The sequence below is a fragment of the Mustelus asterias genome, chromosome 11 (genome assembly GCF_964213995.1).
Source record: "Mustelus asterias chromosome 11, sMusAst1.hap1.1, whole genome shotgun sequence".
NCBI classification, from domain to species: Eukaryota; Metazoa; Chordata; class Chondrichthyes; order Carcharhiniformes; family Triakidae; genus Mustelus; species Mustelus asterias.
Genome location: NC_135811.1, coordinates 45,227,005 through 45,358,524, shown reverse-complemented (window position 1 = coordinate 45,358,524; position 131,520 = coordinate 45,227,005). Strand labels below are relative to the sequence as shown.

General features: G+C 40.9%; 1 protein-coding gene across 4 annotated transcripts; it reads left to right on the top strand.

Moving 5' to 3' along the window:
* Window positions 1-11,001: 11,001 nt before the first annotated feature.
* ide (insulin-degrading enzyme) lies at window positions 11,002-131,033 on the top strand. 4 transcript variants are annotated; one of them, XM_078223520.1, is made up of 25 exons: window positions 11,002-11,256; window positions 16,104-16,288; window positions 19,235-19,442; window positions 20,722-20,891; window positions 29,412-29,534; window positions 43,356-43,468; window positions 51,178-51,340; window positions 52,630-52,722; window positions 53,333-53,424; window positions 54,468-54,548; window positions 55,945-56,048; window positions 65,206-65,308; window positions 68,482-68,604; window positions 70,543-70,625; window positions 73,984-74,128; window positions 78,198-78,308; window positions 80,701-80,821; window positions 84,029-84,120; window positions 93,428-93,539; window positions 95,091-95,258; window positions 98,738-99,010; window positions 103,151-103,212; window positions 111,455-111,527; window positions 118,828-118,895; window positions 128,016-131,033. In XM_078223520.1, exons 2-25 carry the CDS (start codon window positions 16,129-16,131, stop codon window positions 128,109-128,111), a joined length of 2,937 nt encoding a protein of 978 aa, XP_078079646.1. In that variant the 5' UTR covers window positions 11,002-11,256; window positions 16,104-16,128; the 3' UTR covers window positions 128,112-131,033. The 4 variants fall into 4 exon arrangements, with proteins under 4 accessions (XP_078079646.1, XP_078079644.1, XP_078079643.1 ...); XM_078223518.1 differs by lacking the exon at window positions 73,984-74,128 and adding an exon at window positions 73,568-73,712; XM_078223517.1 differs by having other exon boundaries at window positions 11,202-11,505.
* Window positions 131,034-131,520: the final 487 nt, after the last annotated feature.

Genomic DNA, 131,520 nt, shown 5'->3' with positions numbered 1-131,520 from the left:
CTCTTTTTTCATTCAGTTTGCCAGATCATCAACTTCAGCAAAGAATATTCTCTGTCTAGAAAATGCTTTGTTCAGCCAGTTTACACCTTCATTCATGCAAATCTTTGTAGAATAAAACAGATTTTCCATTTTGAGATCAGAGACAAGAAGCACTACTAAGCATGCTTAAAACCAGTCACACTGGCAGATTTTACAGATGTATGTGTGAGGGGAGTGTGTATTCAAAACTCAGAGAGAGAAATGGTATCTCTCATGAAAGAAAAACATACATATCTTATTCAAAACTTCTGATGAAAAAATAAATGAATAAAGCAATTTAGATGATTCAGGGGCACAGGAATTACATTGCCAGCTGAAATATTGTTTTCTTAACCTGTTTAAAAAAGTTTTTTTTGTATTAATGTCACAAGTAGGCTTATATTAACACTGCAATGAAGTTATTGTGAAAATCCCCTACTCCGGTGCCTGCTCCGGTATCTCGAGGGAGAATTTAGCATGGCCAATGCGCCTAACTAGCATGCCGTGGGAGGAAACTGGAGCACCCGGAGGAAACCCATACAGACACATGGAGAATGTGCAGACTCTGCACAGATAATGACCCAAGCCGGGAATCAAACCTGGGTCCCTGATGCTTTGAGGCAGCAGTGCTAACCATTGTGCCACCGTGCCATTCAGTAAACTATGAATGCATTACCAGTAATTTCTTGTAATACCCATAGATTCCAAACAGTGCAGAAGCACGCCATTCAGCTCATCGAGTCTGCACCAACTCTCCAAAAGAATATCTTATTCTGGCCTATCCCCATAATCTAACCTACACATCTTAGGGCAAATTTAGCACGGCCAATCCACCTAACCTACATATCTTTGAACTGAGGGAGGAAACCTGAGCACTTGGAAGAAACCCACGCAGATATGGGGAGAATGTGCAAACTTCACACAGTCAGTGACCGGAATTGAACCTGGGTCCATGGCACTGAGGCAGCAGTGCTAACCACTGTGCCACCATGCTGCCCTATTTTAAGTTCTGTTTGTGTTTTTGTATTTGTTAAATCTATTCCAACCTTTTCAGTATGTTAAATTGTTTTACTGAGAGTGTAAATGGGCGGTTGTTACATGTTGTAGCCGAATGGGTATCCAGAAAGACACCAGCAAAGTCTGATTGTTAAAATTAGGGAACTCTATATCAGCCAAGAACAGGATGTGTAGTGAAGAACAAGCACAGGATCTGGTTGGATAGTGGCTGTTGCTATGCCATGAACACACAGTGATTGAAAACAGACCCCTGTGTGTCGTGCTCCTGAGAGAAACCATGACCCCGAGAGAGACACGACTGTGAGCACTCGTGACCAACAAAGACAGTGACTGATTAGTGCCTTTCCTGTGAATACGTGACTGGAAGCATGGTCAGTGTTAGCAAGATCTGTACAAGATGGAGAGACAGAAAGACATCAACAGCGGTCACCTGCAGGACCAACCACTGCAGAAGACCTCGAGCCCGGGACTCAGAGACATCAGAACAAAACCCATCAGGACGGAATCTGATCACCTCACCTTGCCACCGGTAGCATCCAAGTCATAAGTTTGGATATTTTTAATGAAGATTTTGATACTTTGTTATACTCAAAGTATTCAAAAGGTAAGACAGAGGTTGAATACTTTGGGTGTAACAAGGTTTTGATACATTCTGAGGTGGAGTTTTGATACTTCTGTGGTAACCTGGTAAACTACAATAAAAGAGGTTGTTTTATGATAATTTCAGAGTTTGAGTGTCTTTGTACATATCAGTTGACCCTGTATCTGAGGGGCAACAATATGAAGGTTTTGTACGAAATATTTGACCAGGATTCAGCACTATCAACCAGAACTCTTTTTTAAAAAAACACTTTCATCCTCTTATCATCCAGGAGTGTAACTCCTAATATCATAAATGATAGCAAGATCCAAGAATCGAATAAAAGCCACTTTACACTGGCTTAAATAAATCTACCATGTGGCATCATACAATTTTCTTTGTCATTGGTGGACAGGTTATAAGCCAACAAACAAATACAGCATTCAGTATTAAACAATGGGGCGAATTTTATCGTCCCGCCCACCACGGGAATCGGAGCGGGCGATGGGCAGACCATGGAAAGGTCTGTTGACCTTGGGCAGGATTTTCCAGTTTCGGGGCGAGCGAGGCTGGAAAATCGCACCCAATATGTTTACAAACTTTATTATTCTTCTTTAAAAAAATAACAATCAATAGTAATCTTTTCAACGTAATGTGATCTCTGAAACAGTTGTGCCATGCTTGCATCCACAGAGCCTGTATCGTCTGCTGCATCAAGGCTGCAGATTCACCCACAGAAGTATAATTTCAAATCTTTGAAGAATTTAGAAAGCCCATTGTTTTTTTTTTAGAAAAATTCCATGGTCAAATTAGATAGTTAGCCATTTATTCAGTTCATCAGCTGCTGAATCCCTCATCCATGCCTTTGTCATCTCTAAGCTTGACTATTCCAACAAATTCCTACCCGGAGTGCTATCAATTGAGTACAGCTGGCAATAACGTTCATCCGTCACAACTGTGCTAAGCTGTATTAACTACAGGTTAAGTCAATTACCAGCAGCATCATGTCAGATCTGATAAACTGATGGATTCTCCAATCACTTCAATGGATAAGCAACACCTCAATTTTAAAACTATCATCCTTGTTTTCAAATCCCTGCGTGGGCTTGCCTCTTCCTTTCTCTATTACCCCTTTAAGTCCCACACCCTTTTAAAATATCTGAGCACTTAAGTTTAAAGTTTGTTTATTATTGTCACATGTAAGGCTTACATTCACACTGCAATGGAGTTACTGTAAAATTCCCCAAGTCACCACAATCCACCAATTCTGGTCTCATGAGCATACTTGATTTTAACCAGTTGACGAATGGGAGCTATGGAATTCCCTTCCTAAGCCCTCGAGCTCTTTACATCTCATTTGCGGTGTTCCTGAAAACCTACCTCTGACCGCTAGCTTTGGGTATGTGCTGAGTGTGTTTTGCATTATAACAATCTTATGAAATGCCTATTGCATTAATGCCAGTTGCTGTTGATAGGCATTTGTGCCTATTTGAATACCTGTAATAGTTGAAATTAAACTCTTTGCCTTTCCAACCAATAAAGATGCTGTAAAGCAGACACAATTAAACCATCGTTTTGTTCCAACAGAAACCATTTTAACCTAACTCGCTGGATGGGAAACCCAAAGATGAAATGCAACACTGCATTACACCCTGCCCACTGACTACATGGCGAGAGTGACGAGTAAGATCTGATGAGGTGTAGGAGCAGCATTGCACGCTATCTCATTGTTTCCTGATCCGACACTTAGTTTAAAATTGCCAGACACCGCCCCACCCCCAAAGTATTGGACACACCCTTAACCTGTTAAAATAAAAAGTGTAATTCTGTGCCTTACTTATTTTTTTAAAATACTTTTGCAATTCAATCAAATCAAATCCAATTCAGAGTCTCAAACAAGTTGAGACATTTCAGATCCAGGCTGACAAGACAGGGCGAGCGACCAAACCACCCTGTCCTGGGCCTGATCTACATGAGCCAAGCTGATTGGAGAAGGGGGAGGTTCCTCCTCCAAGACTTGAGCTCATTTGCTTCTTAGCCAAAAGGCCGAGATGCCGCTTTTAAAAATTGCTTCATATGAAACATATGAAGCCTCAGCATAACCTAATGACCTCGACCAAGCGCGGCCGACCATGGGCTGCCAACCATACTACACTTGATCTTAGCCAAAAGGTTCTGTGCCTTACTTATGGTTCAAATAAATTTTAATTTATCTTGTGTTGTACTGTTTCTAATAAGGAAATCTGATTAATGCCTAATGTAGATAAAAATGCCTTTTTGTCACACTGATTTTTCACTCAACCCTTATGAAATCTGAATCCAAAGTAGCAGGGAAATGCACCTTCTGCTTTAAAATAAAAAGATCATTACTTTTGCCTGGATTCTTTCTTCCCCCCCAGCCATGGTATAGGATCTATCAGGACAGCCTTGCCATTTAGTAAGATTGTTAATTTTCCAGCACTGAGTAGTTCAAAAACAGTTCAGTACCTGCTTGCTGCGTTACCTGTTCTGAAAACAAGAAGCAAGAGATAGCAGGGAACAAGAAATAAGTCTGTAATCTAATTGACGTCTTCCAATGATATCATAAACTGAAAGCTGTACTTTAGATATTCAAATTTTAAGATTTAATCACAGCCTTCGAGTCATTCTATCATCTGTTATTTTATAAAATAACATGTTTCTATGTGGGTTTTACATTTTAAATTATTTCTGTACTTCATTTTTAGATATTCTTTGTAATTGATCATCTGCTTCATGTTCTTGATACAGAATGATGTCCACTGAGCATCTAAATGTTCTGTTGCATTGTTATTGGTGAACAAAAACCCCAAGTTGATTACGCAATAACTGACATTGTATTTTGTGAAAGGGTAATGTACACTATGAACATAATGACAGGCTGGCTTTTGTGGCTTAAAAAAAACTTTATTTGATTGACAGGAAGCAAAGGTTTTGGGGGGGGTTAATGGGTATTGTTTGGGTTTTTGGATTGAAGAAGAATTGGAAATGTTGTACCCTAAAGATCAATTCTATGTCCACTTTTGTTCTCAGTTTGGACTTGGGAAAGGGACAGCACAAACAGAGTTTGACAAACAGCAAGGTACATTGTGATGAATTCTAAGAGGACATATATACAGGTTGGTTTGAATGGAAAGGCAGATGTAAATTAATATAGAAAATTGTCAGGTAAATTATTGGAAGGAGACATAATGAAAGGCTGTTGAAGGGCATGGTTGAACAGGATGTGGAGATGCCGGCGTTGGACTGGGGTAAACACAGTAAGAAGTTTAACAACACCAGGTTAAAGTCCAACAGGTTTATTTGGTAGCAAAAGCCACACAAGCTTTCGAGGCTCTGAGCCCCTTCTTCAGGTGAGTGGGAATTCTGTTCACAAACAGAACTTATAAGACACAGACTCAATTTACATGAATAATGGTTGGAATGCGAATACTTACAACTAATCCAGTCTTTAAGAAACAAAACAATGGGAGTGGAGAGAGCATCAAGACAGGCTAAAAAGATGTGTATTGTCTCCAGACAAGACAGCCAGTGAAACTCTGCAGGTCCACGCAACTGTGGGAGTTACAAATAGTGTGACATAAATTCTGATTCTAGGATCGCATGATAAAGACTCAGGAGGAAAAAAGCAGAAATATTTATGTGAAATAGTGTGACATAAACCCAATATCCCGGTTGAGGCCGTCCTTGTGTGTGCGGAACCTGGCTATCAGTTTCTGCTCAGCGACTCTGCGCTGTCGTGTGTCGCGAAGGCCGCCTTGGAGAACGCTTACCCGAATATCAGAGGCCGAATGCCCGTGACCGCTGAAGTGCTCCCCAACAGGAAGAGAACAGTCTTGCCTGGTGATTGTCGAGCGGTGTTCATTCATCCGTTGTCGCAGCGTCTGCATAGTTTCCCCAATGTACCATGCCTCGGGACATCCTTTCTTGCAGCGTATCAGGTAGACAACGTTGGCCGAGTTGCAAGAGTATGTACCGTGTACCTGGTGGATGGTGTTCTCACGTGAGATGATGGCATCTGTGTCGATGATCCGGCACGTCTTGCAGAGGTTGCTGTGGCAGGGTTGTGTGGTGTCTTGGTCACTGTTCTCCTGAAGGCTGGGTAGTTTGCTGCGGACAATGGTCTGTTTGAGGTTGTGCGGTTGTTTGAAGGCAAGAAGTGGGGGTGTGGGGATGGCCTTGGCGAGATGTTCGTCTTCATCAATGACATGTTGAAGGCTCCGGAGGAGATGCCGTAGCTTCTCCGCTCCGGGGAAGTACTGGACAACGAAGGGTACTCTGTCCACTGTGTCCCGTGTTTGTCTTCTGAGGAGGTCGGTGCGGTTTTTCGCTGTGGCGCGTTGGAACTGTTGATCAATGAGTCTAGCGCCATATCCTGTTCTTATGAGGGCATCTTTCAGCGTCTGGAGGTGTCTGTTGCGATCCTCCTCATCCGAGCAGATCCTGTGTATACGGAGGGCTTGTCCGTAGGGGATGGCTTCTTTAACGTGTTTAGGGTGGAAGCTGGAGAAGTGGAGCATCGTGAGGTTATCCGTGGGCTTGCGGTACAGTGAGGTGCTGAGGTGACCGTCCTTAATGGAGATGCGCGTGTCCAAGAATGCAACCGATTCCGGAGAGTAGTCTATGGTGAGCCTGATGGTGGGATGGAACTTGTTGATGTCATCATAGAGTTGTTTCAGTGATTGTTCACCATGAGTCCAAAGGAAGAAAATGTCATCGATGTATCTAGTGTATAGCACCGGTTGAAGGTCCCGTGCGGTGAAGAAGTCTTGTTCGAACCTGTGCATGAAGATGTTGGCATATTGAGGTGCAAATTTGGTCCCCATGGCTGTTCCGTGTGTCTGGATGAAGAACTGGTTGTTGAAGGTGAAGATATTGTGGTCCAGGATGAAGCGGATGAGATGTAAAATTGCATCTGGAAACTGGCAGTTGTTGGCGCTGAGCACTGAGGCCGTTGCAGCAATGCCATCGTCATGGGGGATGCTGGTGTAGAGTGCTGAGACATCCATTGTGACGAGGAGCGCTCCTGGTTCAACTGCTCCATGTGTGCCGAGTTTCTGTAGGAAGTCCGTCGTGTCGCGACAAAAGCTGGGGGTTCTTTGTACAATGGGTTTCAGGATGCCCTCGACATAGCCGGAGAGGTTCTCGCACAGGGTCCCATTGCCCGATACGATGGGACGGCCGGGTGTGTTTGCCTTGTGTATCTTCGGGAGGCAGTAGAGATCTCCAACGCGGGGAGTACGTGGGATGAGAGCACGGAGGGTGTTCTGAAGGTCCGGATCAAAGGTCTTGATCAGAGTGTTGAGTTGACGGGTGTGTTCTTTGGTCGGATCTACAGGTAACTGTCTGTAGTGTTCCTCGTTGTTGAGTTGTCGGTACACTTCTTTGCAGTAATCCGTTCTGTTCAGTATGACGATGGCCCCTCCTTTGTCTGCTGGTTTGATGACAATGTTGCGGTTGGTCTTGAGAGCGTGGATGGCGTTACGTTGTGCAGAGTTTCACTGGCTGTCTTGTCTGGAGACAATACACATCTTTTTAGCCTGTCTTGATGCTCTCTCCACTCCCATTGTTTTGTTTCTTAAAGACTGGATTAGTTGTAAGTATTCGCATTCCAACCATTATTCATGTAAATTGAGTCTGTGTCTTATAAGTTCTGTTTGTGAACAGAATTCCCACTCACCTGAAGAAGGGGCTCAGAGCCTCGAAAGCTTGTGTGGCTTTTGCTACCAAATAAACCTGTTGGACTTTAACCTGGTGTTGTTAAACTTCTTACATGGTTGAACAGAACAGAGTGCTCTCACACTTCAAAAATATAATTCTCTAAAGTAGTGAATAAAATGAAGGCCAGTAACATTTTGAGTTTTCTGAGTAGAGACATGGAGTACTGGACTGAAGAAGCAATGATAAATTTGTACAAGGCCACTGTTAGCAGTATTGTGTAGAGTTTTGTGCACTCAATTGTAGAAGAACATTAGAAATATAGCAATTGTGCAGCGTAGATTCATCAGGATTTTGCCAAGAACAGGAAACTATACTAGATTCGACAGGAAATGCTTAAGATAGTGGGATTCTGGTAGGGTAACCAGTGTGACGTTCGTGAAGTTGGAACTCAACCTCATTTGAAATCCCTCAGCGGTCAGGGGGAATGCGTGCAAGACGAGCCACAAACCAGTTGCACAGCCTGACCTGAGGACCAGAGACTGGCACAACTGCCCCCCCCGAAAGCTTCCCAGCCCACCATGCATCATGGCAGCGGCTGACACTCCCCTCCTGCAGCCCGGATGTTGGCACCCAGCAGTACTCCACTCCTCACTCTCCTTTGCTACTGCAGCACCTGAGCCACACTTTTCAAGTACTAATTGATGCCTGCATAACAACTCGCCGGATAGGTGCAAAGCAGCTAGGAGGGGGAAACATGCGTGCCGAACTCACTAATGATACTGAAATCCACTCAATTTTTATGCTAATAACTTTGCGCCCTTTCTGAGTGCATTGCGGTTTGCACCACTTGAAAGGGGCCAGGGAGATAGAATCATAGAAACTCTATAGTGCAGAAAGAGGCCATCTGGCCCATCGAGTCTGCATCGACCACAATCCCACCCAGGCCCTACCCCCATATCCCTACACATTTACCCGCTAATCCCTCCAGGACACTAAGGGGCAATTTTAGCATGGCCAATCAACCTAACCCGCACATCTTTGGACTGTGGGAGGAAACCCACGCAGACACGAGGAGAATGTGCAAACTCCACACAGACTGTGACCCAAGCCGGGAATCTAACCCAGGTCTCTGGAGCTGTGAAGCAGCAGTGCTAACCACTGTGCTGCCGTGCCGCCCACAAAATTATGGAATGCTTCACGAGTTTGCGTGTCACAAACTGTTTAGCACCAGGCGTGAATTGGATTTATAATGTCCCACACTAGTTTCCGGGCTTCCTGCACTGTTTGCCAGGTGCAGCAAGGTAGTAAAATCAAGCCCATAGTGTTGGTCAGTGATCTGCTATGTCATGGGTCATGGTCAAGAAATCCCATAGCATTTGCATCACGTACAGAGACCAAGAGTGAATGTAATTATGTGCAGATAGAAGAGGAAAGACTTGAAATCATTTTTGGAATCAAAATGTTATAGCAGTCTTTGTAGGGTGGAAAATACTGATGATGGCAGTGTCAAGGATGCAGTGGTGAAATGTACTTCTTGTAGTATGAGTACAACATTGAATATTGCAGTTCAAAATAGAATGCTATCACTAATGTGCTGTCATGTTTGCTGCATGAGGACTCAGATGTAGTCTGTAAAGAAGTGGACGAGTACTCTTCAATCACAGTAACTGAAATTACAGCTGATACTTGCAAAAATTCTGTTGAAAATAATCTACGACAGACAATAAATGGATGGGCAAAGTTTGACCAGTGCACAGACAAGGAACTGAAACCACTCCACATCATCTTAATGGGTTGTCATGTGAAAGGACTGCATCAAGTGGGATCACAGAGTGGTAGGACCAAGTTCTTTGCGGGATAGGACTTTTGCAGATCTCCATACTGAACATACAGGAAAAGTCAGTCTAAAATTCATAGCAAGAGGATTTGTTTATTGGCTTAGTTTTGTGATCTAAAATCACAGTAAGCAAATGTTCTGCCAAAGCGATCTGCCAAAACTGGAGAAATAAGCCACCCAAAAACTCACCTGGGTCATGGTCGATTCATTCATTCCAGTGAGTTCATGTAGACTTTTGTGAAAAGGGAAACAAAAGATTGTTACTGAAACGAGGAGGATGACTTAAGGATGAAAGCTAATTAACCAGTAACGTGGACTAAAAATGCAGGCTGCTAATAAACTTGCAAAGATTATGAACTGCAATTATACCCTGGACCTCTGAATGGAGATTTTTGCTTTACTGGGCAGAGATGGGCATGTGCTGCATGAATTTTGAGTAACACCCAGCAATAGGATTCATTGTCTTCCCATCCATGTGACTTACCTTATGGGATTGGATCAGTGCAGGCACACACTGCTGGCTACATTTAAATTTATGTTCTTGCGAGCGAGGGTTGGTAGGGGGTGGAGTGGTTTGACACACCTCTTGGCTTAAAAGGCCTGGCTACACCTGAGTAGACTCTACACCTGCTAGGAGCCCAAGTTTTCATGCTGATAAGACCTGGCAGCAGCAAGGTGCCCTGAAATACAAACAGAAAAACTCAGCAGATCTGACAGCATCAGTGGAGAAAGAAACAGTTAATGTTTCAAACGGGAGGTGATGGCCCAGTGGTATTATTGCTGGCCCATTAATCCAGAAACTCAGCTAATGTTCTAGGGGTCTGAGTTCAAATCCCGGCATGGCAGACGGTGGAATTTGAATTCAATAACAAATATCTGGAATTAAAATTCTACTATGGCTATGGAACTAACGATTGTTGGAAAAATCCATGTGGTTCACTAATGTCCTTTAGGGAAGGAAATCTGTCATCCTTACCTGTCTGGCCTACATGTGACTCCAGAGCCACAGCAATGTGATTAACTGTCAACTGCCACTGGGCAACTAGAGATTGGCAACAAATGCTGGCCACCAGCGACACCCATTTCCCACAAATGAATATTAAAAAAAGCCCATATGACTTAGTCTTTGTGTTAAGTGGGCTCTTTGGAATAGTTGCAAATCTCTACAACCTAACTATTGCTGTGACACTACATTCTGCACCCTCTCCTTCTCTATGAACGGTATGCTTTGTATAGTGTGCAAGAAACAATACTTTTCATTGTATACCAATACATGTGACAATAATAAATCAAATCAATGTTGGCCTCAAAATCCAGGCCATTTAAGTTGTGCAAGTTTGGAGCAAAGCAATGGTTATGGGCAGCATAAATGGTTCAATGGGTAGCACTGCTGCCTCACAGTGCCAGGGACCTGGGTTCAATTCCCGGCTTGGGTCACTGTCTGTGGGGAGCCTGCACGTGTCCGGGTGGGTTTCTTCCGGGTGCTCCGGTTTCCTCCCACAGTCCGAAAGACTTGCTGGTTCGGTGCATTGGCCATGCTAAATTCTCCCTCAGTGTACCCAAACAGGCACAGGAGTGTGGCGATTTTCACAGTAACTTCATTGCAGTGTAAATGTAAGCCTACTTGTGACACTAACAAATAAACTTAAAACTTAGTGTGGAGGATTTGAATGAAACTAACTAAGCATCAGTGAAGCCAGAGGCTGTATTGCTTCAAGTGCCAAGCTTTTCCAATGGTGCATTGACTGGGGAGCCAACTTCCCCTCACCACCCCTCATGATAGATATATATAAATCTATACATTTGCGATGAGTTTAACGCCATGAGAATGGAACAAAGCTTCCCTGGCGATGACATCAGCACGGGTGGTATATAAGGCGGTGATAGCAGCCTGATTGTGATGTCACACACGGTGAGGGGGCAGATTAGCGGCGATTACGGCAGGTGGCTGCAGGTCAGCGGCCCATCCCCAAGCCTGCCCACCCCCCCCCTCCTCCTCCCGCCACCCGACGCCGCCACCGCTGTTTGAGCCGCTCCGGGGCGCTGACAGCCAGGCACCCGCCGCAGACCAAGCCAGGGCCGTTCGACGGGGCACGGCCTGTGGAGAGGACGCCGTCGAGTTGAAGTGAGTAAGATCGCGGCGCCTCTCTCTCTTTCTCGGACCGTCCCCCAGCGTGAAGGTCGGGTCTGGCCTACCCTTCCCCCCCTCACCCTCCCTTCACCCCTCACCTCACCCTCCCTTCACCCCCCTCACCCTCCCTTCACCCCTCACCTCAAACACCTCCCGCCTCCCAAAACAAAGTGTGCGGCCGAGTGAAAAGCTGCAGGCGGGCATGCAATGTGTGCGGCGTCTCCTGCAGCTCTCCTCCCGGCGGTAAGTGTGCCCGCGGAGAGGGTTAAAGATTGGCGGGCCCGGGAGGGAGAGGGGGAAATGGGGCCTTCTTTCCCCTACGGCCCGGTAAGGCCAGACCGCGCCGGCCGCTATGTCGAGGCCTCTGCCCGCCATCAGGTGCAGTTGGGATGGAAGGGGGGGGGTTGTATTGTGTCGTGTCGAGGGGATGTGAAGGTCATTTTGTTGGGGTGAATGCTCTTGACAGCTGTTCGAGGGGCTAAATAAAGCCACGGCGGGGTTGTAATAAGCCGGCTTTGGGCCTGTGCTGATGCTCCAGAGAGAGAGAGAAACGGCCGTTATAAAGGTGGCAGCAGTTGGTCACTTCGGGAGAGGATTGGGAACACCTGAATTGAGTGTTAAGTTTGAGCACCTCAGGGTAGAGAGTGACTGCTGTCCCCTCTGGAGTGCCCCAGTTTCAGAAGTTTATTGTCCTTTCACCATGAATAGGCATTTTTTTCTCCACCAATGCTACGCCTGACTTATTGGGTGTTTTTTTTTACGGTAGTTTTTTTACACTTGTAATACTTTCACTGCGAGTGTACAAAATCGGCTTCTCCAATGTCTCTGATTTTATTTTTAATGAGCGGTTGAATGAACTGACACAACCGACTCTTCACCCCCCTCCCCAATCAACAGGATTCAGTAAAAGCTGTAACATTCAAGTCGTGGAAGAAACCTAAGTGGTTTTTTTTGGGGGGGGGGGGGGGGGGAGGTCAGTAGATTTATAGACATTTACAGCACGTTTAGCTGAGCTCCTTTGTAAAAAGAATCCATAATTCTTTGCCTAGGGCAACCCAAAACTTATCCTACTGCTCTGAAACTTCCCTGCAGTTTTGATCTCCCCTGCTTTCGGCGTTTATTTGGCATTTTTGTTACGTTACGATGGCCTTTGCCATAACTGCTCCGTGTGGCAAAACGTTGTATTTTCTCTCAACTCTGCATTACAACATTCTGTTTTCATCTTTTTGTTTTTCCTCATGATGCTTCCTTCTTACTTCCAAAATAAGCAGAACGTCACTTAACAATTCACACCAAAAGTTCTTTTTGTGTGATGTTTGAGCATCTGCTACTGTTATCCATCTGCACATGTCAGCAAAGAGAACTTTACACTCGAATAAGATATACTGCTGGTGTCTTCGCCTATCAAGAATTTCAAGAGGAGTCGTTTTAATTGTTTTCCTCTAGATTCCTGAAATAAGATTTCTTGTGGCAGTTAGCAGATGAATTATTTTACATTTGCCACCAGATGCCAGAGTGATCTGACATGGGATGGAATTTTCATTTGCCTAGTCGGTTGCATGGTCTGCTGTGCTACAGAGGACTTGTGCCTGTTGGGGACTGTATCCGGTTCTCAAACAACTGATTGACAAGTGGATGTGATTATTCTGTTTTGCCAGAAGTGAGCTTTTCGTTATAAGTGAACATTTAAAATGGTATATGGGCCTGAGAATCATGGACCCTCCATTACACTCCTTGGACAATTTTACCATCTGATGCAAAATCCACCAAGAAAGAGGGAATGGGACGTTTTAGTCATATTTCCCTCAGCAAATTTCTTAAATTATCCAAAATTGACTACAGTTGGAAGTTAGCCGTTCTTTCCACACATCCCATCCTTTACAGCCTCCGTGAATTCATTCAGCATTTATGCTACAATAGCAAGGTTTCTACTAAATTTACTTCATAACAATAGTAGATGTCTACAAATGTGCCTTGAGTTTCAGTATGAAGCTGTTTTGGCTTTGAATGTGTTCAATGTTAATGACTAAATTGTCAGACTATGCCTTAAAAATTTTAGATTTGAATCTGAAGTCGCTGCCCCTCTCTCCTTAGTCCATATGTATTTTTTAAATCATGTAATTTCACTTTACAGAAAATAATTGTTCCTAATTTTGCTTCTAAATAAAGGATCAGAACGTGAAATATTTTTGCAGTGGTTCGAGAAGCAGGTGGGCCACTGCCCTCCCAAGACATGGGCAATAATCGCTGACCTTGCCAATGATATCTGTTCCCAGCTGCTGTTAAGTCTGCACGAGTGACCCTTGGATTTCGTTCACTTGCCATCTTAATTCACTGTCCCATTAACACTCTGACCTCTCTTGTCCTCTGCCGCCTACATTTATTTGACTTATGTGGGCATTGCTGGCAAATTCAGCATTTATGATCCATCCTTAATTTCCCTTTAGATGATGATGAGCTTCTTTCTTGAACCACTGCTATCAAGTTGGTGTAGGATAGCGTAGCAGTAATGTCATTGTAGTAATCCCCCATCAGTGCACTGTGACTGCAGTGTGTACCACTGCAGTAAACTGTCAAGACTCCTTGTACAGCACATTCCAAACCCACAACCTCAACCACCTAGGTGAGCAAGGGCAACAGATGCATGGGAACACCATCTCCAAGATACCGTCCGGACTTGGAATTATATTGGAATTCCTTATTGTAATTAGGTCAAAGTCCAGGAACTCTTTCCTAAAAGCATTGTGGGTGTTCATTAGTTCTTTGGACATTACTGCTACGCTACCCTTTCACCATGCAGCTCAAGGAGTAGGAACTTTCTTTTGATTAGATATTTGACGACTATCCCAAGTCAACATTATGCTCCACAATTTCAAATTGTAGCCATTTTTTGGGGAAGAAGGTGGTGTCAACTATGCTGCCTTTGCCATTTATATCTCCGTGAATAATCTTTCAATTCTTATCCCATTCCCATCACCTTTATCTATACATCACTGTATGGAATTTGCACATTCTCCCCGTGTCTGTGTGGGTTTCCTCCGGGTGCTTTGGTTTCATAGAATTCATAGAATCCCTACAGTACAGAAAGAGGCCATTCGGCCCATCGAGTCTGCACCACCACAATCCCATCCAGGCCCTACCCCCATATCCCTACATATTTACCCACTAATCCCTCCAACCTACACATCTCAGGACACTAAGGGCAATTTTTAGCATGGCCAATCAACCTAAACCGCACATCTTTGGACTGTGGGGGGAAACCAGAGCACCTGGAGGAAACCCACGCAGACACTAGGAGAATATGCAAACTCCACACAGACAGTGACCCAAGCCAGGAATCGAACCCAGGTCCCTGGAGCTGTGAAGCAGCAGTGCTAACCACTGTGCTACCGTTTCCTCCCACAATTCAAAGATGTGCGGGTTAGGTTGATTGGCCATGCTAAATTGCCCCTTAGTGTCCCAGCATGCATCGGTTAGAAGGATTAGCGGGGTAAAAATGTGGGATTATGGGGATAGGGCCTGGGTGGGATTGTTGTTGGTGCAGACTCGATGGGCCAAATGGCCTCCTTCTGCACTGTAGGAATTCTATGATCAAAAATTCCTTTTGTCATTTACTCATTCCCATCTTCCATCCTATCCCTGATTTAGGCTTTTGTTCTTTCCTCCCCTTCCCCTTTTTCCAGATTCTACTTGCTTGAAAAGCTGTTGAACTGTAATTTTTCAAGTTGCGAAGACAGGTCACTGACCTGAAATGTTCACTGTTTCTCCATAGATGCTACCAGACGACCATTCGCAAAATGTTTATGATGTGGAGATGCCGGCATTGGACTGGGATGGGCACAGTAAGAAGTCTCTCAATGCCAGGTTAAAGTCCAACAGGTTTATTTGGTATCACGAGCTTTTGGAGCGCTGCTCCTTCATCAGGTAAGACTCACCTGATGAAGGAGCAGTGCTCTGAAAGCTCGTGATACCAAATAAACCTGTTGGACTTTAACCTGGCATTGTGAGACTTCTTACTGTGCCAAAGTTTATGTTAGATGTTGAGGGTTTTTTCCATGAGGGGCAAAAGTCTTTTTCTGTTGGTTAAAGTGTGAACCAGTAATGCCTAATATAGCAATCAGCATATTTATAGAAAAGATAAACAATATCAGAGGTCTTGATTGTCACAGAGTATGGTTCCATGGACACATGGTCCACCTCTGGCATAAACTGACCATCCTCTGAGTCTAGCCAAAGCAATGGGGGAACATTTGGCTGAGAGTGATATTGCAGCTAAACCTGGTACTGTTCTGACTCAAAGTCCACATTTGTTATCCAGCTGCTGTCAATGGGGTAAACCTGCTAATTTTTCACTTCCTAGCCCATGAGTGGCAAGGTCACTTGGAATGTCCCCTGTGTCACACTGGCAAAATTCAGCATTGACCTGGGAATCAGACCTGTAATTTGTGGAATCAAGCAACACGTAGCTTTTACATACTTGAGTTATTGGGAGAGTTTCAGCTTGTCTGATCAGATTCTTTCTATTTGCAGGGCTTTGAAAAACAAACTAGTTGCCGCTTAAAATTATTGCATTTGTGAGCCATTTCTTGGTTGACATTGACCTTCCATTATTGCACAATGTTTACCTTGATATTTGTTTTGTCAACTAAAAGTCTTTCTTCAATCGAAGTATTTAGTTGAAATTTAATATATTTCTTTGAAGCAACTGTGTCCAATAATCAGTCTACAGATGATAGCACTTTCCATTTCAGTGCTATTCATGTTTGTACATCCACCAATAGTTTTTCTGTAGCAGAAGTATAGTAATTCAATATATTTATTGAAACGTTTCCCATTTACAGCCTGCAGCCAACAAGAAACCTGAGAATGGATAATCCTGCCATCAAGAGAAAAGTGACTGATGTAATCAAATCTCCTGAGGATAAGCGTGAATATCGTGGATTGGAACTTTCTAATGATATCCGTGTGTTACTTGTTCATGATCCCACAACAGACAAGTCCTCTGCGGCCTTGGATGTTCACATTGGTATAAAGAGTTCTACATTCTGTCTCAATAACAACTAAAACAATAGTTCTTCCCTGTGCTTGTTTCCTTTTATTAAACATGAATTCTTTCAGTAAAACTGTACTGCACTCAACAATTAAGTCGCGCTATGTTTGTTATTACTATTCAGTTTTACATTTAAACCATTGGGGATTATGGCACTTAGTCTTGTTAAACTGTGGGAAAACACAACTATTATCTTTGCTCCGTCAAATGCTCTGTACCCTTGTCACTGATTTTCCCCCAATCTGACCCTGAGTTGTGCTTTGGTCCCATATCTTCCATCACCATAATTGCTAGCTTTGCAGCAGCGTTGAAAGCTCAGTCTCTTTCTTAGCCAATATGCTGTTGAAGTAGTTATCCCTGCCCTTTCTACTTCAACACCTGGCTGTTCAAATGTTGGCCAACCTTTCATCATCCATGCTCTATAGATTTAAATTGATCCAAAACTTTGCTATCCATAGTTGGTCTGCACCAAGTCCTGGTTGCTATCACACTTGCCCTTGTTGACCTTCATTGGTTTCATGTTCACAAACTCCATAGAACCCACTTTTATTGCATTTCCTCACCTCCCTTATTTTTGTAACCATTTCTAGTCCTGCAGCTCCACCCAAAGCTCTCCATTCCTCCGATTTTGGCCTCTTGTGCATTCTCGGCTCCCTTTGCCCCACCATTGCAGACTGTGTCTTTTGCCATCTAGACGACACATCTGCATTTCCCTGCTTGAATATGTAACATTTTAATATAATTATGTTCACGTTTGCCTTCCTTAGTAAATTAGTAAGAATCTCTCTCCCTTCAGGAGAATGAGTACTTTCCATTGGGGCTGGATTATTTCCAGTTGTTAATTACTATTATTTGGATCACAAATCCTCCTTATTTATCTCCTATTTTAATAATCATCCTCATGATTTTAGCCAATTAAATGTGGCAACTTTGTTATTACTCAACAGACTCACTGGCTCTATAATATCACAAGCCAGTGACAGTGAGTAGGTTTCTGGTTGTTTCTGCCTGCTTGCCCCTTTCCCCTGTTCCCTGTCTGTGTGAGATTATTATTTGTTCCCTTTCCTGAAGTTGTACCCAAGTTTCTTTTTCTCTTCTCCTTTGCTTTTCTTATGTGACATTTGCTGCCTGCTGCTTTGCACCTGACAAAAAAATGGGGGAAAAGATACTTGTGATGTTCCATGGAAAGAAAGCACTTATTTTTAATCAAACCTGTGTATTGTTTTGTTAAACATTCTATCTCCTGCCTGTGTTACTTGCCCTCTTCCACAAGAGTAATCGGGCATTAATTTTAGTATGAGATTAGACAGAATATAGCAGCAAGGTATTTCACTCTGAAGGGTGGAGCAGATGAGCCTAATCTTTCAAACCTGAGTATAGCAAGCCAGAGTAGGAATCCTGCCTGGCACTTTTGTGATGGTCCTTCTCTTGTCCTCACCACCTACCTAGGGGTCCTGAGGCCAACTGTAACACTTCAAACGCCTTTAACAATGACTGACAGATGGCAACTTTTCCAATTCCTTGCAATAGTTGGTTGAATTAAATAATTCACCTTTTTAAACTCCATGCATTCTTGATATTTGCACCCAAATGATTGTCGAGGGAAATTAGTTGAATTTGAAATTGGATTAATTTCTTCTTTTGAGATTCTTAAGTTCCATCTCGGTGATGGGGCAGGTGCATATCCAAATTTCAAATGTTCTGCACTACTTGATTTCCAAGCAGAAGGTAGGTTATTTTTTCACAATGGCACAGTGGTTAGCACTGCTGCCTTACAGTGCCAGGGACCTGGGGTTCAATTCCCAGCTTGGGTCACTGTGTGGAGTTTGCAAATTCTCACCGTGTCTGTGTGGGTTTCCTCCGGGTGCTCTGGTTTCCTCCCACACTCCAAAAATGTGTGGGTTAGGTGGATTGGCCATACTAAATTGCCCCATAGTGTCAGGGAGACCATCTAGGGTAAATGCATAGGGGTTGTGGGGTTAGGGCCCGGGGTGGGGATTGTGGTTGATGCAGACCTGATGGCCAAATGGCCTCCTTCTGCACTGTAGGATTCTATGAACAAGCTGACCAAAAAATCCTAATGATGTCTTGTGCACTGACTGGAAACCAGCTCAGAGTAGAGGCCTTGGAATAGATCAGGTGGGAAGGTACAGGGGACCCCCACCCCCTCCTCCACCACCTTGGCCAAAGAAGGAAATGAGGAGAAAAACATTCTTATGTTTAATTTATTGATGTTGAATGTGCTTCTTGGACTGTTGTCAATGTAATACTCCGATTACCCTCTTTTGAAATGCAGTCAAAAGCACTAATGTTGGAGGATGAACCTGTTTTAATTTGAGTGAGATAAATAACAGCTGAGGCCAGAGAACTAAATGTACATAATGGAATAAAGCAAATAAAAAAATTGTGAATGTTCTGTACTTAACAGGCTATTTTGAAATGTAATCACTTGAATATTTGCTTAACAAGTATGCAGTTATTAGATAGGGCTGCTGCTTTTGGTGAATACTCTACACTGTGTAGTTTTCATAAAACATGTTTCTCTCTATGGAGGGGTGGAACATTATATTTGGGATAACTTGAGTAATTGAAGCTACTTGATTTTTAAAAATTCCACCACTGTGGAATTGCACAAAATGTGTTAATTGGAATCAACTATACTATTCAAATTGCTATGAATCAGCATTTCGTGTCTAGTAACTCTTAAAATTGTAATCGTGCAATTTTTATGGTCTTTTTAAAAAAAAAAATCATTTTCTGTAACTGAGAAAGCTTTTGAGCCAATGATGTTGCAGGTGTGTCTTCTATTGTATGTTTTTTAAATAGATGCTCATCCATATGAACGGCATGGGTAACTTCAAGATTAAGCACAGAATTCAGTTAACCCTACAGTTTTAAATATTATCTCCCATTGGTTTTTAGGATCCTTGGCCGATCCCAAAGAGATACCTGGACTTGCCCATTTTTGTGAACATATGCTTTTCTTGGGGACTGAAAAGTATCCAAAGGAAAACGAATACAGTCAGTTCCTCAATGAACATGCTGGGAGTTCAAATGCATTCACCAGTGGTGAACATACCAACTACTATTTTGATGTATCAAATGAGCATTTGGAGGGTGCTCTGAATCGGTAAATCAACGACAATATAGTTTCAAGTTTCTCGCTTTCCTGTGTGCTAGTCTACTCGCTTGCAATCATATGCTTTCTACATTATTACCATATATCTTGTGCTAAATTCTTGTCTCGCTAGATATTCTGTGACTCCGTCCCCCAGCCTTGGATGAAGAATCCAACAATTGTTGTTTGAGTAATGGGATAGTTCATTTCATTCTGTTTAGATTGGAAGTTTACCTATTGGCAAATGGAGTATATATTTTGCATTCATGTGTGACAAAGTTTTGTACTGCATCTTATCTCCCCCTTCTCTTGCTTGTAATTGTTCTTGGCCTGCAATTTAAAATGCAGGATAGCTTGAAAGAGGAGCACATTGCTTAGTCTCCCTAGCACAGTACAGCTTGATGGGTATAATTCTTACATTTGTTAACTCGGTTCTGTGATGCAAACCTGGATTTGCTATCAAACGTAATGTGCATGTCCTTTTTGCCTGATATCCAGTCAAGCATTTCCTGATCAGAATTTGATTGCCACCTTTTGCACAACAGTAGCCTATAGAACTTTGCTGACTATGGATCTTAATTGGTTCAGTAATTAAAACACCCTAATCTGCATTCAGAATGAGCCTTTGAGACCTTGTGGAATTACTACACCCAAGCTAATGGTCTAGATTGTCATCTTTGAGGCATGATTCACGAGTTGGGTCATTGCCAATATTGTCTTCCTGCCTGGTAGTGCCTACCCATGCTATTTTCATGGTGGGATGGCAGGAGTGGACTGTAGTCAGAGTTGTTGCCTCCAGATGCAGACTCGAGGCAGGCAGTTATTGAGGTGGGTAGGTTAGGAGTCCACCTCTATTCACTGAGAAATTGGCTCAATTCTTCATTTAAGTATTGGGGAACCTTGTCCTTGCTTGCTTGGCCCTCCCATTTTAAAATCCTGACTCTTCTGCTCTGACACAGACAGAGGCATGAAAATCCAACCTTGTGTTTATATTACTGGGATGTTACCCATCAATGAATAAATGCTCATCCCACCAATCTGGGACTAAACCGGATGTACAGACATTGTTCCAATTCATTGTAGTTATTTTCTTTCTCACCCATGCCCTTAACCGGTTACATACAATGCACTTATGTAATATTTAAGCAATTATGATGCTTTATTTTGTAAATAGTTTCAGTATTGATGATATTTTGATACTTAATGTACAATGGAGCTTTCTTTAAAACAAGTAATAGTGTGATGGATGTGGGTGTATGTCTCTCAAAGCTGTACTTTTTAAAAAATCTAGGTTTGCCCAGTTTTTCCTCTGTCCTTTGTTTGACGCCAGCTGTAAAGATAGAGAAGTCAATGCTGTTGACTCAGAGCATGAGAAAAATCTAATGAATGACGCTTGGAGACTGTTTCAGCTGGAGAAATCTACATGCAATCCAGAACACCGATTTAGTTCATTTGGAACAGGTTAGTATTTAGTACCAGTTGTGATGTAAGGCCTGAAACAGTAGCTTTGATTCTCTCTCCTCGGATGCTACTAGACCTGCTGAGTATTTCTAATGTTTCTTTCATTTCCAATTTCCAGTATTTTGCTTTTTTTCTTAACTGACCTTGACTGTGGTGTTAAAATCCATGTCACTGCTTGAAAATGAAGTATAAACCAGTGTTCCACTTCCTGTCGTTCTTCAATGATTATTGCATGAAATATTCATGTCTGTTGGGTGAAGACAATATATGGTTCAGATGCGGTGCATTTAGATGCATAGCGCACTAAAAATTACTGACACACATGAAAATGACCACTGGATGGTTTGCAGAGGCATTTTCAAAGCCCTTTATTTTGTGTGAAGTTAGTCACGTCCTGTGAACTTCAGTGCACTTATTATTTGATTACCTAGGAAGCAGGTATGTTTTCAGTATGCTATTAACTCAACATGTTGGAACTGGGAACCTATTTGGAATCCTGTTTAAATTGCTATATTCATACATTTCCTGTAATTGCTAGAATCTTTCCATTCAAATAATTTTACAAACTTGTGCTTTGTATTTAAGTATACGTATCGATTGTAACTAAACATGTTGTTCCTACTTGTAAAGTATACGCGCTACCATGCTAACAAAATAATATTATGCTTGCATTTAGATATTTTTAATTTACCTAGGATAGTTAGGGTCCTACAAACTTAATGCTTCATGTTATCTTTCAAATTACCATTCAGCTACTGTATCAGTAATCTGTTGAATAGAACAAAGCAGATGTATTTTTCAAGTGGTTTACTTGAATTTGACATTTTGCAACTATTAACATCTGAACTACAGCATTTTAGAAGATTTTTCACAGTAATTTCACTGCAATGTTAATGTAAGCCTACTTGTGACAATAAATAAACTTTAAAACTTGACCTTAAAAGGCTATTGATTGTGATGAGAATCTAAAAGCTGAAACTTAGAATTGATCTCTGGTCTTGTGCTATAACTTTAAATTTCAGCACAGCTTTTGACTCCTAAAACTAAACACTTTAAAGTCACCTCCTAAATTTGTTTTATTAACACTTCTTACATCTTGATTAAAGGACCTTAGTGGCTATGGAAATATTCTATTAATCATAAATACTAGTGGATTGATATTGAACTTTGTGACAGAATCTGTTTGCCGTGCATCATGGATTAATCTTATTGGCTGTTACTTCACCATTATAATCAATTTATCAGTTTTGTGATAAAATGTAGAAATACTTTAGCTGCTGTAAAACAAAACTTCAATGCGTTTTAACATTTGCACTTCAGAACTTAATTTTGCTGCTCATGTTTGAAAATTAAGCTTGCTGTTGTTGTATTTCAATTTAACTGACAACTGTGTAGTTCGGATCAAAATTAGTAACTAATTTCTAGTCTTTACCATATGCTCATCAACCTGTGCCTTCAACTTGAAGCTATGCTTTTAAGTTGTCTCTGCCCTTGACTCCAACTGATTTTGTAACTGTCATTTCTGTCTCTTTGGAAAAGGAGGAAGAAATTTAGTTTAAAATGGCTTTTGATCAGTGTCTTTTTTTTTCCTCGAGTGAGCTTTTATGCAATGAATTATTTCAAAAACACAAACATCTGCAGACTCTTAACTCAGCTGTTTCGGGTTGGTGTGATGTGATTTAATTCAAAGTGGCTTCCGTGCTGACAACAGGGTATTTAAAATGGGTTCACGAGATTTTGAAGAAATCTGTGAAATTTAAAAAAAGAGAAATCAAGCAAATTAGTCATTGGCTTTGAGGACAAATTGGAGAAAAAAGAACAATTGAAGCATTGTGGGACCATGTGTACAATGTGCATATGTTGCTGTAACTCAACTTCAGAAAATAGTGTTTCTGAAGAATGTGGTGTGTAAATCATGATGCTCTTACAAAGTACCCTATAGTAGAGCATTGTAGCGTCTCCCTCATTGTAATGACCATCACCATTGCTTCTGGGAATAAATTTTAATTTAAAACGTCAAGCAGAAGAAATGGTGATTACTTCTGAACAAAACTCATTTAGTCAGCAAGCTATCAGGTGAATTCAAAATTAAGCTGTACAGTTGTTGAATGATTTATTGGTTCCCTAGTTTTCACTCGTGTGCACAGGGAATTTTGAGTGCTTGCATTGAACAAGCCACTAAGAGAATTTGTGTACATCCTATTGACTATTTTCAGATAACATTGAACTATTCCATGTTTGGGTAAAAACACCAATGTTGTATGGGGTGGTGATGTAGTGGTACTTTCATTGGACAATTAACCCAGAAGACCTAGAGTAATGCTCTGTGGGCCTGGGTTTGAATCCCACTATGGCAGATGGTGAAATTCAAGAGAAAATCTGGAATTAAATGTCTAACGATGGACCACAAAACCATTATCGATTGTTGTGAAAACCCATCTGGTCCACTAATGTCCTGAAGGGGAGGAAATCTGTCATTCTTGCCCAGTCTGACCTACCTGTGATTCCAGACCCATAGCAATTTGGTTGACCCTTAACTGTCCTCTGGGTAAGTGCTGGCCCAGCCTGCGATGCCCACATCCCTTGAAGAATAAAAAAAAAGCAAGTATGGTTTATGTAAATTGGGGGATCGAAAAATTACTTTAGACTCGACAAGATTGGAGAAGAAAATGTCTGCGCTTTCTCTGAAACATTTTCTGGTTGAGCTACTGAGTGCTAGCAGCATTTTCTGTTTGTCATATTCTGTATTTTATATGCTTTAAGCCATTTAATAAAAATTAGAATCACAGGATAATTATAGCATAGAAGGAGGCTATTCAGCCTGTCAAGTCTGCCAGCTCTTTCCCCTTTGTGATTTTATTCTCTTCAGGTACTTGTAGAATGCCCCTTTGAGAGGCATGTTTGAACCTGCCACCTGCTGAGGCAGTGCATTGCAAATCAAAATTACTGCATTAGTTTTTCCTTGTGTCGCTTTTGATTCTTTTTGCCAATTAACCTAAATCTGGGTTCTGTTTTGTGGCCCTTCAGCCAATAAGAACAGTTTCTCGCTATCTACTGTCTAGACTCTTCAGGCACTTCTATCAAATCTCCCTTCAACTTTTTCTTAAAGGAGAACAGCTCCAGTTTCTCTGACCTGTGCATGTAGCTGAAATCGAACCATTCTCATGAATTTTTTCTGTACTCAAGTCTTCACATCCCATCCTTAAAGTGCAATGCCAGAATTGGTCATAATACTCCAGTTGAGGCTGAACCAGAGTTTTTATAAATGCTGGCTGTAACGTTCTTGCTTTTGCATCTGTGTCTGTATTTTAAAAAGCTCAGGAATCCATAAATCTAACCAATTTCTTCACCTGCCCTGCTACCTTCAGTGCAGATAGACCTCTATGTCCCTCTGTTCCTGCATCCCCTTTAGAATTGTACCATTTATTTTATATTGCCTAACCTCATTCATCTTACCAAGAAATGTGATGCTAATTTCACCAGCCTGTCCATCTCCATCCTCCTTTCAGTTCACAATACTTTCAAGTTTTGTCATCTGCAAATTTTGCAAGTTGTGCTTGTACACCTTAACTCTTAAGTCACTAATGTATGTCCAAGAAAAACAGTGGCTCTAGTACAATCCCTGGTGAATGCTGACGTATACTTTCTTTCTGTCATTCACTGCTGTTTTGTTTCTGTCATTCATCCAACATTGTATAAGTTGCCCCCTTTTTTTTTTTATTCAATGGGCTTCAGCTTTGCTGGCAAGCTTATTATATGGCGCGTTATCAGACACCTTTTATGAAATCCAGTATATCATATCAACCACACACCTCAACACTCCTTGGTTACTTTGTCAAAAACTCAGTCAAGTCAGTTAAACCTGAGTTGTCTCTACCAAATCTATGCTGGCTTTCCCTAATTAATCTACCCTTGTCCAAGTGACTGTTTGTTTTTCTTTGAAATAGTGCCATGGGATCTTTTATGTCCACCTGAATCGGCAGATAAGATTCGGTTAATATTTCATCTGAAAGATAGCACCTCCCAGCAATGCAGCACTACTACCTCAGTTGAAATATTTTTATTTCACAGAAGGATGGAGAATGTTTTATTCATTGGATGTGAGCTCTAGCATTTGTTGCCATTCTAATTGTCCTGGAACTGCCTTTGTGAATCACTGCATTCATGTGGTACTCATAGTGCGGTCAGGAAGGAATTCCAAGCTTTTGACCCAGGGACAGTGAAGGATCAACAATATAGTTCCACGTCAGATGGTGTGTGGCTCAGGGGAATTTGAAAATTATGTTGTTCACTTCTGTCTGCTCTTGTCTTTCAAGGTAGCAGATTTGTTGTTGAAAGAATCATGTGTTGCTGTAGTGCATCTTGTAAAGGGTACATACACGCACACTGCACTGGTGGTGGAGGGAGGGAGTGAATGTTTAAGGAGGCAAATCAAGTAAGCTGCTTTATCCTGGATGGCGTCAAACGTCTTGAGCATTATTGGAGATGTGCTGATGCAAGCAAGAGGACAATATTCCATAGCGGTCCTGTCTTGTAGACCATTAACAGGTTTTGGGAATAAGGAGGGGAGTTATTTTCTGTAGAATTCCTAGCCTCTGACCTGTTCCTGTAGCCACAGTCTTTCTGACTGTTCCAGTTAGTGATAACCACCAAGATGTTGGGGGATTCGGTGATGATAAATACCTTTGAATATCAATGGGATGGTGGTTAGATTCTCTCTAGTTGAAGACGGTCATTGCCTGGGACTTGTGTGGTGTGAATTAATCTTGCCCCTTATCACCTCAAACAAGATCTTACTACACTGTGCATGGACTACATCAGTATCTGAGGAGTTGCAAATTGTAAAGAACAGTGCAATCATCAGCAAACAGTCCCACTTCTGTTGGAGAGATGGCCATTGAACAGTTGATAATGGCTGGGCCAAGGACACTGCCTTGAGGAGATCCTGGAGCTGAGATAATTGGTCTATAACAAATACAGCCAGTTTTCTTTTGTGGTAGGTTATACTCCCAACCAGTGGAAAGTTTGCTCCCTGATGCACGTTGGCCTCAATTTTGCCAGGGCTCCATGCCATGTTTGGTTAAATGCTGCAGCTATTCTCACCTTGCCACATGAATTCAGCTCTTCTGCCCATGTTTGGGCTAAGGTTGTATATAATGAGATCTAAAGCCATTGATATGGCAGAACCCACTGAGCATCAGTGAGCAGGTTATTGCTGGATAGGTACTGCTGCATAGCACTGTCAACAACATTTTCTGTAATTTTGTTGATGACAGTAGACTGACAGCAGTAATGGGCTGTACTAGATTTGTCCTGTTTTTCTTCGTGGACAGGACATTGCGTTGTAGCTGTACTTGATGAACTTTGATGGGTGAGTTGAGGATAGAGGAGTTTGGGACATTGAATGATACTTTACAAATAAATGTGCATGATTGCTTGACCCCTATGTGGGACAGCTGTCTGAATTTTAAGGAGTTTTTTGCTGGTTTGACTGGGTAGGGTGTGCCTTTGCCATATCTAGGTTGATGCTGGGTGGTCCATTTGGTTTCCTTCAACTTGTCTGTAGTGTTTTGATACAACTAGCTTGCTTGCCATTTCAGAAGGCAATTAAGAGGCAAGTACACTGCTGTAGCTCTCATCATACATAAGGGGAAGGTAGATAAACAAGTAGGAAATAGGAGCAGGAGAAGACCATATGACCATACCTGCTTTTGCCATTTAAAATGATCATGACGGTGCACTCAACTCCACTTTCCTGCCTGCTCCCCATACCCCTTGATTCCCTGAGAGACAAAAATCCGTCTATCTCGGCCTTAAGTATGTTGAATGAAGATGCATCCAAAACACTCGGGGATAGAGAATTCCAAGGGTTCACAACCCTTGTGTGAAACAGTTTACCCATATCTCAGTCTTAAATCGTCAGGGAACCTGCCGGCTTGGGTCACTCTCTGTGCGGAGTCTGCACGTTCTCCCGTGTCTGAGTGGATTTCTCTGGGTGCTCTGGTTTCCTCCCACAGTCTGAAAGACGTGCTGGTTAGGTGTATTGACCATGCTAAATTCTCCTTCAGTATACCTGAACAGGCGCTGGCATGTGGCGACTAGGGGTTTTCACAGTAATTTCATTGCAGTGTTAATGTAAGCCTACTTGTGGCGCTAGTAAATAAACTTGAAAAAAAACTTTAAATGTTCACCCCCGTATCCTGAAATTAGAACCTTTGTTCTAGATTTCCCCAACCAGGAAAACTGCATCTAAGTATCTGCCCTATCAAAACCCTTCAGAACCTTGAATTTTTTAACGCGTTCTAAACTCCAGAGAACATAGACCCAATTTACACTGCTTCTCATCATAGATTAATGTAATGAACCTTTGCTGTGCTGCCTCCAATACAAGCATATCTTCATATCTTATCTTTCCTTTAAATGTGGATGCGAAAATTCCACACGGCAGCCCTGTAGAATTGTAGCAAGGGTTCTCTATTAATGTAATCAAATCCCCTTGCAATAAAGGCCAAGATGCCATTTGCTTTCCTAATTGTTTGCTGTACTTGCATGCTTTTTGTGTGCTTTGTGCAAGTGCACCCAAGTTGTTCTGAACTTCAGTTTCTGCTTTTCTATTTTCTTACAATGACGTTATCATCCATCTACCACCTTTGCCCATTCACTTAAACAGACTGCAGGTGATATAGACAGGTTGTGTCCTCGCAGCTTGCGTTCCCACCTAGCTTTGCATTGTCATGTCGTTGTTCAGATATATTAGGAATAAAACAATATGCAGATGGGGTTAGATTAATTTGGGCAGTGGGAGTTTCTTGAGTTTACTTAAACATTGGCACAAGACCAGTTGAGCCAAATGGCCTGTTTTGTGCTGTAATTCTCTGTACTAAACATTGGAAACCTGGACTTCTGAGGTGATGAATTCTAATGTTAAAGTTGTCACAATGGGTTGTAATCACAATAGTTGGATGTGCTGTGCCACTGCATACGCTACAACTTGTATATCTTATTGCAGTGACGGAATGCAGCTGGCCACTTCCAGTTTAAGTTAACAAGTGTGACATTCATGCTTGAAACAGTCAAGGGGCTCGTTTGGAGCATAAATCCTGGAATAGACCAACTAAATCACTTTTTTTTGGCTGCACATTGGTTCTAAAAATTCATTGACACTGACTGGTACTGAAGTTGACCTGTGAAGATTTTGTTCGTCTGATTTATTTTTTTCTGCAGCCAGAAGCAAAACAGAGTTAGAAGAAAAATACATTTTTGTGCCTGTGTTGTCTTGGTGGAAAATACTATAGAAAAAGGTGGTATTGTTTTGCTTGATATTACTACGCAGTTGATGTGACCACAAAGCTGAGATGACCTAATGAAATTAAGCTTTGAGAAGTTCAATGAGAGTTCATCCTTGTGTTTGAAAGCAGCTCAGTACTGCAGTAATCTTTTTTAATACCGCATGTACTCAGTGGGTAGCCTGACTCGAGGGGGAGAGTGGACCAGAGATCTGATGACACTGCACCTGCATTCCCTTCAAATTCATGCTGTAACTTATATTGGCAGACCTGGATTTTGGATTAATCTTTCAATGTTAATAGCTGTGTTGAATGCAAAAATAGCCCTGGTGTTTACATGCCAGTTGCATCTCCGTTTCGCACCATTTTAGTGGAATATTGTTTTTCCACAAAATAGCAATAAATTGCTTTTATGTTTCAGTTCCAGTTCAGGACTTGGGCAGAGAAATCAAGCCTGATACTCCATTTCAGTATTGTGGGAATGCTGCACTCTGGACATTCATCAATTCTGATGAAAGGTCATTGACTTGAAAAGTTAACTGACAGATCTGTGCAATGTTTGCAGCATTCTCTGTTTGAATCCCGGCTCCGCAGTATTTTGCTCGTGTTCTATTGAGAAAAATCACCACTGTAGAGAGGATTACCTGAGAGAGTGTGCTTATTTTAGCTACTTTTACCTCTGAAACCTGAGAGCAGAATGTAAGAACAGTCCCTCGTGTATATACTGAAATTGTAGTGTTAAGAGTTCTTCGCTGCAACAACAGGGTTTGCAGCTAAAAGTTTTAAAGTTCAAGTATTACTGTCACAAGTAGACTTACATTAACACTGCACTGGAGTTACTGTGAAAATCCCCTGGTCTCCACAATCCGGTGCCTGTTTGGGTACACTGGGGGAGAATTTAGCATGGCCAATTCACCTTACCAGCACGTCGTTTGGACTGTGGGAGGAAACCGGAGCACCCGGAGGAAACCCAAGCAGACTCCGCTCAGACAGTGACCCAAGCCAGGAATCAAACCCGGGTCCCTGGCGCTGAGGCAGCAGTGCTAACCATAGTGCCAGCGTGCTGTCCTATTCCCTTGTTTTGGAATTCCACAGACCCTTTTTCGTATGTGAAATCCAATGTTGACATGTAAACTCAAACCAATAACTAGCTTCATACAAAAATAAAAGGTTGAGCAATGAGCTAATTTATTACAATGCATTAAGCTTCCTTTTTTTTATTTTCAATATTTAGGTAACAAACACACCTTGGAAACTAGACCGGCAGAGATGGGCTTAGATGTACGACAAGAACTCCTCCAGTTCCACTCGACTAATTATTCATCAAACCTGATGGCTATCTGCATCCTAGGAAGAGGCAAGTTTGGTATTGGGTAAAACTTGTGCTAATATGTAATTCTTTGTTACCATGAAAAAAAAATTGGAATATGAAACATCATGGACCATTGAACTGTTCACAGTATAATTGTTAGTGTTACAATCCAAGCTGGGTTACTACAGGGCAGTCAGTTCCCAGAATGGAACCCTGGTTCGATGGATCATAACTTTATTTTTTTAGAAACATTTACATTTATTAAACATGAAAAGATTAACAATAATACACTTCTCCTTCGTCCCACCTATATCATTACAGATGTACACAGATTTATCAAAGTAGATCTTGTACTTTAATGTTCTTAGTAAGTATAAGTATAAACCAATTGGTGAAATGTTGTTAGATACACCACACTCGCTGAAACGAAGTGACAGATGCTACCCAATATAACTTTTGTGGATTCTCTTCAAACCACATGCTTATCACACTAAGCTAATGGGTCTCACTGGAACTCTGACTTCCACAGGAGGTAATTTGGGTTGGATGAGCTGTCCTTTTATCATTCGGACTGTTAGATAGCATGTCATCCCACAGTGCAAAGTAGAAAGCAAGCTATCTGGAGTTGAGGAATCTACAAAGAAAGATAAACTTTGAAAAATAATTTATTTTGATATTTAATCACCGAGTTGTTCCTGCTTCATTCTCTAGGTTGTGGATGAGAACAGAAGTCCCATGTCTTAGTATTTTAAGTTATATTTGGTCTTGTAGTGCATTTTTAACAATGAATTTTTAACATTGATGATCTAAAATTTGAAGGAAATCAACTGCTGAATATGTATGATGAAAGCAAATTACTGCAGATGCTAGAATCAGACAAAAACAAAATGCTGGGAAATTTCAGCAGGTCTGAGGAGAGAGAACAGAGCCAATGTTTTGAGTCTGGATGACTTGAAGTGTTGGCTCTGTTCTCGCTGATTTTCGTATGGTTCTGCATCAGCAAGTGGATATAGATTTGAGATCTATTGTACTGCTAATTTACAGCAGGCAAGGATGCCTATTTAAATCGTGGCGTGTGCACATGTGTTTTGGCAACTTGATTCTAGTAAGTTCTCATACACAGTGGGAAACAAGGAGTAGCCCGCTCGGTCCATCAAGCCTGCTCTGCCATTCATTATGATCGTGGCTGATCATTGAACCCAAAAGCCTGATCCTGCCTTTCCCCAATATCTTTTGATTCTCTTTGCCCAAGAACTAGTTCTAACTTTTTCTTGAAAACATACAATGCTTTGGCCTCAACAGCTTTCTGAAGTAGTGAATTCCATAGGCTTACCCCCACCCCTTCCAATATTCTTAACTCCAGCAAATACAGTCCTCACTGACTCAATCTTGTACGTCAGTCCTGCCACCCCAAGAATCAGTCTGGTAAACCTTCACTGCACTCCCTCTATAGCAAGATCATCCTTCCTTTCTTCGATAAGGAGACCAAAACCGCACAAGATATTCCAGGTATGCCCTCACCAAGGCCCTGTATAATTGGAGCAAGCCATCCCTGCTTCTGTACTCTAATCCAATCGCTATGAAAGCCAACATCCCATATGTCAGCTTTACCTCCTGCTCCTGCATGCTTGCCTTCAGCTACTGGTTTATGAGGACACCCGGGTCTCATTGTATATTCCCCTCGTCTTTTTGTTTTTGCTACCAAAGGGGATGGCCAGTCACTTATCCACACTGTACTGCATCCACCATACATTTGCCCACTCGCTCAGCTTGTCCAAATCACACAGAAGCATCTCTGCGTCCTCCTCCCCCACACCCAAATTTGCCATCTGTAAATTGAGGAGATATTGCGCTCATCTAAAACATTTATATTGTGACTAGCTGGTGTCCTAGCACTGGTTGCTGTGGTACTGCCTGTCATCCGGAAAAAGAACCATTTATTCCTACTGTTTTCTGTCTGCCAACCAGTTTTCCATCCATCTCAATACATTACCCCCTATTCCCCCGCTTTAATTTTACATGCTAATCTCCTGTGGGACTTTGTCGAAAGCAAAAGACCAAAGGGAGGGGGGGGAAAGCAGCAACAGCCAAGCGTGTTGCATTATGGTTGGTTCTGCTGTAGAGGGGAGGAGTTAAAAAGTGGAAATGCAATAGTTTTAGGGGATTTGATTGTAAAGAAAATGGGTGTTTCTGTGGCCGCAAATGAGACTCCAGGATGGTATGTGCTAGGGTCAAGGATGTCTCTGGACAGTTCCAGCACACTGGAGGGGGGAGGGTGAACAGCCAGTAGTTGTGATGCACATCGGTACCAATGACATTGGTGAAAAAAGGGAATGAGGTCCAAAAAGCAGAATATTGGGTGTTAGGAAGGAAGTCTGACCTCAAAGGTAATGATCTCAAGACTGCTACCTGTGCCATGTGCTAGTCAGAGTAGAATTAGCAGGATACATTGGATGAATAGCGTGACTGAAGAGATGATGTGAGGGGAAGGTTTCAGATTCCTCTGGCTTTGGGACTGATTTTGTGGCCAGCACAAAGTGGATGGGTTACGCCAGGGTAGGAACAGGACTGATGTCCTAGGGGAGTATTTGCTAAAGTGATTGGGGAGGATTTAAACTAAAATGGCAGGGGGATGGGAACCTATGCAAGGAGTTAGAGAAGGGAGATTCGTAGACAGGGAAACTAAGGGCCAGATTCAAATAGGACTTCCGTGAAAAATAGTTGGAACGTGACCAGTAATGTTAGAAAGACAAGCCTAAATGCTTTGTGTCTTCGCGCACGCAGCATTAGCAATAAAGTGGATGAATTAATCGCACAAATAGATGTAAATCAGTATGATATTGTCAGGATTATGGAGATATGGCTGCAGGTGACCAGGCATGGGAACTGAACATCCAGGGATATTTAGGAAGGACAGATAAAAAGATAAAAGCAGTGCAGTACTGGTCCCCTTGCTTGCGAAAGGATATATTGGCCTTGGAGGGAGTGCAGAGAAGGTTCACCAGGTTGAGGGGTGTTGATTATGAGGAGAGACTGAGCAGATTGTGTTTGTACTCATTGGAATTTAGAAGGCTGAGGGGGGATCTTATTGAGACCTATAAGATAATGAAGGGGCTAGATAGGGTAGAGGTGGAGAGATTCTTTCCACTTAGAAAGGAAACTAGAACTAGAGGGCACAGCCTCAAAATAAAGGGGGGTCGGTTTAGGACAGAGTTGAGGAGGAACTTCTTCTCTCAGAGGGTGGTGAATCTCTGGAATTCTCTGCCCACTGAAGTGGTGGAGACTACCTCGTTGAATATGCTTAAATCACAGATGGATTCCTGATCGGTAAGGGAATTAGGGGTTATAGGGATCAGGCGGGTAAGTGGAACTGATCCAATTCAGATCAGCCATGATCTTATTGAATGGCGGGGCAGGCTCGAGGGGCTAGATGGCCTACTCCTGCTTCTATTTCTTATGTTCTTATGAGTTGTATTGCTGGTTAAAGAGAAAATTTACACCATAAGCAGGAAGGAATTTGACAATGTGGAATCTAAGAAACCCCCAAGGGGCACAAAACTTTAGCAGGGGCTGTATGTAGATCCCCACACTAGTGGTGATATTGGCAAAAGCATTGAACCGGAATTAGAGATGCATGCGATTAAAGTAACATCAATAATTATGGGTGATTTTAATCTGCATATAGATTAGACAAACCAACTGAGCCACAGTATCATGAGGAGGAATTCCTGGAGTGTACACAGGATAGTTTTCTGAATCATATGTTGAGGAATCGACTAGAGTAGGCCATTCTGGACTGGATAGTTACAATCTAGTTGTGTAAGACTCCTTGAGGATAAGCGACCATAATATGATAGAATTTTTCATCACGATGACAGAGGCATAGTTGATTCTGAGACTAGGGTCCAGAATCCTAATGAAAGAAACTACGATATGAGGCGTAAGTTAGCTATGATGGGCTGGGAAGCATTACTTAAAGGGATTACAGTGGATAGGCAATGAGATACATTCAATGAGCGCATGGGTGAACTACAACAATTGTTTATTTCTGTCTGCCGCAAAAGTAAAACTGGAAAGGTGGCTAAAACATGGCTTGCAAGGAAAACTAGAGATTTTATTAGATCCAAGGGACAGTAATCCAAATTGGCCAGGAAAAATAACAGATCTGAGGATTGGGAGCAGTTTAGAATTCAGCAGAGGAGGACCTTGGGACTTAAGAAGGGGCAAATACTAGAGTAAGCTTGCGGGGAACATAAAAACTTGCTGTAAATGTTTCTATAGATATGAGAGGAGAAAAAGATTGACTGTAAGGGATGTACATTTGTCTTCAACAAACGAGAATTTATGATGGGGGAACAAAGAAATGGCTGACCAACTGAATACATTGGGTTCTAGCTTCACAAAGGAGGACACAAATAACGTATCAGCAATGTTGGGGATCATGGTTTAGTGAGAGCGAGGAACTGAAGGAGATCAGTATTATTAGAGAAATGGTGTTTGAGGAAACTGATGGGATTGAAGGCCAATAAATCCCCCAGGGCCTGATAATCTACATCCCAGAATGTTAAAGTGGCTGGAGGAAATGGTCATCTTTCAAGATTCTATAGACTCTGGAACAGTTCCTACAAATTGAAAAGAATGTAACCCCACGGTTTTAAAAAAGGATGCAAGAGAAAACGGGGAATTATAGATCAGTAAGCCTGTGGGGGGGAAAAATCTGTTATCAAAGATTTTGTAGCAAAACAGTAGCAGGATTGGACACAGTCAGCATGGATTAATGAAAGGGAAATCATGCTTGACAAATCTACTGGAATTCTTCGATATAACCACTGTTTTCCAAGATTTCGGGTCCTTTTTCTGCCTATCACTACTACTTCTCCTTTTATTGACTTTTGTTCTTAGCTTGATTCTCTCTCCTCTGACTCCTTGCATAGGTTCCCATTCCCCCGCCATTTTGGTTTAAATGCAAATTTTAATTTCTGTAAGCAAACGGTCTCCAGTTACACAACAGTGCAGATCAAGTTGAGGAGATTTGATGCGGTCTCTCAAAATGTTGAAGTTTTTAATGGAATGAATAAGGAAAAACTATTTCTTGTCACAAGGGGTCCTGTCATCTGAGGGAGTGAACTTGGGACACTTTGTCATAGAATTTTTGATCTGTGTGCCCCTGGGTGGTAGATTAGAAGTTGGTGGGGATTGTAACACTACAAGGTACAATTGGTTCCTGCCAAGTCGCAAGGGTGTGACCCTTGGAGTGTTTTGATAGGCCCCTAGATCTGTTCTGTTCAAGGGTCAGTGAACAAGTTATTTTTGATGTAACCTGCCAACCAACAAGTGCCACAGACAAAAAGGACAGAAATGGGTCCCATTTAAGTTAAAGAGCTGTGGGGAGCAGAATTGGGGCAAAGGTATCCATAGAATCTTTATTGTGCAGAAGGAAGTCATTAGGTCCATTGAGTCTGCATTGACTCTCCAGAAGAGCATCTTGCCCAGTGTAACCATGCGCATTTACCATGGCCAATCCACCTAACCTGCACATCTTTGGACTGTGGGAAGAAACCAAAGTACCTGGTGGAAACCCACACAGGGAGAATATGCAAATCACCCAAGGCTGAATCAAACCTGGGTCCCTGGTGCTGTGCAGCAATAGTGCTAACCATTATGCTGCACTTGGAGCAGTGATGTTCTGCTTGGCATGGCCATAGATCTGAAAATGTGCTTGGAGTTTGAGTGTACTCCGAATTCCTTCTTCCTGGATTCCATGAGGTGATGTGGAGATGTCGGTGTTGGACTGGGGTGAACACGGTAAGAAGTCTCACAACACCAGGTTAAAGTCCACCAGGTTAAAGTCCAACAGGTTTATTTGGTAGCAAATACAATAAGCTTTCGGAGCACTGCTCCTTCGTCAGATGGAGTGGAAATGTGCTCTCAAACAGTGCAAACAGACAAAATCAAGTTGCAGAATACTGATTAGAATGCGAATCCTACCGCCAGCCAGGTCTTAAAGGTACAGACAATGTGGGTGGAGGGAACATTAAACACAGGTTAAAGAAATGTGTATTGTCTCCAGACAGAACAGCTAGTGAGATTCTACAAGCCCAGGAGGCAAGCTGTGGGGGTTACTGATAATGTGACATAAATCCAACATCCCGGTTTAGGCCGTCCTCATGTGTGCGGAACTTGGCTATCAGTTTCTGCTCAGCGACTCTGCACTGTCGTGTGTCGTGAAGGCTGCCTTGGAGAACACTTACCTGAAGATCCAAGGCTGAATGCCTGTGACTGCTGAAGTGCTCCCCCACAGGAAGAGAACAGTCTTGCCTGGTGATTGTCGAGCGGTGTTCATTCATCCGTTGTCGTAGTGTCTGCATGGTTTCCCCAATGTACCATGCCTCGGGACATCCTTTCCTGCAGCGTATCAGGTAGACAATGTTGGCCGAGTTGCATGAGTAGTACCGTGTACCTGGTAGATGGTGTTCTCACGTGAGATGATGGCATCCGTGTCGATGATCCGGCACGTCTTGCAGAGGTTGCTGTGGCAGGGTTGTGTGGTGTCGTGGTCACTGTTCTCCTGAAGGCTGGGTAGTTTGCTGCGGACAATGGTCTGTTTGAGGTTGCGTGGTTGTTTGAAGGCAAGAAGTGGGGGTGTGGGGATGGCCTTGGCGAGATGTTCGTCGTCTTCAATGATATGTTGAAGGCTCCGGAGGAGATGCTGTAGCTTCTCCGCTCTGGGGAAGTACTGGACGACGAAGGGTACTCTGTCCACCGTGTCCCGTGTTTGTCTTCTGAGGAGGTCAGTGCGGTTTTTCGCTGTGGCGCGTCGGAACTGTTGATCGATGAGTCGAGCGCCATATCCTGTTGTTATGAGGGCATCTTTCAGCGTCTGGAGGTGTCTGTTGCGATCCTCCTCATCTGTGCAGATCCTGTGTATTCGGAGGGCTTGTCCGTAGGGGATGGCTTCTTTAACATGTTTAGGGTGGAAGCTGGAGCAGTGGAGCATCATGAGGTTATCCGTGGGCTTGCGGTACAGTGAGGTGCTGAGGTGACCGTCCTTAATGGAGATGCGTGTGTCCAAGAATGCAACCGATTCCGGAGAGTAGTCCATGGTGAGTCTGATGGTGGGATGGAACTTGTTGATGTCATCATATAGTTGTTTCAGTGATTGCTCACCATGACTCCAAAGGAAGAAAATATCATCAATGTATCTAGTGTATAGCATCGGTTGAAAGTCTTGTGCAGTGAAGAAGTCTTGTTCGAACCTGTGCATGAAGATGTTGACATATTGAGGTGCGAATTTGGTCCCCACGGCTGTTCCGTGTGTCTGGATGAAAAACTGGTTGTTGAAGGTGAAGACATTGTGGTCCAGGATGAAGCGGATGAGTTGTAAAATTGCATCTGGAAACTGGCAGTTGACGGCATTGAGTACTGAGGCCGTTGCAGCAATGCCATCATTGTGGGGGATGCTGGTGTAGAGTGCCGATACATCCATTGTGACGAGGAGTGCTCCTGGTTCAACTGCTCCATGTGTGCTGAGTTTCTGTAGGAAGTCTGTAGTGTCGCGACAAAAGCTGGGTGTTCTTTGTACAATGGGTTTCAAGATGCCCTCGACATAGCCGGAGAGGTTCTCGCACAGGGTCCCATTGCCTGAAACTATGGGACGGCCGGGTGTGTTTGCCTTGTGTATCTTTGGGAGGCAGTAGAGATCTCCAACATGTGGAGTACGTGGGATGAGAGCACGGAGGGTGTTTTGAAGGTCCGGATCAAAGGTTTTGATCAGAGTGTTGAGTTGACGGGTGTGTTCTTTGGTCGGATCTGTGGCTAACTGTCTGTAGTGTTCCTCGTTCAGTTGTCGGTACACTTCTTTGCAGTAATCCGTTCTGTTCAGTGTGACGATGGCCCCTCCTTTGTCTGCTGGTTTGATGACAATGTTGCAGTTGGTCTTGAGAGCGTGGATGGCGTGGCGTTGTGCTTGGGTGATGTTCGGGGCTGTCTTGTGAGTGCGGCTGATGAATTTGGTGTTGACGCACCTCCTGATGGCTTGGGCATACATGTCAAGTCGAGGGCAGCGGCCTTCCGGAGGAGTCCAATTCAACTCTTTCCTTTTCGGTTGCACTGCGGATCTCTGTCTGCTGTTCCGGTTCATTGGCTGTCTCATTGTGTTCGCTGTTGGCCTCTTGGGGGTTTGTGGAAGAATTCCCACAGCCTCATTTGCCTGATGAATTCCTCTGTGTCCGCTGCGAGACTGATGGGGTCTATTTTGGTAGTGGGACAAAAGTTGAGCCCTCGGCTGAGAACTTCGATTTCATCTGGCTGAAGTGTGTAGTCCGATAAGTTGACAATGGACTTTCCTGCAGTGATACTGTTTTCTACTTGGTACCGGGGGAGGCTTGGTTGCTGCTGGTGGTGATGCCGAGTTTCTCGAGTTTCCTGTTCTTGGTGTGCATGTAGATGGTGTAGTTCCTTTGTCTCGTCTGCTCGGCAGAGTTTCGCAGCTGGTCTGCGTCCCGAGCGCAAGTTTTGAATATGGATTCGATCTTGGTTTCCAGGCTGCGGTGTTTGCTGTAGAGCTGGTGCTTGAGGAGTGAGAGAGGTGCGACGGCAAAGTCTCTCGGGGTAGTCTGTTATAGGTTGACCTGAGTGGGTTCGTGATCTGTAGTCCTTTCGGTATCTTGTCTGCTTTCTTGCACGTTTGTAGAAACTTGATGTCTGTGTCGATATGCGCGATCTTCTTGGAGATCCTCTCCACTTGGAGCCGGCAGTTTGCGGTGTCAATGGTAGTCATGATGTGGAGATGCTGGTGTTGGACTGGGGTGAACACGGTAAGAAGTCTCACAACACCAGGTTAAAGTCCAACAGGTTTATTTGGTAGCAAATACCATAAGCTTTCGGAGCACTGCTCCTTCGTCAGATGGAAAGCTCTGAAAACAGTGGACAGAGTACCCTTCGTCGTCCAGTACTTTCCCGGAGCGGAGAAGCTACGGCATCTCCTCCAGAGCCTTCAACATGTCATTGATGAAGACGAACATCTCGCCAAGGCCATCCCCACACCCCCACTTCTTGCCTTCAAACAACCATGCAACCTCAAACCGACCGTTGTCCGCAGCAAACTACCCAGCCTTCAGGAGAACAGTGACCACAACACCACACAACCCTGCCACAGCAACCTCTGCAAGACGTGCCGGATCATCGACACGGATGCCACCTCGCGTGAGAACACCATCTACCAGGTACACGGTACCTACTCTTGCAACTCGGCCAACATTGTCTACCTGATACGCTGCAGGAAAGGATGTCCCGAGGCATGGTACATTGGGGAAACCATGCAGACACTACGACAACGGATGAATGAACACCGCTCGACAATCACCAGGCAAGACTGTTCTCTTCCTGTGGGGGAGCACTTCAGCAGTCACGGGCATTCAGCCTTGGATCTTCAGGTAAGCGTTCTCCAAGGGGGCCTTCACGACATATGATGGTGCAGAGTCGCTGAGCAGAAACTGATAGCCAAGTTCCGCACACATGAGGACGGCCTAAACCGGGATGTTGGATTTATGTCACATTATCAGTAACCCCACAGCTTGCCTCCTGGGCTTGTAGAATCTCACTAGCTGTTCTGTCTGGAGACAATACACATCTCTCTAACCTGTGTTGAATGTTCCCTCCACCCACATTGTCTGTACCTTTAAGACCTGGCTGGCTGTAGGATTCGCATTCTAATCAGTATTCTGCAACTTGATTTTGTCTGTTTGCACTGTTTGAGAGCACATTTCCACTCCATCTGACGAAGGAGCAGTGCTCCGAAAGCTTATTGTATTTGCTACCAAATAAACCTGTTGGACTTTAACCTGGCGTTGTGAGACTTCTTTCCATGAGGTGGACATTGTTAAAAGTGAGTGGGAGCAATATTTGGAGAGAATTCTGAGAAGACATCTTCAAAAGTGGAGCTGGGAATTCTTTCAATTAGATTGTTTGTTTGATTTGGTATTTACTGACATCTGGTGGGTTCTTGAGAATTCCTTGGACTCTGTCTTAGTCGTATCTGGCAGTGTGGTGTGTTTGACCACTGTTATCTGTTAATTCACATGTACCTCATAGTTCCCTGAGTATAAGCAACACATTGTAAATTGTTTTATCTTTCTGAATTTATGCAGTTAAGTTTGTTTAAAACCCTTGGAATCTTGTGGCTTTGTTCCAAAAGTAGGTGTGTTGAATATTCCCTTTCATCTGCTTTAAACAAAATAAATTGGTCCCCAACTGTATCTTGCCCTGACGTTATGACTTGTGCCAAAAGACATTGACTGACTGTTTCAGTGCTTTCCAGGTTGGTCTCCCAACATCCACCATACAAAAACTTGAGCTCATCCAAACTCTGTCTGCTAAGTCATACCAACTCCTCCATGTGCTTGCTGATCTACATTGGTTCCTTGTCCTGCATCCTGTTTTTTTTTTTAAACAATTCCCATCCTTGTTTTCACATCCCTCCATGGCCTTGCTCCTCTTCATCCCTGCAATATCTTCCAAACTGCAACCCTCTGAGATGTTTACCTCTTGCACATTCTTGATTTTCATTGCTCCACATTGGTGACTGTGCCTTCAATTGCCTGGGTGCTAAACTCGAGGAATTCTCGTTCTGAGCCTCTGCCTCCTATTTTAAGACACATCTTAAAAGCTGTGTGATTTAAGCTTTTGATCATGTACCGTAATATCTCCTTCTGCTATTTTTGTTTCATGTTCCTCTTGTTAAAGGAGTTATATAAATCTAGTTTGTTGTTTGTTTTACCACAGAGTTGTTGAAATGGAAACCATTGCATCTTTTAAGATACAGGGCTATAGGGAGAGAATGGTACAATGAGCCATTTTGGTTTGCTGTAGCAAAAGAAAAACTGACATGGGCACAATGGGTTAAATGGCCTTTTTTATTGCAATACAGGAAGGAGACTTGTGTGAAGCTTAAACACCGGCACAGACCTATCTGCCGGCTGGCCTTGTTTCTATACTGGCTGTAACTTCCAAGCTCCACTGCGTCATACTGGGGGTTACCCCAAAGGTGCACTGGGGAATCCCCTTCGGAAGTTCACAGGTAAGGTTTGCACAGTAATTGCCCAGAAGAGCAAATTTCCTCTGGGCAATTGCCCCGCACTGGGAACCATCCGCAAAGGTGATTTAAGTTTTCAACTTTGGATGGTTCTGACTAGGATACATCAATTAAAACCTCTCCTGACTATGGGGAGCTATTCTACAGACCTACAGGACCTGAGCACCACCTTCCCCACTCCTCTGCTTTCCCCACACCCTCCCAATCCTATCCACTTGCCTTTTCTCTGGCCTAAAAGGACCTTTTAACTTGTCTGGTTTACAGCAGTTAGTGTGGACTCCGCAACCGACAGAGCTGCTCTTCAAACGCTAGCCCCCAGGGACTCTGATCTCACCTGACCTGGGTCTGAAGCTTGGGCAAAATAAGATAGAAAAAAGATAAGGTTAAAAAGACTAGGAGCTGAGTGACCGTCCGACTTGAATTGGAAGTTCAGGCCCTTATGTCCACATCTATCAAGGATTCTAACATTTTGATGAGAGAAAATAATAACTGAAATTTCTTGAAGCAGCATGGCATATTTGTCAGGAGTCAGCAGTACCATTGTTAGAAAGTAACAATGACGAGCAGAACATCTGATAGCATGCACCAAATATTTTATTTATGGGAACTAATATTGTATTCAAACTGTAAATCTTGGACTTAAGTGCTTGCTAATTTTTTTAACAAGATATCTAAAATCCTCTTTCTTATGAAATAAGAACTTGTAATTGATTTGTCTGCTTCTGCAGTTTACCACTAGCAATTGATCTATTTTTCCTCTTTTGGGAATTAATTACTAGTTGAACGAGTATATGGTCGAATACTTTAATGTAGTAGGGAAGAGGCCATGGCCTTCAACATTGGAGGCAGTCTGAAGATTTGAATGTGTTTTCCTTTTCTAATTTTTTTTGTTAAATTAACCATAAGCACAGTTGCCTACGGTTCATTGTTGGGACATTGAGTACTTGAACTAAATTATATTTCAAGATTGTCAGCATTTCTCTAAAGGAAAATTCCACTGATTTGAGCAACAGAGGGTTAGATGTTGGAGTTACGTAGCTGGATTGGAGTTTGAGTAAATCGATATCTTCAATTAATAGGTACAATTGATTAAGCTATTTTTATTTACATTTGGTTTGACTAAAAGCAAGTTATGGATTCAGAAATCCAAGTTGGATTTAAAATGAGCTTTTATACACAACAGCATTTCCCATGGCAGCTAATTATCATAGAATAGAACCCTAGAATGCAGAAGGAGGCCATTCGGCCCATTGAGTTTGCACCAACCACAATCTCACCCAGGCCCTATCCCCATAACCCTATGCATTTACCCTAGCTAGTCCTCTTGACTAATCCACCCAACCAGCACATCTTTGGACTGTGGGAGGAAATTCACGCAGACACACACAATGTGCAAACTCCACACAGACATTACTTTCCCTACTTTAGAAGGGATGAATCCCAATTTTAAAAAACAGTTTATTGTTAAAACAGCAGGATACTGTAAATAACATTTCCTTTTTTCCTAAAGAAACAGAACATGTATGGTGGCACGGTGGCAGCATAGCGGTTAGCACGGCTGCCTCGCAGCGCCAAGGGCCTGGGTCACTGCGGAATCTGCACGTTCTCCCTGTGTGTGGATTTCCTCCGGGTACTCCGGTTCCTCCCGCAGTCCGAAAGACGTGCTGGTTAGGTGTATTAACCACGCTTAAATTCTCCCTCTGTACCCAAACAGGCGTCAGAGTGTGGCGACTTGGGGATTTTCACTAACTTCATTGCAGTGTTAATGTAAGCCTACTTGTGACACTAATAAGTAAACTTCTAAACTAAAAACAATGCATTTTGTTACTTCCATATCTATGTTTTGGTGTCCAGCTGGGAGCCAGTGAAGCTCCCATCATTAACAGAAATGGCCTTGAAATTTGGCATCTTATTTGGTAAATGGAGTTGCTTCTGGTATATCTTCAATAGTTCTGAAGATCTGTTTTGCTTGCTAAACATTGCCATAATACACAAATTTCGACTGTGGGTGAGGGCTAGTTAAAAATAAAACATTTAACTGTGAATAAAAATGCCTTGAGTGGAAGTAAAAAAAAAAGTGAACAAGAGGGTACTCCTTTTTTTCAAAAAGAACATCCCCTTATATTAAAGTAACACTCAGGAGATTTTACTTTAATGTTCATGTAACATTTCAAACCCTTATGATAGCTTGGATCAGGCCTTTTTCCTGCCTGGTTGGCCTAGTTTTGTTACTGATAGGGCACTATGTTAATTCTCTCAATCAAAAATGTTGATGGATTGATCCAGAAGCTTGTTTTTTAACCTTCTAAATAAATTTATTCTTTATTCCCCTTATGGTTCTCCACACCCATCTATTGCAGCTATCTCTATTTACACTGCACCCAATGCTGATACCTGTCTTTAGCAATTTAATTGGCTTAAGGTAATTCTCAAAGGATACAATTGCTAAGACATTGGACACACTGATCAATGAATTCCACACCAGTTAGTGAGAACCATGACTTCAGACCAGCTCAACTGGTGAGATACTGAGAAACTGTAATGACTATGAGGAGAAGTAGCTTTTTATGGTTTTATTTTAAACTTCTTCCCCACTCTATGGATTTATAGTTTCTGCTAAGAATAGATGACCTTTAAAATGGAGAGTTAAATTTGAGCAATATGGCTGCAACTGACCTGGATTTTTACAGCAGTTGTCAAAGATAGGACTTGGAGCTTCATGTTAGCAATGTGAAATGTGATTTGTGTGTTCAAATGATCTATATTGGTTCCAGAATCCTTGGATGAGCTGACTAACCTGGTGGTAAAGCTATTCGCTGAAGTGGAAAACAAACATTTGCCTGTCCCGGAATATTCTGAGCATCCTTTCCAGGAAGAGCACCTGAAGGTAGTTGTATGACTTTGGTTAAATTTTTTTAAACCCCCCCCCCCTTTTTAAATTTTCCTTGCTATTTATAAATTTATCTTCGTACAGATCTTCAATCAGCAAGCTTCACGGTTATGAACAGACAAGGGCATTTTTCAGTTTGCTTAACACTGTTTTGAAACTTGTTAATGCACTGAAGCTTGGTTTGTTGGGTATACTTTTTAATGTAGTTTGGAAAATAAGCAGAAATTGACTAACGTTTTTAGTGGAGAACTGTGAAGTCAAGAAAAAGGTGTTACTTTTATGTTAGTGTGACAATTTTAATGGAAACTGTGGTGGTAAAGCTTTGCCAGTACTCACAACTAGGAATTTAATATGAATTATTATTCAGGGTTTAGGTGGATAAAACTTCAATATTCAAAAATAGATGTCAGGTCACTCACTACCTGTAGTCTCAGAAACTTGCATTTTGTGTCATAGAATTTGAACACATGGCTGCACACTTGGTGCCTAAAAGGGAAGTAATGGACTGGCAGTTGACAAATTGCCTAGTTCACAAATTGGGTACCTAGCTTGGATGTTTTTGATAATGGATTAATCTTGTACGTTTTCCAGCAAGACCACTATGAAATGGTGTACTGATGCAGCACTGTAGCTGCCTACATTTTAGTGATATGCAACAAAATTCCAACATATTCTGCATAAGACTTGCAATTCCTGCATTGCATTTATATAATTTTCTTCTTGTAAATATTCGAGCATAGAATGGAAGTATTGTTTTCTGTTTTATTGTATTACTCATTTGGTGTGAGATTTCCTCAATGCTATATTTAACCGTTAACAAATTTGATGGAGATTTTTGACAATGTCTGATTTAGTTAAATGTAATAAGTGCGATGAGCTTGTTTTTCAAAAGGTATTTTATAAGGAGGCTAACAGTAACCGTGTAAACACTGTTACTTGTAAGTGAAGGTAGATCCAGCCATAAAACGATATTTTAGGAATTGTTAAAAACTAAAAGTTTTAAAATTGTAAAGACATAAGTTGGATATCAGGTAAAGTACTTTTTTACAGTTTTGGGTTGCCTAGCATAGGAAGGACATTAACGCCATTGAACTTTTGGAGCATAGATCTATGAAAATGATGCTAGGCATGTGCAACTAAAGTTGGGGGGAAAGATTTATTGAGTGCTTAAAATATTTTGAGAGCTGTTGAATTGGGAAAAACTGATTTCCTTGGGTTCTGGGAATTGATGATAAAGCATTTAGTTCAAAATTGCCTTGAGGGAGAAAGTTAAGAAATTTTTTGCTTTTTTTTTTGCAAAGTGTGGACAAATTCAAGTTTGTTACATTCTTGAGGAAAATTGGATAACGAGTTGAATTGAAGAAATATGGAGAGATGAGGGAAATGGGATTCTTTTTTGATTTGGCGAAGAACTGGGGCACTTATGATGACCTAGTACCACCTTTTGTGCAGAAAACATTTAATTGTATGCCACATCATTGACAGAACTCCAGATGAAAATGCTTGCCAGTGCATTTCTACATAGTCTTGACACTTTATCATCTGTCCCTCCTTTACCTATAATTTTCAGAAGTTGTGTCCCTCTGTGACCACCGTCAATGAATCTTGGACAATGATTGTTTTGCAAAAGTGAGGCCAAAAGTATTGGTTCATGTGGTGTTGTCTGCCCATCATCACCACCTTCTCCTTGCTCTGTCAGAGAATTCTGTATTTGGAAATGATTGGATCAAGTGGTCTGACAAATGGAAACTAGAGAACACAAGATGGGTAGATGATAATGGCCATTTGTTTCATTTTGACTGTTCCTGAAAGATCTTACAATTATTGACCCAATCTCTAGTGCATCCAACTATTGCTTAACATTTTTACATTTGCTGCACTACCCAGAAATCCACTTTTGAGGTTTTCTCTTTTGCATTAAGAATGCATTCCTGGCATCAATCATAGGTTTACCTTCCATTGTTATGAAATTATTTCTATTTGTATCACAATTTTGGGCTTAGCTTTTTTCTGCTGTTTAACCCAGTTTGTGTAGGTCCTAAATACAACTCATTTTGAAAGATCAGAAGCTTACGATTCCTGATTGCTCAAAAAAATTGTTTTGACACTAGAGACCAATGACTGCTTTTCTCTAAACTATCCAAAGATGTGCAAGTTAGGCGGATTGGCCATAATAAATTGACCCTTAGTGCCAGCAGGATTAGCAGGGTAGATGCGTGCAGGTATAGGGCTTGGGTGGGATTGTGGTCAGTGGCCAAATGGACTCCTTCTGCACTGTAGGATTCTATGGTTCTATCACTTATTTATTTTTTTCCTTTTGGTGGCATAACAGGGCAAATTGTTTGGTGTCGTCTGTCCAGCGTGCTATATCATTTAATCATCTTTTACTCTTCCATTTGCACCACTGATTGGAATGGAGCGAGCAAGGAATTGTCTGTTGCACCCCTCTGGATAGTCTAAAGTACTTCATGGTCATAAATCATTTTGAAGTAGTCATTGTGTAACTGGATGCAGGAGTTATTTTGTGCACAGCAATACAAGAAATTACTGGTTTTATTGGAGTTGGGGAGAAGAATGTTGGCCAGGAGACTGGAAAATACCTTGTTGTTGTTCATGCAGTGCTCGGTATTTAAGAGATTACTTCTTGGAGTATAGCATTCCCTCAGTATAGTATTAAATTATTGGTCGAATGCCATTCTGAAATCCTAGACTGAAATAAGAAGCTGTAATCTTCAAACAGAGTGAAACCACAGATCAAGCTGTTTTTGGCTGTGCAGTTCAGCATTTCTTTTATCTTGTTGAGTCTAATGTGTTACTGATTTTAAAAAAAAAATCTCCTATGTACAGATCTTTGCAAATGTAATCTTTCATTGTTACACTCAAATGTTTTATTAATCTCCCTTCCTAATTCCATCACTGGTTCAGATGTTCCTTCTAGTTTGGTATTTGTCTAAATTTGCATTTGGCCTCTGAATCTAAGTTATTAATCTAAATTAGAAACCGGTATAGGAGAGAAAGAAACATCACAAAGTTAGCAGCATTAGAGACAATATTTGAGGCACTAAGCTGTGAAATGGTGAATTGGTCATAAGGAATCCCTTTGGATTGAACGGCAAAATGACAATGACCCCAGGAATAACAATATATTGGAAAATGCTAGACAGGGGCAAGGCAATTTGAGAATGAAATTTGTAGACAAAGTATAGAAGCAATGCTTCTCTTGATCCTGCACTGTTGCTCTGGGAGCTCTCAAGATCTGTTCTTAGTCCCTCCTCTTTATCTACATGCTGCTTCTTAGAACCATAGAAAATTACAGCTCAGAAACAGGCCTTTTGCCCCTTCTTGTCTGTGCCGAACCATTTTATGCCTAGTCCCACTGACCTGCACTTAGAAGAAATCATAGAAACCCTACAGTACAGAAAGAGGCCATTCGGCCCATCGAGTCTGCACCGACCACAATCCCACCCAGGCCCTACCCCCATATCCCTACATATTTTACCCGCTAATCCACGCATCCCAGGACACTTAAGGGGCAATTTTAGCATGGCCAATCAACCTAACCCGCACATCTTTGGAGTGTGGGAGGAAACCAGAGTACCCGGAGGAAACCCACGCAGACACGAGGAGAATGTGCAAACTCCACACAGACAGTGACCCAAGCCGGGAATCGAACCCAGGTCCCTGGAGCTGTGAAGCAGCAGTGCTAACCACTGTGCTACCGTGCCGCCCACTTGGACCATATCCCTCCACACCCCTCTCATCCATGAACCCGTCCAAGTTTTTCTTAAATGTTAAAAGTGACCCCGCATTTACCACTTTATCTGGCAGCTCATTCCACACTCCCACCACTCTCTGCGTGAAGAAGCCCCCCCTAATATTCCCTTTAAACTTTTCTCCTTTCACCCTTAACCCATGCCCTCTGGTTTTTTTCTCCCCTAGCCTCAGCGGAAAAAGCCTGCTTGCATTCACTCTATCTATACCCATCAAAATCTTATACACCTCTATCAAATCTCCCCTCAATCTTCTACGCTCCAGGGAATAAAGTCCTAACCTATTCAATCTCTCTCTGTAACTCAGCTTCTCAAGTCCCGGCAACATCCTTGTGAACCTTCTCTGCACTCTTTCAATCTTATTTACATCCTTCCTGTAACTAGGTGACCAAAACTGTACACAATACTCCAAATACGGCCTCACCAATGCCTTATATAACCTTACCATAACACTCCCAACTTTTATACTCGATACTCCGATTTATAAAGGCCAATGTACCAAAGGCACTCTTTACGACCCTATCCACCTGTGACGTCACTTTTAGGGAATTCTGTACCTGTATTCCCAGATCCCTCTGTTCAACTGCACTCTTCAGAGTCCTACCATTTACCCTGTACGTTCTACTTTGATTTGTCCTTCCAAAGTGCAATATCTCACACTTGTCTGCGTTAAATTCCATTTGCCATTGGGCCATTCCCACTCCTTTGCTCATCTTGGTGATGTCATGCACAGAAATGGGGTTTGTTTCGACATGTATGTTGGCGCACAGCTCTACCATTCTGTTAACCACCTTCACTGCCTTCATACTGTCATTAATTTTTAAATCTGACCTCAACCTTGAATGGACTGAATTTTCTCCAGTCTTCCTGAAGTTTGGCTGACATGATCAGCTTTGGACATGAGCTTACCATCAACTCTATCCCATTCCTTGGCCTCAAACTATTGACAACCACAGAATCCTTTCTGACCCTGAACTGAGCTTCTGATCCTGTTGACCTCTCCCAAAAGCATAACTGCCTTTGCCTCAGTCCATTGTCATTGAAGCCCCCCTCAATGCTTTAGGAAGAGGAACAATTCTATTTGAACCCCTCAAACCTGTCTGTCCATTCAATCAGATCATGATAGAGGCAAGTTACAAATCAATCAATCCACTTCGATTCCGTATCTATTTATACTCCTGTCCAACAAAAGCTTGTTAACCTCATTAACTTGAGCTAGTACCTGCTACTTTTGTGGGCCAGCATTAATTTTAACATTGTCTCCTGGTCCTAAGTTTCCTCATCTATCCTACCAATTTCTTTCAAAATCAGAAATCTTATCAGGAAATACAAGTCTAGTTCATATACTCTTTCCTCATTACTTGGGACCTTGTAACATTTTTCACCAAATATTCCAAAACTAATGTATCCTTTTCAGAAGTGCAGTGTCCAGAACTGTACCTAGTACTCCATATTTGGTCTGACCACTGCTTTGTATAGCTGGAGCAAAACTTCCTTCACTTTCAACTCCAGCTCTCATTACAAAGGCTAACGCTGCATTAACCTTTTTTCAGATTTTCCTTTTTATACCCGCTAGTGCATTTTAGTAATGTTTCACCTGGTCTGCGTTTGGTCTCCCTGGGAGAGGTGACTGCTTTGTGGACCTTCTCTGTTCAGTCTCCAAGCATAATCCCAAGCTTCCTGTTGCTTGTCATTTCAGTTCTTCATCTTGCTCCCACTCTGATCTTTCTGTCTTTGGCCTGCTACAGTGTTCCAACAAAGATCAATGCAAGATCGAGCACTTCCTCTTTATGCTTAAGCATTTCATAACTTTCTGCATTTGTCATTGAGTTAAATTTTAGGTCATTAGCCCTGATCATTTTGTGTTTATTGCTAGTTCAATTCTTTTGATTCATTCGTAATCCTTGCATTCAAACAGCTGCTGTCCTATCTTCAGACCTTGGGCTTGGGCCATTCCCACTCCTTTGCTCTCAGCATCATTAAGTCTTTTGGCAATTTCAATTGTCCTGCCCACCTTTCTATCATAGACCACCTTTTTCCTCTTTCCTGCCCCTCCCCCACTTCCTATTGCATTTCTAATTTTCCTCCATTCTGGTGGAAGGTCGCAGACATGAAATGGTAGCTGTTTCTCCCCATTGGATGCTGCCTGGCCTGTCGAGTAATTCCAGCATTTTCTGCTGATGTTTCCAATTCAGTAAGAAGTTTAACAACACCAGGTTAAAGTCCAACAGGTTTATTTGGTAGCAAAAGCCACACAAGCTTTCGGAGCTCCAAGCCCCTTCAGGTGAGTGGGAATTCTGTTCACAAACAGGGCATATAAAGACACAGACTCAATTTACATGAATAATGGTTGGAATGCGAATACTTACAACTAATCAAGTCTTTAAGATACAAACAATGTGAGTGGAGAGAGCATCAAGACAGGCTAAAAAGATGTGTGTTGTCTCCAGACAACTTGGTATTCGCATTCCAACCATTATTCATGTAAATTGAGTCTGTGTCTTTATATGCCCTGTTTGTGAACAGAATTCCCACTCACCTGAAGAAGGGGCTTGGAGCTCCGAAAGCTTGTGTGGCTTTTGCTACCAAATAAACCTGTTGGATTTTAACCTGGTGTTGTTAAACTTCTTACTGTGTTTACCCCAGTCCAACGCCGGCATCTCCACATGATGTTTCCAATTGCCAGTAATTTGCTTTTGTCCCCTTCTCCTTATTGTTAGAGGTATGAAGTCTTTTAATTGTGTTGTTGATTTAAAGTGTATATTTTCTGTCTTTTTCCCTTGCTTGCTCTATCACCCATCTTTTCCAATTTTTACTTTGCTTTCTTTACATGATTTAAATCTAATTATACCTCCTGGTTTAGACTCTGCATGCCTATGAAGATTCTTCACTCTGAAGGACCTTGCTTTTCTTGTCCTACTCCCAGAAATTACAAATGCCCCATTGAGGATGGTAACTGGACCAAATCGTGAATAAAAGCCAGTCTCCATATCATTGATTCACGCGACAGTAACTTCACTGGAAGTTTTAGTCTTTCCTACAACGGCACATTTGTAACACATGCAGTTTACTGACTCTGTATAATGCTTGAAATGATGTGGAGATGCCGGCGTTGGACTGGGGTAAACACAGTAAGAAGTTTAACAACAGGTTAAAGTCCAACAGGTTTATTTGGTAGCAAAAGCCACACAAGCTTTCGAGGCTCTAAGCCCCTTCTTCGGGTGAACAGAATTCCCACTCACCTGAAGAAGGGGCTTAGAGCCTCGAAAGCTTGTGTGGCTTTTGCTACCAAATAAACCTGTTGGACTTTAACCTGGTGTTGTTAAACTTCTTATAATGCTTGAAAACCATTTTTCAATGGACATTAGAAAATCCTGAGAATGGGTTGCTTTGAAAGCTGGATCATATAAAAGCCCAGCTCAAAAACACCCCTCCTCCCCTGCTTTATCAATGCAAGATGTTGAGGAAAGTATGGAAGCATTGCAGTGATTAGCAGGAAAAAGCAGGACACATTTAATCACTGCTAGTAATTGTACTGATCTTCATTGTCATCGTGTTTACAATAGCTTAACTTGCAGGACTGCAGTTTTGCTACAAAAAGGCTGATCACAGTTTAATGATGAATATGTACTCTGCTGTTGCACATACAGTATTTGAGTTTTTTTACAGATGAAATGTTTGCTTCAGTAAATGCAACAAAATTAATTTAGAGTAATATGTGCATTCTTGCACAAATAACTTCAAAGTATTTGGGTTAAAAAAATAATAGTGTGTGACATCTAAAGCTATCCTTGTAACAGCAAAACAAACTCGTGAATTAAGATGACAGCTATTTGCATATGAAAAGTTACTTGCAGTTCAATTTTTAAACCATTAAATGTGCATGAAAAATTGAAGTTTGAATTAATATAATCACTAATGGAACATGTTTTACAGCAACTGTATAAAGTGGTACCTATCAAGGACATCCGGAATCTTTATGTCACTTTTCCTATACCAGATCTTCAGAAATATTACAAATCAAATCCAGGCCATTACCTTGGACATTTAATTGGTCATGAAGGACCAGGGAGTCTTCTGTCAGAACTCAAATCCAAAGGTAATGCTTACATTTTTCCCTTCCTCCATACCCCCCACTTTTTTCCTAAAATCATTTTCAACAGTACATAGAAACCCTTTAATGATCAGTGATACCCTTTAGTTTTCATTGATCATATCAGGATATAGATTTAAAAAAAAAAAATCTTTTTCAAGGAGACACCTGGCCTCCATTTAAATACCTCCCAGTTCGGTGTGACTCCTCTTACAAATCAGGAAAATTTACAAATTACAGATGTTTGAAATGCTTGTTTACATTTGAGGTAGCAAGAAAATGCAAAATTCAGAAATTTGATTACAATGAACTCCCGAATCTCATTTTCAATTTATGGTTTAAATATATAGTTCCATTCCATTACCTTCCCTCCCCCCTCATTCTTTCTTTTATTTACTTACCCACAGCTAAAAAGGGGCATACCAACTTCATGGTGGTGATTGCCTGTTCCTATTCTGTCACTATTTTGTGCACAAATGGACCTTGAGGACTTGCCTGCTTACTTTCCTTGGCAAGGTCAAGAATCAACCATGTAACCAGTCTACGGTTCAAGCCCTATTGCTCTGTAATATTATACAGTGCATTAATTGATATGCTGAACTACCACTTTTCATTGTGTAATATTTTATAGTGCATCAATATATCAATGCAATGCATCATGCTACCATGTGTCGGGACATTATCCTGTAGCATTCTCATGTCACATAACATGATACTTTGCGGTAGTTCATCAATATGGGCAGCACGGGGGCACAGTGGTTAGCACTGCTGCCTCACAGAACCAGGGACTCGGATTCAATTCCAGCCATGGGTGTCTGTGTGGAGTTTGCACATTCTCCTTGTGTCTGCATGAATTTTCTGCGGGTGCCCTGGTTTCCTCCCACAGTCCAAACCTGTGCAGGTTAAGTGGATTGGCCACTTAATTGCCTTTTAGTGACCCAAGGTATGTAGGTTAGGAGGATTGGTGGGGTAAATGCATGGGGTTACGGGGATAGGGCAGGGGGCGGGCCTAGAAAAGATGCTCTGTTGGAGAGTTGGTGCAGACTCGATGGGCCAAATGGCCTTGTTCTGCACTGTAGGTATTCTATATTCTCTCCTGTAATGTCAGTGTAGTAGCGCATCCGTTTGTTATAAAGCACAATTTTGTTAACTGTCTCTAAATGAAGTGTGAAATATGAGCATTTCTCTTTTTTTTTCTCCATGTTCAGTATTCTTTATTATTATGGTAACTCCAGTGAATACCTACGTGATTCAAAGTGAAATGATTTAATAGCTTTTTCCGTGTTGCTTTCCAGGCTGGGTAAACACTCTTGTTGGAGGACAAAAAGAAGGAGCTAAAGGTTTTATGTTTTTCATCATTAATGTGGATCTTACTGAAGAAGGGCTTGGTAAGTATAGTATGCATTTTAGAAGCAACTGTGATTTCTATGTTCTTTTAAACTTCTATTATGCTTGAGTAGCGCATATCAAAAGTTTTGAGATGCCATGTTATAGTTTTGTTTAAATTCTAGAGAAGTTAAATCTGTTTGAAGCAAGGATGTCTTTGAAGTACAGTTGACATCAAACTTGGCAAAAATGAAGCTCCAATTGTACTTGATGTGAGCTGTAGTTTGCATTTATTTTCAGAAACTTGCCCAAGTATGTATTTGGTTTGCAGTGCATTAATGTAGCATTTATGGGAACAGATGTTACTGTTAGGACAGTAATTATTTTTAGCTAGCAGATACTGGCAGAATGAATGTATTTGGGTCTTGCAGTGCAGTCATGATTTATTTGAACAGATAATATTTGGGGAGATGGTGGTGTTATGGTAATGTCACTGGACTAATAACCCAGAGTCCCAGACTAATACTCTGGGGATATGGATTCGAATACCACCATTGACAATTGGTAGGATTTGTATTCAATTAATAAAATCTGGAATATAAAGCTCGTCTTGGTGACCATGAAGCTACCGTTGATCATGTGACTGTCTTTTCTTTCCATACCATTATGCAGTGCATGTTGATGATATAATTCTACACATGTTCCAGTATGTTAATAAACTACGTACAGAAGGGCCACAAGAGTGGGTTTTCAAGGAGTGCAAGGTAATGAACAAAATCTGACTTTATTGATCATTTGAGCTACTTTGCAAATCATAACACTCTGCAGAAAGTAAACAGGGAAAATACCTAGTCAGATGCTCAATATTTGATAATTGACTAAATAAAATAGATCAGAACTTGTGTTCTGCTACTCTTTGTACTGCTAATATTTCACTGAGTATATAATTGGTACCACTAATATTTGGTAATAGGTTTGGCACGTGATTAGCTAGTTTACTCAGAACTGAGGTGTTGCAGATGCAGACTTTGAGATTGTTTTAAAACAATGAATTAACTTCATTAAGGATTGTATCTATTAATGGATTTTTAAAGTTAATTTTCAGAAATAAAATTCACTTTACTGAATAGTAAAGCAGCGTTTACTAGAATTTGGCAAGACAGTGTTACATTATTCAACTCCTCAGATCATTTTCCTTTATAACGGTCTATGTTTATAAACAACAGCAATTTGACTACCTTTTGAGGTAATTTTGAATTGATTTTTATTTATTTTGTTATTTCCCCTCCCATTCTCCTCTTGAAGGTATTGACTTGCTAGAGTATGATCCTGAGAATGGTACGGTTAGGACATTTGGCAGAGTGGCCATTCTTTGTTTTGGGCAGTGAATGTTGATGGGCTATTTATTCTATTTTGGGGGCAGTGTGTCCATGACTGATGTTAGGTCATGCATTTTCCAGCTGGGACCATTGGATAGCCACTGTGATTTGGAATCTATGATATGAGGCCAGCTCTTGCACCCTCTGTCACTCCACCTGAAATCTGATAACTTGGCAGAGATCTGGACCATTCAATTTTTTTTTTGCAGTCATTTACACAATGTGTTTATCAACTGAACTATTGGGACACCGCAGTAGAGTATATCCTAACCTGAGAATCAGTATAGCAATTTTCTATTGTTCTGTGTCTCATTTTTGATATGTGGACTTGAGTGCCTTTTTGTTTCCAAAAGCTGCAGTAATTTATGGATATCTTGAGTTCCTTCAGCAACTGACTATTAATAGCTTTTTATTGTTTTAAAATTTAGGATTTAAATGCTATGGCATTTAGGTTCAAAGATAAAGAACGACCACGTGGCTACACTTCAAGACTTGCTGGCTTGTTGCATGTATGTAAAATTTCCTTCTTTGCTATATTTATTTTTAATGTTATTCCTTTATTTTCTGCAGTACTTTTTAAAACTGTTGTTTTAAGATTAGCCAATTGTTTATTATGTTGCTTTCAACAAACATAATAAACAACAATGTCACAATGAAGGAAGGGGCTAGGGAAAAGAGAAATACTTTCAAACTGTCTCCCACCACCTCTTTTAAACTTAATTCTCCCTAGCAGCTGATGGCTTTGATGCTCAGTGAGATATAGATGCTTCCATTGCTGTCCCTATTTGAAATCATTTTCGTTCTTTCTGGCACTAAGTCACAATTTAACACAATTCTTGCTGAGTGCTGATTCTCAAAAAATTGTTCCCAACTAGCATGTAGAAAGGATTCTGTGGGAGCCTTTTCAGGGTGTGGAGCAGATAGGGTTTTGGGGGTATATTACTCTTGAGTCACAGTTCAGTACTGTATTTTGGCCCTGTATTATGTATCGAACAAAATAGGTATCGTTACTGTCAGAAACTAAACGGTTGTAATTGCATGGCTCATAGGATAACATAAGAGCTCTTTTATTTTGAAAAGATGTGTTGCCTAGTCCACAATATCCAAGTAAGGATTGTTGTACCTGACAACTTGTGTGGGAGCTTTGAGAGTTATATCAGTAATGCATCCTAACAAGATTCATAGTGACTGATTTGGTTGGACAATGTGTGGATTAGCAAAGGGAAAGCAGAAATTCTTAAATATTCTGATCTTGCAGTGGTGGCCTGTTTCTATACATGTAATGTGAATGATGGGGTGCACGTGTGTGCTTAAAGGATTTCTCATTTTGGCTTTGCCAAGAGAGGCCATAGAGCAGAGACCTAGGGTTTCCAAAAGTAAGAGATCTTGTGTAGATTGGGCAGTGCCGAGCCATGCTTTTGTATCCACTTCCTACTTGGGCAGCAGACGGGGTGCACAAAAGTGGTAGGTGGCATAAGAGATTGTTACCTTGTTCAAATCTCTTTGCTCACAATTGAACACAAGTGCTAAATGTAATTGAGCAAACGATAGCCATATCAACTGCAAATTCTCAGCATGCCATATATAGCTTAACAAAAGTAACCTGTGGAAGTAGTTGTATTCAAGTTATTACATATCCATTGTGCTAATAATGCCCAGTGTGTAGTCATTGTCATTTGTTGAACAACCCACTTCAAAGGAAATATATAAGCACTGTAGGGCCAAATTCTTAGCATGGGGACCTGAAGTTTTTAACCAATATTCTGAGATTGCACTGAAAATTTGTCATCTTTTGTTGTGTAAACTTTAACTTGCCATCTGTGAAGATGAGTGTATACAACCCATGATCAATTACGTTGTTAATTTCTTGCTGTATAGTCATATCCTTTTTTTTAAATCTACCAGTACTATCCCATTCATGAAGTACTTGCAGCTGAATACCTGCTGGAAGAGTTTAGGGCTGACTTAATTCAAATGGTACTGGACAAACTGAGACCGGAAACTGTGCGGTAAGTTACTCTTGTACTGTTAGTGGCTGCAAGTGTGAAATAAAACATGAACCCTATATCGTCTTACTGATGTTTTGAAGTTAATAATCTCTGAGGAAGTTAAAGATAGGTTGGTAGCTTCTAAATCAGCCATTTACCAGTGCATATGGATTTTGCTTGCTTGTCAGCAAGTGAGCAGTGCTAGCAATTCATTGTTTTCATTTGCCCATAGAGTTTTTACTGGCTTTTTTAACAGTGGTACATTCCTGTCAGTCAACCATCCCAAATGCAGTGACCCGTACAAGATATTTGGAATCTGTGTGAACAAGGCCAGCAACTTGGGTCATCTTAAGAAATAGAATTGTTCTATTTCATTTTTAAAAAATAAATCATTAGAATTGTTACTGAGCAACACAGAATCTGAATTAGCAAGCGCCAATTTGGAATATTGAATTCATTGACAATCTCAGAAAGAAAACAATTTAAATTTGTTAAGAAAACTCTCCAATAATTGGAAATTAGAAGTAATGAGACACCATTCTTGTAAAAGTCAGTTTACAGCAGTTGTTTGGTGGTAAATTTTGCTGTTGAGTTTAGTGCATGTCATTGAGGTAAGTGCAGAACTTTTAGGGTGTTCAGTGTTTTTGCACAATGATGCCACACAGCCTGAACAAGATGGCACAACTTTCACCAGAAGCCCTAAAAGAAAGTGGAAAAAGTTGTTATCTTGTGTTGGGTTTTTTTGATTATTGTCTCTTTGTGAATGGCCGTTGTGGAGGTATTTGGTTGTCTGATTTACTTTTGAGCTTATTCACATTATCTGCTCCAATTTTTGTTGTAATCCTTCAATGCATGGACATCCTGCTACTGAGTTTAGCAACAATAATCTGCTTTATGCAGCCTCTGCATTATAGAATCCTAGAATGGTTACTGTAAAGGAGGAAGCCATTTGGTGGTCCTTGTCCATGGCAGCTCTCTGCAAGAGAACCCATCTGGTCCTGTCTGCTGCCTTATCCCTGTAGTCCTGCAATTTTTTCCACTTTAGATGAAGAGCCTTGATTGAATCTGCCTCCATCATGTTCTGAGGTAGTGCATTCCAGAACCTAATCACTTGCTGCATAAAGGTTTTCCTCCTGTTGTCAAAGAAAATTACAGCACAGGAACAGGCCTTTTGGCCTTCTAAGCCTGCACTGACCATGCTGCTCGACTGAACTAAAACCCCCTATCCTTCCAGGGACTGTATCCCTCTATTCCCATCCTATTCATGTATTCATCAAGACACCCATTAAATGTCACTGTCATACCTGCTTCCACAACCTAGCCAGCACCTTAAACTTATGCCCCCTAGTAATTGACTCTTCCACCCTCGGAAAAAGCTTCTGACTATCCACTCTGTCTACGCCCCTCAATCTTGTAGACTTCTATCAGGTCGCCCCTCAACCTGCATCGTTCCAGTGAGAACAAACCAAATTTCTCCAACCTCTCCTTGTAACTAACACCCTCCATACCAGGCAACATCCTGGTAGATCTTTCCTGTACCTTCTCCAAAGCTGCCACATCCTTCTGGTAGTGTGGCAGCCAGAATTGAGCATTGTATTCCAAGTGCTGCCTAACTAAGGTTCTATAAAGCTGCAACATGACTTGCCAATTTTTAAACTCAATGCCCCAGCCGATGAAGGCAAGCATGCCATATGCCGCCTTGACTACCTTCTCCACCTGCGTTACCACTTTCAGTGACCTGTGTATCTACACCCAGATTCCTCTGCCTACTAATACTCAAAGGTTCTGCCATTTACTGTATATTTCCTATCTTTATTAGACCTGCCAAAATGCATTACCTCACATTTGTCCTGATTAAACTCCATCTGCCATCTCTCCGCCCAAGTCTCTAACCGACTACATCCTGCTGTATCCTCTTGACAGTCCTCATCGCTACCCGCAAATCCACCAGCCTTTGTGTTGTCTGCAAACTTAGTAATCAAATCAGTTAGTTACATTTTCCTTCATATCATAAGGTCCCTGAGGAATGCCACTTGTCACAGCCCTCCATTCAGAAACTCACCCTTCCACTGCTACCCTCTCTCTTCTATGACCAAGCCAGTTCTGTATCCGTCTTGCCAGCTCACTTATCCTGTGCAACTTCACCTGCTTGCTGTACCAGACTGCCATGAGAGACCTTGTCAAAGGCCTTGCTGAAGTCCATGTAGACAACATCCAGTGCCCTACCCTCATCAACCATCTTCGTCACTTCCTCGAAAAACACTCAAATTCGGGAGACACAACCTTCCCTTCACAAAACCATGCTGCCTCTCGTTAATACGTCCACTTATTTCCAAGTGGGAGTAAATCCTGCCTCAAAGAATCCTGTCGAATAATTTCCCCACCACTGATGTAAGGCCTGTAATTACCTGGATTATTCTTGCTACCCTTCTTGAACAAAGGAACAGCATTGGCTATTCGGCAATCCTCTGGGATCTACCCTGTAAGAAGTTTAACAACACCAGGTTAAAGTCCAACAGGTTTATTTGGTAGCAAAAGCCACACAAGCTTTCGGAGCTCTTAGCCCCTTCTTCAGGTGAGTGGGAATTCTGTTCACAAACAGAGCTTATAAAGACACAGACTCAAATTACATGAATAATGGTTGGAATGCGAATACTTACAACTAATCAAGTCTTTAAGAAGCGAAACAATGTGAGTGGAGAGAGCATCAAGACAGGCTAAAAAGATGTGTATTGTCTCCAGACAAGACAGCCAGTGAAACTCTGCAGGTCCACGCAACTGTGGGAGTTACAAATAGTGTGACATGAACCCAATATCCCGGTTGAGGCCGTCCTCGTGTGTGCGGAACTTGGCTATCAGTTTCTGCTCAGCGACTCTGCGCTGTCGTGTGTCGCGAAGGCCGCCTTGGAGAACGCTTACCCGAATATCAGAGGCCGAATGCCCGTGACCGCTGAAGTGCTCCCCAACAGGAAGAGAACAGTCTTGCCTGGTGATTGTCGAGCGGTGTTCATTCATCCGTTGTCGCAGCGTCTGCATAGTTTCCCCAATGTACCATGCCTCGGGACATCCTTTCTTGCAGCGTATCAGGTAGACAACGTTGGCCGAATTGCAAGAGTATGTACCCTGTAGTCATGGTATGGAGATGCCGGCGTTGGACTGGGGTAAACACAGAAAGAAGTCTCACGACACCAGGTTAAAGTCCAACAGGTTTATTTGGTAGCAAAAGCCACTAGCTTTCGGAGCACTTGCTGCTCCTTCGTCAGGTGAGTGGGAGTTCTGTTCTGACGACACCAAGGTAGGTGGTGTTGTGGATAGTTTGGAGGGATGTCAGAAGTTGCAGCGAGACATGGATAGAATGCAAGACTGGGCGGAGAAGTGGCAGATGGACTTCAACCCGGATAAGTGTGTGGTGATCCATTTTGGCAGATCCAATGGGATGAAGCAGCAGTATAATATGAAGGGTACCATTCTTAGCAGTGTAGAGGATCAGAAGGACCTTGGGGTCCGGGTCCATAGGACTCTTAAATCGGCCTCGCAGGTGGAGGATGCGGTCAAGAAGGCGTACGGCGTACTGGCCTTCATTAATCGAGGGATTGAGTTTAGGAGTCGGGAGATAATGCTGCAGCTTTATAGGACCCTGGTTAGACCCCACTTGGAGTACTGCGCGCAGTTCTGGTCACCTCATTACAGGAAAGATGTTGAAGCCATTGAAAGGGTGCAGAGGAGATTTACAAGGATGTTGCCTGGATTGGGGGGCATGCCTTATGAGGATAGGTTGAGGGAGCTTGGTCTCTTCTCCCTGGAGAGACGAAGGATGAGAGGTGACCTGATAGAGGTTTACAAGATATTGAGAGGTCTGGATAGGGTGGACTCTCAGAGGCTATTTCCAAGGGCTGAAATGGTTGCTACGAGAGGACACAGGTTTAAGGTGCTGGGGGGTAGGTACAGGGGGGATGTCAGGGGTAAGTTTTTCACTCAGAGGGTGGTGGGTGAGTGGAATCGGCTGACGTCGGTGGTGGTGGAGGCAAACTCGTTGGGGTCTTTTAAGAGACTTCTGGATGAGTACATGGGATTTAATGGGATTGAGGGCTATAGATAGGCCTAGAGGTGGGGATGTGATCGGCGCAACTTGTGGGCCGAAGGGCCTGTTTGTGCTGTGGCTTTCTATGTTCTATGTTCTAAATAGGGCAGATAAAGACACAAACTCAATTTACAAAATAATGGTTGGAATGTGAGTCTTTACAGGTAATCAAGTCTCAAAGGTACAAGCAATGAGTGGAGAGAGTGTTAAGCACAGGTTAGAGAGATGTGTATTGTCTCCAGACAGGACAGTTAGTGAGATTTTGGAAGCCCAGGCAAGTCGTGGGGGTTACAGATAGTGTGACATGAACCCAAGATCCTGGTTGAGGCCGTCCTCATGTGTGCGGAACTTGGCTATCGGTCTCTGCTCAGCGACTCTGCGCTGTCGTGTGTGATGAAGGCCTCCTTGGAGAATGCTTACCCAAAGATCAGAGGCTGAATGCCTATGACCGCTGAAGTGTTCCCCAACAGGAAGAGAACACTCTTGCCTAGTGATTGTCAAGCGATGTTCATTCATCCACTGTTGTAGCGTCTGCATGGTCTCCCCAATGTACCATGCCTCGGGACATCCTTTCCAACAGCGTATCAGGTAGACAACGTTGGCCGAGTTGCAAGAATATGTACCATGTACCCGGTGGATGGTGTTCTCACGTGAGATGATGGTATCCGTGTCAACGATTCGGCACGTCTTGCAGAGATTGCTGTGGCAGGGTTGTGTGGTGTCGTGGTCACTGTTCTCCTGAAGGCTGGGTAGTTTGCTGCGGACAATGGTCTATTTGAGGTTGTGCGGTTGTTTGAAGGCAAGAAGTGGGGGTGTGGGGATGGCTTTGGCGAGATGTTCGTCTTCATCAATGACATGTTGAAGGCTCTGGAGGAGATGCCGTAGGTTCTCCGCTCCGGAGAAGTACTGGACGACAAAGGGTACTCTGTCCGCCGTGTCCCGTGTTTGTCTTCTGAGGAGGTCGGTGCGGTTTTTCGCTGTGGCGCGTCGGAACTGTCGATCGATGAGTCGAGCGCCATATCCTGTTCTTATGAGGGCATCTTTCAGCATCTGGAGGTGTCTGTTGCGATCCTCCTCATCTGAGCAGATCCTGTGTATGCGGAGGGCTTGTCCGTAGGGGATGGCTTCTTTAACATGTTTAGGGTGGAAGCTGGAGAAGTGGAGCATCGTGAGGTTATCCGTGGGCTTGCGGTACAGTGAGGTGCTGAGGTGGCCGTCCTTGATGGAGATGCGTGTGTTCAAGAATGCAACCAATTCCGGAGAGTAGTCCATGGTGAGTCTGATGGTGGGATGGAACTTGTTGATGTCATCATATAGTTGTTTCAATGATTGTTCACCATGAGTCCGAAGGAAGAAAATGTCATCAATGTATCTAGTGTATAGCATCGGTTGAAAGTCCTGTGCGGTGAAGTGGCTTTTGCTACCAAATAAACCTGTTAGACTTTAACCTGGTGTTGTGAGACTTCTTACTGTATCTCCCCTGTAGCCAGTGAGGATACAAAGATTTCTCAAGGCCCCAGCAATTTCCTCCCTTGCGCCTCTCAGTATTCCGGGGTATATCCCATCAGGCCCTGGGGGCTTGTCTACCTTGATGTTTCTGAAGACCCCACTTTTTGATGTCAACATGACTCAAACTACCCTTCCCCAGACTCATCATCCACCAAGTCCTTCTCTTTGGTGAATACTGACGCAAAGTACTCATTTAATACCTTGCCCATTTCCTCTGGCTCCATGCATAGATTCCCTCCCCTGTCCTTGAGTGGGCCAACCCTCTCCTTGGCTACCTTCTTGCTCTTTATGTATGTATAAAAAGCCTCGGGATTTTCCTGCTGGCCAATGACTTTGTGACCCCTTTCAGTCCTCCTTACTCCTTGCTTAAGTTTCTTCCTACTTTCCTTACATTCCACACTTGCTTTGGGTACTCCTAGTCTTGACAAATGCTTCCTTTTTCTCTGACTAGGCTCATAATATCTCTTGTTATCCAAGGTTCCCGAAACTTGCCTTACTTATCCTCCATCCTTACAGGAATGTGCTGGTCCTGAATTCCTATCAACTTGCACTTGAAAGCCTCCCACATGCCAAATATTGATTTGCCCTCAAAAATCTGCCCCAATCTACATTCTCCAGTTCCTGCCTAATATTGTTGTAATTAATCTTTTCCCCAATTTAACACCTTCACTTGAGGACTACACTTATCCTTATCCATCAGTACCTTTTAAAGCTTACTGAATTGTGGTCACTGTTCCCAAACGGCTCCCCTACTGAAACGTCGACCACCTGGCCAGGCTCATTCCCCAATACCAGGTCCAGTACGGCCCCTTCCCTAGTTGGACTATCTACACACTGTTTCAAAAAGCCCTCCTGGATGCTCCTTACAAACTCTGCCCCATTCATTCCCCTAGCACAAAGTGAGTCCCAGTCAATATAGGGGAAGTTAAAATCTCCCACCACAACAACCCTGTTACTTTTACACCTTGCCAAAATCTGCCTACATATCTGTAGCTCTATCTCCCGCTGGCTGTTGGGTGGCCTATAGTAAATCCCCAACATTGTGACTACACCCTTCCTATTCCTGAGCTCTACCCATATTGTCTCGCTGTATGAGCCCTCCGAGGTGTCCTCCCGCAGTACAGCTGTGATATTCTCCTTTAACCAGTAGTGCAACTCCTCCACCCCTTTACATCCCCCTCTATCCTGCCTGAAACATCTGTATCCTGGAAACGGATGTCATTGCTTCTTTTGTCAAAAACCTTAAATCAGTGCCCTTTGGTTCTTAATTCTTCTGACAACATGAACAGTTTCTTCCCATCTGCTCTGTCCAGACCGCTCATGAACCTCTATCAGATTTCTTAAACTTTGCTAAGAAGAACAGTCCCAGCTTCTCCGATCTATTCCTGTAACTGAAGTTTCTCATCCCTGGAACCATTCTTGTGAATCTTCCTGCAACCTTACTAATGCCATCATATCGTTCCTAGTGTGGTGCTCAGAATTAAGCACATGAGGCAGAAACAGTGTTTATACTGATTCTTCATAATTTCCTTGTTATATTTTATGCCCCCTTTTATAAAGCCCATATTAACAGCTTTCTCAATCTGACTTGCCACCAACAAGGATTTGAACTGCAGGTCGCCTGCTCCTGCACCTAGTTGTACCTATTACTTTATATGAACTCTTGTTATTGCTATCAAATTTATTACTTCATACTTGTTTACATTAATTTTTGTCTGCCTGTTCCAGTAACCAATTTTTAGACGTCTATTATCTTCCTCACACATCAGAATGTTTCCAATATTTGTATAACCCACAAATTTTTAAATTGTGCTCTGCAACCCAAGTCTGGGTCATCAAGAAATGCAGGGATCCCAACACCATTCCCTGTGTGGAACCCCTCCATTTTGAAAAGCAACCATTCACCACTGCTTTGTTTCCTGTCATTTCATAAATTCTGTCACTCTCTCTTTTATTGTATGGACTTCAACTTTGCTGACAAGCCTGTTACATGACCCTTTATCAAATTATTTGAGTATAATATTTTAAATAAATCATCTGTCTAGAACTCTTTCCTGGCATAGGACACTGATTCCAAACCCACAATCTCTGAACTTCACTACTTTGATGTCCTCTTATTTCGATCTTTCTTTCTTGGTTCATCTCTGGGAACTGTCCTCTTCAATTAATTTGTAAATGTTCTGACTTGTCAGAAACATGGTTGTATCTGATATATTGTAACATATGGTCCCTTTTAATTGCTTATTCAACTTCCACATGTGCATCAATTGCATCTTATTTTTAACTCCAATCCTAAGTTTAATGACTGGGCTGGTAGGGGTATTGTCACGTTCCTAATCAATCTGGCCATTTTTGCCAGATTTTGCTGTCATAATGACTAGGCCAGCAGCACATTCTGACAGCAGCTTCTGGTATCTGCATATGTGCAGTTCAACACAGAAATCCAAACTTTATTGTCAATAATGCCCTGCTCTTCCACAGGTAGTAAGTAATAGGTTAAGTTGTACTTTTCCACTAGTTCTGCATGAAAAATAAATGCTGTTGCATTTAGAAATTAGCTTTAAAGAGTGTGATAAGTGATGGTTCCTGCTGAGCAACGTCGCTGGTCCTGAAACATTAAGTTTACAAGTGTGCAGTCTCATTCCCTCAGAAAATGTTGGAGACTAAAAACATCTTGAGTAATTTTTACATTTATGTTCTCGTTTATCTTTTATCTTTCTCCCTTTAAGTCCATCTATAATTTTTATTTCATTGTATAAATCATCTATTTCCCATTTTCTGGTTTGGACTCTGTCCCAGTAAGGATCATTCAATCTGGTTGAAAGACCTCTTGGACAAGTCACAGCTGTGGCATGCACCATGTTGAATATGGGAAAATCTCTAACAAGCCTCTTTGGGCAGCTGTCAGAGGTGAACGATGAGCACCATTCATTTGCCACTGAGAGCAAACTCCACACTATCGTTGTGGTTGGGGAGGAAAGTTTGAGTGGAAGATTCACTGTGGAGGTAATTAGATTATTTTGGAAATCTGAACTGATTTAAATTGAGTTGAATAATAGACTCTTTTTGCTGGTTTTTGACTAGTTTCATTTAGGCACCTGGATTATTTCTATCAAGGATATGCCAGTCTAATCAAATTTTTATTAGAGAACATGTTTTTACAGTGTATGCAGCACTACTGGTTAACAAAATACAATGAAATGTTTTGCATTATTTATTCTTCTATTCATGCCACAGCCATATTCAATTTGAAGCTTGGCGAACCAAAATTGAAGCAGAGTGATAGAATAAATGTACATTCTAAAAGGAAATATTGCACTTATTTGTCAACTCCAGTGCTGGACTTAAATCACAAACTCCCCCTGCCCTCCAGCATTTCACCATTTTCATACAATGCCAAATAGAAGTATGGATCACAGTCATCAGGCATGTTGTAATTTGTTTGGATTATTTCAATCTCTAATACTTGCTCCAAGTTTGCACAGTGACCAAGTGGCTTAACATTACAGATATAAATCACAAGCCTCAAATCTGAAAGGATGGCATTAGTCATTAATTACTTCATTTCAACTGTGCTTCCCCCGACAGTGTGGCAGTGGTTTCTAAATCGTTTGAAGGGCAAACTGACAAAACAGAGAAATGGTACGGCACACATTACAAGCAGGAAGCCATTGGTGCTGATGTCATTGAGGTGGGTAAACACACTTACCCTAGTAGAGATGATGTAAATTGTTTTAGTTGAAGTTCAATTCCTTTTAGTTTCTCTTGATGCACACAATAATGCTGTTTGAAATGTACTGATTTTTGTTACACGTTACACTGGACAATTTTGCACATAGTTGTACAACAAATAGTTATGGAATTGGAAAAATATAGTCCAAAGTATCTTGTGTTTAGAATATTAGCTGTCCAATAAACTATGTTAATTTGAGAATCACAAATAATGAATTTTTATGTCCTTTTAAGTTGCAAAGTGTTGCCTTTATTTTCTATCTAATACAGCCCTTCATATCTGAACAGAGGTTGATGAACAGCTAGACAACTTTTAAAATAGTGTCCTACATAAAAACCAGTAATTCGATGTAAAACTTTGAGGTTTGGATGTATTGCACATTGGACCCATTGGGTTTTTTTTAATGTGTAGTTGTGGGTTTTTTTCTGCAAGGAAGGTGGAGCTGTTTAGTTTTTTTCCTAATGGCGTCTTGAACGCAACTTGCATTTATACTCTGTCTTTAACACAGCAGAGCATCCTAAAATAATTTGAGGGAGACTTGATGATAAAAGACTACAGAACAATTTGTGATCCAGGGTTATGATCAGTCTTTTCCTTTTTTGTTTTCTGTGCTCATACAATTGAGAACCTTGAAAAATTTTGAACTAATATTTTAAAAATGTATTCTTTTGTGGGAATTTGGTGTACCTGACGACAAGGCCAGCATTTGTTATCCATCCCTATTTGCCCTTTAACTGAGTGGTTTGCTGGTCCATTTCAGAAGGCAGTTAAATGTCAACCATATTGCTGTTATTCTGGGGCTGGAGTCTCAAATGGATAAGTATTTATGTGGTATTATCAATCTTATGAGTTCAGCAAAGTGTTACTTTTAAATTTATAAGAAAATCTAATTTAGAGGAAAAACCTTATCGGGTTTTATGCTGATAGAATGGGCCTATCAAGACTAACTGCAAAACCGTGATTTATACCATGCTAATTTCTCACATTCATGATGTGTGACCTTTGTATAGCTTTAACAACAAATGAGGCACAGGGGTAAGCCATTCAGCCTCCTGAGCCTGCTGTGACATTTGATAAGTTTGTGGCTGATCCAATCGTAACCTATCCCCTCTGCCTTAAAAATATTCGAAGACTCTGCTTCCACCACCTTTTCAGGAAGAGAGTTCCAAAGACTCTCGACCTTCCCAAGAGAAAATTTTGCTTCACCTGTTTTAAACAGGCAACCCCTTATTTTTAAACAGTGACCCCTAGTTCGCCCACGAGAGGGAAACATCCTCTCCACATCCACCCTGTCAAGATCGCCCAGCATCTTAGCTGTTTCAATCATGTCGCCTCTTGGGCTCTTCCCAAGTCCAGTGGATACAAGCCTAACCTGACCAACATGGTGGAGTTTTTTGAGGAAGTGACAAAAACGGTTGATGAAGGAAGGGCCGTGGATGTCGTCTATATGGATTTCAGTAAGGCATTTGACAAAGTCCCACATGACAGGTTGGTTAAGAAGGTTAAGGCTCATGGGATACAAGGAGAAGTGGCTAGATGGGTGGAGAACTGGTTTGGCCATAGGAGACAGAGGGTAGTGGTCGAAGGGTCTTTTTCCGGCTGGAGGTCTGTGACCAGTGGTGTTCCGCAGGGCTCTGTACTGGGACCTCTGCTATTTGTGATATATATAAATGATTTGGAAGAAGGTGTAACTGGTGTAATCAGCAAGTTTGCGGATGACACGAAGATGGCTGGACTTGCGGATAGCGAAGAGCATTGTCGGGCGATACAGCAGGATATAGATAGGCTGGAAAATTGGGCGGAGAGGTGGCAGATGGAGTTTAATCTGGATAAATGCGAAGTGATGCATTTTGGAAGAAATAATGTAGGGAGGAGTTATACAATAAATGGCAGAGTCATCAGGAGTATAGAAACACAGAGGGACCTAGGTGTGCAAGTCCACAATTCCTTGAAGGTGGCAACACAGGTGGTGAAGGCATATGGTATGCTTGCCTTTATAGGACGGGGTATAGAGTATAAAAGCTGGAGTCTGATGATGCAGCTGTATAGAACGCTGGTTAGGCCACATTTGGAGTACTGCGTCCAGTTCTGGTCGCTGCACTACCAGAAGGACGTGGAGGCGTTAGAGAGAGTGCAGAGAAGGTTTACCAGGATGTTGCCTGGTATGGAGGGTCTTAGCTATGAGGAGAGATTGGGTAAACTGAGGTTGTTCTCCCTGGAAAGACGGAGAATGAGGGGAGATCTAATAGAGGTGTACAAGATTATGAAGGGGATAGATAGGGTGAACGGTGGGAAGCTTTTTCCCAGATCAGAAGTGACGTTCACGAGGGGTCACGGGCTCAAGGTGAGAGGGACGAAGTATAACTCAGATATTAGAGGGATGTTTTTTACACAGGGTGGTGGGGGCCTGGAATGCGCTGCCAAGTAAGGTGGTGGAGGCAGGCACGCTGACATCATTTAAGACTTACCTGGATAGTCACATGAGCAGCCTGAGAATGGAGGGATACAAACGATTGGTCTAGTTGGACCAAGGAGCGGCACAGGCTTGGAGGGCCGAAGGGCCTGTTTCCTGTGCTGTACTGTTCTTTGTTCTTTGTTATTTCCTCATAAGGCAGCCCACCCATTACAGGCATTAGTTTGGTGAACCTTCTCTGAACAGCTTCCAACACATTTGCATATTTCCTTAACTAAGGTGACCAATACTGTATACAGTACTCCAAATGTGGTCTCACTAGTGCCCTGTACTGCTGCAGTATAACCTCTTTACTTTTGTATTTAATACCCCTCTCAATAAATTATAACATTTTATTAACTTTCCTCATTACTTGCTGTACCTGCATACTAGTCTATTTTTTTTTCAGGCGATCAGCATTTGTTTACAAGGGATTGGATGACCTTGTACTTTGGCCACCAAAAATATACTTTCCAGATCACAACTCCAGTAGTAATCTCCGATCTGGTAGACAGCTGTGCTGCAAATTTTAAAAATGCTATGAGTCCACAGCATTCTATTGTAAAATCTGGTTTGTCTAGAAATCCTATTTTAAAGATGACAGGATTCTACACCACACAATGAGTAAATATTTAATCCATGTTGTTTGCAGTAAAGAAGCTTCTCTTTATTCTTACAGAAGTGGCAGAATGCAGACCTAAATGGAAAGTTCAAATTGCCGATGAAGAATGAATTCATTCCTACAAATTTTGAGATTTTACCTTTGGAAAATGATGCTCCACCATTTCCAACTCTTATTAAGGTAAATGATTCTGGCTCTAGAAATGTGCAGTGGAGTTGAAAAGTATGGTGTGCCAGTACTGCTTTTGATGTATATATTTGCTCAGCTAATAATTGGGTTTATTTAAAAATCTTGCTGCTGAACAAGATGACAGTTTATTTATCGTTGTTCACCCAGGAAACATTATTGACACTATGGTTAAAATAAGATATTAGTGCTATTTTTTTTTGTGCAGCAGTCAGACTTGAGGGTATGTTTCAAAACAGTTTAAATCTGATACCCTCCAGTTGGGAACTTAAACATTTAAATTTTAATTACTTTAAGAACAAATATTAAAACGTGGGAGTTTTTTATTTCACTGATGCTGTTAGGAATGAATGCACCTCTGATTACTCTGGACCTGCGGCCAGAACAATTGTCCAACTGTGTTTGTTGAAAACTTATTTCCCTTGCTGTACTAAATTCTAGCCTTTTGATATGTATCTTTCCATTTAAAAGTACTGATGTATTCAGATCGCTCCCTTAGCATTGCACCACACTTCTTATGCACATGTACACCATTAGTGTTGCAAGAATCGCTCACCAAGATATGGCTTTACATTTATCACCATTTAGTGTATTGTTAGCTTGCCTAAAATTACATCCATAAGCATGATTTAAGAAAAAGATTGAGATTTTGTGTGTTAACAACGCATGCCGTTTCACACTCTGGTCTATACACCATGAGATGTTTTCATTTCTACCGCAAGTCCCATAAACAATGATGTAAAACGTGTTTTCATTTGTTGAAGGCTGGTCTAAGCTTCTATCCTTGTAGCTCAACAGTGTAGAGATTTTAAAATTTAGTTCCAGACACAACTAAAGCTGGGATTGTGATATTCCAGCAATGGAACATTAAGATCCTATGTGAGAACAAACTAATTTACCTCATAATATTTAGGTTGTCAAACGTCATAGCTGGAAATTTAAACCAGCTACGTGATGGTGTTTTTAAAAACTTTCATTTGCTGGGATTGTATCAAATTGAATATTAATCTTAATCCCATTATAAATGTTTTTTAAATGGTGGGCAAAATGTTTTGAAAAGATGTAAAACCAATAACCCAGAAATTCTGATTGTGTTGACGTGCCTGCCATGTTGAAAAAGCTCAAAGTAGAATAAGAGGTTATTTAAAATAATATAAACTGAACACCGTGTAAAGAAAGTAATCTATCTTCTGAGCAACTCCCTCGGATGCAGCAGTAACTGTCAAATAAATACGATGGAAGATGATTGTTTGGCCCCTCAAACCACAATAAATAGCATATTGTGGATTCTATACAGGTTGCTTAAATCTCTGTGATCCTGAAGCATGTGTAAATTTTTGCTTGGTTTCTAATTCTTGCACTGTTTCTGATCAGGCTTGCCATATACTATTAGTTAGAGTTGCTGACCAGTGGAAATAGTTCTTCAAACCCCTTCCAAATTTTTGACCCCCAAATTGGATGATCTCTTTAGAACAAAGGAAACTTTTCTCCAGTCTCTCATAACTGAAGATACTCATTCCTAATGTAATGCTGGTGAAACTCCTCTGCATCCTTCCATATCTGTAATTTAGTTTCTGAAGTAAAAATGCCAAAGCTGGACACGGTATTCCAACAATGATCCAATTGATGCTTGGAAAATATTTAGCATTGCTTTAAACAAAGCTACAGGATATTTGTATGTCTGTCAATATTATTGAACAATAACCAATTTAATCAAAAGGTGACTCTTCCATGTTCCTAACAGAAGTGCAACTAATTTCTATAGCTTTTGTGGTCATATTTTCATTTGGCATTCTAACTTTCATAGTATTCTTTGTTGAGATGTTTGTCAGATTAGTCCATAAATCAGAAATGAAGTTGCTTAATTTTTAAAGAATGAAGTTGCCATGCAATGTTTGAAAAAGCTTCTGATTGGCTATTGTATTCTTGCAGGACACTGCCATGAGCAAAGTGTGGTTCAAGCAAGACGACAGATTCTTTCTCCCAAAAACGTGCATGAATTTTGAGTTTTTCAGGTATGTTCCTTAAATGGTGATAAATTCCAAAAGTGGAGGCAATGCCATGTATCTCGTCAAATAGCAGTAAGGAAGCTGAAGTGAAGTCATAAACCTCTTTTCAGCAGCGCTGAAAGAGTGGATGTGGTATGTGGAAGATACTTTTTTGAATAGTACTGAGGTTTTTTATGTAATTACATCCTCCATTGAAAATGAAGTTGATGGTCAGCTGCAAAGAATAAAATAAGATGCTGTCAAAAAAGAGGGAATAATTGGCTCAAAATGCATGGAACTTAAGTCACTGTGGGCGAGATGATGGGCACATTGGTTTGTAAAAATAGATTCCGGACGTACACCAGTATCACTGTTAAGCATTTGGACATTTGTAAGGCTGGAGGGAGTGGGAAAGCACAGTAAGAAGTCTCTCAACACCAGGTTAAAGTCCAACAGGTTTATTTGGTAGCACAAGCTTTTGGAGCACTGCCCCTTCATCACTCACCTGATGAAGGAGCAGTGCTCCGAAAGCGTGTGATTTGTGCTACCAAATAAACCTGTTGGACTTTAACCTGGTGTTGTGAGACTTCCTACTGTGCTTGCCCCAGTCCAACGCTGGCCTCTCCACATCGGGAGTGGGGAAGCTATGGAGAGAGTTTAAAATGAAGACAATTTGTGGCTTCAGTGGATTGGAAGTCATGTAGGTTTGTGAGAACGAGGATAATGGTGAGCCACATTGTGGATTCGGTTGCAGGAAGCAGAGCTTTTAGGTGAGCTGAAGTTGGTTGAATGTGGATGAAGAAAGCTGGCAAGGAGAGCACTGGAATCTAGTCTAGAGTAACAAAAGCATCGATGAGGCAGCATGCGTTTTGTCATCCTGTGAGGTAAAGTAGGGGGAGAGATGGGCTCATATTTGATATACAAGCAAGAGATTGCTCTAGAGAAGAAAATATTGGGTCAAAAGCTTAGCTGAGGATCAAATAGGATGCTGAAGTTACAAACCACAGTTCAGCCTGGGACAGTGGTTGGGGTACGGGTGGGATTGGTTGTGAGGGAACAGATTGTCATGGGCTTTGGTTTTAATGTTTAATTGGTGGAAGTTGTAATTTAAGCAGGGACTGGGTGTTTGTTGCACAAGCAGTTTTGACAAAAGATGGGCAGTGGCAGGCCAGGAGAGGTGATGGTGAGCTTAGCTGGATGTCATCAACAACTCCTGGAACCTGACTGTATGGTTTTAGATACTGGGCTGTAAAGTCCAAGTTCCAAGAGATAGTATTGGGGTACCCAAAGAAGCCCTCAAGGTATTCCCAGATAAAGTTTCCATGGCAGTTGCCTGGGAAGTGTATTTGAGAAATGTGTCCTATTGTGCATATGTTGTTTAAGGAAAATTTGATTGAAATAGGAAGATGTTGGAGATATGTACTCAATTGCACTGTGCACCAGTTTATGATCAAAAGTAAAGGAAAGACAGACTTTCATTTCTCAAGCTCAGGATATTCCAAACGGTTTACAGCCAGTGAAGTACTTTTCTAGTAATGCAAGTTGAATACATTGGGGGAAAAATTATTTCCTCTGCTGTTTTTTCTGCACTATCAGACCTCGGAAGCAATGAGTGAAGTATTGATAGAAAATATAAATGGCAATTTTAGATACAGTACCTAAATGGAATATCTTCACATTTTAGGGTAAATAACTGGCCTGTACAATCAGTTTTTATGAATAATTATGTAATCATTCTTGGAAAACAGCAAATAGTTTTTTCTGTAAGTGTGAAGTACTTGGTCACACTTTGGATATTGACGTAGTTTAGTAGTTTTGGAAATTTAGAACAGTAGTTAGTGCTTTATTTGTCTGTTGTTTTGGGCCCTCTAAAGGTTTGAATTATCAAGATGTTTGTGGATTCAACTGTGCTTTTCACAGGCAGAAGAGCAAAGTTTCCTTTGCTGAAAAACGTAGTTAAGAAATCTGATTGTGAAAAGGCTAATTGATGTATTTAGTTGTGGTCTATTTCTGTCCACTTGCTTTGTTCATTGCATGGCTTTCTCTGGGGAGAAAGAAGTCCATTTTGTCAGTTTCTAACACATTTGCACCTGCCTTCTGCAGTTTGCTTGTCTCATTAAATGATTTTCTTCCCACATCATGATGTCTTGGAAAACCAACCAAGTCCTGAAACAAATTCCTAAGCTTATTTTAGCAAATGGTTTGTAGCTACTGGTAACACATATAGAAATTTATCTGAAAAGGCTTAATTGCTTGATGTTTATAACTAAATGAATGAAGAAACTAAAGCAAGCATTACACTGTTTTTTTTGTAGTAAATTACTGTAAAATATATCTTCCTGAGCATTATAACTGGCTTATTTGCATTCATTCATGAGTTAAAATCCAACCTTCAGCTGACAAATGAACCTCAGCCATTTTAAATATTTTAAATGGATTTTTGTGGCACAAAACGGGGAAAAGATAAGCACGGCTAGCATATTTAGCTTTTCCCTGCAAATAAATGATGTCAGCAAATGCAGCATTCAGGTGAAATTGTACATCATATGTCAATCTTAACACAAGGCTTTAAACTGACTTTTTTTTGTAAGGCGTATTGACACTAAATCTCAACACAACACTGTCACTCCATAAATGCATTTTTCTCCTATTTCAGATTAATTGCATAAATTGAAACATCTATTGTTTATACTACAGACTTTAAAATGATTGCAATTACAGTGACCAGTGTATTATTTAAATATGCTCTGCTGCTTTCATCATTTGTATGGTGGGCGAGAAGGATCTCATTATATGAAAAATGTTTTTGGGTAATTTATCAAATGTGGTTAAAGTTTGATACGCTTTTGACCGAGATTTGGAAAACGCAAATGCTTACTCATTTGCATATCTGTTGCAGGTAAAACCATTGATTTGTGTTTCATTAATTTGTAGAAGTAGTTTCTAATATTTGATATATTTTCTTCCAGCCCATTTGCTTATGTGGATCCATTACATTGTAATATGGCCTATTTGTATCTTGAACTGCTGAAAGATTCTCTCAACGAGTATGCATATGCAGCAGAGCTAGCTGGCTTGAACTATGACCTACAAAGTACAATCTATGGAATGTATGTAAGTACCCAAATTTAGGCAAACAGTAAAGCTCCAGAATAATCTTCAAGTTTTAGTTTATTTTTGTACGCGCTTTTTTATTTCTCCCACCACCACATATGGTAAAATATTGATTTCTGTCCTTCCATCAAGTAGGATTATTAGTTTAGCCATGAGGCTGCATATACATACTCTTCAACCATTTTGTTTGGCCTACTGTGATGTCATTGTTGAATATCAGCCTGCTTCCTGGGGTTTATTGCCATGTTTTATCTTTTGTTCTCCTTGTTAGTCGCTACATTTATGCTGACCCTCTTCATTGCAACATGACATACCTCTATATCAGGTTATTGAGAGATGATTTAAAAGAGTATACATATGCAGCTCGCCTCACAGGCTTGGTGTATGCACTAGTTCCAGCAATGAACTCAATTCTTGTAAGTAGAGCAGGAAGGTGATCTGCTTTGAAATTGAAGTGTTTAAGGATGCACAAGCTGCTTGCAATCGCATTAATTTTAAATTGCATGTTTAAAATGAACTAATCCTGAAAGATGCATTGGATTTGCAGTGCCCTACAAGTATTCAATGGTTGAAGACAACACATTTAATTAATGTGGCATAAAGTGATGAATGATTACAAATGGGAGAGTACAAATGTATTTTTTTAAAAAAATCAAACCAATTATTCGTGCGTATCACTTTCCACCATTTGTAAACTTCTAACATTTCAAAATGTTAGTGGCAATAACTCACTGAGCAGCATTTTAAAAATATATTAATTTCTGAAGCAGCACTGAAACTTGAGATGCACTACTTCCAATCCTTTTTCCCATAAATCCTTTTCATTTATTTCCTATCTATCTGTACTGCTACATTTATGTTTGGATTCCATTACTACTTCAAAAAGATGGTCAAATATGACTTAAATCCATTTGGGCTGTTCTTGTTTATCTCATGTCTTTAAACGCTCAATTAAATTGCACAAGTAACATTAAACTGGTCTATAATTCATTCATTCATTCATTCACTGATTTGTGCCTTTATTACCTCCTAAGCTTAACTATTCTGATGCACTGTTGGTTTATCTCCATCTTTTATCCCGTGTAAACTTGAGGCGGTCCAAATCTCAGTTGTCTGTGTCCTAACTTGTACCAAGTCTTTTCACCTATCCACTCCTGTGCTCATTGATAAAATGTCTTGATTTTTAAATTGTCATAGTTATTTTCAATTCCCTCCATGCACACATTTCATTCTGGCCTCCTCAGCACGCCTGATTTTAATCACCTTGGGGCCCTAAGCTCTGGAATTCCATCCCTACACATCTCTGACTTGCTTTCCTCCTTTAAGACATGCCTCTGACCAAGCTTTTGTTCATCTGACCTAATCTCCTTATGTGGCATGGTGGCATTTTTTTTATTATGGCCTCCATGAAGTGCCTTTGCTCATTAATTATGTTAAAGGTGCTATTTAAATAAGAACATAAATTGGAGCAGGAGAGGATCAGATGGCTAGTTGAGCCTGCTGCATCATTCAGTATGATCATGGCTGATCTTGAGCTTCAACTCCACTTTCCTATCTAAATCCTTTGATTTCCCTGAGACCAAAAATCTGTTCCCCTCAGCCATAAATATATCCAGGAGAGTTCCATAGATTCTAAACCCTTTTGAGTGAAAAAAGTTCACTTCATCTCAGTCCTAAATGATCAGCCCTTTTATCCTGAAACTGGCACCACCTTGTTCTCCATTTCCCAGCCAGTGGGAACAAAATCTCTATCTTGCCCTGTCAAGTCCCTTCATGTCTTGAATATTTCAGCGAAATTTGACCTAATTTTTCTAAACTCAAAAGACTATAAACTCAATTTACTTTGCTTCTCATCATAGGGCAACTTTTTCATTCCAGTCTAGTGAACCTTCTCTGAATTGCCTCCAATTTTAAATATATTGTTCCTTAAATAGAGACCAAAATTGCCTACAGTATTCCAGGTGTGATGCTCTGTACGGTTTTAGCAAGATTTTATTTTTGCATTCTAATCCACTTGCAGTGAAGGCCAATTTGCTTTTCTTATTGCTTACTGTACCTGCATGTGTGCCTTTTGTCTTTGTTCGAGTGCACCAAAGTCTCTCTGAATCAACTTTACTAGTTTCATGCCTTTTAAAAAATATTCTGCTTTTCTATTCCTACAACCAAAATGAATAACCTCACATTTGCCCACATCTTGTTGGCACTTAATCTGTCAATATGCAGCCCTTTTGTTTCAGAGCTTGCATTCTCTCCTAGCTCTGTCATTAGCAACTTGCATTACTATGTCCCTCTGTCTATGTCAGTCATATAGATTGTAAATAGCTGAGAGCCTTGTGGCACTCCCCTAGTCACAGTTGGCCTGCTCAAAATCCCCATTATGTTGATTCTCTGCTTTCTGTTCATAATCAGTCATATATCCATGGTAATATTCCCCCCACCCCCAAATCCATGAGTTTTTATCTTGTTTGACCATCTTTTTGATGTATTATACATCTTACTGGTTTTCTCCTACGCATTAGGTTATCAAAAATCTGTCAGACAGGATTGCCTTTGCCCTAAAACTACAGACTTGTTTTAATCATACTATGCTAAGTGCATTGTTAATACTTCCTTTAAAAATCCAGCACTTTACCAACAACTAACACTGGACTTGTCGTTTCCTGTTTTCTCATTCCCTCCTTTCTTGAAAAGCACCGTTGGTAGCTTCCAATCTGCTGGGATTGTTCCAGAAACGAGAGAATTTTGGAAAATCTTAGTCCGTGCATCTACTGTTTCTGCCACTATCTCTTTTGGAGCCTAAAATCTGAGTCACCATGTCTTGGTATTTTAGTCCCTTAAATTTTTCCAGTACTTTTTTGTGCTGATACTAACTACTTTAATCTTCTCACTCTCTTTTATAAACCCCTTCTGTTTCGGGAATCTATCTGAGTTGTTATAATGACCTTGTTTATACTCATCTCTCCTCTTGATCAGAGACATTTACATTCGCTTTTTCCTCATCTCCTCGTGCAATTTAAGTGACTGAGGTGCATAGTTTTCTCCTCCCTCAACTCCTGGCAATGCGTTGTGCATTCTGCGTTATATTATTCACTTTGCTGACTGACTTTTTTATAATCACTAAACATCTAACAACTATTAACAATATGCTCTTGCTGCATATTTCTTGAAAATGAAATGTGTGCAGTAAATTGGGAGAGGGTGTATATTGTTTTGATGGTACTGAACAGACCAAACTTTGGCTCCATTTGTACATCTGTTCAAGAATAATTATTTATTGCCAATAAAATGTAATGAATACATTTGATGATCTAACTGCTTCCCAGGAGTATGGAATTACGGGGATGATTTTTGTCTCATTGCTGCCTTAATTGTAGGTGTGAGTAGGGAACTAGTTGCTGGGAGAGTGAAGAACAGATTTGAAAACCAGAGCATTGTTAACTTCTGGATGTCCACTACTTCCACATTTTGGGCAGATATTCAAGTTGATACAAGTAGTCAGAGCTCCTGCTAGAAAGAGATAATGGCATCATTGATGTGTGCAAACTTAGTCTGTGTGTATTTATGCAAGAGCCCATTGATCCATAATTTATGTTCAGACATTTATAGTTATGAGTAGGGATTTCTTCTTTTTTGGGGGGGTGGGGGAGGAGATGTAATAGTGACACTATAAGTCTGTCAAAAGGGAATGCTTGTCTCAACTTTTGTATGAATATTTTTGAGAAGACCAACAATTTGAATACAGGCTCCTGATGCATTTCACTGTTTGCAACTCTCGTGCAGAAAGTATCCAGTAACTAACTATTATTATTTTCTACCAATGCTGTTGTTTTTTAAAAAATAATATGCAGCATAAACTTCACTTTTATCAGTATAGTCTGTTATTTCATGAATTCCTGTCCTAATATTGATTTCCATATGGCCCAAACAGTAAATCTCTTGTAGGTTTAATTTCCATCTATTTATGTCTTGAAATGTGCAACGTTCCTGGTTTTCCTAGATACTTCATGAATTTGAAATGTTTTCTAGTTTTTTGACATTTTTACAATTTCTTATGTTTCACCACTTTGTAGAATAGGAAATTTGTAATCAAAATAGTGCCACGTTGATTGGAGGTTTTCCTACTGAGTTGCCATTCTTTTTCATGGTTCTATAGCGGGAGAGGAAATTAGTTGGAATGTCTTCAGCCAGCTCTTGTATCATAGCTTTTGGGATGACTGTCAAAGAAAACTCAACTATGGTTTCATATAATTTTGTCATCCAAAGAAAATTGTTGGTTCTAAAATGGTAACATTCATTTCAACCATAAATATTGCGATAATTATTGAATATCTTCACTTTGTCCCTATTGTAAAAGTGAAAATAAGTTTGATTCTTAAGTAACTGGCAAATCTGCCAGGCATACAATAAGATTAGTGATAATTGTTCAGTGCCTTTGTACTTTAGCTCCTGCTTATTTCTTGCAAATCCTCTAAACTCTGCCAACAGCTGGTTGTGAAGGGCTACAATGACAAGCAGCACATACTTCTCAAGAAGATAATCGAAAAGATGGCCACCTTTGACATTGATGAGAAACGATTTGAAATAATCAAAGAAGCTGTAAGTAGTACAGTTTATCAACTGTTTTGGTATTATCATGAAAAAATTCAAATGTTTCAATTAACAATACTAAATTTACTTTGGTATCCAGTTTAGATCAGAGGATAAGAAAGTGAGGAGTTTTATCTCTGTTCATATCTTAAATGATCAATCAAGGGGGAAATATTTGCTTGATAAGAATGCTAACTTCTATGCTCTTTGCATTCTGACAGAACAATGGAGAATCAGTGTAACAAAATTTGATTTCATCCAAGTTCGCAATTCTAAAAACCTTGTATGCAAAAGCTGTATCAGTGGGATGGTCAGTTGGCAGATCCTTATTCCTAATAATAATTGATGAACCAACATTCTTGGATATTTTAGAATAAGTTAGTGAAACAATTTAATTAGCTGAGGAATGAACAAGGCACTGGGTTATGAGAATTCAGTTTTCAGCAAAATCTAAGTTTATGAACTGTAGAATAAAATAATTCCCAAATATTTGGATACCAATACTGGAGATTGTTTTAATCCATATATCAAGACCTAATCTGTTTATATACTATGGTTAAAGTATGGAAAAATTCAAATTATTGGAATTCTGGTGATACATCACTGTTCCTGTTTTGTATGCTTCTGGCTACCATTTGGATCAGATCAGGTGTTGTCACGAATACCTCTGAAATAAACACACAACGTGCCGGAAATACTCACGTTTTTAACCTTTGATGGGATGCCATTTCTAATTGCCCTTGTGAAACTGTTGTGAGCCACTGACTTGGACACCACTTTCTGGAACTTCTGGTGTAGCTGTATGCTGTGCTATTAGGAAGGGAGCTCCAAGTTTTTCACCCTCTGACAGTGAAGGAATGACAATATAGTTCCAAATCAATATGGTGTATGACTTGGAGGGAACTTGAGTGGTGGTATTCCCGTGCATTTGCTGCTTTTGTCCTTGTGGTGAGGTGGAAAGTTTGAAAGGTGCTGCCAATTCTGTGGCGAGAGAAACAAAGTTAACATTTCAGGTTGTTGACTTTTTTCAAGCCATAACTTGGAACGTTACCACGCTCTCTTTCTCTCAACAGAAGCTTCCTGATCTGAGTGTTTTTCTGTTTTTATTGGAGTTCCAGTGTCACCATTATTCTACTTTTGTATGAATATTTCTGTTTGCATCAAATTGTTCCATCTAAAATACAAAAGCAGCAGTATTTCTATATTTCAATGTTTCCTTCAGTATCTCCCTCTCATTATATTGGCTACCACTTCTCATTCCACAACCTGTAGTTTATTTTATTTTTTCCCCTGCTTAATGGTGAGAATGCTCATTCTTTCAAAGCTATGAACCAGAGTTTGAAGCCAAATAGAATTCTATCAATTAAAACTTGACTGCTTCTGATGTGTTGTGAATTAGTATTCAGGACATTTAATTTATTGATAACCAAATTATTTATTTCAATTCTCAAGCTTTTCCTCCCCTGCAAGTAACATGATGGTTAATAGTAGAAGCTTTGGAAATATAAGAGGAAGAGAATGGCTTATGGGTGATTTTTGGATCCATTTAAGACCAAAGCAGATGAGACTGTAAGGAGTCTGCAAAGGGATATTAATAGGTTAAGTTAGTGCAAAAAGAATTGGCAGATGAAGTATTCTATAATGTAACAACATGTGAATTTGTCCACTTGGCAAGAAAAATAAAAAAGCAGCAGATTAAAATGGAGAGAGATTATAGAACTCTGCAGTGCAGATGGATCAAGGTGTCCTGGTGCAAACAATCATGGAAATCACAAAGTTAGTATAAAGGTGCAGCAAGTAATTAGGATGGCAAATTGAATGTTTATTGCAAGGGATATGAAATATTAAAAATGGGGAAGTTTTGCTACTGTTGTATGGGGATTTGGTGAAGCCACATCTGGAGTACTGTGCACGTTTGGTCTCTTTATTTAAGGAAAAAATATAGTATTCGAGGCAGTTAAGAGCAAGTTTACTCGACTAATGCCTGAGATAGAGTTGTCTTATGAGGGAAAAGTTGGTCTCGTATCCATTGGAGTTCAGAAGAATGAGAGGTGATCTTGTTGAATCATACAAGATCCTAAGGGAACTTGACAGGTTGGATACTGAGAGTGTTTCCCCCTTGTGGGCAACACCAGAACTAGATGACAGCTTTAAAATGAGATTTAAGATGGGGATGACAGGAATTTTTTTTGAGGGTCGTTAGTCTGTGGAATTCCTTTCCCCTGAGAGGAGGAGAGGCAGGGTTATTGTTTTTTTTAAGGCTGAGTTAGATTCAAATATGGAGGTCATGTCAAAGCTTGAATTAATTATATTTTTGTCAGAAAAATTCAATCTTTATTGGAATTGGGCTAAGATAATGACAGTTATTTAATTGATTTCTCTTTATTCCTTTTAATTTTAGTACATGCGATCCCTGAATAATTTTAGAGCAGAGCAGCCTCACCAACATGCTATGTACTATCTCAGATTGCTAATGACTGAAGTTGCGTGGACCAAAGATGAACTTAAGGAAGCACTGGAAGGTAAGAGCTTTTTTGAATTGTAAATGCAATGCAAAAATTGCCAGAAACAGTAGTTCATTAAAATGTATCTGCTTGAATGCATTTCACTTTTGAAACCTGTCGAATTATGCATTATAATAAATGGATAGAGTGCTGAAGTGAGGAATGTTAATCCTGGGAAATGCACCTATTTTATGTCCCCAGGTAGCAGGAGTGAGTATTCCAGGTTCGGTATAACAGTAGCAGATGTAAAACTTTACTTTGCCTCAATAATATACCTCCTAAAAGCACCCATTATTTCCACCAGTGTGACATGTTCTATTTCCTGAATCAACCAGCCTGAGACCTATGAATGAGATTGCCAAATAGTGACTCTTTGCCTGCTGGGCTACTATTATAACCACAGATGTAGAGAATTTTCATTGCGTCAGTCTGAGTTGATTTGGACCAGAGGGGAAAGGCCAACTGCTATCCAGTTCCTCAAACGTATTGATGGGACAGGTGACAAGTTGGTAGAAACACTGAAAACAATATCAAACAATGGTTATTGAATTCAGATGAGCATGATGATTCAAGCATTTAACCCTATTATGGATTTTTTGACTTAATTTGTGTTAGCCTTGCCACTGTTGCAGAACTCCACCATTTATATTTTACACAGGAAAACAAGATAACAATTAATTGAGATGAAAATATACCAATACAGAAATACTGAATCAGATTTAATTTTTCTTTGAATGTTTAAACAAATTAAATGATATTGCAATATTTAAAGCCACTTCCCATAATTTGAGTTCAGAGAAATATGTGATGTAAGATTCTGAGAGCTAGGCAGGCTGAGGAAAACATTTTTCCCTTGTTGATTAATCTAGGAATAGGGGGCACAACTTCAGAATATAGGGACTTCCATTTAACACAAGGAGTAAGTCTTTGAGGGTAATTAATCTTTGGAATTCTCTACCCTAGAAAGCAGTGGAAATTGGGTCGTTGAGTATATTTAAGGTTGCATTAGACAGATTTTTGATCTACAAGGGAGTCCTGGGTGATGGGAGTCGGGTAAGAAAATGGAGTTGAGGCCACAACCAGATCAGCTATGATTTTCTCGAATGGTGGAGCAGGCAAAAGGGGCTGAATGACCTCTTTCTTTGTGCAAGATAATGGACTGTCTTAGAACTTTAGGCTATCTTTGCCATGATTACACACATATAAACCCTTTCCAATCCAGAACAATATGCAAGCAACTAAAATTAGATCATAACTTGAATGCCTAAATCTCAGTACAAACAAAATCGGCATTGTTCAGGATAAGCATGACAACCTGCTATTTCAGGACAGCAGCATTACAGCACATTCTACAGATTATTCTGTTGCTAAGGTAGCAATGTGTGAGGATCATAGGATCCTACAGTGCAGAAGGAGGTCATTCTGCCCATTGAGTCTGCACCAACCACGGTCCCACCCAGGCCCTATCCCCATAACCCCATGCATTTACCCTAGCTTCCCCCCCCCCCCCCCCCCCCCCCCCGAAACTAAAGGGCAATTTAGCATGGCCAATCCACCTGATCCACACACCTTTGGACTGTGGGAGGAAACCCATGCAGACATGGGGAGAATTTGCAGACTCCACACCGACAGTGACCCAAGCCAGGAATCGAACCTGGGTCCCTGGTACTGTGACGGAGCAATGCTAACCACTCTGCCACCATGCCGCCCATTAACTGGTGTCAGTCGGGACCACTTGGATTCTGTGAGCACCAATGGGACCATTACTATGAAGGCTGAATTATGCTTTTGAGCATGGCTTGTGTCATAGAGGCCAGAGTCTCTATGGCGCTCATTGGCCCTCATGAGAGTCTTCACAAAGGGACTTACCAGATTTGATTGCATGATTTTCCTTTCTACACCTGATTCAAAATCGTAGAGTCCCTGAGTAATGCTGGAACTCCACAGAGCTTGTTTGGAATGAATGCTAATCAGCAGGCTCTTCTTAAATGAGAAAATAAAAATAGGAGCCTCTGCAGCAGGCATTCTGACATTATGATGGGAAAAGTTCTTGACGAAGTAGCTGAGAATGATTTGATTGAATGTTACAGCAAAGATTGTGGCAATATGTTAAGTGTGACTATCTAGACGCTTGTCAAACTGGCAGCTTTTTCAGCAGTTTTTTTTTCAGGTAGTTTGTTCATCGGGAGTATCAACATAACATTCTGGCCCCAAGTGTCATTGAGAACTTGCTACAAATACTTTGTTTTTTAAACTGCATGTCTGTCTAAGCTGTGGCCGTGCACCAACCTGGAAGACACAGTACAGGCCGCATACAAGTCATGCACTTTAACATCGGAGGCTGAGGAAAATATTTAAACTACATATTTAAATGAATAGACTATGCAGAACAAAAAAACTTAAGTTGGTCCCTGGGGAATTTCTTCACCATTTGCACCACCATGAAATTCTGTAGAATTACAGTAAAATCTTTATTTTAGAGTTTAATCCTCCACAATCGTAACACTAACTATTTTATTGTGTTACTTTTCACAGTATGTAAGGTAATGTGGCTAACACATGCTCATCTCATAATTACATTTATTTTGTTAAACCAGAACTTCGCACGCTACATTTAATAATGTGTGCAGAAAGATTATTTTCACTAAAATATTACTGCATCTTTCTTAAGCATATATTGGAAGATTTTTATGCACAGTATTGTTTATTGCTGGTAAAAGTTACTGCAAACTTTTCATTTTTGTGAACTTGTGACATAAGTGGATGCATAACACTGAAAAAAGGATATTTACTCTATTTGCCGGACTGAAGAGTAAAGCCTTACTTGTAATTTAAAGTCTTATTTACTGATTGCAGGAGAATTAAAACCACTTTTTTTCTTTAATCTATTTTTGTTTGCACAGGTAAGTTGTGGTGATCCACCTATAACATTTCATGATTTTTAAATTTATGAAATCCATAAAATACTTTTCACAAACTCTGCTCAAGCTTGCTGTTCTATGCTATCAAACAATGACTTTTGTTTGAATCCAGGTAAGACTTTATATGAATTCAAAGCATAGTGAATGTAGGACAAATGACAAACGTAGTACACTAGGGAAAAATCAGCTTTGAATTTATGATAGTTGCACATTCTCATTTTCTATATATTGGTTCTCTGCAGCAGTGCAGTATATGTATTTCTTAGAAGTGTGATTGATTTAGCTGTCTAAAAATCTGTTCCAGATGTCACTCTGATTCGCCTCAAGGCCTTTATACCTCAACTGTTGTCACGGTTGCACATCGAAGCTCTTCTCCATGGCAATATAACAAGACAGGTTAGTTTACCTTCAATTGTACCAATGTTTTTTATTTAAGGATATTACAAATAGTTCACACAATTAATACACCATTTAATGAGGGAAAATTATTATTTAAAATTCCCATGCATTTCTAGTGTAATGGTTTTTCAGTCTGAGATCAGCAGTCAAACTTGTTCAAATGTTTTTAACAGCAAGAGGAAAACGTGCCATTTCTATGGTGTATACCCTCGAAAGCAAAATTTAATAGACAAAGATGCAATGAAGTCTGTTTTCAATGCAAAGGAATCACAGAATTGTTACAGCACATAAAGAGGCCATACACACCATCGTGTCTGTGTCGAATCACCATTGGAGTAATTCATCTGGTGCCATTCCCTGCCTTCCCCCTGTAACTTTGCACATTCTTAAATAATCCAATTCTCTCTTGAATGCCTCGATTGAATTTGCCTCCACCACATTCTCAGGCAGTGCATTACAGATCTAATGCACTCGCTGCATGAAAATGTTTCTCCCAGTGTCTTGCTGCTTTTGCTAATTGCCTTTAAACCTGTGCCCCCACATTCCTGATTCCAACATCCCATTCGATCTACTCTTGTCGACACTGCTCATGATTTGAACACCTGCATCAAATATCCTCAACTTTCTCTTCTGCAACAACAGTCCCAACTTTTCCAGTCATATCTACCTATGAAGTTGGAACCAATTTTGTGAATCTTCTACATTCTCTCTAACGCCTTCACATCTTTCTTAAAGTGCGTTGCCCAGAATTCACACCATACTCCATAGGAGGCAAAACCAATGTTTTATCAGGTTTAACATAACTTCCTTGCTCCTGTTCTCTCTGCCCCTATTAGTAAAGCCTAGGACGGTGCATGCTTTAATATTGTTGGTTTGTTTGCAAGAATGCACAATTTTTAGGAACATGTATCTAAAATACGTCGAGTAATTAATTTATAGATCGTCTGTTGATGCAGTATGACATCATAAATTTCAACAACATGTAGCATTTTCAATGAAACAACAATGTTGCATTGCGTTTATAGAGAACTTCAGGAAAAAGTAAAATTGTAGCTTGTGGTAAAATTACAACTTCTGATGTAGTTTATACATTTTACCTTGGCCCAGTGATTTTCTACCTCCTTGATACGTCCCTTTCAGAGGACGACAGTCCCGCTTGATTCCCTGTATACAATGCCACACGAGACTAACTTGGTAATTTGTTGACAACAAAATTGATATTGAAATTCAGGATGGAATTGTTTTTAAACCTGACTTGCAAGTTCATAGAATCAGAATCATAGAAACCCTACAGTGCAGAAGGAGGCCATTCGGCCCATCGAGACTGCACCGACCACAATCCCACCCAGGCCCTACCACCACATATTTACCCGCTAATCCCTCTAACCTACGCATCCCAGGACTCTAAGGGGCAATTTTTAACCTGGCCAATCAACCTAACCCGCACATCTTTGGACTGTGGGAGGAAACCGGAGCACCCGGAGGAAACCCACGCAGACACGAGGAGAATGTACAAACTCCACACAGACAGTGACTCAAGCCGGGAATCGAACCCAATTCACTGGAGCTGTGAAGCAGCAGTGCTAACCACTGTGCTACCGTGCCGCCCCAGTTCTTGTATCTCCTCCCCTAAACTCCCTAACAATCATTTTAAAATTATAGAATGCTTGCAGTACTACAAGTTTATACTGTATTGCTTAATATTGTAAGGAGCAAAGTGACTGCTTTGTAAACGATTTACATTATTAAATATTTAATCACAGTGGACTTGGAATAAAGGAATACTTCACTGTACAGGAAGTTCTAAAAATAGGGCTTTGTTTTGAAATTCAGACACCGTGCCAAGAAGAGCAGCACATCACTTGACTCACAATGACATCCTATCCAAGCTTAAAAATTAATACTTCGCTGTTACAAATTCCATTTTGCCCTGACACCCTTCAAAGCTGTGCCAATAACGTTGCAAAACAGTGAACTCTCACAATTATATTAAAGTTTATTAGTCACAAATAAGGCTTGCATTAACACTGCAATGAAGTTGCTGTGAAATTCCCCTAGTCGCCACAGTCCAGCACCTGTTCAGGTCGATGCACCTAACCAGTACATCTTTCAGAATGAGGCACCTGGAGGAAACTTACGGGGAGAACGTGCAGACTCCGCACAGAGTGACCCAAGCTGGGTCCCTAGCACTGAGGCAGCAGTGCTAACCACTGTGCTATCGTGCTGCCCATTGATCACAGAATCATAGAAACCCTACAGTGCAGAAAGAGGCCATCTGGCTCATCGAGTCTGCACCGACCATAATCCCACCCAGGCCATACCCCCATATCCCCACACACTTGCCCACTAATTCCTCCTAACCTACGCATCTCAGGACACTAAGGGCAATTTTAGCATGGCCAATCAACCTAACCCGCACATCTTTGGACTGTGGGAGGAAACCGGAGCACCCAGAGGAAACCCATGCAGACACGAGGAGAATGTGCAAACTCCACACAGACAGTGACCCAAGCCAGGAATCGAACCCAGGTCCCTGGAGCTGTGAAGCAGCATTGATAACCACTGTGCTACCATGCCGCCCCACGGGTTTTGATCAAAACAATTATTTGGGTAGGAGTCCACACACAGTACTGAAGCCACTGGAATATCATGTGACTGATATTTGCAGGGTTATTGGGAAAGCGCAGAGGACTGGGAGTAATTGGATAGCTCTTTCAATGAGTGGACACAGCACAGGAATCATGCTGATGAGCTCAGTCCATACTAATACATCTCCTAAAAATGACAGATGTGGCTTCTTGTACCTGCCTTTGGCTTCATCAGGAGATGTTCATTCTAAAAATGGTTATGTCATGTCAATAGTATGAAATTGGCCATTTGATTTAATTGTGTCCTGCTCTTTCTGAACTTCTGTCTTATCCACTACTTGTTGAAGCTAAACCTTTAGATCATTATAAACAGCCTAATATTTAAGGAATAAAATTGATTCATTATTTTGAAGGACATACAGAAGTCTTACAGTATCCTGTTGGGACAGGAATTTACTTTGCATGCAATATTTTCTATTTTATAGGTGCCTAAACCAGTAATAAAATAGGACCTTTGGTGTTAATACTGTTCATTATTATACTATATATTAGCTTGGTTGCTGATTAAAACCAACAAAGCTGTAAAATAAGCACTTGTAGAGCACACCACTGGAAGAGATGTTGATAACCTGCATCTCTGGCAGCATCACCTCTGACAGTGAAATCCCCACTTACCTTGTCAAATGTCCACCCTTTGGTGTAGTAGGTTGAGAACATGCGCAGTAACTATTTTTTTTTCCCAAGGACCACGGTGTCTCAGTAGTTAGCACTGCTGCCTCTCAGCACCAGGGACCTGGGTTCAATTCCGGACCTGGGTTCAATTCCAGCCTCGGGTCACTGCATGGAGTTTGCACGTTCTCCTCATGTCTGCGTGGGTTTCCTCCGGGTGCTCCAGTTTCCTCCCACAGTCCAAAAATGTGCGGGTTAGGTTGATTGGCCATGCTAAATTGGCCCTAGTGTCGGGGATTAGCAGGGTGGATGTGTGGGAATAGGGCCTGGGTGGGATTGTGATTGGTGTGGATTTGATGGGCTGCATGGCTTCCTTCTGCACTATAGGGATTCTATGATTCTAACATTTGAACAAAAGCAAAATAGAAAACAGATTGCTCACCTAATGCGACAGAGGAAAGAGGCTTCTCTGGAAAAAGGCAACGCCAATTTTGTCCAACTCACTGCTGTATCTAGTATCCATACTATCATTAGACTCTATCCATGCAGTCTTCTGATGGAATCTTCATATAATTGACAAAATGTAAGATATTCATCCTTTCTTAACTCCCCCTGGACAAGGAATGGTGGGAATGGTTCCATCATGTTTGAATGGGTGGGCAAGGTGGATTGCTTTTTAACGTGTTCTGCATCATTTTGAGGCTCATGCCTCATTTACATGCCACTGGTGAGCCAAGCACTTCTGCAATTTGCTGATTGGTGGAAGACAATTTTTCCTGCTTCCATTTTGGAGCCAGAGTTGTTGTTTAGGCCCAAGAGGTGTGTGCATTCCTTCCTTTTCAGATTGTTCAGTGTCTGCTGCACATTGTTCACCCGTTTGTACCTTGAAATTGTCGTCCGGATCTGTGCACCTTGGAGGACCCCACTTTGCATATTACTAGCTTCCTCCTGAAGCAGCAGGTCCTCTAGCATTTCACCCTGACCTCAGGCCCCACCTAAAATGGCAGCAGCCTGGGCACCAATGTTAACAGCATAAGTGACTGAACATTATTTTGAGGCAGTTGGTGTGAGTTAAGATTGGTTCCAAGTTATTTTCCTGTCCTCTACATATATATTCACACCTTCACTAATCAATTTTGACCTTGGTCTCCAAACAGTGTTTTATTTTGCTTCCTTCTCACTACAGTAAACAACCATGTCAACTGTGGAATATTTTATCTCTTTCTAATCCTGTAAATTCTAGTCCCAATTTCAATTGAGGTACTTAAATCCATTTTAAACAAGATCATCTTGGCTGCTTTTCCTTATTCTTTGTGCATATTTTGCTGTTAACAGCCTAATTGGGCTTTTGGTTACTTCTAAGCTAAAATGTCAGTTCACCACTTTTTTGCCTGCTGTTGAGCAAAGCATAAGGTGCTTAAGAAATTGTTCTTTACTCTAGATGTTAAACACAAAGGTGACATTTTACAATTTGCGTATTGACTATCCCTTGCATTTGAAGGAAGTGTTTATCTTTCTCATTTGAAATCCCTTTTAACTATCTTATGAACAAGGCAGTAATAACTTCAATGCTTGCATTACCCAAAACAGGAAGTGTCAGATTTTGAGGACCACTGCAGAGCTGGAAACCGTTTTCAGCAGGACAAACAATTTAACCTAGTACTTTTGCTATTAAACACACTTGTGATTGATAAATGTGATGCAGATGTATCTTTTTAATACTTTTCCAATTCAATCAAATCCAGTCCAATTCAGAGTCTCAACAAGTTGAGACATTTCCGATCCAAGCTGACAAGACAGGGCATGCAATCCTCTACCCTGTCTTGGGCCTGATCTACATGAGCCAAGCTGATTGGAGTAGGCAGACGTCTCCGTGTCTCCCCCCCCCCCCCCCAAGGCTTGATCTCATTTGCATCTTAGCCAAAAGGCCGAGATACTGCTTTTAAAAATTGCTTCATATGAAAATGAAGCCTAAATGCAGCATCCGCATAACTACATAAAGGCCGAGAAGCATGTCAAACATTACCTTGCAATACTGTTGGTCAAAACTATCTGTTACACTCAAATCATCTTGGGTGAGCTAAATCTAGGCATCTCTTCTAAATATCTAGCTATTATCTTAAATTCCTCTTAGTAGCTTTGTGCCTCTAGTATGGAGCTGCAGAAAGAACAATTCCCAAGCAGCAAGATGCATAGACATCTTGAGATGGTACCTTGCAGCAGCCAGAATGGGAGGTGAGCTTTTTATAAATTCCATTCCCCTCCTCCTGCAGTGTCATGTTCTGATCTGCAGAAATCTGCATTGATTTAGTTTCGTGCAGAAATAAACGTGATTTAGTCTGTTGCAAAAGGGTCTGGTCCTCTCTGCTGTGCAGTGCTTTCAGCTTGGATTGGAAGTTAATGGCATTTCTGTAGGGCAGTTCAATTGCATTTAGGTTTGTGAAGGATGGTGTGACATTGTTTACCTTGAATTCATTACTGCCTTTGATCAGTTGTGGCATTTAGTCAAGCAATTTGTGACAATTTGCAACTCTGGAAGCATCACTTTCTTGTGGATTTGTTTGCACACCAGTTACAACTGGCACCTTTAACACGCTATTATTTTTACAGCAAAGCTTGGCTCATTAACTGGTCACTTATCTTCTTGCAGTTTGTGAAATCTTGTTGCATGCCAATTGACTGTGTTGCCCGTTTCTAAATAAAGTGATTATACCTCAAATGTTACATAGGATTTGCAGAAGCCCCCTTAATGCTTTTAATCTTCTATTGGGTCATCCTCTTGTCTTCAAGGAGCCCCTGTGTAATCTTTTCTGATGGATATGACCTCTTGGTTCTGGTGTCTCTTTTTTGCACCTCCAGTGACAGAACCCTTTTTTTTTGTAATATGGAGACTAGTATTACTCGAAGTTTGATCCCACTTAGGTTCTACATATGTAGGACTCTACACCAATTTCCTAGAGTAAGAAAATTTATTGGTTAGGAATAACCAGTGACAAAAAGGACAATCACTAATTTAGAATGCAGATTAAGGAGGCTTATTGGGCAATAAAGATTGATGTTTAATGTTCCAACAGTTGAGGCATGGCATAATGCACAAGTTCGACACTGGTCAGTCTGATCCATGGATCCTGGGGTCTTTTCTTCTTGGCTCTTTGAATCAGGTCTCCTTTGAGATTTTAACTTGGTCATCCCTTTACAGCTTTTAGACTTTAACTCTAGTGGATTCTTTTCCACCCCACCCCACATCTTCCCAGTCTACCGTAACTAATTGAAGCTACCAGTCTACCATAACTGCTGAAGCTGCCCACTTCACAACTGCCTGTTGAGTTTCCCTCTCTGGTGGAAACAGCTTTCAACAGACTGTGGCTTTACCAAAATGACTAAGACTGCAGTTTTACTGATTCTCCCAAGCTAAACTATAACCTATCAAATGATTCCTCAGAGTTAAGTGGTTATATATGTTATCCTTCACTCTCTCTTTAGCCCCTGCAATCTTGTCTAAACTGAGGCAATTCTCAGCCCTGTGGCAGTCACTTTAGTCTCTACGCCTAATACTTGGTTCTTATAGCGACCCTCAATCCTTGTCAAATACCTGTCAATTGGCATTGTCCTATACAAATGTTTATTTCCTAGTAAATGCCATACTCCTAACTCTCCCCTGACACATCTCTCCTGCCCTGCCCTGCCCTGCGTCCTGTAGCAAATACTAACTCTTGGCCAGTGTGAAGACCTCTGTGATGTACCTCCTTTTTTATAGGTCATTTTGCAACTTTTAACCCAAGTATGTGCACCTGGATCATCACAACTAATGACTTCTAACTCAATATTTGCAACCCTTGGCCAATGGGAAGAGCATTCCTAGCACCTACAACAATCTAATCTTGATTTGAATCTCTAACCCTGAAACATTCTAGGCCCAAGGTCATTCTTCTAGCCAATCAGTTTTGTAGTCTTGGCATCCCTTCTAACAGTTAAACTATAACTTGTATCTTTGACCGGAGGCCCTGGAACATCTAGTCCTCAGGCCACCTTCCTGACCAATCGAAATTGTAGCTTTGGCTTCTCTTTACTGTTAACCTAGACTTGCTGGAGCCCAAATGTCATGACTTCAGTTCACTTCCAAAGAACCCAGGTGTTCTCCCTTAGTTATATCACAGTATTGAGCACTTAAAAGATGGTAACTTTAACAGCATACCCTAACAACATACTCAAATTCAGGAGTCATCCTGATGATACAGACAAATTCAGATTTTTAAAATTACTAAGCTGACTCAGTGCAATTTAATAATTTGAACCTTATTATGTACACGTGCAAGTGAGATGAAGTCTAACAAGTTTAACATAACTTCTCTGCTTTTCAATTCTATCCGTCAAGAAATGAACTCAAGTGCTTGTTTTTAAAAAAAATATCCTTTTTAACCTGTAGCACTATTGATTTCTCTGCTCCTCTACTCATTTAGACACTTTCCAAGAAGCACATGGGACCCTCCTCCCTAGCAAAATATACCACCTTCCACTTGTCTATTGAAGTTAATTTGCTAATTCTGCAAGTTTATTAATCTTGTTTTGTATTTTGTCAGTCTGTCTCTGTATTGACTGCAGCACCAATTTGGTGACATCTGCAAATTTTGAATTGGTACTTGCAATTCCAGACCCCAGATTTGTTTTATATAGTGTTTTGTGGAACACTGCGTCCTTTTCCATTCAGAGTAACTACATTTTAACCCTACTTTATTGTTAATTTATTCAACTGGGTATCCATTCTGCTATATGGCTCCTGACTCCTTGTGTTCTAACTGTAATCATGAGATTACTTTTTGGAAATATGAAAGGTAATACTGTTGACATAATTTTATCTACCCTTTCTGCGACTTCAAAGATTTCAATAAGATTGGATAAGCCCAACTTTGCCTTGTGAAGTCCATGCTGACTACGTTCTTGTTTTTTCAATTTCTAGGGGGTGGGACATAAATGCTACCCGACACCAGCAGGCAGATTTGAATTGGGTGGGATGTTAAATATGAATTTCAATCCTAATCTGCCCATTTCCAGTTTTTACGAGGCAAACCAGAGAACAGGAAACCTAACCATTCACAGGCGGCAAGTTGGCAATTTAAAATATTACAATGAGGTTGTTTCAATCATGCAACCACCAGTTCAAGTTTAGCCCTCGCCAGCCAAACTTTTTGGGCCTCTGGAAAATCCAACAGACAAAGGGAGATAGACCAACTGCTGGATCCAGTATATCTCCTTCACTAACTCCCATGATCAGACAGCATCTTTTCCAGTCCCTTCCTGTCTCCTTGATGAAGCCTCCAAACCCCACACAATCCTTCCAGTCTCCTCGGTGCAGCATCAGTGCTCTCTCAACCTCCCTGAATGTTGCCTGGCTCTGTTCACCCTTTGCTCCACCAGACCTGATTTCTTGGCTGCAGCCTGGCGTTGAAGGCCTACCTACCCATTAACAAGTCCAGCTCAATCTGACTGGCTGTGACAAATTGAGACACGAAGGCCAGTCCTGCTTAGCCACTAAATTTGCAGAACCTTCATTCTTCCAGATTTCTCAGCCACAAGTCAGCCCTCTCCGCTTCAGGTTAATATCCCAGCCCTTGATTTTTTTTTTGCATCTTTCAGTAAGGACTCCATTATCTTTCTTTAAAACCAACATTGAACTATTTAGTCCATAGGTTGATTAACCTCTTGCATCGCTCTTTTTAAATATAGGAATCACAAAGTGCTTTGGTATGTCTTGAGGATGTGAAAGGTGCAACTTTTTTTCTTCTCTCTTGCCCCACTTTTTCTCATTCGCGCTAAAATGCTTGCTAACTTTTGAATCTTCAGTTCTGGTGTAGAGTATACATCTGAAATGTCAGAAACCAATTTTTTATTTTTATAGATGCTTACTGATGTGCTGTACCTTTCCAGCATTTTCTGGTTTTATTTTAGTTTGTATAGGCAAAATTAACATCAGTTAGATATGTACAATTTAAAGGTGTTCGCTTTTCACTTTAATATTTTAACATTTTAATGTGTTCCCTCCATTCTAGGCTTCTTTGAGTATTATACAGATGGTCGAAGACACCCTGATTCAGCATGCTCATACTAAACCTCTTCTTCCCAGTCAGCTTACCCGATATAGAGAGGTGCAGCTTCCTGATCGTAAGTTAAGTTTGCACTCTTTTTTTTGCTTTTTTTCTTGACCATTTGTGATGTTTTGAGATTCCATCTTGATCCATTTATGGAAATTGAACTGAGACTATATTGAAACTAAGGCATTGGAGCAAGACTTCAGAATGATGCCCAATTAAAAGACCTAATGCAGGATACGGCTTTAATATAATTTTATACTAGTTATTCCAACACACTTATAAAATTATACCAAAAACACAAGTGAAAATAATCAGCCAATATTGGCTTGCATTTCATAGTTCACACCGAATATAGCAAAATCAAACAATTGATGCAAGCAAAAATCAGTGGTTACCAAAGATTGGACAATGAATAAATTAGCAGTAATGCTATACAATGATTAAGGTTGTGCTGTTGTTGTTCACATTTGCAGCAGGAGCAATGTATTGCTAACATTGTCATTGTAAGTATCTACTTTATTAAAACAATGCATTCCTGATGAGGCACTTGTCTACATTAGTTTTATTTTGTAATCCTGCAATTTATTCACCATAAAGCTATATTTCTCAAACACAACTATCATACAGTGTCCATAATTTAGGTCCCTGGAAAGGCCCAAAAGTTTCAACATGGTGAGGGGAAAAATAAATTTGGGATCTTTTGTAAGTAACCTTTACAAACAGAACAAGTGTTTGGCTCAAAGAACCTGTCCTTTATTTCTTTGAACCTCAATTTGCAGATGTAGTATTTGCATTTAGCTATGCAGTTCGCCTGGTTAATTAGTTAGAGACCTTGGTGTGCAAGTTTAAAAGTATAATTTTGCACTAATTTCTGGAATATAATATCAAACTCAGAACCATAAAAGCAAGTGAAGATCAAAGTCTTTATACCACTCCAATATTTAATGGCATCTTTTACTAATGTACATTGAGACTCATGGATTAATTATACATTGTGTCATTTCAAAGTCAAAAGCAGAATGTTTTGAATGCTGTTTCATATTTCTTAATGCCTATCTGAATTAAACTGCACAACAGGATATGGCTGTAAAATAGATGCCAATGAATAGATTCTTCAAGCTTATTTTAGGAGACTATTCTGAATGAGTTTATTAGCTCATCCTGTTTTCATTTCAGATACAAACATATTTAAGCTGAGTGTTCTTGGTTGCTAGGGCATTGAGAATAACATTTAGGATTCAGCATTTGTAAATCGAGCTGAAATAAAATTGATAAGTCTAATTTTCAAAGTTTTCCTTTCTGCTTTAATTCCTGCAAGCCATCAATGGTATCAATATTGTATAATTCTAAAAATAGCAATATTTCAGATTGCCTTGTAAGACGAGCCTAATTACACACTTTGTTTTTAGCTTGCTCGGAAGAAAGCTGATTAAAAGAGATGTATTGTTTCAGTCTGTTGCTAATTGGTACTCTTTCTTGAGAAAGATTGCTGATGACAGTTTGAATTAGCTGTAAGTCTATTCATCAGGGTTGCAATAAAGTAATTTCCTATCACTAAGATGCTGAGAGAACAGGTGTGTTTCTGTACATAACCTAGTGATTGTTTTTGCCCTGTATATAGGAGGATGGTTTGTGTACCAGCAAAGGAATGAGGTGCACAACAACTGTGGAATTGAGATCTACTACCAGACAGACATGCAGAACACACATGAAAATGTGTTACTGGAGCTTTTTTGTCAAATCATATCGGAGCCATGTTTCAACACACTGCGGACCAAAGAACAGTTGGGTAGGTCAAGTACCTTCATTTGCAAGATCAAAATGATGAGTAGTTCAATGAGCATTATGGTTTAATTGTATGTGGTCACTTAATTTATTTGAAAATCTTTGAATTTTTACATTTTGTAGAAAATAATTTTTTGATCTGTCAGCCATCCAGTTCTATCAGTGATTGACAGATATCTACACACAGTTCAGTATAATGAAGTGTTAAATATGTTCTGTTGTAGCTTTGATTTCCATGCGTTTAAACTGTTGGTTAAGCAATACTAACTGCTGACAGTAAAAAAAAATTGATTGGACTTTAAGCTCATGTTAAAAATTAAAGTGGTGATATTCCTAATTTGTATGTGATGTAAAAGCAAAGTAAGGAGCATATACTCCAAATAAATATCTATTTATATTTTCTAAATCCAAGTTGATTTCATAATTACATCATGAACAGGAAAAATAATTAAGTGTAAAATAATAACATTTACATATATTTTCCGAAGTCTTCTATTGATGCAACATTAAATTCTGGAGCAGTGTGTTGGAATTACAGTTTCAACACTTTTAATCTTAACTAGTTGAACTCTAAGAAGTTAGAGGAGATGTGGAGAGAAGCAGAAGTGATAGCAGGGGAGTAAATACAGGGAAATCATCCGAGTCTGGTGAGGCCAAATCTTCCTCCTCCCCAGAGCCGAAATCCCAATTGTGTGAGGTGGGTTAAACTTGTTTCCCATCACCCATCTAATACTAAAAAGGGAGAAGACTGGTTTGAGGTTGCAATAAAGGTTTCCTTGCTAGAGTCCAGAAATTCCCTACCTGGTGAAAGAGCTGGAAAAGATATCCTCACCTGGGCTCTAGCAAAAGTTTAAAAAAAAGGGTGGTAAGCGTCGTCTTTTTGCATGATGTTTGGGAATAGCTAGAAAGTACACACTGTGCCATCATTTGAAGATGGTCCCCAAAAGGAAGCATCTGACATGGAGGCAGGAATGCTGAGGGCATAGACTCAACATTGGGTGTTTCCACTTCAATGGAACTCAGCAAAATGTTGGGAGGCAATTATGCCTGGTGAGATGAGGTGTCCAGCCTCTAGTAGAGCACAAATCAGGGGCATCCAGGCTGAGTGAAGCCCTGGATCCCCAGAGATTGACGGTAGTTTTACTTTGAAGCAACACCAGACTGAACATTTAATGTCATTTTGGGATGTTGATTGGGATTGATGGAAAATAGTGCATGCTCAATTGTAACCCCAAACTGACTAAAGACCTTATTCCTCTAAGTTTTTTCCTGACTGCACTCTTTCCTCTTTTCCACCCCATACACCCCATGAACTTCTGTAATCTTGCACACAATTCACAGTTGAATTCTCTCTTTTAAAACTAAGATAGCTATAGTATAGGAAAATTTGTGAATGAGAATATATTCATTTAGTTTCAGGAGAAACAGCTGTAAGGGGGAGGATAGCAAAACATTATCCTAGTTCTGCGGAGCACATTCATGTCCCAATCCAGAGGTTTGGTTCACCAAAAATGACTCCATGGGAAGCCCTCACTGATGATCCCTTTTGGGTTCTGCCTGTGTATAAACTTGGGCTGTTTGGCCAGTACTTGCACAAATTTTTACCCTGATTTATTTAGAGCTGTTCCTCACAGACTTTAAAGACTGCTTATTAGTGTAGCTCTTTAAATCAGTGTCAAAACACATTGCACCTGTGGCTCTGCACACCACGCTCCACCCACCCTTCCTTGCCCACGGTGGTGGTGCTTCTAAGAGTATCCCATGCATACTGAAGATTGTACCTATACCATGCTGCACTGGCCAAATTCAAGCTTGACAGCAAAAATTACATTTTGACTGCGGGTGGTAGCTATCAGTGCAAAGAAAATGAGAAATAGAATTTTATTAAACAATAAATGCATAACCAATTTCTACAATGGAGGGAGAGGCCAAGATAGTAACAGTTAATTGGAATCTTCAAGAATGTCAGTCAGGAACTTATTAGATTTAATGTTTCAAGGTAAAGTCACAGGTGCGTGACTCAAGTCTCCCAGACATTTTGTTTTAATATCACAAGATAAAAACCAAATAGGCGAAGAAGTCGCAGTCACATTGTTAGAATTTTCCAAAGCTTTCATGCTTCATGAATTGTGTTTTTTGGTTCAGAAAACTGCAAATGTAATTCCATTATTTAAGAAAAGGAGAAATGTGAAGCTGCAGACCTGTCCATTTAATCCCAGTTGTGAAGGGGTTACTGGAATTTATCATCAGGGGCAAAGTGACTAAGCAAGATAAATATATGACCTGACCAAAGAGGCATCTCATTGTTTTTTTTTGAGGTTGGTAACATGGTGGGAAGAGAGTTGTTGGCTCTACAGATTCAAGTTGGCATTTGATAAGATTCTACATTTGTGATTATTAACAAAAATTAGAAGTGTGCAGATATGGAGTTAACTTTGTTATATGGGTTGGGTAACTGGTTGGAAGGAATAAAGGGAATCCTGCTGATTGGTAAATGTAACCAGTGGTTCTCTCCAGGCATCTGTACCATGGCCTCAGCTTTTCATCACATTTATCAATGACCTGGATGAAGAGAAGGAGAGTTGTATGTCTTTTTTTTGCAAATTTGCAGTTGACACTTAAGGAGGCAGTGTAAACAGTGCAATTAGGAACAGGAAGTTACAAAAGTATACAGATAGCCTAAGGAATTGGGCGAAACTGGTTGTTTCCCTAGCTGGGAATCTAGAACACAGCATTATAGCGTAAGGAGTCGATCATTTTGGAATGTGGAGGAGAAACAATTTTCACTCTGAAGGTTGTGACTGGAGTAGAGGATTCCCCAGAGGGTTATGCATACTCTACAGTTGAGTATATTCGAGGCTGAGATCAATAGATTTTTGATCTGTGAGTCAAGGGATGTGAGGAGAGGGCAAGAAAGTGGAGTTGAGATAGAAGATCAACCATGATCGTATTGAATGGCAGGGCAGGCTCCAGGGAAAAATGGTCTGCTCCTATCTCAATATTTTTTTCTCACAAACAATAATGGAAATTTGTGACTCTCTTAAAAAGTTTTGGATGTTGGGGAGATTAAATTTTTCAAGACTGAGATTGATACTTTTATGAGGTAAGTGTATTGAGGGACATGGAATTGGGTGGTCAAATGGATTTCACTTTCACCTCAGCCATAGCTTAATAGAGTGGTGGGACGGGTTTGAGGGGATGACCTAACTCTGCCTATGTATTCCTACCCGCTTCATTATTTGCACTAGATTTGGGTAGCTATCTGGAAATGCATATATTTGAGTTTGTACAGCCAACTACAAAAATGTTTCAGCATGAATTATATCATCTTTTGTGTTTTATGTTTTGAATGTTGTAGAGAACTGTTCAACTCATTTAATCTAGGCACAACTTTATATAATCAGCAACTACTGATTCTTCTATCTAAACAATCGTTTTACTTAACAATTGCACTTAGTTGTAGCCTCCTTTCTCTCATGGTAGGTTACATCGTATTTAGTGGTCCACGGCGAGCAAATGGTGTACAAGGACTTCGTTTCATCATTCAGTCAGAAAGAACACCCAGCTACTTGGAAAGCAGGGTGGAAGCTTTTCTGAAAACAATGGAAAAGCATATAAAGGAAATGACAGAGGAGGCATTTCAAAAGCATCTTCAGGCTCTAGCAATAAGACGACTTGACAAACCAAAGAAACTCACGGCTGAGTGCGCCAAGCACTGGAGTGAGATAATCTCTCAGCAGTACAACTTTGACCGAGGTATGCTGAAATAAATAAATGTTAAGAATTTCTGACTATTACTAACGTTGCCCTAACCCCTATACAACCTTGTTTTTGGGATTCTGATAATCACAAAATTGGGTGATTTACATGAAATGTGCATAGTTTCCTTTCTTGAAACCAGAAAACAAAAATTACCTATTGTTTTGCAATTTATATGAAGTTTCTTCCCATGTCCCCTACATTGCTATAGACAAAAGAAAAGGCAGATGTTCTTTTCCCTCAGGCCTTTGCTAATCTTTCTTTGTAGCCTGCAGAAAGCGTGGGAATGCTGTGGAGTGATGGCTCATCAGGTTTATTTGGCTTGTGATGAGATACTTGGCTTTCTCCAGAGGAAAAAGCCAAGATTTGGGAAGTATGGTCATAAATTATATTTGGTCATGGCATTGGGCCAACATTATAATTATTTAATACTGCTAGAACACAGCAGCTGTCAGGTTGTAAATTGATTTTGTACAATTTTGATCCATGATTCCTATGATGTATTCAATCTTGAGTTGCATGGGAGAGGCAATGAATGGAGATGAGCCATCCATTTGGGGAACTGCAATATTGGTCAAATGAGCTAAGACTGATTGCTGGCTGTAGATCATTAATTGTAGAAGTGAGGAGAATGGCATCTGCTTAAATACAGTTCAGAGGCCCTGGAGTTCACCAAAACTGCTGAGTTCATCTCAAAATATCTTGGCTCCTCTGATATGGATAAATGTACTCCTCCTTGGCACTAAAATGACATTCCTGCTGAATTGGCAGTTGTTGGTTGGGAGCATGTCCAGGTGCTCTTCACTTAGCTGAATTTAATGAGTTCTCACATGGTCTGCAGCAGAGAAATGGGCCATTTGCTCCGATTGGTTTATGCTCAACATGTCTCCTCCACACCATCTCACCCTATCAGCATGTTCTATTTTTCTGCCTCGTGTTTATCTGGTTTCTTTCACATTCATTTTTGCTATCCACCCCATCACTTCTTGTGGTAACACATTCCACATCCTTGCCAGTCTTCATATGAAGATGTTCCTCCAGAAACTGCAATGGCATTTATTGGTAACTGTTTTACAACTTATGATCTCTAGTTTTGGACTCACTAACATGTGGAACAGGTTCTTTACATCTCAAACCCTTTTGTTATCTTTAAAAACTTCTTGTATGACAATCTCTCAACCCTTTTATAAAAAGGAAAGAGCCTGTTTAGATTTTAAAGATGTGTTGTAGATTGCTGGGTCAGCTTATAGACCACATAGTGGCCCCACGAAATTCATGTTTAGATCTATACTTGGCATATTAGTCAAGGCAGTCTGCCATTTTGCTTGTTTTGGACTATGCTTACATTTGTAATTAGCCTAGATTTCTCAGCTCAGAAATTCATGCTTGGGGTGAAACCTGCCTTTTCGGTCAGTGCATGTTACCATACAGGCAATATGGGTTGTGTGCTGAAAATGATGTGTGGGAGTTTTAAGACGCCCCCATGTAGCATGACAACAGAACTGAAATGGTCCTTCTGCAAAAAGATTGAAGTATAAAGCAAGTTTCAAGCTAAAAGTGATCACATTTGCTGACTCGTCAAACAACTGCTGCAGCACAGACAGTATTAGTGAAAAACTGATAAAAGGAACCTACTTTGAAGAAAATGCCAAGAACAAATGCACCTTGAGAACAGAGCCCAGCCACTAGCTTGATCTTGGGAAGGATGCATCAGAATTCACCCTCAAAAATAATCAATGTTTAAGACATTGTCAGAAATGCAGTACATATATACGCACTTCTGTGGGCCAAATCAAACCCTGAGCCCTACCAAGACTTCATAGCAACAGCTAGTTAGTGTTGCTGCTTTATGGAATTAAAATGTCCATGTTACAGCAGAAGACCAAGATTGCTGCGAGATTATTAAAATTAGTGGTTTCCAGCATCCAAAACACAAGTACCCACAGTACCCACCAGCAACATGGATGAAATATCCATGATTTTGGATATGCCCAGCAACTTAACTGTGGAGTGGAAAGATTCAGACACTGTTCTAGTGAAATTCACAGGATGTGAAAAGATAGGATTCAGTAATAGCCCGCGGACAGAACAAAATTAAAGCCTATGGTAATCAGTAAACTTTAAATTATACTGAATATTAGCTGATTGTGAGTGCCCATGACAGTGACTAGATAGTTAAGGATGGGATTAAGTTGTAGATAGTGTGTAGAACAGACACTGGTAGCCTCTGTAAAGAATGCACCTTATTAGTTTGGGGCATGTTCAGATACCCTATCATGAGACACTTGCAAATAAGTAAGACCTATATTGCAGTTACATTGGGGAGGGAGGAGGGTGGATTAGTGTCTTGCTTCAACCTTTGGATGTATGCATCAACAAGCTATGTTTACGCTGAAAGGAATAGGTGAATAATTGACAAAGAAAAAGCAAGAAAACCTTCAACTAAAGTGGAAACATTAATGCTTGAGGTTGAGATAATGGAAACTTGATGTTCTGGGTGGTTTGTCAGATGCTGAAGGCAATAGATTTCATAAGTTAATCACACACGCACACCGGCCTAAGTAACCGTACCTACGCAAATCCGGTAGGTTCAAGGGTCGCTCCTGACACTTGTAGTCCTGGGAACTAAAAGGGAGTCCTCTCTCCTGTCTGGTTTACTGTCCCCATATCAGTGAAGGCTTCATTGAAGCTAGAAGCTGAATCCTTCTATTCTTTTCAAATGCCTTGGTAGCTTGTAGCTGCCTGCCCTGCCCCTGATAACAGGGTGTATGCTCTGTACTTCATTGGTCCAAAAGAATGTGGTTTATCTAATTAAACTTCTTCCCCCATTATGCCAAGGGGTAAATTGCTTTTTGGCCCAAGTTCACAAGAAAATACAAAAATACAGTTTAAATCTATAATACTTGTTCAAAAATGATTGTATATGTGCTTATACAGACAGTACCTTTATATAATATATGTGAGGCACATTGTGATACCTTTGGTGTGTATATAAGGCATACTGTGGTCCCTATTTTAAACTAATCTACTTTATTTTAATTTCAAAAAACAGGGGTTTCTGTACCCCCTGCTACAAATGGTGTTATTAACCTGTGCTCTTTTTAGTTGTTTGTACGTCTGTTCTTTTGCTTCACCACCCCATTTGATGGCCTCATTCCTCCTACAAAAAGTACCCCTCAAATTTATATTAAAATTCATTTGATAATTGTACATCTACTTTGCAAATTTATTAATTATTGTCTTGTATCTTATTGCAATAATAATAGCCCCCAATTGGATAGCAACTTTAAACTTTGAAATCGCACTTCAACTGGATGGCATGGACAAGTTGGGCCAAAGGGCCTGTTCACATGCTGTAAACCTCTGTAATTCCTGAGCCCAAGTTGATTAATCATGGTCCCAGCACCAATTGCTGTGGAACACCACTTCCTGTATTTAACCCCTACTCTCTGCTATTGGCTGCCTACTCCACAAGCTTCTTGTTTGGCTTACAGTACAGAACATTCTGTTATTGAGAAGGAAATATTAATACAAGCCTATTTTAGCAAAGAAATGTGATGCGTCATTTCATTTGTTGTAATAATTGAGGAGGTTGAGTCTACATCACAGACTGGACTCTCTCCACCTTACTGATGGTTAGGATGAATGAAACAAAGCAAAAGGTGTAGTCTATGAAAATGAAAAATATAGCCTCCAAGACCAGCAAAATACTTCACTTCTGTGAAGTTGACTGAAATCTCTAGTTGTATGAAACCAAATTTCTTTTAAAGGAAAAGATTAATGTATTCTATAATATGTATCCTTACTTCATTTGGAACGACTGATTGTAATACGGAATTTTTGGTAAAATTTTATCAGGCTTTAAAGTTACTAAACTGTAACCTGAACATAAGGCTAGTGCAAAACATATCAATATGCTTGAAAATCTGTGGTTTGTTGTGCCTCCTTACTTAATACATAAAAGTTACTCAATTTATAATTGGTGAGGCAAATTTTAATTGAAGCATCTATGTAAGTAGTTATCATGACTAAAGCACAATTAAACTAATAGGCTGAAAAGGCCTTCTGTGACATCCAAATGTTCAGATATTTGGTATTGAAATGTATCCTAAATGAATGCTTGTATTATAATTACAGATAACATTGAAGTAGCACACCTGAAGAAGCTGACTAAAGAAGATATAGTAAATTTTTGCAAAGTAAGTTTTATATTTTTGTAACCAACTAGTGTTATAAAGCTGAGGAGTTGTAAATATTTTATTGACATTCTCTATACATCTCAGGAGCTTGTCTCCTGTCCTGTAAGTTGCGTGGCCAACTTGGAACCCTGATGTTGAAATAGTGTTACGGGCATGATTAGCTGTTTGCACATTCTATTAGAAGACATCTGGTTATTTCTTTTGGTTTTCCCCAATCTGTCCTTTGTTGTACAAGTTATCTCACGACTACTGGACCTGGCTTTAAAGACATGTATGTTACACATATGTGTTGTGTTCTGTTGAGCTTTGTATTTGTAAAACCCAATTCCTTTTGGAACAAAATGTGAAAATGTTTGTTGCATATCAAAAGGTAAACCAATAATAGGATAATTAAGTCCTGCAGAAGTATTTAAACCTTGTAAAGGATGCTACAGCCCTCTGATAACAATAATTTATATCAAAGGACTTGCCTACAGATCATGAATAAATATTCTCCAAGCACTTAGTATAGTTCTGTCCATGAGATATCTGCCTGAAACTTGATAATTGTAATGCAAAAATTACAAATGATTGATTTGTTTTTATGGTGAAATAATGTTTAAATAGTAAGGCTTTGCAGATAGTAGAGTAACTTGAATAATAACCATGTTCTATAGACCCACAGAGGGTTCCTTCTGCCTGATCTGTCTAAACTACAGCATTACTTCTTTCCACTTTATAGTTAGTTCCCCAAGTTTTCAACATTATAGGATCGTGAAGATATTCTTAAGGCATCATCTAACATGTTTACCACAACCTGCAACACTTATGATAACTTGCCTATTAATTTTACTTTTGACGGTTTTCCAAGGTCACGCTCCCAAGTACCTGGCACTGTTGTTCATTGATCTCTGGGGCTCCTATTTTTATCTCTATATATAAACGATGTTGCATGCTATTGTCCTGTGCAATACCGCTTACTTTGACATTCCAACTATTTGTTTGCTTGCCACTTCTCTTGCTGAACAAATTCCATCTTATCATGCTCCAACACCCATTCTTCTGCCTCTTTCTCTTGCCACCCAACTCTTTCTGCTGCAGATTGGGACCCTAGTCAAGGAGTGCTCCAGGATTCCATACTCCTGTTTGTTGTTGGGAACTAGAATGCAATTTGCTCTCTCTTAAAATCAGTAACCTGCTGAATCTAAGAGCACCAGTTGGTTCCTGTCAACGTTTAAGTTTGTCTGAGCCGATTCAAGGAAGGGGTTGAGGGCTGAGTTGACCAGGGCCAGATTTTGTTTAAAATTGTCTTTATAGTGCAGGACCCTGCAATTATTGTAATTTCCCAGCTGACACCTCTGATGGGTTTCATGGTTTATCCATTGCTGGGGCAGTCCTTTTGAACATATCAAGTACAGCCTGACCACAAGTATCATTTCCTGGTCTAGAGGGTGGGTGATTGCTGAAAGTCTTTTAAAAAAAATTCCTTTCCTACTATAATTGAACTTTAAGCCATAATAACCTAATGTGGTCCTTTTAAAAAAAAAAAGATTTTAAAACTTTTGTAGGGGGATGGGAGCATTGTGAAAGCTGACAGTTCCAATTCGTTGGCATCTCAATCATTTTGGCAATTACACATCACATTATTTTCCCTCCATCCCAGTCTTTCCCAAACTGAGTATATTCTCAGTACTCTTGTTTGCCCAAATCCTTTTCCTGGTTTCGTACGCTGACTGTACTGCATTTTCCCATCTCGGTCACTCTGCAGCTTTTGACACAGTCTTACCCTGCCTTCAGCTGTTTAAGGCTTTGCCCTGGAATTGCCTCTATGAAAGACACTGCCTTTCCCCCCTCATTCTCTCCCTCAAAACAAAGCATTTTCTTCTTTGTGTCTTTTTCAGTTTTTTGATGATTTTTTGAGGCACTTGGGGACATCCTCTGAATGGATAGAGTAAAACATTGCTCTTGGATTATGTTGTCCTCCTGAGGGTCAGCCATGTTTCTGCTGCTACACCTGCTTCTGAATCTGAGATTCCAGGTTCAGATCCTGTTCCAGGGCTCAAACAACATCACAAACAGATTATCTGTTCATTGCTGTTTGTGGGAGCTTCCTGTGCTGCTGCCTCTTTTTATATGTAGTATCTATTCAATGCTCAAACATTCTCCCAAGTGTTCCCTTATCCTGAGACTACAGCTCCTAACATAGCTCAGGAACACTAAACAAAATTAGTAAGATATTTTACAAGACATCATTTTAAGAATAGGACCATTAAAGGACCAATCAAATACACCAGTAACAATAGAGAGATGACAAATGTGTTAATTCTTATTTCACTTTTGCCTTCGCAGGTAGATGTGGCATTAAATGATGGATGAGTAATGAGTTAAACTCCTCCTTCAAAGTATATATTTAAAAAACTACATTCAATAACAAATCCAACTCCAAGGATAAAGCCACTGCTCTGGATGGATTTCTTTCATGTATTCTAAAAGAATCAAGGGAAGAGATACGTGAGGCATATTTAATAACATTCGAAGAAGGTGTAGTGCCAAAGGACTGGCAGAAAACTAATGTAATTCCTATATTTGGGAGGGGGGAACAGAATCTGCAAAGAAATGTAGTAATATCTTTTGGGCATCCCCACTAAAGGAGAAAATAGAAGAACATCTAGAAACAAAAGACATACTAAATAGCATGGATTTCAAATGAGCAAATCTAATTTGTGCAGCTTTATTGAATTTTTTGAGGATCTAACGAGGCGTAGACGATAATGCAGTAATTTACTGGACTTTCGGAAGGTTTTCAATGAAATGCCTCAGAATAGACTGAGTAAGGTCAGAGAATGCAGAGTCTGACCAGTAGAATGGATTGCTAGCTGGCTTCAAGACTATTTTGATTTGATTCAATATTGTCACATGTATAGTACACAGTGAAAAGTATTGTTTCTTGCGTGCTATACTGACAAAGCATACCGTACGTAGAGAAGGAAAGGAGAGAATACAGAATGTAGTGTTACGGTCATAGCTAGGGTGTAGAGAAAAATCAACTTCATATATGGTATCTCCATTCAAAAGTCTGGCAGCAGGGAAGAAGCTGTTGAGTCAGTTGGTACGTGATCTCAGACTTTTGTATCCTTTTCCCAACAGAAGAAGGTGGAACTAAGTATGGGGTGCATGGGGTCCTTTATGCTGGCTGCCTTTCTGAGGAATAGATGGAGGACAGGTTTGCATGATAGACTGGGCTTTGTTCACACCCCTTTGTAGTTTTTTGTAGTCTGGGGCAGAGCAGGAGCCATACCAAGCTGTGATGCAACCTAAAAGAATGCTTTCTATGGTGCATCTGTAAAAATTGGTGAGAGTCCTAGTGGACCTGCCAAACTTCCTTAACCTCTCGAGAAAGTCGAGGTGTTGGTGGACTTTCTTAACTGTAGCATCTGCATGGAGGGACCAGGACAGGTGTTGGTGATCTGGACACCTAGAATCTTGAAGCTCTTGACCATTTCCACTTTGTCCCCATTGGTGTAGACAGAGGCATGTCCTCCACCTTGCTTCCTGAAGTCGATGACTATCTTCTTTTTGTTTTGTTGACGTTGAGGGAGAGATTGTCTTCGCATCAGTTCACCAGATTCTCTATCTCTTTCCTGTACTCCGTCTCATCATTGTTTGAGATCTGACAAAGACAAAGCAGGAAGTGGTAGTAATGGGTGTGTTATTCAGCAATTTAGAAGATGGGAACCAGTGTAGCACACGGATCAGTGCTGGGACCGCTGCTGCTTACAATTGATTTGGACTTTGGAATCGAAGACACAATTTCTAAATTGGCAGGTGGCACAAAATTGGAGGGGATAGTTGATATAGATTACAGGAGCATATTAATAAACTTGCGGAAGGGCAAGTATTTGGCAAATGAAGTTCAATGTCAATAAATGAGGTAGTACATTTTGATAGAAAGGGAAGTCTCTTATTACTTGGAAGGTGAGTCTAGGTAGGATAGAGAAACAAAGGGACCTTTAAATATAAATGCAGCAAATCATTAAAAGTTACACCATAGTAAGCAAGAACATTTAAAAGAAACAAACTCGAGGCTTTATTTCTTGAAAAAACATTTGAAAAGTAGGGTAATTATTTTAAACCTGTATCGCTCGTTCTTTACCATACCACACCATCATCCTCCCCAGTGTTTCCACACCCTAGGAATTTCATCTCAAACTTTTTCATCTCCCTACCCTAAGCCTTAACTAGCCAGAGCTTAGCTTGCAGCTTGAAAGCTACTTTTGTAGGTACGCGGCTTTTAGAAGTAAAAAATGGAATGGGTAGACTGAAAAGTCATGACTTTTAATGTCGGTGGGAATATTCAAACCTGAAAATGCCACCAACCTGGTGGCACTAATACTTTGGAATACAAGTCCTAGTTGACTTATCAAATTCCAATAAATCAGTGAGCTAGGTCACATTCTGATTCATCATGAACTCCGATCCTCGGGCATTAAAAGCTCTGCATTTATGTATAGCTGCAATATGCAGTTTACCTTGTACCAAGTTGCAAACCGCAGTTCTCTGAAATACACAAATGTCTTTTGAGGGGAATTTCACTTGGATGGACTGTAAGGTCTTCATGAAACAAAGGTATACCACATTTCTTTTCATGCTTTAAATGAAATGCACATGACATCTGTCATTTTGAACCATGGCCGCATTAGTTACAACAGCTGGTATTTAGCAATTCTGTAAAAAGACCTCTATCATTAATTCAGCGCATAACCTTCGCAGCAAATTTGGTGTTTAATCTAACATGGTTGTCGTGTAGTGTTAATATAATTTTTTGTACACTGACACTACAATATTTTGCCCCAAATGATATAATGGTTTCTAATTTATTCTTATCAGGAAATGGTTTAATATGTATTCAGATGCAAATGTAACAGATTGCACATTAATGAAAGATGAAAATATAAAATATGACTCGAGCTGTTACCTAGCAACAACAGGGATCCTTGACGCAAAATTCGGTTTGAATATACACATTCATGTCTTGGAGCTCATGAGCTTTAGTAAGAAATTAGATGGATTGTGCTTGAATGTAATTCTTTGCTTTGTGTGTCATCAGTGAATAGTGTTGAATTCTTTAAGTCAATCTGTTTTTACAGGGATTAACTTCCACAGTATCTTGTCATCAAAATGTACCCAGTCTGAGTCATAGTAACTGTTGATGTGTCGGCTCTCAATGTCATTTGAATTTTTGTATACCATACTTTCACTGTAAATGCAGCATCACTTACTACTTCCCTTTTTCTTCTACATTTCCTCCTACCCCTACCAAACGTTGCTGCTGTTCACTGCAATAAGCTCGCCTGTACAGCTATTTTGCCAGTTCAACAGAAAGTACTGGCAGATGGAATTGATTTGCTTTTCAAAGATTCACAGCGCATCACTGACTTTGTCCAGTGGTTTATCTACACCCATACTGGATTGTTGCCAGGTCTCATCAATGCAGCAAAGGAGCTGCTCATATTCCCATATGTAGCATTTGAGAATCTGCTATTTGTCACATCCACACTGGTTGTTATTTTGGAGCTTGACTTTGCCAGATGGGCCTACAGTTCTTATGTTGACATTTTTGCAAGATAGTGAGAGTGTGCTTGCCATTTACCCAAAAGATGATACATGTTTATATTAATTCATCAGGCAGAATAACTGATGTCGGGCAGATAAAATGCAGTTGATTATATTGTTCCATTTGTCATTTTTCTAATGTACAAGGCGTGCACAAATATATCACGAAGGTGGGTCATTAAACAATGATTCGAACCTTGCCAAAAGGGCTGGAGTGCATAATTATGGATTGCATAATTAGCCTTTGAATAACTCTGGGCAAGAGCATACTGCAGAATTTCCTCAACACCCAGGATTACAAATAATCTCCATCTTCGTATTTTTGATGCCAGTCACCGATATGAAGTTGAGCAGGAATTATTGTTTCCATTAATGCAAAATTTGAAGTCTCCATTGAGACCGAGTTCCCCTTTCATTTATTCAACACTCTCACATATAAGAATTGCTATAATCCCAGCAGGTGGGCAGCACGGTAGCAGTAGTTCACTACTGCTTCACAGTGCCAGGACCTAGATTTTATTCCGGCTTTGGGGACTGTCTGTCTCTGTGGTGTTTGCATGTTAACCTTGTCTGCATGGATTTCCTCTGGGTGCTCTGGTTTCCTCCCACAGTCCAAAGATGTGCAGATTAAGTAGATTGGCTATGCTAAATTGCCTCTTGATGTACAAAGATGTGTAAGTTAGATGGATTAGCCATGGTACGTGTACAGGGTTATGGGGATAGGGCAGAGGGGAGGGCCTGTTAAGGGGGAAATGGGTGGGGGGGGGGGGGGGGGGGGGGGGAGGTTCTGGTGTCACTCTGCATTCACGATCAGTGGCAGAGAGAGGGAAGGAGACATGGGGGCTGGCCTGGGGACTTCTAGGAGGCCAGTGATGGAGTGGGGAGGAATGGTGGGCTTGCTGTGCTGGCAAGCGATCGGGAGACCGGCAGTGCGGGGCTACTGCACATGCGCTGATCTCTGCGATGATAGATCGGTGCATGCACAATGACCCACTTGGTGCTATGCTGCCAGCCTCTCCAGTGGAAATATGCCCCGCCCATGGATTTTCAGCATGAATCTTTGAGGCAGTACGTGATGCACAGTGTGGGAGATTCATTTTGAAAATCCAGCTGAAAAAAAAACAATAGGAGTTACTCCCGTTTTTACGCGAATTCAGCACTTAGGATTTCTTTTGTGCTGCTGACCCCAAGATCCAAGCCAGTAAGGTGAAAGATAATGAATCCTAATGTTTAGTGTCACAAGTAGGCTTACGTTAACACTGTAATGAAGTTACTGTGAAAATCCCCTAGTTGCCACATTTCAGCACCTGTTCGGATACACTGAGGGAGAATTTAGCACCTAACCAGCATATCTTTCGGACTGTGGGAGGAAACCGGAGCACCCAGAGGAAACACATGCAGACACCGGGAGAACGTGCAAACTGCACACAGTGACCCAAGTTGGGAATCAAACCCGAATCCCTGGCGCTTGAGAGGCAGCAGTGCTAATCACTGTGCCATCCTGGCCACTATGTTTAGTTTTCCCTCTTACATGAGCAATCCTTATGGCTGCATTGCAGATGAACAGAAGATGCTGCACTAATCTATGACCAGGTGAAACTGAATTCAAACAGTGACTCAGACTGATGGTGAGATGAACCTTTTGAGTTGATCTGTAGAAGGCTCATATAGATCCAAAACGTTAACTTTTTTTTCTACAGATGCTGAGTTTATCCAGCATTTTCGGTTTTTATTTGAGTTCATTTGATTGGATGGAGGTTATAACGATGCTTTTTAGAGACAACACGTAACGGAATGGAAAATAAAAAAATCCCTTATAACTAACTAGTGGAAATATATTGGGCCAGATGCTTTGACCTTGCCCACAACTGTGATTCTCTGGTTCCGCTGCAGTGAACGGAGATTTGACCAAGCATCAAATTCTCAGTTGTCACTGGCAGTGGGGCATGAAGAGCTGGAGAATTCCAGCCATGTTTTGATGATGAGGGTTATTTGTACACTTGGGTCTTTAATCAGTAATCTGCTTGGCCCCAAACCAAACAACAAAGTGACACCACACACGCTTGTAATTCATTTCAACCATCTACTATGTTTATCTATTCGTTCATAGGATTTGGGCTTGAACTCAACAAAGTTCCCTCCATGTCTCATATCATCTTGACTTGGAAATGTATATCGACATACCTTCATTGCTGAAAATAGAATTGTGGAACTCCCTACTTGACAGTGTTATGAAGTACCTTCACCACATGTACAACAGAGCTTCAAAAAGGTGTCTCATCCCCACCTTGGGGGCAATATATCTTGGCCTTGCCAGAGATGTCCACATCCTGTGAATGAATAAATTAATCTTGTTATAGACCCTCTGATTAAAAAATTGCAATACGTACTGATATCTAATGACGGGCTTGCATCAGTGTTGACAAAAAATGGTTTTAAGAATGTGGTTTCTTAGTGCCCAATATGCAGACGGTTTTGGCAGAAATAGTGTTGTGCAAACATTTTTTTTCTTGGAGATAATTTATCTCTATCAGTTCAAAGCCCATTTTTGAAGACTTAAATCGGTTTTCGAGCACAGATGAATTCTTTTCACAAAGTTTAAGTTATTTATCATGATGTAACCAGTTATTTAACAGCTTTTTATTTTCAGGAACTCTTGGCTGTTGATGGTTCCAGACGACGCAAAGTCTCCGTACATGTTCTGTCCCGGGATATGGATTCCTGTGAGTATCTTCAATGTTGAAACTTGACTAGTTCATTCGTTGAAATGGTGTTCCAAAATTTTAGAGATTTAAAAACATTGAAAATAAGTGTTTCATTCCAGGTGTGATTCTACATAGAACCTAGAACAGTACAGCACAGAACAGGCCCTTCGGCCCACGATGTTGTGCAGAGCTTTGTCTGAAACCCAGATCAAGCTATTTCCTCCCTATCATCCCGAAGTACTCCATGTGCCTATCCAATAGCTTCTTAAATGTTCCTAAAGTTTCTGACTCCACTATCCCTGCAGGCAGTCCATTCCACACCCCAACCACTCTCTGCATAAAGAACCTACCTCGGACATCCTTCCTATATCTCCCACCATGAACCCTATAGTTATGCCCCCTAGTTACCGCTCCATTCACCCGAGGAAATAGTCTTTGAACGTTCACTCTATCTATCCCCCTCATCATCTTATAAACCTCTATCAAGTCTCCTCTCAACCTCCTCTGCTCCAAAGAGAAAAGCCCAAGTTCCCTCAACCTTTCCTCATAAGACCTACCCTCCAAACCAGGCAGCATCCTGGTAAATCTCCTTTGCACACTTTCCAGTGTCTCCACATCCTTCTTGTAGTGAGGTGACCAGAGCTGCACACACTATTCCAAATGTGGTCTCACCAAGGTCCTGTACAGTTGCAGCATAACCCCACGGCTCTTAAACTCAAACCCCCTGTTAATGAATGCCAACACACTATAGGCCTTCTTCACGGCTCTATCCACTTGAGTGGCAACCTTCAGAGATCTATGGATATGAACCCCAAGATCTCTGTTTCTCCACATTCTTCAGAACCCTACCTTTGACCCTGTAATCCACATTTAAATTTGTCCTACCAAAATGAATCACCTCGCATTTGTCAGGGTTAAACTCCCTTTGCCATTTTTCAGCCCAGCTCTGCATCCTATCTATATCTCTGCAGCCTACAACAGCCCTCCACCTCATCCACTACTCCACCAATCTTGGTGTCATCAGCAAATTTACTGATCCACCCTTCAGCCCCCTCCTCCAAGTCATTTATAAAAATTACAAATAGCAGAGGACCAAGCACTGATCCCTGTGGCACTCCGCTGGTAACCGGTTTCCAGTCTGAAAATTTTCCATCCACCACCACCCTCTGTCTTCTGTTAGATAGCCAGTTACCTATCCAATCGGCCAAACTGCCCTCTATCCCACACATCCTTACTTTCTTCATAAGCCGGCCGTGGGGGACTTTATCAAACGCCTTACTAAAATCCATGTATATGACATCAACTGCACTACCTTCATCTACACACTTAGTTACCTCCTCAAAAAATTCTATCAAATTTGTGAGGCAAGACTTGCCCTTCACAAATCCGTGCTGACTATCCCGGATTAAGCTGCATCTTTCTAAATGGTCGTAAATCCTATCCCTATTCTATTGTCACTTTTATCAAAATAAACTTTATTTTAATCAATACAGTTTAACTATAGTGAATGAATTAGCTTAACTTTGGCCAATTGAAATACTTAAACATGACAAGATACAATTCTTAACTGCTAAACCTATCTTTATTTGTTTCAATTCGAGCAATATTCCCCTTAGACTTAAATTGCTCTTCAAAATCAGTTAGCAAAACAACACAGGCTTACATACTTTTACTTGTTAATCCCAGAGCCTTTGAACACCTCTGTAGAGAGAGAGAGACTGGTCGTCTAAAACTCAAACAGCAATCACCAGAGAGACACAGACACCTCTTGCCTCTTTCAGGATCATGCAGAAAATACTTGCTTTTCCCTGTGAGCTCAGCTCCACCCATTAACGTCTGACTCTCTCTTGCCAATGAACCTAATCAAAACCCAACATTGAAACCCCAGTGGGAAAACCAAAGACAAATAAAAATGCATTGACTCAGATTAAAACAAACACCCCATTATCTAGGGTCACTTATTAGTCTGCATTCTCAGCATGTGAGCTGCCTGGTGCAGACAAATTGGCACCATGTAAACCGAGCTGAATTTTAAACATGACCCCTTACAAGAAACCTGATAGAAATACATTTCTTAAAAGCACAGTATCGTCACACCATACTCCTACACACTCCTAATACCCCTTGACACCGTTAGAGTCTAGAAATCTATTTATTATATTCAGTGACTTGGCCTCCACAACCTTCTGTGGTAGAGAATTCCAGAGGTTTGCAGCTCTGAGTGAAGTTTCTCCTCATTTCAGTCCTAAATGGCCTAACCCATATCCTGAAATTGAGTCCTTGTTCTAGACCCTCACCCAGCCAGGGGAAACAACATCCATGCATCCAGTCTGTTCAGCTCTCAGAATTTTATGTTTCAGTTGGATCTCTTCTGTTCTTCTAAATTCCAGTGAATACGGGCCCAATTAACCCAATCTCTCTTTGTACAACAATCCTGCCATCCCAGGGACCACTCTGGTGAATCTTTACTGCATTCTATGGCAAGTATATCCTTTTCAAGAGGGAGACCAAATCTGCACACAATACTCCAAGTATGGTCTCACCAAGGCCCAGTTCAGCTGCAGTAAGACATCCTAGCTCCTATACTCAAGTCCTCTTGCAATGAAGACTAACATGCCATTTGTTTTACTAACTGCTTGTTGTACCTGCATATTTGCTTTCAGTAACTGGTTACAGGGACACCCAGGTCCTTCTGTATGTCAACACTCCCGAATCTATCACTATTTAAAAAATACTCTGCCATTTTGTTTCGATATCCAAAGTGAATAACTTCACGTTTATCCACATTATATGCTGCATTTGCCATATATTTGCTCAACTTGTCTGAGTTGCCTTGAAATCTCTTAGCACTCCAGATTCCCATCAAGTTTTGTGTCATCAGCAAACTTGGAAATTTTACTTTTTATTGCCTCCATCCAAATCATTGAAGTATATTGTGAATCGCTGAGGTCCAAGCACTGATCCCTGCGGGACCCCACTAGTCATCACCTGCTACTTCAAAAAAAGACCCATTTATTCCTAATCTGTTTCCTGTCTGCTAACCAGTTCTCAATCCAAACCAATATATTACCCCCGATCCCATGTGCTTTAACTTTGCGGACCAACTTCATGTGGAATTTCTATCAAAAGCCTTCTGAAAATCCAAAAGCACCACATCCACAGGTTCTTCCTTATGTTTTCTGCTGGTTGTGTCCTCAAAAAAAAAACTGCAGTAGCTTTGTCAAACATGATTTCCAATTCATAAATTTGTGTTTACTTTGTCTAATCATGTTGATATTTTCTAAGTGTCCTGTTATCACATCCTTTATAATAAACTCCAGCATTTTCCCTCCTACTGATGAGCTAACTGGTCTGTAATTTTGTTTTTTCCCCTCCCTTTTTTTAAATGATGGGTTTACTTTTGCAACCCTCCAATCTGCCGGGACTGTTCCAGAATTTACATAATTTTGGAAGATGACAATCACTGTCCGTAGCCACCATAACCTACTTTTTCTAGCAGCTTCAGATGACTCCTCTTTGAATCTAATACTATCTTTAATTTCTTTGGTTAGCCATGGTCGTACCACTTTTCCAAGTGTGTTTTTGCACCAGAAAGGAAAGTATAGCTGTTGCAATATGTTCCTCAAATTTTAGTTATTGCCTGTCCACCATCATGCCTTTTAATTAAATTCTCCAATCTATCTTGGCCTGCTCACGCCTCATACCTTTTGTAGTTTCCATTTATTTTAGGACCCTCGTTTCAGATCAGGCTTCTTGGTCACTGTTACCGAAAGGGCTCCACACAACAAGATTATTAATTAACCCCCTCTCATGGCATAATAGCAAATCTAAGAAAGCATGTTCGCTAGTTGGTTCCTGACAACACTTGTGCACGCTCCTGATTTCATCTGCCACAATATTGTTGCTAATTTTGTTTACCCGATCTGATATGTAGATTGAAATCGCCCATGATTACTGTAGCACCCTTGCATGCATTTCGAATTTCCTGTTTAATGCCATCCCCTACCTTATCACTACTGTTTGGAGGCCTACAGACAACTCCCACTAATGTTTTTCACCCCTTGTTGCTTCCTAGTTCCACCCAGACTGAGTCTATATCTAGATTTTCTAAGCCAATATCCTCACTCGGGATTGCACTGATTTCATCCTTAACTAATAACACCTCCCTTTCCTCTTTGCCTGCCCTTCCTAACTATCAAGGTACCCTAGAATATTTGATTCCGAGCCTTAGTCACCCTGCAGCCACATTTCCGTAATCGCAATCATAGCTATGTTTAAATCAATATACATTGTTAATTCGTCTACTGTATTGCAAATGCAATGCACTTTCAGGCAGTGCTTTTAGATTTGTCCTTTTAACATTTTTACGCACCTTATTCTTTTTGTACTAGGGCCTATTCGCTGCTAGCCATTTCCTCTGCCTTCCACTTTTGCTTTCTACTTTATAGTCTTTCATTTCTATCTTTGTTTCCCTCTCTTGTGTCTCCCCAGTTAGGTTCCCACCTCCCTGTCACTGTAGTTTAAACCGTCCCCAGCAGCACCAGTAAGTACCCCTCTGAGGACATTGGTCCCGGTCCTACTGAGTGCAACCTTTCCAGCTTGTATAGGTTCCACCTTCCCCAGAATCGGTCAGCAATCCAAATCTCTCTCTCCGACATCATCTATCCAGCCATGCATTCATCTGGTCTGTTCTCTTATTCCTGCTCTTGCTAGCATATGGCACTGGGAATAATCCTGAGATTACTACCTTTTCAGGTCCTGTTTAATCTATTTCCTAGCTCTGCTATATATTCTGTTCCCAGAATCTCATCCCTCTTGCGTTGTTGGTACCAATATGGATGGCAATGTCTGGCTGCTCATCCTTATGAATGTCCTGCAGCTGCTCAGTGACATCCTTGATCCTGGCACAAGGAAAGCAACATAACCTGGTGTCACATCCGTGACCACAGAAACATCTGTCTAATTTACAATAGAATCCCATATCATCATTAAGTTCATCCCCCTGCCCATGCAGATGAGTCACTCGTGGTGCATAGACCCAGTTCTTGCTGCATTACCCTGAGAAACCAACTCCCCCAGTAGTGTTCAGAATGGATCCTGCAATACCTCATTTTTGCTCCATCTGGTGGTCACCCACTCACTTTCTGCCTGTGCACCCATCACTCTAGGTATGGCCATTTAATTGTACATGTGACCCGTGGCGATTTCATCCTTGCAGATGCTCCACACTGACTCCAGTCACAGGTCCAGCTCCCAAATGTGGATTTTGAGTAGCTGGAGGCACTTGCTGCACACACTGTCACCCTGGACACTGGAAGGTTCCCCTGACTTCCCACATTGCACAAGAGGAGCATGCTAAATGGCTATGCTTCCCTTCCAAGCTTACCCTTGAATTACTCCATTTATTTTTACTTCCTCTAGTTCAGGGAATATTAAGGACACTAGTAGGACACCAGGTCCTACATACCAAGGCTGCCACTCTTCTTTCGAGGGAAAGGATCACTTCACTCCCTCAGTCACCAAACTCCAACCTTGGCTCTCTCCTGCAGTCCAAAACTGCACTCCAGTGCAGACCTTTATTAATTGAATTTAAATTTGTGGGATTTGAACCCACATCCCCAAGGCATTAGACTGCGTCTCTGAATTATTAGTCCAGTGGCATTATCACTACACCCCCATCTCCTCCTTTAAGAATATTTGATATTGCCACGCCAGCAATCACATTAACCTCGCTCTGACTGGGTTAATTTTTACACCATATAATTATCCACATATGAGTATTAAATTGTTGCTATCAGTTTGAGTAGCCAAAAGTTTAACTGATGCAGGGAATTGAAAATTTTATCTGCTGCAAAGTGTTTTGAGATAGGGGGCAGGGCAGAGGTGCTTTCATCTAGATTTGACCATACCTATACTGATTGCCCGTCATGTTCCATGTTAAAGAAATTAGATAAAGGAAATGTCCCATCTGCCCCATGTCATTTCTTTGCTCCTTTAATCTGTTTTTCAGCTGGTGATAAAAAGCAGTATAGAAAGCTATTAATTTGCAAAAAGAATTGTAATAAGAGTATGAAAATTATTGAGGCAATAGAGGTCAGTTTAATTTCTGCCGATTTGATGTCAAACCTCAAGTGTGCTCACTCATGTATGCAATTTCACTTATTGCACACTTTAAAATACATTTTTAGCACTCGGCTTGAGGTAATGGGCTGGGCCCAACACATCCTAGATATGTTTACACTTTAAATGTTAGAATGGTGTGCATTTGAGATGTTTAGCAGAGGGCTTGGCTGCTACACGAGTGTTTTCATAGCTCCCAAACAGGATGGAGTAGCAGGTTTTTTCATGTAGTAAGTGATTTATTAGCCCAACCTAAAGCAAAGGCAATTGAAGTAGGGGATCAGAGATTAGCCACTACTTGAAGATTTTCTCTCTAGATGGTACAGTCTGCAATCTAGTAGTGAGGAAAACCGAGATCTTACCAAGTCCTGAAGACAGTCTGTTTGGGTATTACACTTCGTTGCCCAATATCCAGCTAAGTGATAGCATGACCCCAAAGAGCCTTCAGTTTATGGAGAATGTACGCTAACAGAAGCTGCCAGTGGCACTGAACACACCTGCATCGCAGATCTGTAATCTGTAACAAAGGCTTAGGTTCCATGTAATTTCTCTTTCCATTTTTGGCCACCAGTGTTTTCATCTCCTGTGCTTATGGTTTATTTTTTGAAAAAAAATGTACTTCCTGACTTTGAACCTCAATGTCCCTAACTACAAGCTCAAAATGTTTCTGCACTTCATGTAAAAACATTGAAACTAGGGCGTTAGAGTAAAATGTTTTATAGACAGGCCTGGACATTTCAGCTAAAATGTCCCTTTCCAAAATGCGTATTTATAGCTCCCTCTATTCAAGCATGAACAGGTCCTTATCTCCTGTGAACTGAAACTTGTGCATTTTTCTGCGTTGTGTATGGATTCACTCACTGAACCTTGCTCAATCGGAGGGAAGATGCCAGCCTTCAGCAAAGAAAAATTGACCCTACAACTTCAAAGTTCTCATGCATGGTCAAGCTTGTGCAATCACATTTTAAATGTAATGCTGGTGTACATATCCTGACATTATAAAATTAGACTTTTTGGAATAGTATGCTGCCACCACTAGTTTGCCTGTTTGAAGAAGCAGTAAGGAGTCTAACAACACCAGGTTAAAGTCCAATAGGTTTATTTGGTAGCAAAAGCCACTAGCCAGTTAAAAGAAATGGGTTTAAGAAAGGTGTTTTTCTAAATGCTTATCATTCACAAATGACTATTGTAATTTTAGGCCCATTTGTTGAACAAGCTCCACATCTAAATGACGTCAACCTGACTCCTGCACCACCTTTGCCCCAGGTAAGTGAGATTATTGATCCCATTGACTTCCTCCTCCACTTCAGCCAGTAAGTTGCTGAATTGACCAATGAATAAATAAATAGTTAATGTTCCTTTATTTTTGAAGTCTTAACACTATATTTTTTTTAATGATCTTCCATTTGTTTGTATTTTCTACTGTATCCCATGGTTATTTAAAGTTGTGAACAGTGCCAAAGCTACAGTATTGTCTAGCTTTAACCATTGCCAATTATTATATCTTTGTTTTAACAGAAACCAGTGATACTAATTAGAAAGCCATGAAAATCAAAAGCACTCAGTATTTTACAACAAGACTCCGATTACATTTTTCAACGTTATTAGGAACAGGGGTAGGCCATTCAGCCCTGCCAAGCCTGCTTGGCCAATTTATTAGATTATGGCAGATACCTCAAATCCATTTACCTGCCTTTTCTCCATATATCTTGATACCTTGTCCAACAGAGCTCTGTTGTTATCGGACCTGAAAATTCTAATTAGCCTAGCACAGATTTTCCTTGGTGGGGGAAGTTCCAGCTTTTATTACCCTTTCATGTGGAACAAAAACTGCTTTCTGATTTCACTCCTAACTGGTCTAGATATAATTTTGAGATTGTTGTCTTGGTAATATTCTCTCCCCCCACCACCTTCTCAGCAGCGCAGTCACCAGTCCAAAGATGTGCAGGTTAGGTTGATTGGCCATGGTAAATTGACCCTTAGTGCCAGGGAGATTAGCAGGGTAAATATGTGGGGTTACAGGGATAGGGCCTGGGTGGGATTGTGGTCAGTGTAGACTCGATGGGCCGAATAGCTCCTTCTGCAATGTAGGGATTCTATGGTGAACAATCCTTTTTAATTTTTCCTTCATGCTCCTATTCCGTTATCATTTTTTTTTACTGGTGTATAAATTACTACTCCCCCTGCTTTACAAGATTGATCTCCCCCCATCACACACAAATCCATGGATGAGATGACAGTCCAGGGATTTGCTGCAGTATTTCTAGCATTGCCACTCTGAAATGCACGATGGTTGTTTCAAAATCATGCTTTGGATCCCTGCCTCTGGATGAATTTCCTGGCTTCAACTTAGTGTGATTTGAGGAGGAGAAGGCTGTTGGCTGCTGTAGCATAAGAGAAAAGAATTCCATCCGTTTCTGTACTTCTGGAACTCAACTGCTGAGTTCAGCTTTCTAAAAAGAATTTGCCACGGTTCTTTAGGGGAAAAAAGCATTTACTTTCTGTTACACCACTCCTAGTAATCGATTCCCCATTTCTATCACACACTCTGACTGAAATGATGTTGTCCAGATTTTCATTCATTTCCCAACCGTTTAACTTATTTCTTGCTTGAACCCTGTGCCAACACGTGGATCTAATTTCTCCAGGTCCCTGTATTTAAAAAAAAAAATCAATTCCCTCCAGTGCATCCCTCATCAGTTTAAAGTTTGTTTATTAGTGCCGCAACACTTACATTAACACTGCAATGAAGTTACTGTGAAAATCCCTTAGTCGCCACACTCTGTGCCTGTTCAGGTACACAGAGGGACAATTTTGAATAGCCAATGCATCTAACCAGCATGCCTTTCGGACTGTGGGAGAAAACCAGAGCACCTGGAGGAAGCCCATCCAGACACTGGGAGAACGTGCAGACTCCGCACAGACACTGACCAAAGCTGGGAATTGAACCTGGCACTGAGGCAGTAGGGCTAACCAGCCACCCAATCAGGTGCAAAGTGGACAATTTTTGCTCATAACCTAACCCTCTAAATTCAGAAAACAACCTTTGTGTTCCTATTTTGGACTAACCCCCCTACCAAGTAGCTATTTTCCTGTAAATTAGAACCAAAATTGAGCACAGCACAGTTTTGCTAATGTCAGAAATAACTTCCAAATTGCTTATTTACTTTCTTGACCACCTGTGAATACTAAACATTTCAACGACCTCATTATCAATTCTCCCTGATCTTTTGACTGCTGTTACCACATGTTACTGTTCGATTCTCACCTTTGCCTAATGTAATGACATAACACTTATCTCTATTGAAGTATCTGCCATCTGCCGCTTTTCGGTTTGTTTGACTTGATGTGTTCGGATCTTTTGAGATGAACTGCTTTGCAAGTTTTAGTTAAAAACCATCTTTATAGTTTTTCCATGTTAGCTAGTCTTATATTATTCCCTTAACGCAGCGTTTGATTCCCCCAGTCTAATTTTCTGACTTTAACTGGTTTCATTCATTCCTCACAGTAGCAAGCACTGCAATCACTAAAGTCCCAATTTTACTCCTTCAACTTGGCTTATTACTGTTTCCATCAGTTGAAAACACATCCAATATTGTTTTGTCTGCATGAGTTCCCTGACTTGCTTAAGAAAAGATCCTTCAAGTACTTTGAATAAAATCCCTTGTGCATACAGATTAACCCCATTATAAATCCCAAAGGTGAGGAAGATTAAAGTTCTTTTGAGATTACAATTGAGGCCTCAGTAATGAGCTTTTTAAGCCCTCCAACAGCAGTACATCCACTCCCTTTACTTTGCAGTGACCTGTAGCCTACTCTTACCAGGATCTCTCTTGCACTTGCTATTTTTAAATCAACTTGGAAATTCTATGCCATTCCCTAGTTTCCCCTTCCTCAGTGATGTTTAAATCTTCAGTCTTGCTTGACTCCATGTGATTTCCCATTCTTCATTTTTCCTAAAGCATATTTCCTTGCAAGCCTGTTCTTCACTTTTCTTTAGTAGCTCCTGAGAAATCTGAATTGTATTTAATTTCAGGTTAATTAATTTTATTTCTTGCACTGTCATCCATTTCCGTCTGCTTGAGTGTCTCACTCTATCACAACAAGCATAACTTCTTGCAAAGTATATTCCAGATGCTTTTCTTCCTTCGATATAGTGCACAATATAAGGTTAGTGATCAGTTTGCTTCGTGGGATTCAGTTGGTAATCTATGCAGAGGTACTCCTAAGAAGATCCACATTCAATATATCCCTCATCCCATGAGCTTACTATCCACGACCACCAACTCAAAGTCCACCTCCCCTGGGGACTTCCACCAAAGACGCAGACTACCCTGTTACTGTCTTGATAGAAAGACAAAAAGAGGTTGTTAAAGTCCCAGGCCTTGGAATCACTTTGCCAGATTTTCTCTACTTCCCCTTCTATTTAAGTACCGTCCACAAATTCTGTCTTTATTTTTTTCCTAACTTTTATGTGAGCATTTCGGGCTAGGCCATCTCTAATGTCTCATGAGGAGGTGTTTGTGAGCTGTGTTCTTGGAATGGTGGCAGTCATTGTGGTGTAGGTACACCCACAGTTCTGTTAGGAAGGGAGTTCCAGGATTTTAATTCGGTGACTGAAGAAATGGTGATATAGTTCTAAATCAGGAGAGTGTCACTTGGAGGGGAGCTTGCAAGCAGTGGAGTTCTCCGGCATCTATTGCCCTTGTCCTTCCAGAAGGTAGAGGTCACGTGTTTGGACGGTGCTACAGAAAGAACTTTGGTGAGTTGTTACAATGCATCTTGTAGATGGCACACACTACTGCCACTGTGCGTCACTGATGGAGAGGATAAATCTTTAAGGTGATGGATGGGTTGTCAATCAAGCGGCTGCTTCGTCCTGGCTGGTGTCAAGCTGCTTGAGTTTTGTTGGAGCTTCCCTCATCTGGGCAGATGGGAAGTACTCCATCATGCTTCTGACATACCTTCAAGATGATGGACAAGCTTAAAGGAGTCAGGAAGTGAGTTACTTGATGCAGAGTTTCCAGCCTCTGACCTGCTCTCAAAGCCACAGTATTTATGTGGCATTTCCAATTCAGTGATAGCCCCAGGATGTTGGTGGGGGCGGATTTAGCAATGCTAATGCCATTGAATAGCATGGGGGAGGTTGTTGGAAATGGCTGTTGTTTTGCACTACTGAGGTGTTAGCCCAGGCCTGAATATTGTCCAGGTCTTGCTGCATATGGACAAGGAAGAGTCACAAATGGTGCTGAACATTGTACAATCGTCAGCAAATATCCAGAATTCTGACCTCCTGATGGAGGGAAGGTCATTGACGAAGCAGCTGAAGATGGTTGGGCTGAGGAACGACCCTGAGGAACTCCTGCAGTAATGTCACTTATGTAAAGATGAGACATGAAGGCTCAGTTAGGGCGCTTGAGAGTTACAAGTTAGCCAGGAAGGAGCTAAAGAGAGAGTTAAGAAGAGCCAGGAGGGGACATGAGAGGTCTTTGGCAGGTAGGATCAAGGAAAACCCTAAAGCCTTCTATAGGTATGTCAGGAATAAAAGAATGACTAAGGACAGTCAAGGACAGTCGTGGGAAGTTGTGCGTGGAGCCTGAAGAGATAGGAGAGGCGCTAAATGAATATTTTTCGTCAGTATTCACGCAGGAAAAAGACAATGTTGTCGAGGAGAATACTGAGATGCAGGCTATTGGACTAGACGGGATTGAGGTTAATAAGGAGGTGGTGTTATCTATTTTCACACTTTCCAGAATTGCTAAGTCCCCTGGGCCGGATGGGATTTATCCTAGGATTCTCTGGGCGGCTAGGGAAAAGATTGCAGAGCCTTTGGCTTTGATCTTTGTCGTCATTGTCTACAGGAATCGTGCCAGAAGACTGGAGGATAGCAAATGTTGTCCCCTTGTTCAAGAAGGGGAGTAGAGACAACCCTGGTAATTATAGACCAGTAAGCCTTACTTCTGTTGTGGGCAAAGTTTTGGAAAGGATTATAAGAGATCGGATTTATAATCATCCAGAAAGGAATAATTTGATTAGGGATAATCAACACGGTTTTGTGAAGGGTAGGTTGTGCCTCACAAACCTTATTGATTTTTTTGAGAAAGTGACCAAAGAGGTGGATGAGGGTAAAGCAGTTGATGTGGTGTATATGGATTTCAGTAAAGCGTTTGATAAGGTTTCCCATGGTAAGCTATTGCAGAAGATACAGAGGCATGGGATTGAGGGTGATTTAGCGGTTTGGATCAGGAATTGGCTAGCTGTAAGAAGACAGAGGGTGGTGATTGATGGGAAATGTTCATCCTGGAGTTCAGTTACTAGTGGTGTACCGCAAGGATCTGTTTTGGGGCTGCTGCTGTTTGTCATTTTTATAAATGACCTGGATGAGGGCTTAGAAGGCTGGGTTAGTAAATTTGCGGATGACACTAAAGTCGGTGGAGTTGTGGACAGTGCAGAAGGTTGTTGCAGGTTACAGAGGGACATAGATAAGCTGCAGAGCTGGGCTGAGGTGTGGCAAATGGAGTTCAATGTGGAAAAGTGAGAGGTGATTCACTTTTTGGAAGGAGTAACAGGATTACAGAGTACTGGGCTAATGGTAAGATACTTGGTAGTGTGGATGGACAGAGAGATCTCGGTGTCCATGTGCATAGATCCCTGAAAGTTGGCACCCAGGTTGATAGGGTTGTTAAGGTGTACAGAGTGTGTTAGCTTTTATTGGTAGAGGGATTGAGTTTCGGAGCCAGGAGGTCATGTTGCAGCTGTACAAAACTCTGGTGTGGCCGCACTTGGGGTATTGTGTACAGTTCTGGTCACCGCATTATAGGAAGGATGTGGAAGCATTGGAAAGGGTGCAGAGGACATTGCCTGGTATGGTGGGAAGGTCTTATGAGGAAAGGCTGAGGGACTTGAGGTTGTTTTTGTTAGAGAGAAGAAGGTTAAGAGGTGACTGAATAGAGGATTAGATAGTGTGGATAGTGAGAGCCTTTTTCCTCAGATGGTGATGGCTAACACGAGGGGACATAGCTTTAAATTGAGGGGTGATATAGGACAGATGTCAGAGGTAGGTTCTTCACTCAGAGTAGTAAGGGAGTGGAATGCCCTGCCTGCAGCAGTAGTGGACTCGTCAACATTAAGGGCATTTAAATGGTCATTGGATAAACATATGGATGATATTGGAATAGTGTAGGTTAGATGAGCTTTAGATTGGTTTCACTGGTCGGCGCAACATCGAGGGCCGAAGGGCCTGTACTGCGCTGTAATGTTCTATATCCTGGGACTGAGATGATTGACCCCCAACAACCACAATCATCATCCTTTTGTGCTAGGTCTGACTCTCTAACCAGTGTGGTCTCGGATTGAACCAGACTGTATGCAGCGTAATCCTATTTGATCCTCCGCTTCCAGCCTTATGTGCATCACAAAGATCATTTCTACTTCAGCTCATCTGTTGTTGAAACCCTCATCCATGCTTTTGTTCTGTCTAGACTCTATTATTCCAATGTTGACCTGCCATCCTCCACTCCGTAAGCTTCAGTTTTATTCGCCCATCGCTCTGTCCTCTGTGGCTTACCTTGACTCCTGGAACTTAAATGTTGACTTTAAAATTCTCATCCTCATGCTTAAATCCTGGTTGTGCCTCTGGCCCTCCATACCTTTAACCACCTCCAGCCCTACTCAAACTCTGGCTCGTTGTCCATCTGCTCCTTCTTTGTCCCATCATTTAGTAATTGAATTTCAGCTGTCTTAACGTTGCAGTTACCATCTTTTTACCACCACATCCCTCTCCTCTTTTAACCCATCTCTTTTTGACCAAGATCTAATATTTCCAATCCTCCTTGGGCTCAGTATCTCATTTTTGTTACAAAGAACAATACAGCACAGGAACAGGCCCTTCGGCCCTCCAAGCCCACGCCGCTCCCTGGTCCAAACTGGACCATTCTTTTGTATCCCTCCATTCCCACTCCGTTCATATGGCTGTCTAGATAAGTCTTAAACGTTCCCAGTGTGTCCGCCTCCACCACCTTGCCTGGCAGCGCATTCCAGGCCCCCACCACCCTCTGTGTAAAATACGTCCTTCTGATATCTGTGTTTAAACCCCCCCCCCCTTCCTTCACCTTGAACCTATGACCCCTCATGAACGTCACCACCGACCTGGGGAAAAGCTTCCCACCGTTCACCCTATCTATGCCTTTCATAATTTTATACACCTCTATTAAGTCTCCCCTCATCCTCCGTCTTTCCAGGGAGAACAACCCCAGTTTACCCAATCTCTCCTCATAACTAAGCCCCTCCATACCAGGCAACATCCTGGTAAACCTCCTCTGTACTCTCTCCAAAGCCTCCACGTCCTTCTGGTAGTGTGGCGACCAGAACTGGACGCAGTATTCCAAATGCGGCCGAACCAACGTTCTATACATCTGCAACATCAGACCCCAACTTTTATACTCTATGCCCCATCCTATAAAGGCAAGCATGCCATATGCCTTCTTCACCACCTTCTCCATCTGTGACGTCACCTTCAAGGATCTGTGGACTTGCACACCCAGGTCCCTCTGCGTATCTACAGCCTTTATGGTTCTGCCATTTATCGTATAGCTCCTCCCTACATTATTTCTACCAAAATGCATCACTTCACATTTATCAGGATTGAACTCCATCTGCCATTTCTTTGCCCAAATTTTCAGCCTATCTATATCCTTCTGTAGCTTCTGACAATGCTCCTCACTATCTGCAAGTCCTGCCAATTTTGTGTCGTCCGCAAACTTACTGATCACCCCAGTTACACCTTCCTCCAGATCGTTTATATAAATCACAAACAGCAGAGGTCCCAATACAGAGCCCTGCGGAACACCACTAGTCACAGGCCTCCAGCCGGAAAAAGACCCTTCCACTACCACCCTCTGTTACTTCTCTGAAGTGGCTTGGGATGTTTTTTGACATTTTGATGTGCTGTATAAAAATACATTTCCGTTAAATCAATCCCATATCACTCTACTTTCTGATAGGTGCTGTGTTCTCTGAAGTGTTGCACCATCAATATGGCTTATCACTGACCAGACCCAGTCATAAATATTCTTATTTGAAGTCGCACCAGAGGCTGGTAATTCTGTAGCAAGCAACTTGCCTCTTGACTCTCCAAAATGCCTGGTTCAGTACAGCTTCCAGAACACTAAGTTGATCACCATCCAGGACAAAGCAGCCCACTTATTTGGCACCCCATGCACCACCTTAAACTTTCACACTCTCCACCAGCGATGCACTACAGCAATTCACCAAGGCTCCTTCAACTGCAACCTCTACCACCTAGAAGAACAGGGTGGCAGAGGCATGGGAGCACCACCACCTGCAAGTTCCTCTTCCATTCTTCCACCATCCTGACTAGGAATTGTTACCTTTGTATTGTAAATTGTGTGACTGTCACTGGGCCAAAGTCCTGGAACAACTTTTCTACCAGCACTGTGGGTGTACTTGCACCATATAGATTGCAGCGATTCAAAAATCGCCACCTTAATAGCAATTAGGGGTAGGCAAGAAATGCTGGCCTTGCAAGTAAAGTTCATATCCCATAAACAATTTAAAAAAACAACTCCCCTCAGAAGGTTCAATTGTCAACTAGCAAAATGATTTGGGGCCTAATTTAAATAATGTGTGCACCATTTAGTTCATCCAACAAAAACAGTCGGCTAAATCCTTGTCAAATGACTGCGCGTTGTTGAAAGAATGACAGGAATGTTGGCTAATCAGGACTTTTGATATGGAGGAAGGTGGAATCGATTGGCAGCTTTTTGAATTTGGGGTTTGAAATTAGGAAATTCAAAATAGTCTGAAATAAAGGAGTAGTATTCAAAATATTTTTCACTGCCTGAGAAAGAAAACATCTTGACTACCACAATAATGTCACCAAGCAGACGGTGATAATTCATGCGTGGTGAAAAATATCCATGTTGCATTCAGCTCCACTATCACAAAGAACAACTAGGAACTAAATAGCTCTACAATGTTGAGAATAATTAAACAATAGGGGCTCAATGTTAGTCTCACCCAAAATGTAAACTGCAACTTTACTACAACGCTGGACATTTGTGATGCTCTGAGAGAGGAATAATTTTATTTCCAGTTGAGTTGATGGAGCTTGGAATACTTTGCTACAAGGGCTGGTTATGGCACACATCATTGCATCTTTTAAGGAAAAATATTAGATAAGTATTTGAGGTAGAGGGGGATATGTGGAAAGTAAGCAAGACACTGGAATTAGTGTGGGTTGTTTGAGTGAAAGAGCTGGCATGAACATAATGGGCAAATGGCCCCACACTATTATAATTGTTTGTGGGTTCTTTGTTTTTTAATGCATGCTAACTGAATAATCTGACCCTTTCTTTCCTTTTTCAGCCAACCATAATTGAAGACGTGACTGTGTTCAAGCGCAGTCTACCACTCTTTCCACTAGCAAAACCTCAGATCAATTTTATGGCTGCAAAACTTTGAGATTATGGAATGCTGACGCTAAAGGAAGAAAACCTGAATGACCATATCCATTCTACCAGGGTTGGGGTGGGGAGGGGGCGCAATCTTTCATCCAAGATCATTTATTTTAAATGAACTCTTCACAGCTAGGAGTGTACAAAGTTGATTAGTTCTGCATACTTCTGCCTGTTAATGGTTCAACTAGTTGAGTGACATTTTAAAATTACTTGTCCATAGAAACGTCATACATAAAATTGGAATTCTACAAAACACTAATGTATAAACCAGTGAAATTACACTGTAATATATTTGAGACAAATTTCTTTTGTGATAGAGCCTTATAATTGGTAACTATACCATGTTTTTAATCTTGTATACAGGTTTTGTAGTTTTGACATTTTATGTGCTCATACAACTGGTAGTAAAATGCTGGAAACTTTGTTATTTTCTTTTCATCTCAAACCACTTTCTACCACATTGCATAGTTAAAACGCCAGAGAATTCAGATGTTAAATCTTCTAAGACTGTATAATTTCGAACTGAATTTGGATTTGTTTTGCATGGAGCTGGTTACCTTTTTTAGGAAGTTTTTTCAGGAAGTCAGATGACCATGTTTACACAGTGCTACTAAAGCAGAGTTAGATTGATAAACTGCTGCTGACAACAGGAAGCCAGGCCAGACGACTCCCTTACTCAGACGGTGTTGAAAACCTGTCAAAAATAATCCTTGTTGAGAAATATTAGTATTTCCGGTTTCTCCCCAGTAAAACTGGAAGATTTTAAAATCCATTCTTTGCACTACTAAAGTTCAGTTACAGGGGATAGGACATTAATTTTGTATTTTAAATATGTTTCTATTATAGTAGCAAAAGAAATGAGGATCCAAAAATTGGATTCCATACAAAACAAATTTGTTGTTTCCATTTACTTTTGTGCCTCCAATAACTTCAATATTCTTCAACATTCAAGAAAGACGATTTAATACATATCTCCAATCTTGTGTAGAATTATGCACCACTGCTTAAAACATAATAATAATTAGGGGATAATATTGAAGACCAAGTCCATAGGATAATATGCAAGGGGCCATTCTGGGCAGCACAATGGACCCCTGGATTGCATATAGCTGAAGCAGAAGAATGTATTGAATATTATCTTAGCACCAGGACTGTGTTGCAACCTTGAACATCCAACTATTTTGACTTGAAGCAATACTGGTCTGTATCTTAGTAGCTCAATGATACCAACATGAATGTCAGTTGTATGATAGAGAGATGTATAATATGACTGAACTGATTATTCACTATCATGCACTATGACAGTAATGCATTTGCACTATATTAAGCAAAAAGTGACGAGATAGGCAGAACTAAAGAAGCAAAATAAGACTACAGAATTTTAAGGCCTAACCATCTTACATAAAAGAGTGATCAGCAGTGGTCATTGCTGTATTTTTGCAACAGGGAGCAGCTAACAGCTAATCATTCCAAACTCTGAATATTCGATAGTAGTAAGTCATGATAGCCCCCACAAAGTTGCCAACCACAAAGTTGCTTGGGTGAAATTGAAACGTATACAGTTCAATAGGCTTATTTATGAAGACTATTTGATCAAGTCTGAAGGTTCACAACTTCAGAGTAAAGTCTGAGGTGTTGCTGCTGAAAGCCATCTTTAATTTCAAATGAAATGTGTACTGTACTTGACATTTAGTACAATGTCAATTTTATACAAGGCACCCATGCTTGTATTTAAATTAAGTGAGGTTGTTTTAACCAGCATATTTATGACCAAACTGTTTGTTTTCTATTTAGTTTGGTGTTACTAGAGTTTAAGAATTATCTGTTTGTAACCAGCATTTGGTTAGCAATAGAAAAAAAAGTTTTGCCTCTGAAAAACTGACCAAATCACGGCAGCTACCTATTTTCTCACCACCTTTTACGATGGATATATGTAATAACAACGTTCAGTTTTAGGATTTTTGTGTCTAAAGTAATATTCGAATGAATCCTTTCAGTATTTTACTTGTTTCAACTTCCCTCCCACTCACCCACAAAAGGGCCTTTCTCTGCTTTGTGGGAAAGTACTACAATATTTCAGAAGGGCACATCATCTTGGAATAGTGATCCTGCAGAATCTTTTGTGAAATCATGGCTGTAAAGTTGGAAAAAATTGATTTAATATTGTCTTCGGGTCAGTCAGTCTTAACTAAGGCAAATTTTGTGATTTCTGCATTTCCTAATATGTTGGATAAAATTGGAGACATTAGCCCTGCAGTATTAGAACTCAAAACTTGTATACATTTCTTATCCATTTCACTTGTAAAGGTGACCAATGTAAAAAAAAAAATCCTATTTTCTTCCATACCTTTTAGATAAAGTGGTAGTTGTACATAGCCTGCAAAAATATTGCAGATGATAATATCTAATGACAACTTTTGCATTGTATATGCTGAATATCCAACTAAACTATTGGAAAACCTTGGCAGTAGTTCTGAAATTATTGGAGCACAATACATTGTTTGACAGCTAATTCTCTGGTCTAACAAAAAGTTATTTAACAAAAAAAAATGTTTTGCTGTGAAAGATGTTTTCTAGCAGGCTCGAATCCTTTGCAGTGTTACTTTTTTCTATAGTTTCCAGCATTTTGTGACTGTGTGTGACAGTGCAGTTTGACTCAGGCATATCCATGGATTCTGAAAAAATGGATCCAAAAATGCAGCTTTTTCAAGCAATAACAGCCAACAGAGTATCAACAAACATTCAGTCTGTTTTTATGGCTTGTGAATAGATGTATCAAATTTTTGTTGATTGTGACAAATTACTTATACCAACATCATTTTGAGGGTTTTGGAGCAGTTAATATAGAACTGGATGCAAATAGCATAGCTACTGTACACAAGGATGTTTCAGTTTGCAATAAAATAAATCTATGATCATCCTGTCATTGAGATGTATTGTCCAGTTTTTCCACCTTTTTTAATTAGCTGTCAATACAATTGAAACTTTGGTGTAAACCTGCCATTTGAAACACCAACTGTATAGGTGCAAAATTAAATCTTGAACTCCCATTTCATAAAATGAAGAATTATTCTGGCGTTTGGACATTCATCTATAAAGATTACAGATGTAAGACTTTGGAATTAAAATCAACCTTTTGGGTGCAAGAGCAAAGGGATCAGAGTAACAAGACCATTATTTTTAAAAACCCAAAGTGCTATGTATATAGTTCCAGAGGGATAGTCTTAAAGTGAAGAAGTCATGCTAAAGTTGTATTGAACTTTGGTTAGACCACACTTGGGAGGATTGGTGCAATATTGATCAGCATGTTATATAAGGAGAGGTGGTGAAGAGGTGCAAAAAAGGCTTGCATGGACAATATCTGAAATGCTGGACTGGTCTCTCTTCGAGAAGGCTGAGAGTGACCTATGAGA

What these genes read in the sequence shown, in the direction of transcription:
- ide (XM_078223517.1), top strand. Translation starts at nt 11,465, where the DNA reads ATGCAATGTGTGCGGCGTCTCCTGCAGCTCTCCTCCCGGCG. An exon ending in TCCAGGAAGAGCACCTGAAG is followed by an intron (nt 43,469 to 51,177) that starts GTAGTTGTATGA and finishes CATGTTTTACAG; the next exon opens with CAACTGTATAAAGTGGTACC. An exon ending in GCGGACCAAAGAACAGTTGG is followed by an intron (nt 95,259 to 98,737) that starts GTAGGTCAAGTA and finishes CTCTCATGGTAG; the next exon opens with GTTACATCGTATTTAGTGGT.